Below are 144,179 nucleotides of genomic sequence, written 5' to 3' on the forward strand. Positions count from 1 at the left end.
AGATCCCTATGCATATATCCCTCCATTTTCCTCGCACAAGCCCCTCCAACGACCCAATTGAAATTTGAAGCACGCGAAAGAAGAATTCTCCGCCAAATCTTCCACCTGCACAGACGTACCAGAAATAACACAGTTTACACTACCACAAAAACAAAGCCACTCTTCACACACCTAAGCAACACAAACAGGAAATACACACATTCGGCAGTAAATCGCGTATACACACAACACATCTTCGCAAATCCCCCGAACACAAACAACAGAACAACACTGGAGAAACTCCTCTACAACTACCACCAGCCCCCACCACCAAACTAAAACACACAAACAAAACCACAAACACGTGTTGGAAATTTGAATACTGTCTGAGAGGACACACGACAGCAACAGAGAGGCAGATGAATAAAATAACACCACACCATGAAAGTCTCCAGAACGATTCAGACGCTTCTGCCACCGGAAGGGGAAACTCAAAAATGTATGTATGTATGCACAGTGTTCTGCCCAAGAGCAGGTCTTTAACTGCAAACCCAGCATTTCCCTTTCTTGCTTTCCTCTTAATCTCCCCATATAATACTTTAATGCTGTCTATCAACTGATATCTTTTACCCCGAACTCTTGTCCCGTTCACCACTCCTTAAGCGTTCCAAATTAACAAATTAGGCCTACACCAAAATAATTAAAACAAAAAAAATAAAGTAAAAAATAAAATAAATAAAAAGCCAATCACCGCACTCACACACCTACTGGCACTTATGCCAGAAATAGTGTCATATATAGTATGTAAATATATATTTATTGTTATTTATGTACAATGGCTGGAGAGGGCATCCTGCGCGTATAAGACCCTAAAACGGCCTCTGGCTCAAAGCCAGTAAAGTCAATAAACAACAACAACAGTTATTCCTCTGACACATATCGTCAAGTGAGATGTACTCCTTGATAATAGATGCACATATCAGCCAGAACTTCAATCAGAGGATTACAGCATATGAATATGCAGAAAATTGGGAAAAACAATGTAAATAGAAAGCATAACGAAAGATTACCAGCAACAGTAAATATGTATCAACGTATTATAGGCAAGAGATATTGGACATCTTAGAACAGGCATTAATGCCCAATCCATCATATAATAATAATAATAATAATAATAATAATAATAATAATAATAATAATAATAATAATCAGTTGGTAGAGCGTTGGTACGTATAACCAAAGGTCCCGGGTTCGATGCCCGGCCCCGGAACAATTTTTCCCTTGAAATTATTCAAATCAACTTTACAGGGAGTTATACCTGAAAGATTGATTTGCATAATACACGTCACAGTTCGTCAACAGAAAACCAAAATTTAAGTCATACAGAGTTAGTGTGCACTCAATGTTGGTTGCTTGACGGTTGTCAGCTCACTTTGAGGTCTGTGGATATAGAGGGAAAAATTGGATCTGTGTCTGGTAGAGTACTCGGTTAGCTCAGCTGGTAGAGCGTTGGTACGTTTAACCAAAGGTCCCGGTTTCGATGCCCGGCCCCGGAACAATTTTTCCCTGAAGTTATTCAAATCAACTTTACAGGGAGTTATACCTGAAAGCTTAATTTTCATGATCATTATTATTATTATTATTATTATTATTATTATTATTATCAGTGCAAAAGCCTTCAATAAATAAAAAGAACATTTTTCAATTAGAACAGCAATATTTTATGACTTGGTCCCATTCGCCAGTTTATTGCTGCAAGTTTAATAAAATAATCATTAAGTCATTACGTGCTAACGAAAAGTGAACCTTTTTCGTCGTGTGGGCATTGAACCGTATCGCCATCATTATCTTTGATTACTTACAGAGTTGAATTTCCGCTGCAAGTGTAGGTAAGAGGCAAAGAAATGCCAACAGCAAAGACGCTGCTAATTGGGGTTGCCACGTGAGTTAAGCTTATCAAATGTTGTAACCATAATTCTTTATTTAACGTCCATTCCAATCTCGTAGATGTTATTAAGGGACTATCAGATGGCAATTAAGAGATAATATAATATAGACTGGAAGCGGATGTGTCTAAACGGGAAAGGAGGTTACCAAAGTACTTGAAGAAGACCTATTACATTTTATAAAATCCGTCACACGATCGAGTAATGGTTATCATTCTAGCTTTGTATTCTGGAGATCCGGGGTTTGATCCCAGAGGCTGGCTATTCTGACTTGAGTTTCACGTGGTTTCACACAGACGAATGCTAGAATAATATCAATTTAAAGGGTCACGACTGAATTGGGTCCAAATTCTAATCTTCTCTGTACTATCTCATCTCACCTTCCTTTCTACAGTCTGCAATGGTCGTTCAATTCAATACTATATCCGATTTATTTTCAATATCCGCCGACATGATCATATAACGGAATATTTTCTACGACTCTCCTGGCTCCGCTTGCAAGATAGACGTTTAGTACAATCTCTTGGTCTGCTATATCGAATTATACATGATTCCACACCCAACTAACTACCTTGCCTCTCGGTTTACTCTCCTAGCTTCATATCATAATGGTAATACACGTTCACAGCACAATCTGTTGCTATCAATACCATGTTATTATCAGACATCTCTGCACTCAAGTTCTTTCTGAATAGCCTTTGCCCGCTCCTGGAATTCGCCGCCGTTGGACATCAGGGGCTGTCTTAGTTCTCAGTCATTTAAAATTAGGTTGTTTAGGAACATTTTAAATGCAACAAATTAGTTATTTGCAGCTAGACTTTTTATTATTATTTTTTAAAATACAGTTATTACTTTCTTGTTTCCATTAACACTAATTTCTAGATAATTGTCATTGTTTCAATGTAACTTATAAATACTGATTGCGCAAATTGTACCCTTCCTTTAGTTTTGTAATTGTATTCATATCTATTCAATCTTTTTTCTTAAGTTAATACTTGTATATGTATTTTCCTGTATGTACTTTGATCCTGGTTGAGTGGAAGAGAAGACCTGATTGCCTTAACTCTGCAGTAAAAATAAAATATAATAATAATAATAATAATAATAATAATAATAATAATAATAATAATAATAATAATAATAATAATAAAGCTATTATTACTATTACTATTATCGTTATTATTTTTGTTATTGTCAGCGTTAAGAATTGTTTGAGTGGCCAGATAAGTCGAAGTCTAAATTTAAATTACAAAATGGCCGTAAAAAGCTTATAAACAAAATTTTATTTCAACTACATAGTAGTAGTAATAATACAGATTAACGTTTTCGGCTACACGGAGCATCTTTAGATCTAATAACCTTCACGAGCTTTATGAATACATCTATACTAATAATAAATATGTAGCCGAAATTTTTCTGGTAATTTTCGATTTTCCAAAAATAGCCTAACTGGTCCTAATATATATATAATTAACTGCCCTGAAACCGAAAATCGCTTTTTTGAAATTTTTGTTTGTATGTCTGTCTGTCTGTCTGGATGTTTGTTATCTTTTCACGTGATAATGGCTGAACCGATTTATATGAAAATTGGAATATAAATTAAGTTCGTTGTAACTTAGAATTTAGGCTATATGGCATTCAAAATATTTTATTTAAAAGGGGGGTTATAAGGGGGCTTGAATTAAATAAATCGAAATATCTCCCTTATTATTAATTCTCATGAAAAATATTACATAACAAAAGTTTCTTTAAAAATCATTTCCGATAAGTTTTATTCCGTGCAAAATTTTGATAGGACTGACATTTAATGTGATAAATGAGTTTCAAAATTACAATAACATCATCTAAGACGGTGTAATGAAATAAAAAACAATGACTTCGTCTATAAGGGGCCTTAGACAACAACAATCGAAAGTTATAAAACATAGTCTACAGAGAATGTTTGTGTGTTTGTATGAAGTAATATCGGAAGCTAAATTAACCGATTTGTATAATTAATTATATTAATTCACCAATGGAAATATAGTTTCTCTAGATGGACATATTGCTATAATGTTATTACAGTAACTTCTGAGTGAATCCAGGACAGGTAAGATTAAAATAGCTTCTTATGCACAGAAAACTTGATAGGCTATTCTGTACATTCGTTTCCTGTATTTCCTAAAATAATTTTTATGACCAGATGAGTGGTCTCTGGATCAAAATGATCGAATTTTAATTTTTTTAATACAATTTAAGTAACATAATAAACGATTTATCCTTCTATCAAACACGAATGTTCCCTGGATCAAATGTCCTATTTTAATTATGTAATTACTTTATATTTATTTCTAACGGGTGCAGCGGAGCGCACGGGTACGGCTAGTTATGAATAAAGCTCACGAAGGTTATTAAATCTGAAGATGGCTCTATGTAGCCGAAAACATTCATCTGTATTATTAATACTATTATGTAATTCAAATAAATTCATGTGTATCATAAGCTTTTGACGGCCATTGTGTAATTTATATATTTAATTAAGAATTGTGCCAAAGAATCATTTTAAAACTAGCACTTTATTTCTGGAAATGTTGACGAATGAAGTCCGGTTCTTTTGTCACAATATGCGAGTACTTTTCGAGGACTTGTAAATCAACCAATATTCGATTTTCATGTCGCCAGTGTTCATAATGCTCGCTACAAAACACGAGACATTAAAATACTTAATGACAACATCCCGAGTGTGTTGTGTTAGGCAAATGACAAACTATTATAAACCTTCCGAAGCCTTGAAGGAAAAGGAAAGAGTTCAATAACGACAGACATGCAGGCAGACGGCCAGCCTGCTCCCAATTGCATTTTCAACATGGTTGAAAAGAGTCTGGAGAGAGAAAGAGAAGGGGAGGAGGACAAGAAAGACATAAACGAAGAAAGACAAGTACGATCCAATATGGCGGACGGGAAATTCTTTTCGCACGAGTGGGAAGCCAAGCATCGCTAACCGACCAGAAACTACAGATTAAAGTGGAAATGCAGGAGTCGGGGTGTCCTACACTCCACTGGTCGCGATGAAGGGGTTGCAAATGTAATGTTTTATCACTTGAGGTGGTAACGAGGGAGGTTAGGATAAGAATAAAGTGTAAAGAATTGGATTTAACAAGCTCTCTCTCTCACCCTCTGAGCTGTGTTCACAATGCCAACTGTCTATAATAGACACATTAGAGCCGAGTTCATTCTGGAATGTGGACTGCCGCTAGATGGCAGTGTTGTCGGCAAACGGGCGAGAGGATGGGATTTCAAATTACTTTCGCGTTATTTCTGTAGACGTACATGCACGCGCTGAAGGAAATTAAGCTCAGAATAAACTCGGAAATGCATGCAAATATCCTATTGAATGTGCCAATCTATTTCATTTTGTATTTGGTAATGAATATTAAATCTATGCAATTACAATCCCGCGATTGGTTCCATATAACTCTGAAATTTGGTTTTTTTACCTAAACTAGTGTCACATATGAATTAAATAACTAATTTAATGACTTTCATATTAAATAATTACGTTTCAGCTACTCAATTCAACACACACAACGATCTTAACGCTATTGAAACCTGGACGACAGAAAATAAAATGAAAATCAATGTGAGTAAAGGTAAGTCAATATCCTTCTGTAGAACGCACAAAGAAATTTGTCTCGGATATCAGCTGAATGGTACATCGGTGTGACAAGTGAACACTTGTAAATACCTAGGTATATATTTAAGTAACAAACTGGGTTGGGAGGAACAAGTCACTAACACCACAAGGAAAGCCTGGAAAGCGCTACATTTCTCTATTCGTATACTCAAAAAATCTAACCAAAAATCAAGAGAATTAGCGTACAAAACCCTTGTCCGCCCAATTATGGAATATGAAGCAGTAGGTTGGGATCCGTACAGAAAAAAAACCAAATCGATTCAATAGAAGAGGTCCAACGCAGGGCTGCAAAATATACCAAAATGGGAAGGGGACATGGTGAAGAGATAGTAAAAGATTTAGGGTGGGAATTTCTCAAATCAAGGCGACGAAAAACCAGATTGAACGCAATGTTCAAGGAACAAATGGGATACAAAGCATGGACCGACATCAATGCTAGATTAATACACCACCATATTTAGGCAGGGTTGATCATATTAGGAAGTTTAAATACAGAAAACAAAGAACGGACTTGGCAAAATTTTCCTTTGTTAACCGCACAATAGTAGACTGGAACAGCTTACCTGCGGCAATCTTTCAGGGTGGTCCTCTCAAAATCAATACATTTAAGGAAAGGTTGAGAAGATTAAACTGAAAATGTAATTGTAGGTGCAGTGTAATTATCTAAGTTGTGTCATGCAATTAATTAAGTTGATATGTAATTAAGATGATATGTAATTAAATTATAAATCCAACCTTTATCCGTTAATTTTACTACAGAAAAAAGTATTAAAAATAAAAAAAAACAGAAAGATTACTCAACTAAGTTGTTGTTTAAACATTTCAAAGTTTTCGACATTAAACAAATTTATTCTTTTATTTTATTAAAATATTTTCACAAAAATCTGAATAACTTTGAAAGGTATATACATAAATAGAACTAAAAATATGAATTCTCTGCGTTTGTCTGAACCAAAACGTAAAACTAATGCAGCTTTTTATCATAGCAAGAGTCAATGGCCCAGATTATTAAACAAATTTTATTCTAATATAATTTTAACCACGAATCCTCTCCAAATTAACAAAAAAAAATTGTATTGGATTTATAGTTTGGATTTTAAACATATTAAACATTTTTTAATCTGTATTCACTCTCAATTTTAATTTTATTTTCGTCTGTATTGGAATCCTCTCCTTAGCACGAGTCTTACTCATTCAGGAGAGGGCAAGTTTATCTTACATTGTATTAACTTGTATTCATTTCAAACTTACTAGCAATAAAATAAATAAATAAATTAATTAATTAATAAAAAAGTTGCTATGTATGTATTAAGATGATATATAATTACTTAAGTTGATAATAGTTGGGTTTAATAGAAGTACTTATAAGTTAGGTTTACTTTTGCTTATTTTAGGCGTTATTATAGCATAGTTTTTATTTATAGTCCTAAGTTTATTGCATCTATTTAATAATAGTTAGAATTAGATTTACGTTTATTTTGCTTTTTTTCCTGCAATTATTGTCAATTTTATTAATATTTATTGTAATCTTAGTATTGTATATTATATATCACTGCCACCGGGTATATACCCAATTATAGTGTTTAATAAATACATACGTACATAAGCTTAGTTGGATATCGATGGTTGGAATAACATAATAAATAGCATTACTTCAATGTATGTTATTAAGAAGAAGATACAGTCACGTGAAACACTAATTACACTAGCAATACAGTTTTTCCCCCTCTTTTACGGAGGAAGGATTCGAAGTCTTGCACCACAGCCTGAATCTTATTGTGCTTACCACTCCTGTTCTGTGAATAGGCTACTTGTAACCGAACGATAGTGATGGCGAAATGAGTCCGAGGTCCAACGCCTTAAATTACACAGCAATTCTGTTTCAATATTAGCTCAGAGACCTGGGAAACGGTTTTTGATTCCCAAAACGCTGAAGTTAGTTTTCAAAATTTTTACAAAATACTCCGCGATCTAATATCTAAATATACCTTTCATACTTGTAATAATGTACCCAGTTAATATAAAAAAATAAAACCCTGGATCACTTCGGGTATTGTTAAATCAATACGCACAAGAGACAGACTAGCCAAAAAAGTAAAACGTGAACCTTTGAACGAAGATTTATCAAAAAAATATAAAAAAAATATAGAAATATCTTAACTTCCGTTATAAGAAATATGAAAGTTAGTTACTACTCAGAGGAATTTGTCAGCAATAGGAATGACCCCAAAAGATTTTGGCAGACTATTAACGAAGCTACCAACGTTTCAACAAATAAAAGCTGCGGTATTATGGAAATAGTAAATAAAGATAGCTTAATTATTAAGAATCATTATGATATTGCAAACGAACTTAATGCTCATTTTACAAACACAGGACACAATATAGCATCAAAAATAAACAAAAACACAAGACTCTCTTCTTCCTTTTCTTATCCATCATCATCATCATCATCATCATCATCATCATCATCATCAATGTTCATGTTTCCCGCAAGTGATAAAGAAATTATAACTATTGCTAAAACTTTAAAAAATAATGTGGCTGCGGGTATTGATGGTATCACTACTAGAACACTCAAAATGATTATTGAACCTATATCAAAACCACTAACCCATGTCTTTAATTTGTGCCTATCGCAAGGTGTATTTCCAACTGATCTAAAATGTGCTGTAGTAATACCTATATACAAATCTGGTGACAGAAACAATCTCAATAACTACAGACCCATCTCACTCTTACCAAGTCTCTCTAAACTATTAGAAAAATGTATTAAAAACAGACTAATTAATTTCTTAGAAAAAAACAATCTAATAAGTCAAAAGTAGTTTGGCTTCCGTACTAACATGAGCACGGACGACGGTATTATGAACGTAACACCAAGGATTATTAAAGAATTAGACTCGGGTAAGATGTGTCTAGGAGTTTTTCTAGATATTTAAAGAGCCTTCGATACTGTTGACCATAATATACTTACTTCTAAACTTCATGCCTACGGTATTAAAGGAATCGCTTTAAATTTATTTAAGTCATACTTAAGCAACAGATCCCAATTAACGAAATATAACGATCAACACAGTGAAATTCGTAATATAAATATAGGTGTGCCACAAGGTACGGTATTAGGCCCTCTACTATTTTTAATATACATCAATGACTTGCTAAATATTGAAATAGGAAACACATCTGGAGATATATTTGCATATGTCGATGATACAGCCGTAATTTTTAGTGAGTCGAATTGGAATGATGCCCACCTAAATGCTAATAGAGGTATAAATATAATTAAGAAATGGTTAGATGAAAATTTGCTCTCATTGAACATTTCAAAAACAACTGCAGTTCCTCTTACATTAATGGCTTCTAGTCTGAAAAAAATCAAACTCGATAAGGATACAAATTTAAAAATACACAATTGCAGTAACATAAACTTGATTGATTGCAATTGCTCTACCTTGACAGAATCCACGCAAGTAAAATACTTAGATGTTGTCATTGATCAACATTTAAGATGGAATAAACATGTAACATATTTATGTAATAGGTTACGGAAAACAATTCACAACTTTGTAATCCTTCGCGCATATATGCCTATCTATGTTCTCCGTGTTGTTTATCTAGCTTTGTTTCAATCAGTCATTCAATACGGAATAATAGGATGGAGTGGAATGACAAAGACTATCTTAACTCCATTAATATTACTACATAAACGTATCATCAAAATTTGTCTGCATAAACCACTTGATTATCCCACACAATTCATTTATTCTGAATTCCAAGTATTAAAAATTGAGTAGATATATAAACATACAGTACTAATTTATTTTCACAAAAATCTAATGAATTTTATAACTGAAAAACATATACATAACACCAGAAGAAATGTCCCAACTCTTTTGGCAGAACCTAAATGCCACACTACAGCTGGATTAAGACACAGTAGGAATTATGGACCAAGACTGTACAATTCAGTATTGAAAAATAATCCAGACCTAAGCAATCTACACATTATTAACTTTAAAAATAAAGTGAAAATGTTTGTATGATTTTTTATAAATTTTATTATTATTTTAAGTGTTACTAGCATTATATGTTACTAATATTTATTGTATTTATCTGATGCAAGTAACCTATAAGATAAAACATAGTAATAAATATAAGATCATTTTCTTAATTAATAACAGTGTATATCTCCAATAAATGATTTCTTAGCATCGCCACAGATACACTTGATAGTACTTGTCACTATCTCTGTCACTAGAGAGATCTTGAAATTTATATTTTCCCCGCCATTCATAAAATATTTTGATATGATACCTCTTGCACAAAAGGGGAGATCCATAACTGAAACTTGATTAATATATTTCAGTATTATTTGTATTCATCCTGGTAATAATGAACAGTTTGACTCGTAGACATTTTGTTTTTCAGCATTAATTTCCCATGATTGTATGAGAAGATTCGAAGAGAACGGCAGTTACGTAGACCTTCGGCTCCCCCCTACTACCAATAATGCATAGCACAATGTCAATACGGCGGTTGCTGTCGTCTGCGATACATTGAACTTTTCTGTTGATTTTCGAGTTAGTTTTTTTTTTGTGGTTATTATATGCTTATTTAAGTTGTGTTAACTCTCGCTAGTGGTTTTATATTTTATTTTATCCGTCTTAGTATTTATTTTATTATTGTAAATATTTTTGCTTTATTATTATTATTATTATTATTATTATTATTATTATTACTATTATTGAATTAATTTGTATTACTATATTTATATTATCTCCGTTACGGATATTCTATTATTATTATTTTAAGATGATTATTATTATTATTATTATTACTATTATTTCTAACATCAATTTTATTATTGATCTCTCTAAAATTTATGTAGACTACTGGACTGTACCCGAGCACGAGCTTATGCTCATTTCGGGTATATATTCATATGCATTCATTTCAAATGTAAATTGTGAATAAATTTGAATTTGAATTTGAATTGGTAGAAGGAAAATCCCGGAGAAAACCCCAATCAGGTAACAGGCAGCGGTTTCTGCGGTAATTCTGTCGAAGAGAACTCTTCCAGTCTCAGTAGGTGATCATAAACGAGTGTTTTCATGTAACTCTATAAGAATAAGTATCAGAGTGAGATCCGGCGACCTAGGAGGCCATAGTACAGGTCCACCTTGTCCAATCCAACGATAATCGCAAGTAATATCCAGATGCTTTCCTACCTGCTGAGCAAAATGAGGAGTTCCATTGTGAGGAAACCACGTCATAGGTATCTTACTGCAGTGCCGGCAACGCGTTTCTTATAATTTTATAGTAGACTACTTTTGTGCGCTGAATCATATTTTATGATTCGGACACGCACGGTTAGGATGAAATTCACGATAAATCCTTCCAGCTTTCCTACTGTTTACGCTAACAGCTCCATAGGCGAAGTGAATTTCCATGCATCCAGCTGCTCCAGTCTACCGTACGAATACAAATGACTCGCAAAGCTTGGTACGCTACGCTGAACACTGTGATGTAGGAATCACCAACGATTGTAACTACACTTCGTTCCATAATGTCTGACAGGATATAATAAACATTGCCGGCAGAATTGAGAAAAAAAGGATAATTGCTATTCAACCAATGGCAGAGGTCTCATTCCACGCTTGTCTTAAAGTTGGGCGGAGTAGAACGCTTCAGATCGCCCATCTTCAAGTCAAGCGCGGAATGAGACTTCTGCCATTGGTTGAACAGCAATTATCTTTTTTCCTCTCTTTGCTGACAATGTTTATACTTCCTGTCAGATATTATGGAACGAAGTAAAGTTTCCTAATGCAGTAAAAGAAGCCATATAATAGTTGAGTGCACTGTTTAATTACTTTGAATTGATTGGAGTCAGAAGCAAAGGGCTATAAGTGCACTTCAGTTATTTTTAAGAAAATATTATTGGAACTGTTTGTTTCGTAAATTCCATAAAATTTTAATTTCAAATTTTAATGTGCGATGCCTTTAAAAGATACAGTGCGATTGAAAAGTCCCTCCGCAGTTCCATTATTTATAGTAATCCTGTAGAACATTGGCACGTAATCCAGTAGAAAGTTGCCACTCTCCCATTCATTCCGGTCTGACAACCCCCAGTCCATCATATGTTTAGAGAACAGTGCTGCCACTTGAATTCTCTGCCTAGTGGATTCTCGGCTACACAAGCACTGCGGAGAGACTTCTCGATCGCATTGTATATCTCTTTGCCATTAATTCATTTTTAAGATTTAGCTTACCCTGCAAGCATTTAAACCGTATTTTTATAAATGTCTCTTGTATCCCTTTGCTTCTAACCCTACCAATTTAATTCTGTAACTTGGTAAGAACGCACTTACGATTTATATTTCCAGAACTTGTTTAGTTTGAAGTTCTCTACAACCGTACAAAATTTGGAGAGGTACAGATCGATTATTTAGTCCTGACAGTTCAGCGACGCGAAAGACGGGAAGTAATAGGAGTAGTGGGGAGAGCTCTGGAGTAGAGATAAGGACGAGCGGTCGGTAAAAGAATGTAGTACAGATTAATTGTACTAGAAACATACCGCTCTACCGCACACATAACATCCGATTGCTCCGAAGCGAAACGAGTAACTCAAACACCCCTTGGCGTAACTAAATGGACTCGCCTGTCCCAGGCGCACATCTCCGGCGACTGTCAGGACTAAATAATCGTACTGTAGTTCATAGATATCCTGTATATGTGTTATGCAAGACTGAGCATTCAAGTAAGTTTCTGGTAGCATATGATGATGACTGATGACGACGATGAAGAAGAAGGAGAAGAAGGTAGTGGAGAAGAAGGTACCGATGTCAAATGGCTTTTGTGTTTAAAGTCATTATCATATTATTGCAGGGGTGATAGTTTTGAGTAAGTACTTTCCTTCCCATACACAGTAAAAGAAAAGACGAGCCCCGTGGTCCGCGCAGGGACTGTACGGTACCCACGGCTGGTTTATATGCTGCGTCACGGGCTGGCTTTATGATTCCACAGCCGCGGGCCCCACATATCAATCGCAGTCTAATATTTGCATGTGTTTAGACTGGTTGGCCCCTCAGCGTACATGTGGAATCAAATGGAACGGAATGCTCGATTTCATTCGAAATGGAGCGTAGCCAAAATTGTGTACACTGAAGAGAGAAACGAGAGCGGTACATGGAGGCTAACAGCTCAGTACATCCGCAAGCAGTAGCAAGTGTCTGGTTGTGCCGCAGAGTTCATTTTGAGATGCAAAGTTCCTCGTATGGTCACGTGGTGAATTTTAAATTTTGTATATTTTACTTTTTTTTTAGAGTATGGCATTAGGAAAGTCCAGGATAATAGAGAGGGTTTGGAATTGAACGGGTTACATCAGCTGTTTGTCTATGCGGATGACGTGAATATATTAGGAGAAAATCCACAAACTATTAGGAAGAACACGGGAATTTTACTGGAAGCAAGTAAAGAGATAGGTTTGGAAGTAAATCCCGAAAAGACAAAGTATATGATTATGTCTCGTGACGAGAATATTGTACGAAATGGAAATATAAAAATTGGAAATTTATCTTTTGAAGTGGTGAAAAAATCCAAATACCTAGGAGAAACAGTAACAAATATAAATAATACTCGGGAGGAAATTAAACACAGAATAAATATGGGAAATGGCTTGTTAGTATTCGGTTGAGAGGCTTTTATCATTCAGTCTGCTGTCAAAAAATGTGAAAGTTAGAATTTATAAAACAGTTATATTACCGGTTGTTCTTTATAGTTGTGAAACTTGGACTCTCACTTTGAGAGAGGAACATAGGGTAAGTATGTTTGAGAATAGGGTGTTTAGGAAAATATTTGGGGCTAAGAGGGATGAAGTTACAGGAGAATGGAGAAAGTTACACAACACAGAACTGCACGCATTGTATTCTTCACCTGACATAATTAGGAACATTAAATCCAGACGTTTGAGATGGGCAGGGCATGTAGCACGTATGGGCGAATCCAGAAATGCATATAGAGTGTTAGTTGTGTGACCGGAGGGAAATAGATCTTTGGGGAGGCCGAGATATAGATGGGAGGATAATATTAAAATGGATTTGAAGGAGGTGGGATATGATTGATAGAGACTGGATTAATCTTGCATAGGATAGGGGCCGATGGCGGGTTTATGTGAGGGCGGCAATGAACTGTCGGGTTCCTTAAAAGCCATTTGTTAGTAAGTATAACGAATTACTAACTTCATTTCGTTACTTTTGGAACAGACTTGGAATATAGAATTACATATTTCCATATAGCTTGAGAAGTGACGAAACATGAAACCAACCAGATATGTGAATTGTGTGAGTAGACTCTGTATTTGCTTTTAGTCAAATAATGCATGCTACACGTTTAACGTGTAAACCATTCACTTGGTCTTTAACGTTCACACTTCTTAAAGCAATTCGTGAGACTGTAAAATCTTCTCCGTGTATGTTATTTTCTCTGCACTTCAAGAAATGAAGTATAGGGGCTTGGTGTGATGTCACGTTCTGAGGAAAATATAAATTACTTTTTGTGACGACGCTGAATTTGCACCTGCAAAGCAGTTACTCAAACGACGTCAATAATAGTCAAGCAATTGAGTCAACCTCTGCTTCAGACTATTAATATAGTAAAACCTTGGATTACGAGCAAAATTCGTTTTGAAAACGTCTTCCTAATCCAAAACACTCGCATGCCAAAACTACTTTCTCCATAAAAAAAAGCAGTGCAAACTCAGATTAATTCGTTTCACAACCTTTTATTCATATAAAATTATCTATATATATAATTTGAACTGGTAATGGAAATTACGGGAAAACGGCTGAACGGATTTTAATAAATGGCCCCTCATTTTGAAGCTTGGAACCCAAAGTTTTTCGGAAAAGTAGTAGTTTTCAATGAAATGTCAATTTTCCTACATAATTTTCCTATTTTCCAAAATCCATCTGTTGTCAGTTTTCAGAACTAATTTTATCGAATCACGGCCGACTTGATTGAATTTCAGAACAAAACACACACTACAATAAACAATAGGCTATTACATGAAGGCCATGACCTGCAGGATTGCCGACATATTTAGAGCTCAATTCAATTATTAAAAACTGATTCTGCAGTGTATAATAATTTTCTGAGTACAGCTGTGTATTGGATATTCAAATCTACGAAACTTGAGGTGGTTTGATGACATTATTACCATTAGAAATTAAATATTATTATAGTTAATATCATGATGCGTCTATTTTTCATTAATTGTACATAATATTGATGCTATATTGATGACATGAAAGTGAAACGTTTTGAGGTTATATAAGTAAATTAATGTAGAGAATATCTTAATTTAGATCTTCATTTCTACAATTTACCGAGTGACTGCTATATATAACTACAAAACTTAAGTAAGATAATGATATTCTTATTAAAAATCAAATATTTTTATACTTATTAACCCAGTGGGGTTGGGTCTTTTTCATATACTTAATGGCGGTGTAGTATAGATATTGATATGTGTCATTGTCTTCAGTATTGGCTCGAGAGAGCGCAAAAAATACAGTTCCTAAGGAAAGATAAAAGGGTATTACTTACTGATAAAATAAGAGGCCTAGAACATTTTGTAGTCTCCAGATCATTTCAGCAAGATCTCTTAGTAGGATAAAATGATTTTACCCTCTACATTTCAAGGTAGGTCACGAAACATGCAGCAGCTATACGAAAATGCTATTGTTCGAAAGCTTAGCAAACCTGGCATTTTTTATATTTTTTCCTACAATCCACAATCACCTGAAATAGCTACTGCTATCGTCCTGACATTGATACTTGCGTTTTCGCGTTGAAACTCAAAAACTAAAGTTGGATAAGTAGGTTCAAGAAAAAGTATTTGGCCTAAAAAAAATCCACTCAGAGGGAGTATGTTTCATTATTATGGAAGCAAATAACTATCAAAAAGACAAGTATTCTTCATTGAAAATAAATCTAAAAATTTTTATTTCAACGTCTAACGAACTTAGTTTACAGCAGCATTTGCTGCACAAGCCACTAGTATAGTATAATTACCAACACGTAAGACATATCGTATTCGACATATCGTATTCATTATCATACAGAATCTCGCTATAGCGTTTTGGAATACATCAGTGACTGTCAGAATTTAATAGTATTCAAAAACAAACTCATCAAGCATTTTCTTACTGCGTAAAGTGCAATGCAGTAAACTGAGTATTGTAACTTATTGCAAATGTTTCGAAATTGTTACTGTTTTGTTCCGCTTTATATTTGCACAGTTAGCTGCTTCTAGATATTTAATCACATTTTTCTTAACCACTAATATATTAGGTAGACAATATACTGAGTTAGTACCTTTTCTGCCCATTGTGATCTCATCTCTCTACTAATTATATATATATATATATTCCGAGGTGATGTTACAAACTTTCAGAAGGGCACATGTATCAATTTGAGATAATAACTGAGTCGAAAGTTATAAGCAAAAATAGTTGTGTGGAAATGGAATTTTAATTTGGCAACACTTGCCCTCCTTCCATTAACCTTTGACAGTCGTGGAAAAATGGTATCGGCCGGATGTCTCCTACGTGGGTACTCGACCGGATACAATCTGTGAGCTTGTGTACTATACCCATTGGCTCATCCGTGTTCGAAAATCAGGTCTGCATATTCCGCTCTCGTGTACTCCTCAATTTCACTAGGACTGATCGACTGGACACTGCAACTTGTACACATACACTGATGTCTACAGACGTGCATATCAGGACCGACCATGTCCGTTACACATTACGCTACCTCCATTGCTTTAGTGTAGTTTCCTGTCCCCATCCCTCAGACAGCGCACTGAACGGAATACTATAAGTAGACAACGTAAACAACGTCAGGTGAATGCAGTGTGTGTAAGATGTGCAGATAAATACATATAAATAAGGTGTACAGAGGAATAAAATTATTTCATTTCCACAGAAATATTTTTGCTTGTAACTTTCGACTCAGTCATTTCCGGACCAAGGTTCCTTATCTCAAATTGATACATGTGCCCTTCTCCATCATCCCTGAAAGTTAGTAACACTAGCTCGGAAACACCCTGTATAAACTTGTTCAATGTTGGCCATGTTATGACTAAGAATGTGACGTCGAGCCGTAGCCTGACTTTCTCGTTAGCCACGAATGTGCAGAGAGAAACCTCTTCTACTACTGCAACTGTATTCATAATAAAATTATTCTACAGAGGGCAATACCGTACAGTGAAAATCAAAGTCGCACATAACACAAACACGAAAGACAATACATGACTAGATGACACGTTTGTAGGCTGACGAATTAAAAGATGCAGGTATTCACTTAACTGGTGGTTCAGCAGGTAACGCGAGATGATGCAGCAAGCTCATCACTGCCTAATGAAGACACCTCTCAGAAATCACCGGTTTGCGTGACTGGTTGAAGACTCACGTGATCAGCGGGTACTCAATTAAAACACTCTGCACAACAAAGCACATGGTGGATGCCTCTCTAGCCCAGTCGCTCATGTGATGGTGTAAATAATTTTATGACAAAGCTTTTCCCTCTTTTTATTGCTATTATTGCACAGTGCGTGAGCCCCGTGTTGCTATTATAGGCATTCAAGCAAAAGTGGGCTACAGATAGCTGTCCTTCACAGCGAAAGGGTTACAGATTCTACAGTGGTTTACAACCTGTGAGTCGCGGCCCGATATGTCATATCACTTTTATTTTCAACTATACTGTATTTAAGAATGGCGCACCGTTAGCCGAACGACTAGAGCGTTGGCTTTCCACGCTAGGAACCCGAATTCGAATCCCGACGGGTCCAAATGGAGGTGGGCAAAGACGGTTTTTGATGGCGGGATAGGCTACTCCCCTTTTCCATTACCGGCATTTCACCATTGCTCCATTAATCATCATACTGTGTTACTCAGTTCACCTGATATGGTGCAATAAGGGCAACGTTTTCGTGTCGGCTGAAAGAACTACAAGCTTCGACACATCGTCTACTGAATAGGGATTCTTTGGTAAATGAAGCAAGTCAAGTGCCAGCCATTATTTAAAAAATCATTGATGAATTGTTATACTTGTTATACGAATATTTTCATAGTTTTCCTGAAAATCATGCATACGTTTCTAAACGTGATTTGGAATCATTTCGAATATACAGAGTGAACTGTATGTGATGCCAATTTCTACGAGATATTTCAAATAAAATGTTTAATAGAATTTTTCTCATTTTTGCTTCCTTCTAGAGTTAAAAATCGTTTTATACCAAATATTTCATAGCTTGTTTTGGGAAAGCCATTGATTTAATTCCCAACATAATAATAATAATAATAATAATAATAATAATAATAATAATAATAATAATAATAATCCGTGGCGCTACAGCCCGTGAAGGACCTAGACCGACCAGCCGGCTGCTGGCCTCACGCCCACATGCCGAAGTAGTGGTGGACAATCATCCAACCAGAATGGAGATATCGTGTGGTTAGCACGATGATCTCCCCAGCCGTTATAGCTGGTATTCACAACCGGATTTCGCTACCTATTGTAGCTCCCGAAGTGCATCACGATGCTGAGCGGGCACCGGTCCCATACACTGGCCGAAATTCCATGAGAAAATTTCTTTCCCCATGAGGACTCGAACCAGCGCGCATTCCGTAACGCGAGTCCTAGGCAGGATGCCTTAGACCAAGACGACACAGCGCGGGACAATTCCCAATATGTTCAGTCAATTTAAGAGAGCAGTGTATTATGATAATAAATTATTGGAAGAATTTTAGTTTTGCCTTTTATATATGCAGAAATTTGATAAGGAAAAACGTGACTTTTCGTTCTGCAAAGGAATTTTATAATGTTACATATATTCGGATTAATTTTATGCACATTTAAAGGACAAAATTAAAATTCTTTCAGTTATTCATTGTCATAGTACTCTGCTCTCTTAAACTGACTGATTATATTGTGAATTAAATCAACGGCTTTCCCAAACCACTCTATGAAATGTTTCACATAAAACAATTTTTATCACGAAAAGGAAGGAAAAACGAGGAAAACTGTACACCATGTCCACACTAAGAGTATTGTATATAGAAATAATAGCTCATAATTTCACAACCGTCTTATTTTCTTAAGATAAAGCTCAATCAATAGAAAAACTCTCCGATTTCGTTTTATACCTTTTATATGGCCATTGTTGTGTGAAATGTTTTGTTTCAAGTTTATTGTTGCGTGGCCATTGTTCTGTGAAATGTTTCGTTTCAAGCTTATTGTTGCATGAATGAAAATTTGCATTTATCAGTCTAGGTCCTTGTCAATAGAGATATGGACGGTACAGCAAAGAGTTCAATGCATGCTCTGGTTTGCGGAATTGAATTCAGTTACGCGTGTTCAGCGATGCATACTGAGGGAATGGAATGTGGATCCTCCTACACGCAAATCCATTTACGAGTGAGATAAAACTCTATGAGATAATGGAAGCTTGATTTCAAAGACAGGGAATTATTCTAAAAAGCATGTGGTCGAAATGATTGTGGATCAGATGCGTGAATCATTCGCTAGAAGCCCACGTAGGTTAGTTGGGAACTGCAGATTCCTCGTTCAAAGTTCACAAGATTCTACTCAAACATCTCTGTATGCGTGCTTAAAAACTTTAGTTTTTATCGTTGTGTGCCGAACTCCACCATCAGTTACGTTAGAATCACTAGTTAAAACTTTTTTGAATGTAACCCTTCCAAGATATTGGATTGGTAGGGGTGGGCCAACTTCCTGGCCGCCTAAATCCCCAGATTTAACTCCTTTGGATTTTTTGCGTGGGAATTTATTAAACATTTTGTGTAGAGCAGAAAAGTTCGCAATTTGATTGATTTGAGACAGCGTATCATTCAAGCAGTTGAGCTTATAACACCTGATATGTTGGTGAACACCTGGCGAGAGGTTCAGTATCGTTTTGGTACCTGTAGAGCTATACATGGTGCTCATGTTGAAGTGTACTAGTGGAAATAAAAACTTTTTCAGTTACTCTATACAATACAGAAGAAATTTATTTAATAAATCTTAACTAAGTTACTATATAGGCCTAATCTGTTATTTTTGTGGACACAGTGTATTATATTTTTTTTGTTTGAAATATCACAAAGAATAGGGTAACCAAGGGTAAATGGGGTCAAAAAGTAACAAATCCTTAATTTTATTGTTAATTTCATAATATATTACACTCATAACATATCATTAGTTACAGCCACATGTAAGTACTACTTCCCCAAAAATGTTTCTTTTTTACTCTAAACTAACTGTCTGTACATGATCTGAAATATTTCACTGCAGTGACCCTTTTTACCCTTCTGTATAAGGATAAATGGGGTCAGTGTTTAGGGAAAATCGGGTCACAATTTTTCCCTCTACATACCTGCACGGAACGTTAAAATCAATATTGAATTGATTTAATTTAACACTTTACACCTTCCACAAACAAACACTGTTTTCTTTTGTGCACCAACGAACTGTGTTGCAGTGTAGTTCAAAACCACATGCGTACAGTTTCAAAATTCTAGTCACAAGTTCATTTTCTTGTTCTGGAGTAAACGTAGTTTGACGGTCTTTACTTTTCAAGTGGTTGACGTCGTTGCAGACATGAATGAGGAACTCCTAACAACTCAGCAGCATGACGTTGGCTTCTTCCCTCGCGAAATGCTTTAATAGCCTTCTGCATGTCGTTCTCAGTCCACGAATTTGACGTTTTCCTCTTACATTTAACCATCTGTCACAAAGAACTGAAAATAAATACTTAATTTGAGTGGACTGATTTGAAACATGTCGACCCTATTTGTCCGATATTACTGACCCTATTTAACCCAAATTTAGAACTTTTTTGCGCTAGAGGTTGGTAGTACTGAATACTGCTTCGACTAAGGTGTTAATAGCCATAATCTGTTCTAAAAAGCTTAAACGTAATATTGAAAGTTAATCGCACAAATTTTCTACAATAGTTGTTTTAAAATAATGAAGGAACCGTAAAGCATTATTTAAAATGCATAAAATACTCTTAACTCACCTTTATATTCTCTCTATTCTTTTATTGTCAACACAAAAAATACACACACCAGCTAGCATCAATGGCACTCAACGTGTACAGGAAGTTCTCTTCCTGATCAATATATGGTAGCACTTGCTTGAACTGGTTTACGCTTGAATATGGAGACAGGGTTTTGAAATTGACCCGATTTAAACTCTGACCCGATTTAGACTGAGTTACCCTAACCCCCTGAAATTAATGCCATTACTTACGGTTTACTCGTGCAAAGTAACTGTCACTGAACAGCAGCACTTAATGTATGTAAAACCAGTAAGAATCACATGCATTTTGGTATCACCCTGTTTCTCTAATTAGAAGATTCTATTATGCTTAACAGAGTCGTCCGCTGGCAAAGTTTCAGGCACTTCCGCTCCATTAGATCAAATTTGGAAACCGCTTTCTACAGCCCAGTACCGAGAAGCGGCCTCCATTAACACATCTCATTTCATCTCTTGCACTTCGTATGAAAACGTGCCATTTAAATAACATGGCGACCGTCCAAATTCATCACTTCACTCGTAGAAAAGCACTTTCGAGTGAAATATTGCTCTTCTCTGCTACATTACAGATTTTTACATTGACCAAAACGTAGATTACTTTAGCAACTCATTTATGTATAATTACTTCTGTACAAAAAATGTAGGTCTAGTTGTTTACTATTTTGTTTAGAAAATTATACTAGTTTGCATGGGTTTTGTTTGATAAATAGTTGAGCCGTTCAGAGCAAAAGTGGCGTAAGTCAAAATTGGGTAATGAGGTTTAAAGTAAAAATTGTGTAAAATACAGCGCAAAGTAGCAGTTAATATGCCCTTCGTGTTATCTACCGACTACTAATAGTTTAAATAAATTGAATATTAATTGCTACTTTGCGCTGTATTTTACAGAATGTTTACTTTAACCCTCATTACCCATTTCTGACTTACACCACTTTTTCTCCGAACGGCTCAATTGTTTCTCGGCCAGATTATCATGCTGATTTTGGAAATGAAATTAGTTTTGACGTATCATGTCAGGAATTTGCACAATTCATGTCACCGTGTTATCGCTATATTATTACTTTGTGATAGAGACAACATCGTTCAATAGTAAAAGAGAAATATTTTTCATTTCTTTATGTTAGGGGATCCTTATCTGTCAACATCTGACAGCATTAAATATATGTATCCTATAGGATGTTGAAATCTGAGTGTTGTTTCTCATAAACTGTTCTTGAATTTGATGTCTTTCTAATTCCAAAAATGGTGGGTACCTATTGATCAAATTTTTTGTATTTGACAGATATTGGAGAAAAAATGGGAGAATAAGAGTACACTAGGATCAGTTATTCATAGATTTCAAAAAGGCATATGACTCGGTTAAGGGAGAGGTATTATATGATATTATTATTGTATTTGATATTGCCAAGAAACTAGTCGGATTAATTAAAATGTGTCTCAGTGAAACTTACAGCAGAGTCCGTATAAACCAGTTTCTATCTGATGCTTTTCCAATTCACTGCGGGCTAAAGCAAGGAGATGCACTATCACCTTTACTTTTTAACTTCGCTCTAGAATATGCCATTAGGAAAGTTCAGGATAACACAGAGGGTTTGGTATTGAACGGGTCACATCAGCTTCTTGTCTATGCGGATGACGTGAATATGTTAGGAGAAAATCCACAAACGATTAGGGAAAACAAGGAAATTTTACTTGAAGCAAGTAAAGGGATAGGTTTGGAAGTAAATCCCGAAAAGACGAAGTATATAATTATGTCTCGTTACCAGAATATTCTACGAAATGGAAATATAAAAATTTGAGATTTATCCTTCCTAGAGGTGGAAAAATTCAAATACCTTGGAGCAACAGTAACAAATATAAATGATGCTCGGGAGGAAATTAAACACAAAATAAATATGGGAAATGGCTGCTATTATTCTGCTGAGAAGCTTTTATCATCCAGACTGCTGTCAAAAAATCTGAAAGTTAGAATTTATAAAACAGTTATATTACCGGTCGTTCTGTATGGCAGTGAAACTTGGAAGCTCACTTTGAGAGAGGAACAGAGATTAGAGGTGTTCGAGAATAAGGTTCTTAAGAAAATATTTTGGGCTAAGAGGGATGAAGTTACAGGAGAATGGAGAAAGTTACATAACACAGAACTGCACATATTGTATTCTTCACCTGACATAATTAGGAACATTAAATTCAGACGTTTGAGATAGGCAGGGCACGTAGTATGTATGGGCGAATCCTGAAATGCATATAGAGTGTTAGTTGGGAGACCGGAAGGAAATAAACCTTTGGGGAGGCCGAGACGTAGATGGGAGGATAATATTAAAATGGATTTGAGGGAGGTGGGATATGATGATAGAGACTGTATTAATCTTGCACAGGATAGGGACCGATGGCGGGCTTATGTGAGGGCGGCAATGAACCTGGGGGTTCCTTAAAAGCTAGCCTATTTGTAAGTAAGTAAGCAAGGAGAGTACCTATTAACAGATTTTTCTACGATAAGTCTCAAAGGTGTATAGTTTAGTAACAGAATTCTTCAGTGTTTTATTCTTGTAGCTCAATTTGCAGTTTTAAAGGAGACATATGACAATTAAGACGCAATGCATATTGCGTTAAAGTGTCAGGCAATGAATGATTTGAGAAACAGTTGGGTGGATAAAAAATTACTACAAATAAACGCTATAGTAGCTGATAAAAATGGTCATCTAAACGCAAGCAATGTACATAAAATAATAAAATTTCTGTTTAGAGTTAAAATTAGATGGGAAGAGAAACTCAAAGCTCTAACGGAGATGGAATTAGAATAATTCTTAAGAGAGTAGGAGTTTTAAATAAAAGAGGTAGACTTATTAGTTGATTATTATTATTACTTTTATCATTATTAGTATTATTTTTATTATTAGTAGTATTATTATTGTAATCAGAGGAAACTTATAAGTTCAAATGCATTAATTTTCTGTTATATTTGTATAGAGAGTGATGGCGGATTAAGAACTGGAGTACATCTAATCCGCCATGACGTTAACAATGATTGATGAAATAAATAAATAAATATGACAATTATTTGAAGTTTATGTTAAAAATGTAGGAAGGAAGAAAGAAAGAGAGGAATAGGAAAAGAAAGAAAGGAGAAAAGGAAGAGGGAAAGAAAGAACGACAGAGAGAAAGAAAGAAAAAAGAATGAAGGGATAGAGAAAGAAGGAAAGAAAGAGGAAGAGGAAAATAAGGAAAGAGAGGAAGAGGGAAAAGAGAGGAAGAAGAAAAGAAAGAAAGGAAGAGGGAAAGCAAATAAGAGGGAAAGAAAAAGCGATGAAAGAAAGACGAAAGGAAGTAAAGAAAATAAGAAAACTCCCGGTTAGGTGTGATAATTTGTATCTGATAATTTTGCGTTCTCATATCTGGCTCTAATAGTTGAAATTCATCGCATTCTTACACTCTATTGGTGTATAAATATATGAGTGAAGTAGATTAAATTTGTACACTGAAGTTCAAAGTAGGTGAACGGATATGGAGCAAGCAGAACTATGGGATCGGGCTAATAAAGTCTCGGAGGCAGCCGTGTTAAATACATGCAGAGGATGGGATTATCGCGGGAGTTATTTCGCGATGGCACGCAACCCGACGGCACCTCGGCCACTGCGGGCAGCAGCGGAACACGGTCCAGTCATCTGGCATTCCTTGGGATTACAGCGCCACGCAAGACAAATCAGCACAAAATATTCCATTCAAGTTTAATATAATTATTTGCTTAGATTCCCTTTCAAACTAACGGCTCTCCAAGTGCCATAACAGTATTACTCATAGTATAAAATCTATGTCATAAATAGGGACCGGATTTTTATGTAATATCAAGGTGTGAAATATGTACATACAGTAGAACCTCTATTATCCGTGGTAATGAAGGGGATGAACTGGGCGGTTAATCGAAAAAATGGATAATCCATATCATAAAATACTTTCGTAAATTAAGTGAATAAGAGCTGAAGTTTCGTAATTTCCTTCGTGATCTTATGTTTAAGATGCTAGGTAGTGGATCAGAAGTTCACTAATTTAAGTTCGGTTGTCAACGACGTGCTTTTAACGGGCAAGGAAACTCCTTGTAATGGCTATCAGTGGAAATATAGGAATAGTAGGCCTAGAGGTCTCATGTTGTAGATTTACATATTCTTCTTTATCCTTGATTTTTATTAAATCGCACAGTCATTCATTCATTCATTTATTTTATTCCATAGATCTTACATGAGCAATGAAGCTTTAAGATGTGGAACATGTCAACATTTTACAATATTACAATTACAATTTTTACAAATTTTTATATTTTTACAATTTAGTAATTTTCTACAATTTTTACAATTTTGTACAATTTTTTTTACATTTTGGCGAGATGTAGTGAGTTGAGATGAGGTCCGAGGATTCGCCAAAATATTACCCGGCATTTGCCTTTTCGGTGGGGGAAACCTCGGAAAAACCCAACCAGGTAATCAAATCAAAGTGGGTAATCAAATCAAAGGGGTTGATGCCAAGGACTCGCCATAGACCATCCGGCTTCAGTCCCACGGCTGAGGAAAACCTCCGAAGAAACCAAAGTTGTAACATCAGTCTCGTATTTTGATGCGTGATGAGCCACAGTTTCTCATTCCTCAAACCATTGAATTATTTGCATTTTTTTCGATTAAAAAGTTTTCTTTTGACACTCGTGGAATACATTTGATATAGAAGTTGTACAGTACAATAACTTTAACAGTAGACCAAGCTGGATAAGTGTTAGGTTTGTAATAACACTCCCTAGAAAAAATACGTACCAATACAACGTACAGTAGTACTTCATATGTTTATGTCGCAAAAAAAAAAGAGTGAGAGAAAGATAGTCGGATAATCCGTCAGTCGGTTAATAGGGTTTCGGATAATCGGGGTTCTACTGTATTTATGTAAGAAAAATAAGCTGAATATGTACCAAAATATGTAAAATCATGAAAATATATAATATCAATATCTGGCAGGTATAGGATAGGTAAGACTCTCCAGTTATGATTTCATAGAGTACCCGACTTTTTTACCACACACTTGACATATTACTATTTTTCCATCTGTAGTGAAAGCTATCTTGCTCAGGATAGGGACTAATGGCGGGCTTATGTGAGGGCGGCAATGAACCTCCGGGTTCCTTAAAAGCCAGTAAGTAAGTAAGTAAGTGAAAGCTTCGTCCTTTGCAATCCATGGTTTTATTTTTGTCGAGGGTTGAAGATACAGGAGACATTTTAGTTAGTCAAAAGCAATATATAAACTCACTTGCACTTTATAAGTATTGTAAGTTCTAAAACTAGAGAACTCAGTGAAATGAATGACACAACAGTACTGCAAGCACTGTTTCGCTCTACTGAATTAGGAGAAAATAAGAGGAGATGTGGGACACATGCATTTTAGCTGCTCTCTGTAAGAAACAAGTACCTACTAAAACCTCAAACTATAGGCATTTACAAACTGTTGTTTGAAAAGTGACATTCCTTTCTCATTGGGTAGGATTATTCCAGCCGAGAACCATAGGCCTACTTTCTAATTGGTGGAAAAATCCCATTTCCGTATAGGTCTACTAAATTTAAAATAAAGAGTTCAAGCAATAACCTGAAAGTCTCATGTCAGACTTGACACGGGTTTTCCCTGAAAGAATTAGGAAGAGGGTGGGTAAGGTTGCAAATTGCATGGGAACGGCTTGTTAAGACGAGTGCAGAACAATTATAATTCGAGACAGATCATATCGTCGTCGTCCCATCCACCGCATAAAAGCAACGCTACTTTCTGAATGATTTTTACAATAATAAATAAAGAAGAAAATGCGCACATTCGTGCAAAGAGAAAGAGTTTTAGGGCTTTGCCTTACGGGCGCTGTCTTCACTGCACGAAATCAATGATTTTCTTCTTTCGGTACACCATAGGATATGGTATCTTTCACAACCTTTCTTGCACAGTAGACACACGCAGCTTCCATCTGGTGAGTGGTAGAGTGCACTGCTGCAATGATTTTTACAATACAAGGTAGTTGTATGAGAAACGTTGCCTTTTGTTCACTCATATTTACAGTGGGCGGTATGGGGTGAGTGCCTATATTACTTCCTGGAACTAAGGACGTTATGTTTCGTCCGAAATATATCCTTTCTTGGGCAGGTAAAAAGGCTTTTTAAATCTGTGTATTTCAAATTGTGAACTTCCCCAGCAGAAGTTTTTTTTTTTTTTTTTTTTTTTTTTCCTTTCAGAGAAGTAAAAATGAATAAAACCCCTAAATATGTAGATTCATGTAATACCAAGCCATAATATGTAATGTAGGGTAAATATGTAGTATCAAATTTCAATAGGCCTAAATTAATGGTAATTACAAGATTCGCAAAGATTTGTTATTTATATACTGTTAGGTTGAAAGGGATGCAATATGTAATTACATAAAAATCCGGTCCCTAGTCATAAAGGGGGGGGGAAGGAAATTTTGTAAGGTATATTTTCCTCCTTCCTCTCATTTCACGAATTCGACGAAGAAAAGCCACGTTATAAACCTCATAGTGAGCCATATTGCAGAGTTAGCCCACCTTTAAACTACCCTACCGGTGGAGGCTAAAATTTAGCCGGCCAAACCCTGCTTAGCACGCGTACTATCGCTAACATTGGTTTATGAATACGAAAAACGTTAGCTCGCTGATCATCCACCGGAAGTAGCTATTTAGCCCGCTCTAAAAATGTCTATGAATACGGTCCATAGTTTCTTATTAAACGCGCTTCATATCTTGCAACATTTTCACCCGTTCAACAATTATATCCCTCACTGAACGAACTACGAAGGAAATTTATCAATGGTTTTATACTCTTAATCGGAATGTTAAGTTCAGTAAAATTGATTGAAGGAATTTATTAAATTTAGAGTACCGTAGAAGTGGGTAAAGTCAATCAGTGGGTGTAAAATCGATCATTTGCGATTTTTATTGAAAATTATTTATTTTCTCAATTACTTGTTAAAATTTTGTTATGCTGATTTCATTGCCTTACATTGTAAATGTAAGCGAGAGGGACAACAAAAAACCTTCGAATGCCAACAATGGGAACGAAGTGTAATTACCGTTGAAGTGAAAATTGTTATTTTCAACTTTTTCTCTTAAATGAAAACAAAGTCTTACAAACTCTAAATTATAGTCAGCAGTGACAGGAGACAGGAAGTATACGTAAGTACTTTTCGTTGAGATTGTATCCTGAAATAATAGTTTTGCAGTTCGTAAATGTTAGTATTGAAACTTATTATTTTAAGAAAACTTGTACCTTTGTAGGGTTAAGTCGATCATGCCATCGACCTACTCGAAACAGATAGGACCAGCAGGAAGAATAAATTGTTCACCGAAATACCTCCAATTAACACTTATAAATAGAAAAGTGTCATAGTATAGCTTATATTGATGGGATAGTGGGGAAAGAGGAAGACGAAATTATGGTGAATTTCTTGCGTAAGAGAAGCACTGCCAAAGGAACATATTTTGTACACTCCTCTATACCTGACTATAGAACAACGTAGTTTCTAAAGTGACATGAGGAGGGGAAGATTTCAAATAACATCTGATATAAATCTAAGCAATATTGAATTGCATTTTAGATTATAATTGAAGGGTGGTACTTCAATGTAAATTTTTAATTCCTAAACCTTTGTTTGTTGGTATGTGAAGTATTAAAATGTGGTTTTATGTTTTATAAGTTGGCAATTATAGTCACGATTGTACAGTGGAGACCTATATGCCTAATTGTATCGAATAGTATGATCACAGTAACAAAAGATAGCCTACACTATATAATGCTATAGTGAAGATTATTATTGTTTTTACACCCCTTATAACAAATAAAATATATGTAATACACTTAATTTGTTTTTTAAAAACATAAACAGTAATCGACTTTACTCCGCAATATTTTAAAATCGATCTTAAACTAAAAATTCAATGGTGATCGACTTTACCCTGTTTAAGCAGGTAACTTCGATCACAAGTCAAATAAAAAAAACAGTTTTTTATAGACTGTAATTCAATTCTTGTAACGTGTCTTCATAAGTGAAGGATATGACGACAAAATGCTATTTTCTGAGGAACTTCGGTCCATTGCATAACCTCAATATCATTAAAAAATTGCAAAATTTTGATCGACTTTACCCTCTTCTATGGTACACCACAAAGAGTAATTTCACACAATGGAGTTATTGTTAAATCCATAATTGTGATTTCCTTTACAAGAAATTCTTTGCAGTACTGACATTTTGTAAATGTGTTAAACGCTGTGAAACCATTGACGCACTAGTTCGGAGACAATTGGCTTGTTTGTTTCTAAGAGAACAATAACACCAGTTAGAGTTGAATGCTGTGTTTGTAAAACGCGACCTCTACCGCTAATACAAGAACCATTAGGGATGTCATACTCTTTATCTGGTATGTGTGAAATACTTTAAGCATGTGTGTTTAGCGCCAGTTTATTCTCACGGTATTGCCGAAGTAATAATGAGTACTGATTGCACAGGAAAGTGGTGCGAATTGCGTGAATTATTGCGAACTGAAAGCAGCGACTTGCCTGTCATTGTGTTAACAAACTCGTTGTCCACTCACGTCGAGCAAAACAGTGCTGTTCATTTGTAATAAATAGCTGGAATTAACACTTTCGAGTGTGTGTGCCAAGCGCTATATCTCAAGACACGAAGTGATTGTTTGCTGTGATTTATGTAGTACAGGATTCTGCCTCAAAGTGGTGGCGTTAATGACTATAATACAGCAGTTCCGGGTTCGATTACTGCGGCAATTTGTAAAAGAGATTTTGGATTTGCGCAACAATTAACCTCCAATTCTCATTTTGACATCCAGTGGGATAACAGAGAGGGTTTGGAATTGAACGGGTTACATCTGCTGCTTGTCTATGCGGATGACGTGAATATGTTAGGAGAAAATCCACAAACGATTAGGGAAAACACGGGAATTTTACTGGAAGCAAGTGAAGAGATAGGTTTGGAAGTAAATCCCGAAAAGACAAAGTATATGATTATGCCTCGTGACCAGAATATTGTACGAAATGGAAATATAAAAATAGGAAATTTATCTTTTGAAGAGGTGGAGAAGTTCAAATATCTGGGACCAACAGTAACAAATATATACTCGGGAGGAAATTAAACACAGAATAAATATGGGAAATGCCTGTTATTATTCGGTTGAGAAAATTTTATCATCCAGTCTGCTGTCGAAAAATCTGAAACTTAGAATTTATAAAACAGTTATACTACCGGTTGTTCTTTATGGTTGTGAAACTTGGACTCTCACTTTCAGAGAGGAACAGAGATTAAGGGTGTTTGAGAATAAGGTGCTTAGGAAAATATTTGGGGCTAAGAGGGATGAAGTTACAGGAGAATGGAGAAAGTTACACAACACAGAACTGCAGGCATTGTATTCTTCACCTGACATAATTAGGAACATTAAATCCAGACGTTTGAGATGGGCAGGGCATGTAGCACGTATGGGCGAATCCAGAAATGCATATAGAGTGTTAGTTGGGAGGCCGGAGGGAAAAAGACCTTTGGGGAGGCCGAGACGTAGATGGGAAGATAATATTAAAATGGATTTGAGGGAGGTGGGATATGATGATAGAGAATGGATTAATTTTGCTCAGGATAGAGACCAATGGCGGGCTTATGTGAGGGCGGCAATAAACCTCCGGGTTCCTTAAAAGCCAGTGAGTAAGTCTTTCGTTTAGTCTAGAGCAGTGGTTCCTAATTTTTTTGGCGGCGCGACCCACTTTTAGACAAAACTTTTCTTTGCGGTCTCCCACTACCATACATACACTAAGGGCCGATTGTATAAACCATTTAATCTTAGATCAGAGGTTAAATTGATGCTCGATCTAGCTGAACTTGGAATTTTGTGTTGTATAAAGTCTAATGTGAGATTAATTTGCCTTAAACTAAAGTCAACTTTGACTGAAGAAATTTCTCCGATTAAATTAGATGATCCAAGTTCAGTTATTTCTTTTCTGTTTGAAATATACGAGTGGCAGATTGTGCAAAAAAATAACCATTATTATTAATATTAATAGATATGGTAGATAAATTTATATATATATATATTTTAATTTATTGCCTTAATACACAAACATTCTTATATATTTTAAAAGGCTTTATCGTGTTCAGCAGTATCAAATAACATAACCTATAATTATATTATGTTTATAACAATCATTAATTATTAATGGATATTATAGGTACATTCATAAATGTTCAATTAACTGTATTACTAAACGAAAATTGTCGTTTTATAAAGCTTTATTATGTTTAGTAGTATCAAACACCATAACATAACAATTCGGAGAACGGTCAACCTTCTTCTTATTGTGCGCCATTATTTACAATGCACAAAACAAAGCAGTGTCTCCAACAGAATGTACGGAAAGTCACCAAAAAGTAATTGGAAAGTCTCTAGATTTCTCATTATCAACAAAGAAAGATTAAATTTTGTCACTATGGGGTGCTAAAAAGGTCGCTAAATCCCTATTTAAGCCATGTAACAGTTAAAAGAAATTGTCGTTGAAAAAGAGTTAAAGTCGCTAAATTGTCAACACTGAACAAACCTGTACAACATGGCCCGTGCATCACATACTTCACCTGTTTATGCGATGTTGCCAAATCCTTTTCACGTGAACTTAAACTGCATTTGAACCAAGGTAATTTGATCGCAGAAAAGTTTTATGCAATAGAAGAAGTGTTTGAACTCGGTTCACTTTCCGATCTTCGATCAAAGTTGATCTTCATTCAGGGAGTTTTATATAATTGGGCCTAAGTGTTCTGTCCATGGGCAGGTCTTTCACTGCAAACCCAGCATTCTCTAATCTTCCCTATTTTCTGTGTTCATCTTAATCTCCGCATATGATCCACATATCTTAATGTCGTCTATCAACAGATATTTTCTTCTGCGCAAAGAAAGCTCGTCTTTTTCTCGGCAAGTTCGACGAGAACTTGAAGGGACTAAAGCAGCAGTCAGTGTGAATGACATTTCAGCCTCTCAAGTGAATTAAAATAGGTAGACAACGAAACAACATCTTCAGGAGCCAAACAAATAAGATCTGTGCTTAAAGAAAAGCCGAATGTTAAACCTAATGATTTTTCCGTGGATCTTGCTCATGAAATTTCGAGGACATGGTGAAAGATAATTTCAGCTTGTCAGTTGTGATCAATGATTTCATGATTAGGCTACCAATACTTTTCAAAATACAGAAAGAACTTTAATTGTTTGGGTCGTAGATATGAGTCTGACAAAGAAATTTAAAATTTGACTTCTTCTTCTTTTTCTTCTTCTTCTTCTTCTTCTTCTTCCCTTCAAGTATTAGGCCAAATGGCCTGTTACGATCTCACAGTTGAATTTTCAATCCGGCGCTTCTTTGGACGACCGAGAGATCTCTTCCCGTTTGGACGATAGTGGAGCATGACTTTTGGGATTCTATCTCTATGCATGCGATGCAGATGATTTATCCAGTTGTTCCGATAATGTTTTACGAGATTAATTACAGGTTCTACTTGTAATTCTTCCATTACATCTTCATTGCGTTTGTGATCCCATTTCGTATATCCCGCTGTATATGTCATAAATTTCATTTCATTAGCCGTTATTCTGCTTTCGTCTTCCTTCCTCGATGTCCATGCCTCACTGCCGTAACAAAGTACAGGTCTCGCCAAGGTCTTGTAAAGACGAATTCGAGTATGCCTTTGTACTAGGGAAGGTTTCATAATGGTGTTAATTATTCCCATTGTTTTGGTGTATTTAGACATTTTCTGTGAATTGTCTACTTCATCGAAAGAAGATAATGTGTATCCGAGATATGTAAAATAATTTATCATTTGTAATATTTTTAATCTGAACATATTTTGCTAGGCACAGGGTATTTTAAGCAGAAGACCATAATTTTAGTTTTTTCTTTATTGATTTTCATATCGTATTTAACTTAATATGCCTAAATATTTTGAATTTAAGAACTATCACGAAAATACCCTTGTACTAACACGAAATTTTACTAGTACTTCTAGAGTGATAATTTTTTTGTTCATATGTATTGCTTGTTTGTAACTACTGTAGTGTATAAATTTGAGGTAAAAATGCTAACATGTAACTTTCTGAATCCTAATAATGTACATACATTATAAACAATCTTTTTTTTTAAATTTGAACCTTATTTTTGCATCAAAACCTTAGTATCACGAAATTAGCCAAGTCTGACCTATTAATTATTTGTGATAGCAACAATTTTATGAGGAAAACTAATTTTTTTCATAAAGTACATTTTTTAATACGAAAGTTTCAAGTTTTTCATTACTTTTGAATAACCGTATAGGTCTCCTTTGTCTAAAATGCGTTCTAAGCTCAGCTTCCCATTATCTTCATCCTCATTATTATTTTCTTTTCTATAAAAGTTCCAAGTATACTTTAAATGATTGAACTTGTAGCCTATATTTATCTTAAATGTCATTTCAACTGACAAAAAGAAATATTTTTCTATTCGCATGCCGTTCAGACTTCTCTTCAGTCTTTTGAGAGAGTAAAATTATTTCATGTAGAGTAGACTGTTAAATATTTTGCTGCCATAAGAGTACACACTCCAGCTTTGTGTTAGAGCGGAATTATGACGCGTCAAACACAGGAAAGAATTTAAATAAAACTGTTTATTTTAAGCACGAGCAAAGTTAAAATTTCCACACTTAAACTTTATTACATCAGACGGGAGTTATTAGGGTCCAGACTGATAGTGCCGGTTATTCATTACTCACGTCTCCCGTAGAACAAGGAGCCAATTCATCTGCTCACGCTTCGGATAATGAACGCAAATGAGCTCAAACATAAAACTTATCACTTTCTGTATAAGCGAAACTCGATGTTAGTTACAAAATTTATAGTGCGGCGTTTTGTTGGCACTGTTACTGCATGCCTTGATCTACGAAAGTGGCTAATGGTTAACGTCGCTTTTGACTCAAACAACAATATAAGCTGCTTGTACCCATACTGCCGGCATTGTGTTGTATAGTGCGGTCCTATACTAATCTTCATTCTTTGAAAGGATTATACAGGAAGCGATATATTATTTTCAATGTGACTTCAAACTCTTGCCAACAAAGAATATGTAGTATACTAAATAGAGACGCCTTAAATTATACCCGGTGAAACTGATTTGTTCACGTGGCAGTCACAATGGTAAGATCTACATAGTGGAGCTAGCGTACAAAAGGGGACATATACAAGTTATCATTTGTTTCAAGGAAATAAGAACAATTGAAATTGGCACTCACATTAAGATAAAAAGTATGGAACATCTGGTTCATTCTTACTAATAGAATGTTCATCAGCTTCTTGTCTATGCGGATGACGTGAAAATGTCAATGAAATCTTGATTTGCATAATACACGTCACTGTTCGTTAACAGAAAGCCACAATTTAAGTCACACGGAGTTAGTGTGCACTCGAAGTTGGTTGCTTGACGGTTGTCAGCCCACTTTGAGGTCTGTGGATATAGAGGGAAAAATTGGATCGGTGTCGGTTAGAGTTCCCGAGTAGCTCAGTGGTAGAGCGTTGGTACGTTAAACCAAAGGTCCAGGGTTCGATACCCGGCTCCGGAACAATTTTTCCCTCGAAATTATTCAAATCCACTTTACAGGGAGTTATACCTGAAATCTTGATTTGCATAGGTTAAGGGTGTTTGAGAATAAGGTGCTTAGCAAAATATTTGGGGCTAAGCGGGATGAAGTTACAGGAGAATGGAGAAAGTTACACAACGCAGAACTGCACACATTGTATTCTTCACCTAACATAATTAGGAACATTAAATCGAGACGTTTGAGATGGGCAGGGCATGTAGCACGTATGGGCGAATCCAGAAATGCATTTAGAGTGTTAGTTGGGAGACCGGAGGGAAAAAGACCTTTAGGGAGGCCGAGACGTAGATGGGAGGATAATATTAAAATGGATATGAGAGAGGTGGGGTATGATGATAGAGACTGGATTAATCTTGCACAGGATAGGGACCGATGGCGGGCTTATGTGAGGGCGGCATTGAACCTTCGGGTTCCTTAAAAGCCATTTGTAAGTAAGTAAGTTTGAAATGAATACAAATTAAAAATACAATGAAAGATAAACTAGCCCACTCCTGAATGAGTAAGACTCGTGGTCAAGAGGGGATTCCAATACAGACAAAAATAAAATAAAAATTGAGAGTGAATACAGATTAAATAGTGTTTAATATGTTTAAACCCAAACTATAAATGCAATACACATTTTTTTATTTTTTTTTATTAATTTGGAGAGGATTCATTTTTGAAATATTATTGGAATAAAATTTGTTTAATAAACTGGGACCTTGACTCATGCTATGATAAAAAGCTGAATTAGTTTTACATTTTGGTTCAGACAAACGCAGAGAATTTATATTTTCGGTTCTATATTCATGTATATACCTTTCAAAGTTATTAAAATTTCTATGAAAATATTTTAATAAACTAAAATAATACATTTTTTTAATGTTGAAAGCTTTGAAATGTTTAAACAACAATTCAGTTGGGTAATCTTTCTGCTTTTTTAAACAAATTTTTATTACTTTTTTTGTAGTAAAATTAACGGATAAAGGTTGGATTTATACATAAGTTCCACCCCAACCTATAATACCATACATAAATACAGATTGAAATAATGGTAAATAGATTAAAAGTAAACAGTTAATTGACAAAATATTTCTTAGAATAACAAAGTAACAATGTTTTACGTAATTTATTACAAATATAATGAATATGATTATTCCATTTTAAATGATTATCAATAATTACACCTAAGTATTTAACCTCATTAACTTTATTAATAACTGAACAATTGCAATTTATATCGGAACAATCACAATTATGCATTTTAATTTGTAGTATAGATGAAATTGGTTTATTACCTTTATTATTTAAAGAAAATGAGATAGCTATTGTTTTATCTCTATTAATTACAAGTGAATTTAAATCGAATCATTTTTTATTAATTTTAAACCTCAATTTGCATTATAATAAGCGTCAGTCCAAGTTTTTCCACTAAAAAGTAAAACACTATCATCAGCATACGAATATAAATCATCTTCATAGGACTGTTCCTTGCGGAACATCCATTTTAATTTTAATAAATTCACTTAATTCATTATCAATTTTAGTAGCTTGAACTCTATCATATAAGTAAGATTTTAATAAATTAAAAGCATTATTTATAATTCCAGACCAATTACTTTGAAAATGTTATCATAAAAGCACATCTTGTGATATTTTGCAATTATATGTGAGCACCGAAATAATACATGTCTAGAGGGGAAAAAATTGTTTGGATTTTTTGACATATGACATTTTGCACGAACACCAACGATATATTAATTTGCATTTATCCACTTTTGTTTGAAAACTCTAATTTTTTTTTCCAGTTTTCGTTGGTAATTCTAGTAATATTTCAGCTGTATTTTATTGTATTTATTTACATTCCGTAATATTCATACATCTTCACAACTAGAATATGGAACATAAATATGTTTAATAGTACTATAAAGTCTTAATTATAGTCACAGTCTGGTTGAAATAAATACATAGGAGTTTTAGAAAATACTATACACACAAGGAGTTAGTATCGATACTTAATACAAGACCGAAATATTCATGCAGCGTTTTTGAAGATCGTAAATTCACCTACAGAATAGAAGGCGTAACAAATTAGGTACTTCTTTAATTTGACCCTAAATAATCTTATGTTTCGAGTTTGATTTTTTATATTCTTAGAGAGGCTATTAAAATTTTTACTGGCATATAATGAACTCCTTTTTGGTAGTATGATAGATTTGCCGATTGAATGTGAAAGCCATTTCTCGATGAGTATTTATTCTATGAAGTGTTGAATTAGTTACAAAGTTTTCACGATTACATACGAGGAAGTTTATTAATGAAAATATATACTGACAAGGCATGGACATTATTTGTAGTTTTTTAAAAGGTATATACAGGGTGGAAGTGAAATAACCTTGCACATTGAAAGAAACGATAGGTTACACGTAAATGAATAGAAACCCTCAATTACGTTTCGTGATTAAATGCACGGTTAATTAGAAAATTGAGTTTTAAGTTTCAGCAGTTCGGCAACATCGCCGCTAAAACATTCAAGAATAAGATTATTCGTATACAGGTCAACGAACTCGGTGAGTCTCCGTACGTAAGCTGCCAAGACGTTGCCACGCGTTCGTTTCGTGCAATGGCTTGAATTTAGGGATTTTAAAAATTAAATTTACACAAAAACCGTGCGCGCTATTGAAATACGCCAGAGAGATAAATTATTCTTTATTAGATTTTCTATCGATATGGACAAAAATGACGATCCTACTCGCAATAGTTACTGAATAAGAGATTGCTAAACATTTGCGGAAAAGAAAACAGAGCTATTCGCTGTGGATATCTGCAAGACTATTTCACTTCCACCCTATATGTTTTTCACAAGCACATACGTATGTAGGTCCTATTGTCGACTGACACTATTTAAAATCAATATTATTTTCATCCAAGCAAAAATACATACGGCCAGATTCTACCAAAATGCTGTTATTTTGGATTCATATGTCGTTTTCCCATATCCAATTCTCTTTGACAGCTGCGATCGTCTAGGCAGCAACTTGCATACTACTAAGTTAGACTGTACTCAGTTATATAGAATGAACCGAAGTAATGTCATTAATTTCAGAATGATGTTCTTTGAGACATTAAAAAAAAGTTCAATACAATTTCGCTCGCTTTTTCCCCCTATTTCGAGAAAAAAATTGTTTTACATCAAATATTTTATAGTGTGTTTTGAGACAGCCATTGATTTAATTCCCAACATGCTCAGTCAATTTAAGACAGCAGTGTTAAATCAATTGCTTTCCCACAATACGCTATGAAATGTTTCATATGAAACAATATTGTTATCTCGGAAAGAAAGCAAAAACGAACAAAATTGTATTAAACTTTTGTTTGAAATGTCTCAAAGAGTAACCCCCGGATATTAATTACATTACTTAAGACTAGACTTCGTTGAATTGCCACACGCAACATGCAATCAAGTTGCCGATATACGGTAGTATAGAGAAGGTGAGCGGCCGCCCGGTCTCGTAGTATAAGCAGTTCATGTTAAGAGTTGTGACCGGTCCAAATAGAGCAGCTACAGCTAATGTATACCTATGTAAGCACTTGTTTTCGCATTACTGTGGTTGGAATAGTCAAAGCTTAACATTTGTTCAGTGCAGACAAGAATTCAATCAAACATACTACAATGAGAGTGTTGCTGTTACAAACAATTGCCCCTGGAATACCCTTACCTCCGCAGCCAGTCTTGACCCGTTGGGGAACGTGGTTGGATTCTGTTAATTATTATGCCGAACATTACAGCAAAATAATGGAGGTAATTGATGCATTGGATAGCACAGACAGTTCCGCTGTTGTAGCTGTAAAATCATTGCCTTCTGAATATTGGAAGATATTGTGTTCATTGACTCTAATTTTAAAATCGTGTCCAAAAGTATCACCCTGTTAGAATCGTCTAAACTACAACTCTCAGAAACCCTTAATATAGTAGATGAAGTATCACAAACCATTATCCAAAATAACAATTCGCTAATTTCAGAAAAAGTGAAATGCAAGTTGAGAAACATTCTTGCTAAAAATTCTGCCTATTCACAACTTCGTATTATAAATGATGTACTATCAGGTCACGACAAGACGTCTGAAGTTGGTGTACTAAAAAGTAGTGACTTTCCGTTCTTCAAATATACACGTATTACATCGTGTGATGTTGAACGTACATTTCCCAATATAAAAACTGTTTAAGTGACCATCGGAGGAGGTTACTTTGCAGTCGCTCAAAATGTATGTAACTCTTCACTGCAATGCAAATATTCAAGAATGATGCGAGTATTTTACATTACATTTTAAGAGTTAATATATCTCACTATAAAATAATTGTGTATTTACATGTTTAGACATTTCCTAATTCAATGATCGTTCATTATATTTCTTGAATGCAGGATACAGGTTTTATTGTAACCCCAATATACTGCTCAGTGTTTACATCAGAGGCATACTCAATCCCTTGCACGCCCCCTTCTCATACAGTCTATACCGCGTACGCAGTAAACCTTGCCATTTTCGTGGCAATTCCACGAAGTCTACTTATGACTCATTCTGTATACGGAGCGGACTCTCAGACTGACTGTTGCGTGCGAGAGATAAAGTTGTGTTTTGTTTACTACGTTCAGCCAACTTCATGGTAACGAGAGTAACTTGTGGCGGACAAGATCACAGTTGGGGTTTTTCTTGGGGTTTTCCCTTTACCCCATATTACAGTAAACACCTGCATCATTCCACCAATCTCTCCATTTCGTCATTATTGCATATCGAAAAAATATTGGGAATAAATCTGAATAAGGAACAAAAAAACGTTTCCTTCCCAGGCAGGATTCGAACCACGAAAGTTTTAGTTACCAGTCTATCGTGCTCTGGAATGAACAAGGCTCTGAAATCAGCTACTAGGGTCGGTCCGTTTTTTTTTATTTGCCACTACCATACATGTACCTATAGATATGTCTACATGAAGACATGTATGCAGAATCCCATAATACATTGACGCAAGACAGAAATTTGCATTGTATGATGATTTTCCCTAGTAAACGACGTACGAAGCGTATGAATATCTGAATGACGGAGAGGCTGCGTGGCTTGCCGTGTGACGTGGTGGCAGACGCGCATGAATATGAACACCACGCGGTTTAAAACAAATTGCTCGACCATATTACTGCGCGGGATGGAGCTCGCAACGCTCTTTTTATCTGTCGACAATTTACATTTGATCTTTTCATTGTCTTTTCATCCCTGGATCTGATTGAAGGAACTGGTTCAAATTGAATGGACAATTGCTGAGCGCAGTCAAACCTTCTTCCAGAACCGGCGACAATGCCAACACACTTCAGTGCATAAACGGAATAACTGCGCCATTTCAATCTTAACTCTTTTACACTGTATCGGATTGTAAGTCGGTATTAAAAAATAGGGGATAAAATAGACGCAGGAAAAAAAAAAAAGACAAATTTTCCCAAAATCTATGGTCCAGCAGAAAATTTCAGGATTTATATTCCATACCTGAATAGTTTCACAACGACTAAACGTAATAAACAGAACACAACTTAACAATCGCCACCATAAAGTGAGACGCTTCTTCGCAACCACTCTTCTGAAGGGAAAGTGGGAGGTTTACGAAGAAGTGCACTGCTTGGCTGAGAATGGGTCAACGAGAAGAGCAGACATTATAACCATCGATCGCCGGAATCAAAGAAGTCTCATTCTTGACCCCACTGTCCGTTTTGAGAAGGATGATCAACAAGCCAATAACGTTAACGATGAAAAGAAGTCTATTTACAACCCATGTATTCCTCACTTCAGTGAGAGATACAAAATGAATATTAATACATGGGAAGTGAAAGGACTTCTTTTTGGCGCTAGGGGAACTTCATTTAAGTTAACCAACACCACTTTCCTTTCTCTTAAATTTTCTAATGAGGACATTAAAAAAATTTGTCTAATGTAATTGAGAGATTCATTATCCATTTTACACAATCATTTGTATAATACTATGTAATTTTTTTCACTTCATTTCATTACTCTTCAATGTATTTTCATCTCATGTTTCTCCGAAATTAAGTTGTACTTCATTTTTAAATTTATCATTGTTCCATATTCTCTCCGCAATCATATTGTATTTTTAATTTAACCTCTGCTTTGTATTCTAGATCCTAGTGGTCAGCCGTAGATTTCGGCCAGATGTCCCAAATTGTGGAATTTGTTTGTATATTAATGACCCATACTTTGGCAGTGTTATCATGGATGAATAGGCCTATAATAGGATGCCAAACTGCGGTCAACACCATCTAACTTCGTTCAGCCGAAGTAACAAGACCAGCGCCCAGTGACGTAAGCGGTGAACTTTAGAATTACGTGATCGGTAGACCCCCCAGAGTTCGCCACGTATGCGTTAGGATTAGACCAGGCATTTCCAACTGCTAGCTCTGTGACGTCATACGTCTCTGCTCTCGAGCTCCTTGAGAGGGGAAGCATAGGTAAAAGGGAAAAGTAGGGGGAGTGGTAGTAGAAGGGATGGAGATTTTTAAATAGCGGAGACACAACATTACCATCCCTCAATTGCTCTTCTAGCTCTGCTCCGAGAGGAGAAACGCGCTCCGACTTCACAGGTTGGCAAGTTGGAAATGACTGGGCTAGACAGATGAGAAGACAAGATGGAAGTCAGAAACTTGTAATGGCTCGATCGAAATACAGAGTTAATGATCAATGGAGCGATAATCAAATGTCATTAAAACAACACTCACAAATTTGTTACAGCAATTTTAAAGATTAATTACTACAGATATAAGAAACTATATTCCAACTTTTTTTCTTGACATGCACTTAGCATAAGACGGCATTCAAATGTTGCCGGTACCTGCTCGAAAAGTATGTATAAATTCTGTCAATAGGCGTTGAATATACGACGACATTTAGACGAGCCCAGAATAAAAATATTCCAGTGGATTGAGCTTAGAAGATCAAATAGGTCGGGATATTCTTCCCCCAAAACCTTTCCATTTGCTTCGGAATCTCTAATGTGTAATGTTTCTAGCAACAACACACTGGAATCTTCTGGTAGAGGGGCAGAGAAAGCTTGACGGCCTTATCTCTACCAGGTTAAATAAATAAATACTAAATACAAATCAGTCAGTGCCCCATCATGCATGAACATATGGCGAATAACATTGTTATCGGTGATGGCGAGGTGGTATTTGGCGAGATGAGGCCGAGGATTCGCCATAGATTACTTGACATTTGCTTTACGGTTCGGGAAAACCTCGGGGGGGGGGGGAACCAACACGATTACCAGCCCAACCGGGAATTGAACCCACGCCCGAGCGCAACTACGGACCGGCAAGCAAACGCCTCAGCCGACTGAACTACGCCGGTGGAAACAAAAGTTATTAACGTCAAAGAAAAATAGATACCACTACAAAACTAAAAGATATATAAATTTATTTACGCATTCTAGCACTTGTATTTAGATTATCAATTCTTTCCCTTAACATCTCCTGTATTTTAAGTATGCATGTACGTATAGTGTGTAATCAGGATGAATGGTAAGCCTTGGTACATTATTTCGTTGCACCTTTGAAACCAATGAAATACCGATAACCTAAAAGATAAATGAACACCCTTAGACACGATGTGAAAACAGTGAAAGGTACAGATCTAGAAACAAAATTTGGACCACTTGACTTTTCCAAGAATTTTTCAAGTTCCAGTTATAACATACTGCGCATGCTGAGTACTTGCAATGCCACTCCTCCCCGTTCCAAATTGTGGTCTTTCTTATACACTAAGATACTGTCACTTAGCTATCCCTCATCTAGCCCACTATAACTAGGGATCCTGTCACTTAGCTATCCCCTCATCTGCCCACTATAACTAGAGATCCTCTCACTCATTTCTCTAACCTCATCTAACCCCTCTAACTGGGGATCCTGTCACTTATCTATCCCCGCATTTAACCCACTGTAACTGAGGATCCTGTCACTTATATACCCCCTCACCTAACCTACTGTAACTATGGATCCTACCACTTAGCTATACCATTATCTAACCCACTGTAACCTAGGACTTCTGTCACCTGTCTATCCCCTCATCTAACCCACTCTAACTGGGGTTTTCTGTCACTTACCTATCCCCTCATCCATCCCACTCTAAACTAGGGCTCCTGTCACTTATCTATCCTCTCATATACCCACTCTAACTAGGGATCCTCTCACTTACTTATCTTCTCATCTAACCCACTCTAGTCTAGGGATCCTATCACTTACCTATCCCTCATCTAACCCACCCTAACATAGTGCTCCTGTCACTTATCTATCCCCTCATCTAACCCACTTTAACCTTGTAACAGGTCTCAGTGTCCTGTGATTTATCTATCCCTTCACCTGATCTACTTTAAACTTGTTACAGTTCTCACCTCTCTGTCATTTAGCTATACCCTCATCTAAACCAATCTAACTAAGAATCCTGCCACTTAACTATTCCCTCATCTAACCCACCCTAACTATGGATCCTGTCACTTATCTATCCCCTCATCTAATCCACTCTAACTATGAATCCTGTCACTTATCTGTCCTTTCATCTAACCCATTTTAACCTTGTAACAGTTCTCAGTGTCCTGTGATTTATCTATCCCTTCACCTGATCTACTTTGAACTTGTTACAGTTCTCACCTCTCTGTCACTTAGCTATACCCTCATCTAAACCAATCTGACTAAGAATCCTGCCACTTAACTATTCCCTCATCTAACCCACCCTAACTATGGATCCTGTCACTTATCTATCCCCTCATCTAATCCACTCTAACTATGAATCCTGTCACTTATATATCCCCTCATCTAACCCACTTTAACCTTGTAACAGTTCTCAGTGTCCTGTGATTTATCTATCCCTTCACCTGATCTACTTTCAACTTGTTACAGTTCTCACCTCTCTGTCACTTAGCTATACCCTCATCTAAACCAATCTAACTAAGAATCCTGCCACTTAACTACTCCCTCATCTAACCCACCCTAATTATGGATCCTGTCACTTATCTATCCCCTCATCTAATCCACTCTAACTATGAATCCTGTCACTTATCTGTCCTTTCATCTAAGCCACCCTAACTAGGGATCCTGTCACCTATTCACTCATCTAACCCACTCTATCCTAGGGAACATGTCACTTATCTATCTCCTTATCTAATCCACCCTAACTAGGGATCCTGTCACTTATCTATCCCCTCATCTAACTCACTCTAATTAAGGATTCTGTCACTTATCTATACCCTCATCTAATGTAGTCTATCTAGGGCTCCTGTCACTTATTTATCTCCCTCATCCAATCCATTCTAACCTAGGGCTCCTGTCACTTACCTAACCCCTCATCTAACCTTGTTACAGTCCTCAGCCTCATGTCACATAAATATCGCTCTTTCGTGTTTTACAGTAGATTTTGTCATAACTGTTCCTACAATTAGGTCTACTTAGTGGTGTATGATGGACATAATGGTGCACCCTAACTTTTCATTCGATCTATATTATTTCCTTCAATACTTTCTATATAGTAAATTACACACTATGGTACTAAGCATATGTAATCAGTTATTCCGGTCTTCTGCTAATATCTAGTTTATGTCATTCATAGTTCTTATGTTACATTTTATTCCACTCCGGTGTTTGAAGCTGTATCCTCGGTTATCTGAGGCTATAGTTTATACCGAATCTGAATGCAGTCATACTATTAATTTTAAGAAATAGATGGGACATTATTAGTCTACCCGCAAAGAATGTACCTTTTCTATAGCCCTCGACACAAACTTCCAACTTGACTTTTTCTAAGTTCTTCGGTGTAGAACTCTGAAACAGGTTAGGTCAGGTTAGTTTAGACTTTTCGTATGTCATGCATATACGAATCTATGATAGGTTAGGTTAGGTTAGGTTAGGTTAGGTTGGTTTAAGCTTTTAATATGCCTTGGATATACGTTATGTTAAGCTTTTGATATGCCTTGAATATACTAAGTGACGTAAAATATGCATTTTTCCTTCATTTTGAAGTGTTCTTTCTACCTCTTCATTTCACGTGTTAGATTATTACTTATAGGTTATCTACATCGATCAATTATTTTCCAATTTTTAGCCATAGTCTAATATGTTTTCGAGTCCTATATGAACTCTTCACATTTCGAATTACCTTCCCTCTGAAAATTATTCTATTTTTCCACATTTTTTTCATAAAAAAAATCCTTCAGTTTCGCGTGCTATAGAAAACCCAAGAATGTTTTTATCAGAGTAAGTGATGTAAGACATTCATTTGCTCTGTACATTCAAAGGTGTTGATGTTTATGGAATAGTTACGAAGCCAAAAAAAAAAGGCTACAGGTTGCTATTCTTGGTAGAGATATTCCTATGAAAAATTTACCGAAAGACCTACGAACTAAAAACTAACTCATTGTATACATAGAACCATGTACGCTGTCTTTTGCATTGACTTGCGAAATGTTTCGTGAAAATAAATACAATGATTCACAGCACAGAAACTGATCTAAATAAGACAACCTACAAGATGTAAAATTTACAAACTCTGAAGAGATGTGATGCTGTTACACTTACCATCACCGCTACGCCCTGCTTGGATCACGTGATGCAAACGAATTCCATATTACCAAGGAAGGAGGAGAAGCATGCCGTGGGAAAAAGTTGTGGAAATGTCCATTATCGATACAGAGACTCCTGCTTTCATTTCTTGATACGTCAGTCACTATAGCACTAGAAGCTAAATCAGCTGTCTCTTAAAATATCAAGTCTTTCACGTTTCCGAAGACAGAACAACAGTCTCCCGACTAAGCAGACATAGGGAATAGTTTACATATGATTTCGTTCTAGAACTAACAAGAATATTTGCATATTACACAACACTTTCTCAAATGAACTCGCTTCCGCTGACTCGATCCATATAATATAGAAAGTCTTGTAACAAAACCATCTTTCAGTCCTTTAACAGGCTTATAACTGTTGGCTTTGTACTACAACAATGTTGATGGCACAGTCATATAGAACTCACTATGATTAAAGTAATGCTAGACACAGAAGTCATGTTTTGTTGCGAAGTTCTTTCGTTTAGCCAGATAATATTAAGAGTAACTTCTACGCTTCAGCCAAACAATAGGCCTATATTTTAAGTCATTAATTACTCCTAAAATTAAATCACCAGGACACATAGAAAAATAATAAATAAGGTTCACACACAATGAAAAATGCAACAAAACAAAACCACGCCATTTTTATTTTATATAAACAAGTGAAATACGAACTGCACATAGTACAAGAGTGCGTTCATTGGGAGGACTCGAATTCAAGGAAACCGTGACAGAGGACAGTCAGGGATCATAAGACACATCTATAAGCACAGGAAATACTGCTCTATGCTTGCTTGGAGACGGGTGAGCGTCGGGTGATTGAAACGCCATCTATTTTCCTACAGCATCATTGTCCTAATCTTTCTATGAGAAATGAAAAGTGGGAACAACTGGATAATACGCACGGCAGACCAACATCGATAGTCGACTCTACTCGCTGGCCACTAGTCACCGGGCCGTACCGAGCCGCATCAAACAAAATATAATCGAAATGGTGGTAGTCAAATTCGCGACTATATTCTTAAATAATTCACTCCATTAGTCAAGTTCAAGGTTTTATGCAGTACAACGGCGGTTTTTTGAATGCATTAAGAGAACATGAAGATGTAATAAGATAATAAACTAGGTTATCACAAGGAAATTAACAGGAAAAAAGGTGTGTTTCACAGAATACCATTAAAATGACGGAAAGTAAATTTCCGGTTAATGTTCGCCAAAGCGTAAAGTACGTAATTATGACAGCTTTGCTGTTTTATTTCTGGCCTATAGAAAAATACCTAGCCATTTACGAAAAAAAATTTAGGGACCATGAAATTATTCACCGCTTACATTATAGGCCTATTATTTATTAACAATATTACGAATCAAAACCTGTCATATTATATAATTTTAACTACTACATGGACGAATGAAATCAAGCTAACCTAACCAAAGCTAACCTAACCTAACCAAAGCTAACCTAACCTAACCTAACCAAAGCTAACCTAACCTAACCTAACCAAAGCTAACCTAACCTAACCTAAGCTAACCTAACCTAACCTAACCAAAGCTAATCTAACCTAACCAAATCTAACCTAACCAAAGCTAACCTAACCTAACCTAAGCTAATCTAATCTAAGCTAACCTAACATAACCTTCGTAAATGCAAGGCCTGTAACCGGAGCAAGAAGGGATCTCAATCATTTAATCTGCAAGTACACGCAAAAATAAATTCAAGTAAGGATCACGCTCCCACTGCATGAGAGGTCCGCGCATGCGCTACAGCAAAACTGTTTCTGTCCCGAGCCTCTCATCTAAGGCACTCGTCATAATTTACTCGCAATATTTACGCAAATACACATTGTCGCTAACAGTGGTGCTATCTCTCAATAATGTTCAGAACGAAGGAGGTAGACAGAGAAAGAAAAAATTCCTCCCGCCAACTACGCCACACACCAACGTCATGTTCTTATGTTGGTGACATTGTGTATTTACTTAAATTTGGTGGTAAACGTAACGGCACGGTTCAAAGCGACCGTGCTAATTCTCCAGTATAGCGGAAACGGAATTGTAGTATTGTAATTGGAGATAAGCACGATCCCGATTTAATTATGTAATATAGGATGACCGCAAGAACTCCCTCTGGGTAATTTTGTCGATCAAGTACACTGACGTTCATAGATCCTACTAATCGATAGTCATAGATAATTTGTTGGTGTGGATTCTTTAGTCATTACTTCTATGAATAGATGGCGAAGACAATCAGTGTCGCCAATCGTACATAAATATACCCGCATTATAGAATTCCATATTCAATCCTCCTCTGCTGATCGTAAAACAACACTCAGTTTAGCTGGAAACCGCCGATAGTGTTAATTATGAGAATAATTTATGCTTATTCTACGTAATCGTTTTTCCCGACGTTATTATGAAGTAATTGAAGTTCAGTCTATTTATTAAGGGACGCTAGAACTGGATGTCTTCTCTAAATTACTTGAGCTGAATGTTTATCTTTGAGTAGATACGTCAAGAATGAATTAAAATATCGAATCAGGGAGCGTAAAGAAAGCAGCTAGCAGTAGCTGTGTTGAATGACTCCAAAATCAATCAATAACAAGACGCAGTATGTTAAACTGTCTTCACAAAGGCGGCCGCCTGGCAGGGAAAGACATTTGACATCAACATGTATTGCATGCATTCGAAATTCAAATTTCTGTGGATTAATTTAGATTCTCTTTAGATACATTGTATCCGTTGTTGTGCGTCTCCTAACTCAAACTTAATAACTCTCTCGATGGCAATAATAATAATAATAATAATAATAATAATAATAATAATAATAATAATAATAATAATAATAATAATGCAAACACCCATTTTGGACAGAAGATAATTCGGGCAAACTATGCCTGAGCTAGTTTCCTTCGTATTCCGCTTAGGCCTATACATTACTAGGGTGATCAGATTCACATCGATAAGAAAAAGAGGACACAAAGCTTCAAAAAGGAGAACATTTTTGGAAAAAAGAGGACAAAGTATGTACTTAGATTTAGGTCTAGGCGTATAGTTTAAATTACGTCAATATCCATTTTATTACAAAATATTTACATTACGGATTTAGGCTTATATCATACTTAAAATTATGTTAATATCTATTTATGACAAAATAATTATAGTAAAACTTAATACTGATCTTAGAGTTTGCTACATAAGTATGGAAGTCCGATCGTTGGCAAAGAGTATAGGCCTATTTTTTCGATGCTGCTTCCACCTACAGGCAAAATTCTTGAAAAAGGCGTCAAATCAGATGATTTCAAAATATCATGCATACAATTTACGAAAAGCGGGACATTTCTTGATCTTAAAAAATCCGCCCGGATCACGGACAAAAGAGGATGTCTGGTCACCCTATACATTACGAATCTGTGACAGGTTAGATTTAATTAATTTAGGCTTTTGTTACGCGTCCCATATACGATCAATTGCATCTTCACAAAAAAAAAATCCCTTATTAATTCAATTATTTTCACTTCCGAAATCACAGGAACTACCTCAGCGCTAGTTTCAATGATAAATCTCTTTCATTGTTCACTTTGAAAAGCAAACGACGAACTGCTTTGATGTGAAGCGCGCACGCTACCCGCAGAGCGAAGACGGCACACAATAATAATAATAATAATAATAATAATAATAATAATAATAATAATAATAATAATAATAATAGGCTAATCTATATATTAAAATAACTGTCATAATCTCTTCACATTTTACTGAAAATGAAATATCTCGAGATTTATTGGAGCTCGATAACGTATGTAAGCTCAAAGCACTCAGACGCAATATTATCGAATAAGCCCTAATTTACTTCATTCGGTCCATTTGGACCAAAGTTCCGGTGGAACATGTGGCATAATCTATTCATCTTTCGCTTAAACTGAGCTATTAAATCTGAATGAATAGGTTGGTAATATTACAAATTTTCTTTGGTTTTATTCTTTGTTTTGGAGAAAGCCTTTTAAATTGGTCTAGCCTAATGACTGTAGATTTATTTTATTTAGATTTCGTTCTTATAACTGGGTAATAAATGTCGAATGTAAATTAAAAAAAAAAATACCGGGATCTTTATGGAGAGGAGGGGTTAAAGTTCGTGGCCCATTTCTTTTAGAGCATTTGTCTTAATGCGTTAGGAAAACCACGGTAAATCCTGGGCAGGATTGATTACTTAATATTCAATAGAAGACGGCGAGATCCTCTAAGTTACAGACATTAAAATATGCACTCCTGCATATATGACATAGTCTAAAATGCAGGTAGTGGGCCATTGACGATACAAAGGAGGAGAGTTCGGCCGGCACTGTGGATCGGGTCTCGGCATAGCTCAGTTGGTAAGAGCACTGAACGCGTCAAGCTGAGGGTCCTGGGTTCGATTCCCGGTGCCAGAACGAATTTTTCTCCATTAATAAGTACGAATGTATTTGCTGACATGAAATATACATAAATATAAAAATCACAGTCAGTCATTGTGGGCCATTCACGTTTGTTAAGCACTATTAACATACCAAATTTGTCCCCGATTAAAATATACGCCATCGAAATTCCGTTCAGTGAATCAGTAAAGAATTTAGGTATTTATATGGATAAAAGTTTAAATTGGAACATTCAAGTTGCAGAAACCTGCAAAAAAGTATTCTCATTAATCCACTCGTTCAGGCGATTGAAGAATTTTCTACCCTTTTCCATGAAAAAAATGTTAGTGCAAACACTCGTGATGCCCCATTTCGATTAGTGTGATATTCTGCTTGCTGGCCTAAGCGTTACTTCGGCGCAGAGACTACAACGTGTTCATAATATGTGCGTCCGTTTCGTCTGCAATATTCGCCGGGCTGATCACGTAACATCATCCCTCGAAATTTTGTCCTGGCTCCGTCTAGAAGATCGTAGGAAAATCCACTGTCTTTCCCTTCTCTTTCACATATTGCATTTCTCCACTCCTGTCTATCTTGAGTCTCGTTTTCAAAATTTATCCACCCATCATAACCTAGACACACGATCACAACAATCCTCAATATTATCCATTCCCTCCCACCGAACATCCTCATATTCATCTTCTTTCACTGTGGCTATTCCTCGACTTTGGAATTCCCTACCGAATAATGTCAGGGACTGTCAGACATCAAACCAATTTAAGAATAGACTAACGAAATATTTTTCTAGCAATTCTTGTTAATAATAATAACTGTTTCAGGTTTCTCAATGTTTAATGGTTTTATATATATCACAGAATAAATATTTAAATTATCTCATTATTATTATTACTATTATTATTATTATTATTATTATTATTATTATTATTATTATTATTATTATTATCATCATCATCACTATTTCTTACCAATGTTTATTATTGTCACACTAACATTACTTATCCAAATTTCATTATTTACTTTCATGTTGTTTTATGGTCTAGATATTAATGTAATAACTATGTAAGCAATTGTATTCGATTAGAATTAGAGTCTGGCTGGGCGGAAGAGAAGGCCTACTGGCCTTAGCTCTGCCAGATTAAATAAATAAATTATTATTATTATATACTTATAAATTATTAATGCATACTCTTGTAGAAACGTAACTTTGTGAGCCGGAAGGTCGCGGGTTCGACTCCCGATGAGGCCTTGGATTCTCTACTTCGATCTAATTCTTCCGGCCTCACTATGGCCCTGGGGTCTACTCAGCCTATAACAGAAATTACTATCTGGGATGATTTCCTTGTGTGTATAGGAAGGGACAAGCAGGACTGACATTCCTACTGCCATTAATGCGATTGTCTGTAGAGGTGGGTGCCTCCCGCCATCCTGTGGCCTTCCATGGTCTGAAATGGAGATAAGTTTACTTTTATTCTTGTACAACAGACCAATGAATTTCTTACACTGCCAGACTAATGCAATCCAAGATGCAGGCCAGGTTACGTCAGCAACCAATCAATCGTGATACAGTTAACAGAAATCGCATTGTTTTCTATTCATAAGAACTTTCCTCTGTAACAACAGACGTAAGCCACTGTTGCACTAGACTGCGTGGTTTCTCCCATGATGCTGTGCGTAGGGTCCAGCCACTCTCTCTCTGGGAGGTAACCAGTTCATTCACTAGACGGGACAGAAGATGCCCTTGTGGCGTCAAATAACTTCAAACAAAATACAGTAACTGCCAATTGTCTTATGCACTGACTTTTAATACAGGTTCCAGTATCTGATAACATTAACATAGTCTTCCACTGCCTGATTTAAGGAGCGTATTGGGTGGTCAGGACTTACACCATATCGGGACTCCAAATCCAAAATAGGCAAAAATATTTGCTTCATGTTGCATCTAGGCCTACATACAGATTCAGATTCATTCAGTGCAAATGCAACCCTCATATAGCCTACACAATACCGATTATTATTATTATTATTATTATTATTATTATTATTATTATTATTATTATTCCATGTATGGTGGGTCCCTATCACCATGGCATGGCGCGTCCTCAGGTTGCGGATAGAGGAGACGGCCTCCAGATATGGAGGGTAGCTGCGAATATATTGAATAAGCAGTCGTGGACAGCCGATAAGGGGTGGTCCTCCAGCTTGGGAGTTGGGCGAAGGGCTAACAACCCATCACCGTAAAAAACAGCTTGTTACGAATCCCTACAAGAAGCCTCGGAATAGGACTGATTCTCTGGCACGACCACAGCAAAGGAATAAGGTTTTGAGATTTGGCACTTGGAACGTAACTAGTCTTTATAGAACAGGAGGGGTAACATTAGTAGCAAAAGAACTAGCTAGATATAGAATAGACTTTGTGGGAGTACAAGAGGTTAGGTTAGATGGGAATGGCATATCACAAATAGGAGATTACTTGTTGTATTATGCGGAAGGAAGCAATAATCACCAATTAGGAACAGGATTCTTTGCTCATAAAAGAATAAAATCAGCAGTAAAAAAGGTCGAATTTATCAGTGACAGGTTATCATATTTAGTACTTAAGGGTAGATGGTGCGACATCATAGTTATAAATGCTCCGCCCCTACAGAAGAGAAAGACGACCATGTAAAGGATAGCTTCTATGAGGAATTGGAACATACTTTTGATCAGTTCCCTAGATATCACATGGAAATTTTATTGGGGGATTTCAACGCTAAAGTAGGACGGGAGGATATTTTTAGACCAACTATTGGAAAAGAGAGCCTACACGCAATTAGTAGTGACAATGGAGTTAGATTAGTCAACTTTGCCACATCAAAAAATTTAATTGTCAAAAGTACAAGATTCCCCCATAAGGATATACATAAATATACTTGGACTTCTCCAGATGGATTGACACACAACCAAATAGATCACATCTTGCTAGATAAACGGAGACATACTAGTATAGTAGATATTCGAACTTTCAGGGGTGCAGACTGTAATTCTGACCATTATTTGGTTATTGGAGAATTAAGAGAAAGTTTATCAGTAGCCAAGCGAGTAGAGCAACAAGTTAATATTTACTAAATTCAATATTTTGAAATTCAAGGACGAGGAAGCTAAGCAAAATTATCAGGTCGAAATTTCGAATAGGTTTGCTGCTTTAGCAACTTCCGACGAAGTTGAGAAACAATTAGATGTTAATAGCGTGTGGGAAAATATCAGAGATAGTATCAAAATTGCAGCTGAGCAGAGCATAGGTTATTATGAAACTAAGAAAAAGAAACCGTGGTTTGATGAAGATTGTTGCATGGTAGTAGAAAGAAGGAAACAGGCAAAATTGAAATTCTTACAGGATCCAGTTGAGGAGAAGAGAGATAATTATTTCAATGAAAGACGGGAAGCAAGTCGTACACTTAGGAATAAAAAGAGAGGTTACTTGAAGGAAAAACTGAATGAGGTAGAAACAAATAGTAAGAATAAAAACATTCGAGATTTATATAAGGGTATAAAGGAATTTAAGAACGGATATCAGCCAAGGGTAAACGTGATCAAGTGTGAGAATGGTGACTTGCTTGCAGACTCTCCATCAATCCTAAACAGATGGAAAAACTATTTTGCGCAACTACTAAATGTACATAGGCCAAATAGAAATGATCGGGACGAAATTGAAATACAAACTGCTGAGCCATTTATATCCGAACCCACGCTTTCAGAAGTCGAAATTGCGATAGAAAATCTGAAAAAGTACAAGTCTCCAGGTATCGATCAAATTCCAGCAGAATTAATACAAGAGGGTGGGAGTGCATTATATAGCGAAATTTATAAACTTGTACTTGCTATTTGGGAAAAGGAAATTGTACCAGAACAATGGAAGGAGTCCATAATTGTACCTATTTTTAAAAAGGGGGACAAAACCAACTGTGGTAACTTTCGAGGAATATCACTTTTGTTGACGTCGTACAAAATATTGTCCAATATTCTTTTGAGAAGATTAACTCCGTACGTAGATGAAATTATTGGGGATCATCAGTGCGGTTTTCGGCGTAATAGATCGACTATTGATCAGATTTTTTGTATTCAACAGATAATGGAGAAAAAGTGGGAGTATAAGGGTACAGTACATCAGTTATTCATAGATTTCAAAAAGGCATATGACTCGGTTAAGAGGAAAGTATTATATGATATTCTATTGAATTTGGTAATCCCAAGAAACTAGTTCGATTAATTAAAATGTGTCTCAGTGAAACATACAGGAGAGTCCGTACAGGTCAGTTTCTATCTGATGCTTTTCCAATTCACTGCGGGCTAAAGCAGGGAGATGCACTATCACCTTTACTTTTTAACTTCGCTCTAGAATATGCCATTAGGAAAGTTCAGGATAACAGGCAGGGTTTGGAATTGAACGGGTTACATCAGCTTCTTGTCTATGCAGATGACGTGAATATGTTAGGAGAAAATCCACAAGCGATTAGGGAAAACACGGAAATTTTACTTGAAGCAAGTAAAGCGATCGGTTTGGAAGTAAATCCCGAAAAGACAAAGTATATGATTATGTCTCGTGACGGGAATATTGTACGAAATGGAAATATAAAAATTGGAGATTTATCCTTCGAAGAGGTGGAAAAATTCAAATATCTTGGAGCAACAGTAACAAATATAAATGACACTCGGGGGGAAATTAAACGCAGAATAAATATGGGAAATGCGTGTTATTATTCGGTTGAGAAGCTCTTATCATCCAGTCTGCTGTACAAAAATCTGAAATTTAGAATTTATAAAACAGTTATATTACCGGTTCTTCTGTATGGTTGTGAAACTTGGACTCTCACTCTGAGATAGGAACATAGGTTAAGGGTGTTTGAGAATAAGGTGCTTAGGAAAATATTTGCGGCTAAGCGGGATGAAGTTACAGGAGAATGGAGAAAGTTACACAACACAGAACTGCACGCATTGTATTTTTCACCTGACATAATTAGGAACTTAAAATCCAGACGTTTGAGATGGGCAGGGCATGTAGCACGTATGGGCGAATCCAGAAATGCATATAGAGTGTTAGTTGGGAGACCGGAGGGAAAAAGACCTTTAGGGAGGCCGAGACGTAGATGGGAGGATAATATTAAAATGGATTTGAGGGAGGTGGGATATGATGATAGAGACTGGATTAATCTTGCACAGGATAGGGACCGATGGCGGGCTTATGTGAGGGCGGCAATGAACCTATGGGTTCCTTAAAAGCCATTTGTAAGTAAGTAAGTATTATTAATATTATTATTATTATTATTATTATTATTATTATTATTATTATTACTAGCCGTAATAAATTGAGTACTGGGTCTTTCCCGGGGGTAAAAGGCGGTCAGAGCGTGGTGCCGACCACACCACCTCATTCTAGTGCCGAGGTCATGGAAAGCATGGGGCTTTACCTCCATGCCCCCCCCCCCAAGTGCCTTCATGGCATGTTACGGGGATACCTTTACCTTTTACCTTTATCACTAGCCGTACCCGTGCGCTCCGCTGCACCCGTTAGAAATAAATATAAAGTAATTACATAATTGAAATAGGACATTTGATCCAGGGAACATTCGTGTTTGATAGAAGGATAAATCGTTTATTGTGTTACTTCATTTAAATTGTATCAGAAAAATTAAAATGAGATCATTTTGATCCAGAGATGACTCATTTGGTCATAAAAATTATTTTAGGAAATACAGGAAACGAATGTACAGAATAGCCTATCAAGTTTTCTGTGCATAAGAAGCAATTTTAATCTTACCTGTCCTCGATTCACTCAGAAGTTACTGTAATAACATTATAGCATTATGTCCGTCTAGAGAAACTACACTTTCCAATGGTGAATTAATAATTAATTATACAAATCGGCTAATTTAGCTTCCGATATTACTTCATACAAACACAGAAACATTCTCTTTAGGCTATGATTCATAGCTTTCGATTATTGTTGTCCAAGGCCCCTTATAGACGAAGTCATTTTTTTTTATTTCATTACACCGCCTTAGATAGCGTTGTTATTGTAATTTTGAAACTCATTTATCTCATTAAATAACAGTTTTATCAAAATTTTGCGTAGAGTAAAACTTATCGGAAATTATTTTTAAATAAACTTTTGTCATGCAATATGTTTCATGAAAATTAATAATAAAGGAGATATTTCGATTTATTTAATTCAAGCCCCCTTATAACCCCCCTTTTAAATAAAATATTTTGAATGCCATATAGCCTAAATTCTAAGTTACAACGAACTAAATTTATATTCCAATTTTCATATAAATCGGTTCAGTCATTATCGCGTGAAAAGGTAACAAACATCCAGACAGACAGACAGACATACAAACAAAAATTTCAAAAAAGCGATTTTCGGTTTCAGGGCGGTTAATTATATATGTTAGGATCAATTATTTTTGGAAAATCGAAAATTACCAGAAATATTCGGCTACAGATTTATTATCAGTATAGATTATTATTATTATTATTATTATTATTATTATTATTATTATTATTATTATTATTATTGCATTTGCAAAAGAATAAGTTCAGACTATCTATTATTCGCTGATGATCTTAAAATTTTTCGAAAAAGCAATAGCGTTGCCGACTGTCAATTTCTTCAGGACGACATTAATTCAATTTCCAATTGGTCAGTTGATAACGGGATAATGATTAATGAATCCAAAACTTACGTAATATCATTTTCAAGGAAAACCTCTACACTAAAATATAACTATCATCTAAAAAATGTATTAACTAACAGAAAAGATTGTATTAGAGACCTCGGTGTATTAATTGACAATAAATTATATTTTCACAACACATTGATTATATTTATAACCATGCAATAAGAATGTTAGGAATAATTCGGTCAATTACTTATTCTTTTTCAACACTTGACTCTCTTTTAATACTATACTATACATTAGTGAGATCGAAACTCGAATATGCATCTGTAGTTTGGAACTCTATGACTAGTTCTGATTCGGCAAAACTGGAAAATATTCAAAGGAAATTTGTTTCATTATGTTCTTACCGATTCCTGCCTAATAACTCTGAGTATAACTATGATAAAAAATGCGAGCACTTTAAATGTCGAAGCCTGTATGCCAGACGTCATGATCTCGATTACTTATTCTTATGTAAGGTCCTTAAAGGTGACATTAATTGTCAATCTTTCTTAAACAGTGTCAGCCTTCGTATTCTATGAAGGACATGAGACATCACAAACTCTTCTATATTAGAAATTCTAAATCTTCCTCGCTGGTCTCCAGATGTATTAAACATGCTAACTTATATGTAGGCGATTTCGATCCATTCAATGTACAGAAGTATTAGAATATGGCAATGTCTTTGCTAATATTATTTGCAGAATCCTTATACACAAATTGGTAGTAAGAATCAATTCCTTTCCATAATATTTTATAGTATTAATTCTTGTAAATTATGTTCTATGTTCTTTATTTTGTTGTTAACTCAAGTATTTAATCTGTACCATAGTTGTTCATTTTAATGTATTAATTGTATCACTGTGCTGGACTTTTATTGGCCAATGACTGTTGTCCAGTAAATAAATAGACAGACAGACAGACAGACAGACAGACAGACAGACAGACAGACAGACAGACAGACAGACAGACAGACAGACAGACAGATAGATAGATAGATAGATAGATAGATAGATAGATAGATAGATAGATAGATAGATAGATAGATAGATAGATAGATAGATAGATAGATAGATAAGTGACTAAGTGACTAAGTGAATAAGTGAATAAGTGAATAAATGAATGAATAAATGAATAAATAAATAAATAAATAAATAAAAAATAAATAAATCAATCAATCAATGAATCAAGGAATGAATAAATAAATAAATAAATAAATGAATAAATAAATAAATAGATAAATAAATAAATAATTTATATTAGAGATCCTATTTTACAGTAATTAACAATCTTAATTTTCGGTACATAAATTTGGTGAACTTCCTAGCAAGATACCCAATCTCGTGAGTGAGTGAGTGAGTGAGTGAGTGAGTGAGTGAGTGAGTGAGTGAGTGAGTGAGTGAGTGAGTGAGTGAGTGAGTGAGTGAGTGAGTGAGTGAGTGAGCGAGCTACAGCAGAATTATATTTAAAAAAGTTAAAAGAAAGTGAAAATCTATTCAAACGATAGTGTATATAGAGGGTGAACAATAAGTAACGTAATTAATTTCGACGGGTTATTCTTTAAGGGGAAAATGTAGGTATCGGTAGGTCCCTATCTCAGCCATGTTAAATTGATGCACTTTATGTACCTTTTTCTCTTAATATATTTAAGGGGACACTCAACTATATTTTTGAACTTTTTTCCTATTTGACCAATCTTTTTCAAATTTGGAGAAAAAGTTTAATATAAACATGGAAAGTAACACGCAAAATCTCAGCTCATTAGATCCAATACTTTTCAAAATAAAAAATATTTCAATTTTTAATCAATCATTAATTGAAATATCACTTTTAATTATCATTTTTTATTTTTTGGCTTTGTGTATTTGACTGTGACTTCTCAATGAATAGGGGAAGAATTCTGCATATTGATTTAGGTCTGTCACGTAAATTAGTGTAGAAATTTAATTTTTCATTTCTATGACACTTTCTCTCCAATTTTTAAGTTGTGTCTCCCCTTAAGATAGAATCATACAATGTTGCACACTAGTAGACAAGAATGTTTTAATCATCCTTGGATTTTTCAGAGTATAGCCTAATGTTAGAAATATTGAGATTTGTCACCAAACATATCTACATTCTCCCCTTAAGATATTTAAAACAAACATTTTTATAAAATTTTGCTTCTTTATGCTTCCTTTTCGAGAAAAAATGTTTCTTTTTTTTCTGAAAAATTAGCCGTTTTGGAAAAGCCATTAATTTAATTCCCAATATGTTCAGTCAATTTAAGAGAGTAGTCTATTCTGATAATAAATGATTTAAATAAATTTAGTTTTGTTCTTTAAATGTGCAGAAATATCAACCGAACCTATGTAACATTTTAAAATTCTTTTGCAGAACGAAAAGTTACATTTGTCGGACCAAATTTCTGCACATTTAAAGTACAAAACTAAAATTCTTTCAATAATTTATTATCACAATAGGCTACACTGGTGCCTTAAATTGACTGAGCATATTGGAAATTAAATCAATGGCTTTCCAAAAACACGCAATGAAATGTTTCACATAAACTAATTTTTATCTCGATAAGGAAGCAAAAACGAGCAAAATTGTATCAAACTTTTCTGTTTCAAATATCTAAAAAAATAACCCCGTAAATTAATGGCATTAACTTACTTAAGGTTCACTCTGTACAAACATATTAGTGATAAAGGTAAAAATAATATCACAATACTTATTTATTTATTTATTTACTTACTTACTTATTTATGTATTTATTTATTTATTTATTTATTTATTTATTTATTTATTTGTTTGTTTGTGTGTTTATTTATTTATTTATTTATTTATTTATTTATTTATTTTGTTAATAATTGTAACATAAAATATAATATATACAGAAAAACTTTAGCTCAACCCTGAAAGAGAAGAACTCGTGCTCAGGGGCGAATTCCTGAATTGAAATTAAGAAGTATATAATACAATTTGTCTTATGTCTACTATGCAATAAGAGTATATAAATTTACAGTTTTTCAATTTCTATAAAAATCCATACATAACTTTTTAAATTTAATACTAGAACTATTAGAATTGACAAGATTAGGATATTTAAATATAAATTTGTTATACAGAATATTCTTGGGCCTAAATTTCAACTATGGTTAAATACTACAGCAGTGTTGCATTTTGATTAAAACAATCTTAAAAATTCATATCTTTTGTTTCATAACTATGAGAATACAATTCAAAATTATTTCGATTTTCATGTATGAAGTTTATTAATACAATATAATAAATTTGTCTCATGTTAAGAACATTAAAGTTTAAAAACAATTTTTGAGATGGAAACTCAGTAGTTTTATAAACACATATTTTAATTATTTTTATGTAATAAATGAAGTGGATTAAAACTGGATTTAAATAAGCTACCCAACCCTATAATTCCATACATAATTATTGATTGAAATAAAGTATATTGTGCGTAATAAACTTATTGACAAGTAACTTCTCAATAAAACAAAATAATATATTATTTTACGTAAGTTATTACAAAGGTAAATAATGTGTTGGTTCCATTTTAAATGATTGTCGAAAATTATGCCTTAATACAGTATTTAACTTCAGAGGACTCCTTAATAATCGGACATTTACACTGTATAAGACAACAATCAGAATTATTTAATTTAATATTTAATATAGATGTAGGAGGTTTGTTATATTTTTCAGATAATGAATGGAATAATTATGGTTTTATTTTCGTTGATAGAAAGATAATTTATGTCAAACCATTTTTGTATTAATTTAAGTTCATTATTTGAATTATTATATGCATCATACCAGGTTTTTCCACCAAAAAGTAAAACTGTGTCATCTGCATAAGAATAATGAGCAGCATACCATAATATACCGCAGTAGGAGCGGTAACAGACCATCTTAACGTTCTAAATATTTCATTAATTGAAAAAAAAAAACTTTAATTCAGGACTGAATGTGATGAAAGTGCCCTATTTCGTTGTTAATTTTATATTTCATTATGAGAATATTTGTCTTGTTGAGAACAGTAATTTTCGGCCTTCTTCAAATTAAATTCCGCAGCCACATGAATGTTGTGGTACTGCCTTAGCATGGAAGTAGTGAAGAAAGCATTCCAGATTAAAAGTTATGGCTAAGTTACGAAATGGACAAATTATACAATCTGTCACTCGATGGAGGAAAAACTGCCATTAATCATGTAGGCAAAATATGCAAGTCGAACTACAATTTATCAGTTGATAAATCTGGACTAACACTATGCTTGTGTTGTGCAACAATTAATCTACCACTTCTCAGACTGTACCCGGCCTTGCCACCTTCTCAATATGTACGAGCTGGTACATATTTCATACTTAACTGGTTTTTAATTGCAAGAGGCGTCTCCCGTTACTCATTTATCAATATATTTTATGTCTTTTCCTTATCATTTACATTATATTTAAGCATTACGGCTAGATATTTGTAGCTTTTCATAATTATGACAAATATGAAATTACACCAAAAATATATTTACGTGTGTATTTCACTTTTAGTAATTCATTGTATGAACTCTTACATTTTTATATTCGCTTTAAGGATGAAATAATGGTGAAAAATTAAGAAAATCCACTTAAAAGTTTATTGTTACTATCTATTTATACTGAGCTCAAAGACCTAATTCATTTATATTCCCATGACTAAGTCCCTTGTGCAGACGCTTGTACTTCCCTATTTTGACTACGCTGTCATTTTACTGACTGACCTCTCCAGCGACAACAAAACGAAACTTCAACGTACTCATAATTTGTGTGTACGTTTTGTAAGCAATATTCGTAAATATGATCATATTACCCCATTCCTGGAAGCAACAGGTTGGCTTAAACTAGATAAGAAAAGAAATTTACATTCACTTCTCTTTCTCTTCGAAATCTTGAACTCTTCTATTCCTTCGTACCTGTCGTCTCGCTTCACTTACCTTTCTTCCCACCGTAATCTGAACACACGCTCTCGTCATGAAACAATACTAACAATACCATCCCATCGCACCTCCTCATACTCATCCTCTTTCACAATAGCCCTGCCAAGACTCTAGAATTCGTTACCTGCTAGCATCGACTGTCGAAATACTCGTAAAATTGAATTCAAACGCAAACTTACTAGGCACTTGATCAGTAATTGATTTCTTGTAAATAGTTTCCTTAATCTATCACAAAATATTTCAATATCCAGTAATTTCATCACTATACAATTTTGTTATTCTAGGTTTAATTTGTAACTCAGTAAATATAAAATATTCTTTGTTTCTCTATGATAAATTATGTAGCTTTAATTAGTGAGGTAATCTTTTCGTACGCTGATTTTTATTGTAATTGTAATTGTAAATTTAATATTATTTGTAATTTTATTTGTAATTGTAATTGTAAATTTAATACTAATTGTAATTTTATTCTTCATATTATAGTTGGAATCTTCTGGCAGAAGGGCAGAGAAGGTCTGACGGCCTTATCTCTACCAGGTTAAATAAATAAATACTAATAAATACTAATACTGACTATTTCGTTTACATGATGTCATTCCATTTTCGGTTAATGAAGTCTAATGAAATTTTGAATTCCAACCAATCACAATCATACATCGCGATAATTTCTGCAGCTCGATTTATCACTATCAATTCATTTCATGGTCATTCTTTTGTTTATTCAGTGCCGCCAACTGCTTCCACGTAAATCGATGAGCATGAATCGATTGTACTTAATAAATAAAGTGCGAAATCCTACTTCCACATCTTCATCTTGTAATTCCATGTCCAATATATCTAAAGAAAATGACACTCCTTCATAACAATTGTGAATATATTAATGTATTAATCAGGTTAATTGCAATTATACTATACAATTTTTAAATTAAATTATTTCAGCAGATAATGAAAACGTATTTCTGTTATAATAACAAGAGAAAAGAGCAGTACATGTAATTAACATTTTAAAATCTGTATTTCGCTTTTCTCAATTGGCATGACTGAATAACGTTCAATTTCTTTATTGCAGTAATCGTTATTCATCTATTTCGACTTCACAATATCTGAATAGGTTAAGTATTCATAAATATACAATTATTAACATTTTGTGAGCGAATTTTAGGGATATATTATTTACATTTTTATTTTATTCACGAAATAGTCCTAATAAATGTAATTCGAGGTCTGAGGTTTCCCAAATAAATCCACTCGCTTCGCTCTTGGATGTATCTGAAAATGCCAGACCTCTTGTAACATTACTACAGACTATTTGCAAGCTTTCGGGCCAATATGAACTAAAAATTTTGTCGCAAAGAGCGTTTTTAGTTACGTCAAAATAAAATAAATTTCAAAAGTATAATTTCAAAACTATTAGCCCTAATAGCACCAAATTTTGTACAGATGATACTATTGTAGACATGTTTGTGTAGTTTAAAATTAATAAATTTTGAATTAATATTGTATAACTTATAAAAATCAGTAACGGTAAGTGTCCCCTAAAATTAAAAAATTTGATAATTCTTTGAGACTTAATATGAAATTGTATTTCAAAATGGCGCCATTATTTTATCACTCTGAGCATGGATAATTTTAACGAAGGAAGGGTAGAACAGAGAAAAATTCTCTCCGGTACCGGGACTCGAATCCAAGTTTCCAGCTCTACGTGCTGACGCTTTATCCCCTAAGCCACACTTGATTCCAGTTCCGATGCCGGATTGAATCCCTCTCAGTTTAAGTTCTACCTCTGTTTTCCCTTTGGTGGCCTACCCTCATGTACTGTGTCACAGAATATGTGACAGTGGCACAATGTCCAACGTACTATGTACAGAGGTGCACTCATTACGAGTGACTAAGTGGCCGGGATCCGACGGAATGAGCGCCGTCTTGAATCACCAAGTGATTACTTACGCGTATCATATGGTAACACAGAATTCCTGCACGGAAATATCATATGTACTTCGGTAAGTATAATAATAATAATAATAATAATAATAATAATAATAATAATAATAATAATAATAATAATAATAATAATAATGTACAACATTTTAAATGCCGATAATGTAAATTGTAAACAAGTTTAATAATCACCCCCTTGACAACATTTTTCGTATGCCACTGTTATATTATGCTAATTATAAATCTCTTTGTAAGTCTATTTGAAACAGACGATTTTAATCATAAATAGACAAAACGTAAATATCTTTGTATGAAGTGAAACAATCTATTTTCTTTTAATTAAAAACCTTCCACTTACGACAAAACTACATAAAATATTGTAGGTTGGTGAAGACGGCTGAAGTCGGAATTGTTTAAGAAACAACAATTTTATTTTTAGTTTTAGGCTATAGCCTACATTTTTTACGTTTTCTCATTCATTATTATTATTTAAAGTTTTTTATCGTTTGTTTTCTACTATTCGTTTATAGGTATTTTATTACTTTCATCAATTATTACGTTATTAAATAATTCTGTTTGTTTTTAAGCCACTTCGTTTTTACTCCCATTTTGAACAACTGTTTATGTGTTTCTTCCCGCATTTAATTGCTTTCGCTTTATGTGCTTCTTTCAACGTATCTCATTAAAGTAATTAATTCCTGACGTCAATCAACTTGGTGTAATTGCATTCCCAACTTAACTTCATCCTCACATCTCAGTCGTCTTCATTGTTTATGTTCCTCGCTTATTGCATGAACTTCTTCACAATCGTACTCTACCAATCTGCTTCAATGGGACGATGAATAGTTAATAATTTGGGCTTTGTGGCTCTTTACATTATCCATTTCGCGAGAATTTTGAATGAAAACAGAGTCAGTGATATTGTGGTCAGTATGACGTAACTTCTTATGTAAATACTCTGCCTGCCATTAAAAATCTTCCTGTGGCTCCTCTTCTGTTTGATTGACTGAGTGATGATGTTAATATATGATATGATTATGATGTTGGTATGATGATGGTAATGATGACGAAGTTGATATTATGAAATTTATAAGATTATTCTCATTACAATAGATTATGATGTTGGTATGATGATATGATTATGATGTTACCGTTACCGTTATTTTGGGTTACCTTGTATATATAGATATGATTACGAAGTTAATATGATGGTGATATTTATATGATATGATTACGATGTTTATAATATGATGATAGTGATTGCGTTGAAATTGATATTATGATGGTGATGGTGGTGGTGGTGGTGGTGGTAGTGGTGATGGTGGTGGTGTTGTGATATATGATGTGATATGATATGATATATGTGATGTGATATGATAAATGTGTTGTGATGTGATGTGATGTGATATGATAAATATGTTGTGATGTGATGTGATATGATATAAAGATACATGATGTGATGTGATACGATAATTATACATGATATGATATATTATATGACATGATATATGATATGATATGATGATATATGACATGACATGACATGATATATGATATGATATGATATGATATGATATGATATGATATGATATGATATGATATGATATGATATGATATGATATGATATGATATGATATGATATGATATGATTGATATGATAGATATGATATGATATGATATGATACGATATGATATGATATGATATGATATGATATGATATGATATGATATGATATGATATGATATGATATGATATGACATATTATATGACATGACATGATATATGATATGATATGATGATACATGACATGACATGATATATGATATGATATGATAAGATATGATATGATATGATATGATATGATATGATATGATATATGATATGATATGATATGATATGATATGATATGATATGATATGATATGATATGAAGAGTCCACTGCAAGAATGATGGATGTCACTTTCTTGTCGAAAATGAACCAAAACTATCAATGCATAGCTTAAGACATATAGAATGTACATAGAGAGTTATATGACATTAACACTGATAGTCATTGTCCAGTAATGATCGAAAAATCTCAGTTAAGCTTTGAGCGCTAAGTATTTCAAACTTTCAATAATTGCTTCTACTGCAAAATGTATTCCAAATGACATCCATAATTCTCGCAGTGGACCCTTCATATATGATATGATATGATATGATATGATATGATATGGTATGGTATGATATGATATGATATAATTTTTAATTTTTGTAGGTTATTTTACGATGCTTTATCAACATCTGAGGTTATTTAGCGTCTGAATGAGATGAAGGTGATAATGCCAGTGAAATGAGTCCGGGGTCCAACACCGAAAGTTACCCAGCATTTGCTCATATTGGGTTGAGGGAAAACCCCGGAAAAAACCTCAATCAGGTAACTTGTCCCGACCGGGAATCGAACCCGGGCCAGATATGATATATGATATGATATGATATGATATGATATGATATGATATGATATGATATATGGTATGGTATGATATGATATGATATGATATGATATGATATGATATGATATGATATGATATGATATGATATGATATGATATATTGGTGATGTTAATTATGACGATTTTGATATGTTGGTATATTGATGATGCTCTTGATGAAGTTGATACAGTGATGATATGATATGATTATGTTATCGATATCAAGGTGTTAATATGGTGTTAGTGATTGTGATGATGTTGATATGCTATTGAGATGATGATGATGATGATGGGGTGATGAAATTGACGACAAGCCTATAATGTTGATACGATGATATTTATATGTTGATGATGATTATGATGATATTGTGATGAAGATGATAATTAAGTTGGGAATGAAGTTGGTGTGATTATGATGTCGATATTACAATTATTATGTTCACATAGCGACTGTGATTATGATGTTGATATGATGATATGTTACTATGAACATGATGGTGATTAAGTTTATATGATGGTGATAATGATGATGATATAAAAATGATGGTGATGTTGATACGATGATATGGTGTTTCTCTAATGATATCTATTATTATTATTATTATTATTATTATTTTCGTGGTGGTGGTGGTAGTAGTGGTGGTGGTGGTGGTGGTGGTGGTGGTGGTGGTGGTGGTGGTGGTGGTGGTGGTGGTGGTGGTGGTGGTGGTGGTGGTGGTGTGGTATTCTGACCATACCGCTGAAATCTCACTGTATTATCGCTTTGAAATCCATAATATGTCAACGTTGTGTTGATTATGGCTGGTTGAGTGGAAGAGAAGGCCTTATGGCCTTAACTCTGCCAGCGAAAATAAAACATTCTATTCTATTTTATTCTATTCTAATATTTCAATTTAAAGGCTGGCAATCAGCAATAACAGGCTGAACATTGTAGAATAAGAACAAGTTAAGAGAAGTGGACGGTACAGTAGTATTCTTAATTGGTTTCTTATGTGTATCAAGTCTCATAAAATTCGGTGCACTCATACACAAATTATGTCAAACTCACTTGCACAAAAAGCACTTTAGGGATATTTCCAAAGACTGGTTTCCCTTTTCGGAAATGAGCACAATAAATACATCTCTTGGCCTTTATCAAAGAAACATCATGATATCTCTGATTTGTGATAGTTTATATTGTGATATCGTAGCCATGAAATTTGTCCGAAATATTTACTGCTGGAATATAAAACGCTCTTAGTGGTGCCTTCTTCTTTTTCCTTTTAATATGTACCCTAATGGTTTGGAGAATAATAATTACAATCACAGCTCTGTTTCACAACTCTTCAGCTGATTAGCCTTTGCCACAAAAATAAAAGTGAGTAACAGCAAAATAAAAGTGAATAACTGCAAAATAAAATCAATAGCGTCTGTTTCTTCATGTTTGGCCTCCAGATAAAGCAAGAATTAATGTCTTCATTACATGAAAGGAACACGTTTTTAATTGACAATTAAAATGCTCCATACAGGGGATGGCAGAAATTTTATGATAGTAACAAGGTAATAAGCTAAATGAATCTCATCTTTATCTTACTTTCATTCTATTATTTGAGCCCCAGCTTGTTTTATACTGGACTGTTATGGAATGTTAATAGAGACGGCTCTATCATGCCACTGATGGCCTGACGGACAGACTACTCGCTCGGGGTAAAAGCGGCCTAACTCACGAGTCGTGATTTCTTGTACGCTGGAAAATTCAATGTGGAAGAATTATGTACAACTTAATTGTCCCACTTACAACAGGTTTTCAGGTAATGATGATGATAATGCTTATAATAATAATAATAATAATAATAATAATAATAATAATAATATTAACAAAAGAACATAATAATAATAATAATAATAATAATAATAATAATAATAATAATAAACAGGTCTTTTTATTAATATGTGACGCAATTACAACAGACCGGAAATAATACTTACTTACTTGCTGGCTTTTAAAGAACCCGGAGGTTCATTGCCGCCCTCACATAAGCCCGCCATTGGTCCCTACCCTGAGCAAGATTAATCCAGTCTCTATCATCATATCCCACCTCCCTCAAATCCATTTTAATATTGTCTTCCCATCTACATCTCGGCCTCCCCAAAGGTCTTTTCCCCTCTGGCCTCCCAACTAACACTCTATATGCATTTCTGGATTCGTCTATACGTGTTACATGCCCTGCCCATCTCAAACGTCTGAATTTAATGTTCCTAATTATGCCAGGTGAAAAATACAATGCGTGCAGCTCTGCGTTGTGTAACTTTCTCCATTCTCCTGTAACTTCATCCCTTTTAGCCCCAAATATTTTCCTAAGAACCTTATTCTCAAAAACCCTCAATCGCTGTTCCTCTCTCAAAGTGAGAGTCCAAGTTTCACAGCCATACAGAACAACCGGTAATATAACTGTTTTATAAATTCTAACTTTCAGATTTTTTGATCCATGTACCAAATCTTATAACCTTATTCCTTTGCTGTGGTCGTGCCGGAGAATCAGTCCCATTCCGAGGCTTATTGTTAGGTTTCGTAACAAGCTGTTTTTTACGGTGATGGGTTGTTAGCCCTTCGCCCCACTCCCAAGCTGGAGGACCACCCCTTATCGGCTGTCCACGACTGCTTATTCAGTATATTCGTAGCTACCCTCCAAATCTTGAGGTACTTAAAAAAATGAAAACATTTTGAAATATAAGGCTGTGTTGCTTGTAATTCTATACAGGTTGCACGGTAAGCAATGTTATTAATTTCAGGGGGTTAATCTTTGAGATATTTCAAACAAAAAAGTTTAATACAGTTTTGCTCGTTTTTGCTTCGTTTCGAAAAAAAATATATTTTATATGAATCATTTCATAGCATATTTTGTAAAAGCTACTGAATTCATTCCCAATATTATCAGTCAATTTAAGAGAGCAGTGTATTATGGTGATAGATCAGCGTTTCTCAAACTATGGTCCGCGGATCACCTGTGGTCCTCGAGGTCTGCCCTTGTGGTCCTTCAAAAAAGACAGAAGAAAAAATAAAATTCAAACGAACTGCGTATCACACTATTGCTGAAAATATCAGAGTTTGTAAATGACACATGGCAATCGCCTTTCACTTTTTCTCCCAGTACTGACATTTTATGAAATTTATTACCCTACCCGTCTATCGACTTCCCACTCTATTCTCATCAAAAAAAAAAAAGAGGGATTTAAAGCACTATGAACGTGGTGTTTCTCGCTATCTTTTCCCTGCACATCTGGCGCCGTGCCTGTAATCAGCCAGGGATCACCTGAATTCATAACAGGACCAAAGTACCGAACCTTTTCGTGTATTTAGGACTTTCTTAATACTTTGCACATTGAAATAGTCACGTACTGTACGTTGTACACCAATAATAGAACATACAAAATTGCACCTTTACTTGAAAATCGGGCATATTTCTGCATTAATTTTTTTTTTATTTCTCTTTTTGGAGATGACGATATAAGAAATGTTCTTCTATTAACATTAACTTAATTAGTTAATTCTACTGAATTAAATTAATTTTAATTAATTACTTTTACATTAAAATGTAAGTATATTGATATTAAAATATGCTACATAAATGATAAAATTGTTTTCGAATGGAACAAGAGTAAGATGATCAGCGGAACTGTTCTGACTTAAAAAAATGGTTCCCACTTCAGAAAAGTTTGAGAAACGCTGTAATAGATGATTGAAGTAATTTTAGTTTTGTCTTTTTAAATGTGCAGAAATTTTACCCGAACAAAATATAAGTTTTCGTTGTGCAAAGGAATTTTAAAACTTGCAATGTGACAACGATGTAATTGTTGTTATTGCCTACAGAGAGGCAGATATACGTTGTCGTAGGCCAGGTACTCTGAACAGCTGGCGTGTTCGAGACGGCGACGGTTAAGAAAAAGGGAAATGTAAACATAGCACAAACGATTGATTTTAAAGACGTCTCGGGAAGTTTGATTTCTTGTATGTAAGTTTACCGGTTACCTCATTAAAATTAAAGTGGGAGGAAACTATTTCTAATTGCCTGAAGAAAATGCTTGCAGGTCGACAATTGGAGTTTTTTTTAATAATGAAGTTGATTTGTGTAACATGAAAATAAATTTTTCGTATTGCCTGTGTGAATATTTAATTAAAATTAAATCGTAAGAGTTTAAAAATATTATTTCTAATTATGTTCGTTTAACGTAAAATAGCATATCGTATTTTTATTTTTGCATGTAGAGTTTTAAATGTTTTATGCTCGACCATGCCGAAATGTACTAATTATACACCTGGTAGCAGTCCTTTAATGCATGTCATTAAAGTACACCTACTCATTAAAGTACAGGTTTTCAGCCAATGATAACTCAGCTTACATATGTTCAGCCAATGAAAAGTCAGCTTTGTACCGTTATAAAACCACAAGTATCGATTATTCTCGGATTTGCAATCGAAAGAGAATTAGCGAAAAGTCACGGAGGCTGGCTGTCGCAGAAGGTTATGTTCTGTTACTATAATAATTAGCGTTAATTGTAAGTAATATTCAAATAAATTCAATTTGTCATCTCGTTTTTCAATGTCGAATTCAATAATCAAGGTTATAATATTGGCTTAAACTAGATAAGAAAAGAAATTTACATTCACTTCTCCTTCTCTTCGAAATCTTGAACTCTTCTATTCCTTCGTATCTGTCGTCTCGCTTCACTTACCTTTCTTCCCACCACAATCTGAACACGCTCTCGCCATGAAACAATACTAACAATACCATCCCATCGCACCTCCTCATACTCATCCTCTTTCACAATAGCCCTGCACGGGAAAGACAACAATGTGTTGTATCCGGGAATCGAAGCTCTTCCTGGTTTAACATAACATCAGGTATACCACAGGGTTCGGTACTCGGACCATTGTTGTTCACAATATATGTCAGTGATATTACATCTCATGTAAGGCATTGTAACTATCACTTGTATGCTGACGACCTTCAATGCTACATCTCTTCCCGCTTAGATCGAATAAATGACGCTATAGATAAATTGAACAAAGACATTGACTCGATTGTGACATGGACAAAGAAATTCCATCTTAATATCAATCCTGGAAAGACACAAGCAATCATATTAGGACACAAACGGCAAACCGACGCTGTAAAGCACCTCGACATTTCCCCCGTTAAAGTAAGTACAGTGCATATCCCTTTCAGTTCTTCGGTAAAAAATGTTGGCATTCACATGGATAATAATCTCAACTGGGACATGCAAATCACAGAAACCTGCAGAAAAGTATATTCTATTATTCATGTGCTAAAAAGGATAAATGTTCATCTTCCCTCTTGCTTAAAAAAATCCCTTGTGCAGACCCTTGTATTTCCCTATTTTGACTATGCTGACATTTTACTGACTGACCTTTCCAGCGACAACAAAATGAAACTTCAACGTGCTCATAATTTGTGTGTACGTTTTGTAAGCAATGTTCGTAAATATGATCATATTACCCCATCCCTGGAAGCAATAGGTTGGCTTAAACTAGATAAGAAAAGAAATTTACATTCACTTCTCTTTCTCTTCGAAATCTTGAACTCTTCTATTCCTTCGTATCTGTCGTCTCGCTTCACTTACCTTTCTTCCCACCACAATCTGAACACACGCTCTCGCCATGAAACAATACTAACAATACCATCCCATCGCACCTCCTCATACTCATCCTCTTTCACAATAGCCCTGCCAAGACTCTGGAATTCGTTACCTGCTAGCATCAGGGACTGTCGAAATAAAATTCAATTCAAACGCAAACTTACTAGGCACTTGGTCAGTAATTGAGACTCGTTCAGACATGGTTTCTTGTAAATAGTTCTTTTAATCTACCACAAAATATCTCAATATCCGATAATTTCATCACTATAGAATTTTGTTATTGTAGGTTTAATTTGTAATTTAGTAAATACAAAAATATTCTTTGTTCTTAACTTCTATGATAAAATGTCTAGCTTTCATTAATCAGGTATTCTTGTCGTACTTTAATTTTTATTGTAATTGTAATTGTAAATTTAGTATTCATTGTAATTTTATTGTTCATGTTATAGTTGTAATCCCCTGGTAGAGGGGCAGAGAAGGCCTGACGGCCTTATCTCTACCAGGTTATACTACTAAATACTACTACTAAATATTATAATATTATCAAGTTTAACGGGATTATATCAAGGGCAATGACATTATTGTTCCTCGGAAAAAATCAATACTTTCGCGTCTGCGCACATCTCACAATTCACGACCTAGAACAAGGTCACTTCCGATCTTGTCAGATACAAATAAAATGTATATATCTGAATACCGGTAATTTCAAGTTAGAAATATGGTCGAGCATAAAAAGTCGTATGAAACTCGCCTATAATGGTAATTAAGAAGCTCGTATGAAAATTATGAAACTCGCTTGCGCTCGTTTCATAAACATCCATACTCGCTTCTTAATTACCTTCATTATAGGCTCGTTGCAAAATGTACTATTAAGATCTTGTTCTTTATAACGCGAACTAAGCATCATTATTGTTTCATTTCCGTAGAATATTCAATTGAAATGGCAGTTTATAAATATTTCTTAATGTTTCAAATTTATTCTGAAATAAGGGTGTCTTGTCTGCGTTCTCTCAATATTTAATTAAAATTAAATTGTAGAGTTCATTTTCAATATTTCAAGATTTAGTATAACGTGAATTGAGCAGTGTTCATTCTCCGTTCTCTAATACAGTATAACAAAAAAAAAAAAATTGAACTCTATATCATCTATATTTTTTCTTACGAGTTTAAAAGCAATGTACATGGCAATGACCTTCAACTTCCCTGTTTGTGACAAGTCAGGTGAAGGGGTTGTTCAGAGCAAGAGAGACTTATGTGTACTTCCTACTGATTACACAGTGTTGCACTATCTCGTAATTCGTGTATTTTAAAATGCACATTTTTCTGGAAAACTATTCAAACGCAGCAAAATGATATTTGACTTTTTTGTTGCCGTTTACTAAAGGAATCATTCACCAGAATTAACGATATTACTTATGGTTCACCCTGTATCTATGTGTGTGTGTGTGTGTGTGTGTGTGTGTATGGGCTATTCCATCTCAAATCGACCGAAATATAGAGAAAATTGACCTTGCAATTTTTAAATACAATTAAACTTTTTATGTCCGTTGACAACTGTGATAGCAATGCTTTGTGCAAAGTTTGAAGCATCAGAACTTCATAGTGTTTAAATTAAAAATATTTAAATTTATCGTATTTTCATAAAATGTGCAACTTTAAACTGTTGTAGCTCCGAAACCCTTTCACCCAATGATCAAAATTATGGTTTATTTTGATGCTGAGAAGTTAAAATTTATATTGACATGTAAACAGTTTTTCTTACTTTTTATGGAAATGGAGAAAATATTTAGATTTTTCTTCATTAAGACGCCTTTGCCCACGAAAAAAATTTTTTTTAAATATATACTGTTAGATTCCGCATTGAAAGTACAAATAAACACATATTTTTTTACTGGTGCACCGTTGATAAGAAAGTATTGAAAATATCAAATAAAGAAAATAAATGGTACGCACGTGAACTAACCAGCTGATTGTGAGGCGGGAGCTAGCCGAGACAAGCAAGGCCAGGAGACATAAACACGTAATGTTTCGTCTAGTAGCGCATAGCTGGGCTAGCTTTATCACAGGTTTTCTTAAACACAGGAGTAAAATGACGCCAAACGCTCGCTTATATTCATCTCTCGGCCAGTGCGTTCGGTACTGCGCCGTTCAAGTCCAGGTGTGTGAAAATAATTTATTTAATACCGTCGAAACTTATTGCCGTGACACTAAGCAAACAATGCCGAATCCCTCTTAATAATTCAAGGTTATTTCTCAATATTTTTTACATTTTTACAAATGGGCAAAAAGCCTAAAAGTAAGTAAAATCAGATTATCTGTCTCTCTGTATACAATAAAAATAAGGATTACTTCTTAAAATAATCTACCAAATGTCAGCTTCAAAATGAGCTCCCGTTTAATGTTCTGCAGTAAACGGTTCCAGAGTTCTGAGTGCTGAAAGAGGCTTGTTTTTATAAAATACGCTAAATTTGTCGTTCAATAATACGAAAACCGTTTGACTTTCGATAGTATATTTTTGAAAATGCACTTTCCTCAGCACCTTGTATAAATAGGGAAAAAATTGGAGTATTAAAAAAATGCGAGGTGTTTTACTGATCGATTTCATATGGAATAGCCCATATGCTAAATAACTAATTATTTAAATTAAATTCAATTTAAACAAAAAACACGTGAATTTAGATATTGAGGGGGAAGTCTGAAACTAGGCTTAATTGCATTTTAAATTTCATCCCTTACCCCCCAGCCACCCCCAATTTGAAATTTCGAATGGCACCCCTATATTTTTATACTTAAATATGAAAGAAGATTCAATTGTTTATACACCTCATTCACGTATTCTCGAATCTTTTGTTTTCTATCGTCGCCTAGCAACCTGAATAATTTATTTTATTCGGTTAAGTTATTATTTGTTTTAGGTTAGGCCATTACTATTATAATGAATGTTATTTTAAGACGAAATACTTTTAACCCCAAATAAGCATTCTTTTATTCTGCCATTCATGGTTACAAGAATAAAGCACAACTTTCCAATCCCGATACCACCACTGCCCATATTAGTGCTTGTTTACAAGAAACATATTTAGCAAATAAATTTAACTAAGTAATAAAAACTATGTTCTTCATGAGAATTGTGTTTCATTTTGTTCCACCGTCATAGCTCCGATGATAGCGCGTTATCCTGATGGTACGGAGACGTAAGTTCGATTCCCGCTTAGGTAAGTTACATGGCTGAGTTTTTTCCGAGGTTTTCTCTAACTATAGATTGAATATCAGGTAATCACAAGGCGAATTCTCGGGCTTCAACTCTCCAGATACCGTCTCGCAAGGGTAGCGCAGTCGGTATAGCGCTTGTCTTCTGTGCTCGAAGTTGCGGGTTAGATCCCGGCCCAGGTCGATGGCATTTAATTGTGCTTAAATACGACAGGCTCATGTCAGTATATTTACTGGCTTGTAAAAGAACTCCTGCGGAACAAAATTTCGGCATATCGGCGACGCTGATGTAACCTCGGCAGTTGCGATCGTCGTTAAATAGACTATAATTTAATTTAACCATCTCGCAACCACAAATTCCATTGGCCCTAAATAAACTACAGAACGTTCGGAGTTTAGAAAATAGAAAATACTATTCGGTGTATAGGCATCTTCTTAGCGGACATCTTCTCCTCTTTGTAATGTAACTTAAATAAGTTATACAGGGATATCACTTAATTTTTAACAACATTTTTAACATTAACTTGGCTATACTCGGAAACACTGTTGCCCCCTTCCATTACAGGAGTTTGATGTTACTAGTGCAATATGTAAACAAATCATTTTACTAGCTATAGGAGGAGAGAAAAGTAGTGTATCCATTTATATTGTAGGGAAATACGATATTACGATTTTCAGTTTGATCATCACTTTTACGGAATTTATCAAAATACAGTAGAGTAGTAACATTCTTTTTTCAAAAACTCAACTTTTCAGGCGGCTATGTTCGTTATGTAATGTCTACTTTATTTAGCATATTAATTATTGGTGTTAACATACAATATAGAGAGTGCATTTAAATTGAGGGGGTCATAAGTAAAGGGCTGTAAGTGCACTTAAGTTACTTTTGAGAAAATGGGGTTTAAATCGGTGAAATTTTTATTTAAATTTTAATGTGTGATGCGATTAAAATATCCCTTTGCCACTAAAATTTTAGATACTTTAGCTTACACTGGATGCACTTAACTCATGTTATTACAAATGTCACTAGCATTCCTTTGCTCCTCAATTCAAAATAAGCTAATCTGAATTTTTAAACAAGTTGCTGAAAATAGTTGGCGTTCATTACAATGCAGCCTTCAATTCTTTACGCATATTATTAAAAACATTTTGAAGCATATTCTCTGAAATTGAATTTCTCGTTTCTTGAATATAATTTTTTAGTACGATATTATTAATATAGCCTAGGTTCTTTCTTCTATAGAAAACGCAACCATATTTATGAAACACTCTATACACTGCAGTATTTACTTCACTGCTTGAAGACTTCGAATGCAACAGCGGCCGTAAGTTTGTGTGTCTGACGGGAGCAAGGACATTAGTGAAGGGGTGGGAGTGAAGTAAATTCAGAAATGCAGGTACAATAAAAATGCAAGTAAAAATAAAATGATGTCCCTGTACATACATACATGGCTTTCATTTCAAAACTTCCCAGTCTAAATAACTAATTATTTAAATTTAATTCAATTTAAACAAAAAAACACGTCCATTTTAGATATTGAAGGGGAAGTATGAAACCAGGCTTAATTGCATTTTAGATTTCACCCCCAGCCACCCCCACTTTGACATACTTTTGACACAGTCTAGTATATACAGTCGCGAAGCTCAATACGTAGTAAATATGCTAACATTAGATAGTTGCTCACCACTAGGATCGCTAATATCGCCTCATTACAGGCAATGCAAAATAGTACCGTTACAGTCTATTGTTTCCATCACTCTCAAAACTCAAGCTTCGTGACTGCATATAGTAGACTGTGCTTTTGATATGTTTTACTGTTGTTACTGCGTTCATGTTGTAGTGATAGTAGGCCTAAACGAGGGATGATACATAACTTAGCTTTCCGGGGACGCAGAAGGGTTGAGGGGAAGTTACATTGCATGTTACATAGTGAATACAGAGTGAGTCGCGAATCACATAATGGATACCGAAGGCCTAATGTGTAAAACGTGTGCTTTTAGACGCATTTCGAAAATCTTTGCAGATAATATGATAAATTTCCGGAATTTCGAGTTCTATGCTGTCTTCCCTCGGGTTTTAGAAAAATGCTTATTTTTAGGTAGAAACTAAATAGTTTTTATGTTGACTTTGACTAACCTTTTCTTAATCCGATTTGTGATCGCTTCGACATGAAGAAATACTGCCAAGAACTGAGATTTCTCTATAACTACTGGGACATCATTTAATTTTTACTTCAATTTTTATTGTACCTGAGTTTTTTAATGTACTTCACTCCCACTCCCTCTACTAGTAAACTTCCAACCGTTTTCCACACAGAACCAAGGCCGCGTATGCAGTCAAAGTTCCTTACGGTGATACTAAACAGTACTGAGTTAGTGAGTACAGTACGTTCCATAAATAGAGTATATTCGCGTTTTTCAGTGACGAAAGAGTTTTCAATATTGAATCATATTTTCGTACAGGTACTGTCGTCCGTTTGTCTACGTCGCATTCCGATTTTCCGCACCTACTTCTGCTCGCCCCTCTGTAAAGGCTGGGCTGTCTTAGCTCTTTTCTGAAAACATTAATTTCTGTTAGGAATTGGGCGTCTACGTAATATTATACAACTGTTTGAAATAACTTAAATAAAAGGACCTCCTTCCCTTCTACGACCTTGCGACGTAATTACTTGGATGGAAAGTAGATAGCATGTCAGAGTAATTTTATCTTTTCGGATCGGACAGAAGTGAAGATTGAATTTACAGTACGTTAGGTAATCTTTTATAGATTAAGTACAGAATTATTTCCACATGAGTTACTAGTACGAAGGACAAAACTGGTAATTTGAATTAGGTACAATAGTCTATAGTGCGATAATATGCACAAAAGAACTGAAGCCTGTATCGAAATGAACGGCCACCATTTTTAAAAATGTGTTTAAATATCCATATTATGATTATTTTTCAATTTAACTTCATTCTCGAAATTGTACGCTAATGTGCTGTGGACAGTATAATATACACTGTATAATGAATACGTCCGAATGGATAACTCAGTTCATGAGTAAAAACACTTATTATTAATACAGTACTGTATTTTGGTTAAACAAAAACCTAATGAAAATTATAAAACTCAAAATCGCGATACTTCCTAGTTTACGTAAATGAATGAACTACTTTTCTTCCCTCCTATACCTAGTAAAGTGATTCGTTTGTATTTTACGCCAGTATCATCGAACTCCAGTCGTGGAAGGGGGTAGAAAGATATAGTCAGGTTAATATTAGAAATGTTAGTAAAAATAAAATGATGTCTCTGTAGTTTTTTCTTCTATGTTTCATCGCCCAATTAATTTAATAAATAGATTAATTCTTTTCACAGAATATTAACCACATAATAATGTTTATTTTTATGATTAGCTATTAATATTAATCATTTCAAATAATTTGTACTACCAACAATGTTTTTCATATACCTATAAACAATTGTTTGTCTACAAGATGTATGAGACAAGTAGTATAAAAACTTGAAAATTCGAGTACACAGACATGTAAGTTTATGTGATGAGACATTTTAAGGCAATCATTATGCTCAGAGCTGGTACAACAGATGTCTTCATAAAAAGAACACTCTTTTATCTTGGTACTCACTGTAAAATCCCCACTTGACATACACCTGCTTGAACTGGCATGCCATTGTGAACAAGAAGTTATGCGCCGTCCGTTGAGGCTGACTGGAACGCATCTCACAATTAAACTGGAAGGAAATTACATTCTAATTAAATTAGAAACATTTTCGTCTTTCGAATCGAAACATTTATACAAAGCTTAAAACTTTTAATAATAAAAAGAATGTCTGGATTGAAATCTCTGGAGAAAAAGAGTGTATGTTTTGGTTGAGAAAATCTGTGAAAAATACATAAATATTCCCATACGAGAAGTCATGATAATAAACTCCACAACAATGTTCATAATTTCATAAGAGTGCATTCAGTAAAATGTCTCAACGTAACGCTATCAATAGAGAGTGAAAACGATTTAAGGAAATCTAAATACAATATAAATTACATTATAACTATAAATCTAATAAATCCAACTTTTATCCGTTAATTTTACTGCAGAAAAAATTATTAAAAATTAGTTTTAAAAAGCAGAAAGATTACTTAATTGAACTGTTGTTTAAACATTTCAAAGTTTTCAACATTAAGCAAACTTATTATTTTATTTTATTAAAATATTTTTACAGAAATCTTAATAACTTTGAAAGGTATATACATAAATATAGAACTAAAAATGTGAATTCTCTGCGTTTATCTGAACCTAAATGTAAAACCAATGCAGCTTTTTATCATAGCATGAGTCAAGGTCCCAGATTATTAAAGACATTTTATTCCAATATTATTTTAACCGCTAATACTCTCCAAATTAATAAAAGAAAAATAAAAAAAAATGTATTGGATTTATAGTTTGGATTTAAAGATATTTAACACTTTTTAATTTGTAATTTATTCACTCTCAATTTTATTTTTGTTTGATTGGAATCCTCTCCTGAGCACGAGTCACTCATTCAGGAGTGGATTATATTATATTATATTATATTATATTATATTATATTATATATTATATTATATTATATATTATATTATATTATATTATATTATATTAACTTGTATTCATTTGAAATTTACTAGCAATAAAATAAATACATAAATAAATAAATAAATAAATACACAGCAGTTCCATCAACGGTACACTGGCTTTCAAAAGACATCTGGCCTAGGACTTCATGATCGTGTAAGGCTGCACGCACACTTATCTAGAACAAAACTGCTTTAAGCAGAAACGTTTTTGCTTAAATCATAAACAGTTTTGCTGTCACCGAAAACAATTTTGTTTTCCCAAAAGGATTTTGCTTTAAAACGTTTTTGCCGGAAACAAAAACGTTTGTTTTTTCCGAGAACATTAGAGTCATAGCAAAATAGAAGGAGAAACATGTCTTGCAATGGCGGTGGAGGATGATGTGGTTGTAGTGTTATGTCACTGGGTGGATTCGGGTTGAATTCACTATGCTTGTCGGGTTAGGGCCGGGCTTGGACCTTAAAGAAACGAAAATATATAGGCTATTTTTTTTTCGCGAATTATGTACTGATTAAAACAATAATACGAAGATTTTAATGCATGCACGATTAGATATCCACTCGACACCCATCCAGAACAGTAAACAACCGGTATGGTAAGTTATTATTTATTTTAGTTCGACTTCGTATTCGTAATGGCATTTATCTCGTCTATACTCTGTCATGGACACAAGCATTGGTTTTATTTGTTTTACCTGGCAGATTGGTAGATCAGCTCAATTTTTCTCTAAAGAAAAGTTGTAAATTTTGATCACTCTAGTAGTAATTGATGTGTGAAAGAGAAGGGCTATTATGATAAACATTTTAGTGTTATTATATATTAGAAGGGCTATTATGATATAATTTTTACAATGAAAGAAATTGACCAAGTTAATCAATTTTCTAACTAAAGTACCGGTAATTTATTACCTCTTAAGGGGTATTTCATCATTTCTCAGCTCTTGAGGGACGTATGAACTGACACGTTGGCATAGCACCTAGGCCTATAAGTTAAAAAAATTACCAATATATAGACTTATTTTTTAGCACATTATGCAACGTGCCTATAATGGTAGTAATTAAGACGCGAGTATGTTTGTTTATGAAACGAGCGCAAACGAGTTTCATAATTTCATGCGACTTTTTATGCTCGACCATATCTCTAACTTGAAATTATTTATAAATATTCATGTTATGGTTATGTAAGTGAGGAGCGGAACTGATCTGAATTGTGAGATGTGCGCAGACGCGAAAGTGTTGATTTTTTCCGAGGCACGAATGTCATTGACCTTGATATAATCTAGACAATAACATGAAGATTAGTCTTGATATAACCTGGAAATTGATTTAGAATTGAAAAACGAGATGACAAATTGAATTTATTTGAATATTATTTACAATTAACGCTAATTATTATAGTAACAGAACATAACCTTCTGCGAAAGTATTGGATTTCCAGCCTCCGTGACTTTTCGCTAATTGTCTTTCGATTGCATATCCGAGAATAATCGATACTTGCGGTTTTATAATGGTACAATGGTGATTTCTCATTGGCTGAACAACTGAATTATAATGAGTAGGTGTACTTTAATGAGGTGCATTAAAGGGCTACTACCAGGTGTATAATTACTACATGTCGGCATGGTCGAGCATAAACTTATTTACCTAACAATTTTCGCTTACAGTCATTCTTCTTACTGCTAAAGTTTAACACAACTTTGGAAAATAATTCATAATTATTTAAAAGTGTATTTGAATTTATTTTAGCAATACAATTTGTATCATAATTTTCTCAATCTATTTCGTTAGAGACAAAAAAACTATTTGGACATACAGCAATTTTTAGCATTGGCAGTAAGGCGATAAAAGGATTCAGTAAATTGTATAAACGTAGCTATATGATAAAAAGGAGTAATTACAAAAGATTCTAAATCTTAGTCAATTTTAATGTTATTCAATAAAACTTTTACAGATGATACATTAAGTAACTTATGTGTATGTACCACAATACTCTTACTTCAATATTCTGTATAATAATAATAATAATAATAATAATAATAATAATAATAATAATAATAATAATGATTTTAGAAAACATTTAAATTTTGGTTTATTTAACGACGCTCGCAACAGCAGAAGTTATATCAGCGTCGCCGGTGTGCCGGAATTTTGTCCCGCAGGAGTTCTTTTACATTCCAGTAAATCTACTGACATGAGCCTGTCGCATTTAAACACACTTAAATTACATCGACCTGTACCGGGATCGAACCCTTAATCTCAAGCATAGAAGGCCAGCGGTATACCAAGTACGCTACCGAGGCCGATAATATGGCTAGTAGTGATTGATTAAATGGCAAACTTACTAGTGTTAATTATACTCGTATAAGCACGTGTGGCTTACAGCTCTTACGGTGTGTACTGTACACCATCATCAGAGCCTGCTAATGGCTAGATTTATAGCACTGCACAATAATAGTACTATAGGTGTTTCACAATACCCCATACAGAAGGCTATTATGGTACATTGGTTTTGCTTTAATTGTATCTATTATTTGGTTTTGCTTTAATTGTATCTATTATTACCAATAAAAAATAAAGTTAACTCCAAATCTTTCATATAACTTATGTCTAAAGTAGCACATGACTTAATTCTTTTTTCAAATTTGTATATGCTTTCATAGACAAATTATAGCAAAGGATTGATTTTTTGTATCGTAATAGCCCTACTTGACCCTATATTTTAACACTGGTCAGTCCTTGAATTAAAATGTCCTATTTTTTCTGTCTTGATATTATGGTTGACAGAAGAAATTCCATTTCTGTTGTCAATTTTTCTTTAAATTTCATTTTATGTCAGAAGAGTAATATTTTCCATTATTTATTACATATCATTATCATCACCATATTCATCATTAACATAGCAGATGATTTCCCATAATATTAAGTTGAAGCATGAATTCTTAGCCTTACTTATTAAATCGTCTAATTGCAGGCATTCCACAGAACCTAGATAACCTCGTAATTAATACAGCGTCGTAAAATAATAGATTAAAAGTTGCGCTAGTAATAAATGTGTATTAGTAATAGAGTAGCTTTTGATCATTAAATTTATTATACAAAGAATTTTATACAGCTAGCTGCAGTAAGGCCATTCTTACTCCGAGTGCATGGACCGGTATACGAGAATTTCTTCTCGTGATCTCTCTTGATTGATGGTGACAATGTCAACACTCTTGACATGTGCTGCAGAAACAATCATTTCTCCCGTACGTTAACTCCACTTTTAGTAATCTGCTTATTCCAGCGTTCGTTGACAATAATGACTCAAAAGATACAAATGAGTTGTCCATTTCCTTTTACAGAGTAACATACATATATTTTTTTTTTCTCTGCTGCATAACGATGATTTTTAAAAAGGGAGTACTTGTTTATCTTATGGCAACACATGTCGCCGCTCATTAGTGTAATATATAGAACACGGCATAAAAAGAAGCTTGTTTTAGCGTCGGATATAAAATATAGAGCATGATCCTGAATTAGATAATGCTGCGTGGAATTAATTTTGTAGAATTCTTGAATTTTAATTATTTTCAACTCATATGTACTCAAGAGTAGGAGAAAGGAAATACAAACACGAAGTAAATAGGCATAGAGGAAACGGGGATATAGTGCTTTTATATTCATTGTATGTGACAATGAGGGTACGAGGGAGTAACAACTGAAAGGTGTGTGACCGCTCGTCCTTGTAAGGATATTTAGGGCTGCTGGTAATAACTATGTGATCTCGAAGCCAGTTGGTCATTTGTCTCACTTACGAACTTAGACAAATATTGAAAGAAAAACTTCGAATGGTGGACGTAACCATTAAAGGAGAAGGGAAGAAAATGTAGTAGATAACTATCCGAAACAAGGCCTCAAGTAGCAGGGCAGGATCATCTAAAACACTGTCGGCATAGCACTGGCCTTCTGTGCATGAGGTTGCGTGTTCGATCCCGGTCCAGGTCGATGGCATTTAAGTGTGTTTAAATGCGACATGTTCATCTCAGAAGATTTCTTGGCATGTAAAAGAACTCCTGCAAGGCATAATTCAGGCAACCGGCGACGCTAATATAACCTCGGCAGTTGTGGGTCGCAAACCACTGAGAGGTAGTGTAATGAGCTGAAGGGGTCGTGAGATGATATAGAAATAAAAAAAAAAAACCACACACACACACAAACAACGTTGAACTTAAAAATGTATTAAAGCATGCTTCAATGAATCTAGTTTTGTATATAAAATAAAATAATTAATGCACTAAATGTTAATGTTCATAATTTAGAGGAAATAAATTGAAACTTATCTGAGACGGATCATGTACCGGTAGTTACACTGTATTGAGCAGTTAATAGTACCTGGGTAGAAATTGTAATTATTACATCGAAAATATTTCGGCAAAAATTTTTTTTAGGTTATTTTACGACGCTTTATCAACAGCTTCGGTTATTTAGCGTCTGAATGAGATGAAGGTGATAAAGCCAATGAGTCCGGGGTCCAATACCGAAAGTTACCCAGCATTTGCTCATATTGGGTTGAGGAAAAACCCCGGAAAAAACCTCAACCAGGTAACTTATCCCGACCGGGAATCGAACCCGGGCCACCTGGTTTCGCGCCTAGACGTGCTAACCGTTACTCCACAGGTGTGGACGGCAACATAATTAAAACATGAAACCATATCAATTTGGAATTCCTCAGTTTTTTCAGACGACACGGGAAGCCGTTTCTTCAAAAGAAGGTGTGAAATTTGAATATCCAGCTTGAGCGAGACCTGATGAGACCTGGGGCAACACGGATTGGTTTGATAGATGTAAGTCGTTCTATAAGAAGGTATGAATACAGTATACATCACATATACTGCATCTGAATGGTACAGGCAAGAAGCTCCTTTTTCTTCTTATTGCTAGTAGGATCAGAGGTAATCATGTAAAAAACCAGAGTTGTAATATTTCTATGTTAATTAATGCTAGGGCTTCTTTATTTTTATTAAATCTTCCACCTGTAAGGCGTTTAAAATAAGTGACATTAAATGACGTATATTATGATGTTTTAAATGAGGAGCTTGATATCAAAGTTGGACGACTCCACTTTTTTTTTTTTTTTTTTTTTTTTACAGAAGAGGCGAAAAACTAGATCCTTGAAAACCAATGTCATCGTTATACGTACATTTTTTTTAACATTCTCATGGGTCATAGAAACATTTTTTCAGTCTCAAAATGTGATTGAAATCAATATTTAGGTCGCAATTTAAGTTTAAAAAGTGGAATTGTCCATCTCTGACACTACGTCATGGAGTTGTATGTTTTTGAAACCAAATGAAGCCATATTTAAAGTGGAGTTGTCTGTTTTTGAAACCAAACGAAGCCATATTTAAAGCAAAATTGTCTACTTTTGAATCTAAGTCTCTCCTAACTCGGTTTGGAAGCAAATTTACGTAAAACAGTACTCATTCACCCACAAACCGATTATATAAACAATCAGCCACGTTGGATTCGCGATGCGTGATGGGAAAAGATGGTACGAATGTGGGCTTGTCATTGGCTACTGAAGGAATTGTCCTAATTTGAAACCAAGCCACAGTGGAGTTGTCTACATTTTGATTCTAAAGCGCACAATTAAGTGCCATTTTCATTTTGTTCTGTCCGTTTTTGAACCTAAACAGTTCCAGAATCGCATTCAGCATACAAAATTCTATGAGAAACAATCGATGTCTCGAAATCACAAAAAATGAAGTTGTCTAACTTTGATACTATGCTCCTCAAATAAATTATTGATATTTCTCTTTATCTATGTCTTTATATTCCAGGCAAGTAAATTTTAAATGGCGAAACCTTCTAGTTTATCAATTCATAATTGCTCCTCATTCCAAGAGAATTGGTCTCAAAAAACAATTCAACTGATAGCGGAAACGATTCATATATCAATATGACGCTAATGAGATGTTTGAAATAATTGTGATGAATTAGAGCCAGGCAAAATGGTTTTTTTACTGGATAGATATAAATGTGATTTGGAGTAAATCAAAGTGATAGGGCCAATTTTTATTTTGCCTATTTTGTCTTTTTAATTTGTTTCTTACTAATAAATGCCTTTTTGTCATCTGAGAGCAATATTTCTTGTTTATTTGCAATTTTCTAATTAATTGTAATGTAATGTGTATTAAATTTAAATATTTGAAATAATGACTAACTTTACTAACAATAGTAAATAAAAGTAATTACTTTATTTCGGTGCTTAATCTGCTAATAATCGTGCTTTAATACTATTGGTGTAATATATTGTGAGGACTGAATAGATAGGGCGTTGGAGAGGTTATAGCGAAGAAGAAGAGTGCTAAAAAGTGAGTGCAGAAAATTTAGGGGTGGCAAAAGTGTAAGAAAAGGAACAGAGAAGAAAGTTTTAGTGTAAGAAGATAGGGTAAGAGTGTAATAAGATAAACTATCAAACAATGAATACAATAATATCTGAACAAATGTGAAGTGGAATGAGAGAGAAATTGGAAGTGTAATTTAAGTGAATTAGATATTTGATGTTTTTCAATGTTTTAGATTGGGAGTAGTAGCAGGGGTACTATAACTGTAGGAGTATTATCGAAATAAATATATGGATAGGGGTAATAAAATAGGAAATTTAGGAATGGAAGGGAAACAGTCTAGGTAGGAGGGAGAGAATAGAAGAGGATAGAGGGGGAAGGACATATAGCAATTCAGTCATAATAGAACATTAGAAAGCAATCAAGAAATTCTCGGCAAAGAATACCTTAATAGAAAAGAGTTATATGTATTAAAGGGATGGTGGATCGAAAAACAGAAATGTGAAGGTCCACCATAACTGTGAATTGTAAAGTTGAATGACAAATAAATATCAATATCAATATCAATATTGGTGTAATATGAATAATGATCGACAATCCACAGTTACAAATATAATATTGTTATGTTTCACGATACAAACAATCAGCTTTATAATATTAAATATTAAGCTTGTTCTCATAGAAGTTGTACGTAGCACTTTCAATTGTTTGCTTCCACATTTTCAAATCCTATTACAATTTTGTGCCACATGTGCTTATTATTGTAGGAGAAAGAAATTTGAGTGAGGAACATTATCTCATGCATATTCACTTCAAGAAAATATCAGCAATCAAACTCTAATATCTAACTGTTAACATGGAATAGTTAATAATTACAAGAATTGTACTATTAATTATTACAAATAAGAGTCAATAGAGAAAGAGTTAATAAGATTATTATGCCTATGACCTTAAGTTTAATGTTAAAAACCTATATGCATATATGTATAACCTCAAATATTTAGTTTTCTTCTGTAATTCATTTGTTTTATTCCTATCGTCTCTGGTTCATTCAATTACGGTAGACAAAACATGCATTCTGCTATTGATTAATGGCGGTTCATTATGTTGTTATAACCTGAAATGTTCAGTTGTTTTTAAATAAATTAAATTTCAGATAGCCACGTTGTTCTTCTTACAATAAAGGTAATAAAATTTGTGTTTTGCGAAGATGAAAGAAGTAAGACACTGCCATGAACATGAACATCATGATTTTGATTATAAAAATTCCAATCAAAATGGCATCTTTCTCGCATCGGAATAATCTCACTGAATACAATTCATGTTCGATATTTTCTGTATAATAATTTAATTTAACTTTTAAACTCATGTATGTTGTCATAAGATAATTTTTTCTCGACCTTTGGACTCGCAAAAAATATCATGACAACATACATTCGTTAAACTCCATCAAATGATCCAGAAACCATTAGCATTCGTAATATAGAAGATAATTTTGAGAGTCTGGGTTTCCTTTTCCCTATTAAGTGATCTTTCTTATTCTGCTAGTATTATTTCATTCCGTTCACTGTAAAATTAGCCTGTAACTTATCTTTAATGACAGCATCTTTTGTGATGATAGCTGCAGAAAGCGCAATCATGCTGTCTTTATTCTGTTACAAGTGCGTAAATACATCTTAACCAAAACAACCAATCAACAGCGGGTGCGTTTTCGAATACCATTTTCAGACACTGAATTCGTAACGGAAGTATAATTCAGGTCTTATATTTATAAGGTTTGTAATATCAAAGTAAACAAATTAATTAACTAGCTGATTTGTATCCATAAAATGATCTCAACGAAGCCTCCAACATAACAAACCTTAATTAGGAGAGCATGAGTTGCTAACACTGTCCAACCTTTAAAGTGCCACATATTATAAATTCAAACCGGCTTTTTCTACCCGGCTTTGGCGTAGGCTTGCTCAATAACGAACTGATGTTTATGATATTTCTTATACATCAGATACTAAACTTATCTAGCCTTGTGTCATTAAGACTCTGAAACATAAATAAAAGCGTACATCAATGTCGTAAGCTATTTTGCGCTTTTACACTTGTGCTACGTCAGCTTAATTCTCTTTCTTACATACAGCTACTAATATGATAGCAAATAATATTATATACAATTAAAACCTTAATTAATTAACATTCTGTTTTATGTGTTACTAATATTGTATATTAACATCAAGTGACAACAAATAATAAACATAAGTAACACTGCTCAACATTGATTTTGTTAAATGTAAAATTTCTGCTGTTTCGTATGTAATTTCATGTGCTGATTCCAAAAATAAAGTCAGAATTTTTCTACCATCCACCATTTTTTTGTTGTTGTAATTTTAGAAAAATATAGTTTCATTGCTATATACAGTCTTTAACTTACTAATGGAAATATATATTATTTTAATTTACCGAAGTACATATGATATTTCCATGCAGATATTCTGCGTCATCATACGATGAAAGAGTAATGGAACAGAGAAAAATTCTCTCCGGCACCGGGATTTGAACCCGGGTTTTCAGCTCTACGTGCTGATGCTTTGTCCACTAAGCCACACCGGATATCCATCCCGGTGTCGGACAGAATCGTCTCAGTTTAAGTTCCAACTCTTGGGTTCCCTCTAGTGGCCGCCCTCTGCACTACGTCATAGATGTCTATGAACGTAGGACCGAAGTCCACACATGTGCTGAGGTGCACTCGTTATGAGTGACTAGTTGGCCGGAATCCGTCGGAATAAGCGCCGTCCGGGTATCCGGTGTGGCTTAGTGGATAAAGCATCAGCACGTAGAGCTGAAAACCCGGGTTCAAATACCGGTGCCGGAGAGAATTTTTCTCTGTTCCATTACTCTTTCATCGTATGATGACGCAGAATATCTGCATGGAAATATCATATGTACTTCGGTACATTAAAATAATATATATGATATGCGTAAATCACTTAGTCATTTAAGACGCGCTTATTCCGTCGGATCCCGGCCAACTAGTCACTCATAACGAGTGCACCTCAGCACATGTGTGGACTTCAGTCCTACGTTCATAGACATCTATGACGAAGTGCAGAGGGCAGCCACTAGAGGGAACCCAAGAATTGAAACTTAAACTGAGACGATTCTGTCCGACACCGGGATGGGTATCCGGTGTGGCTTGGTAGATAAAGCATCAGCACGTAGAGCTGAAAACCCGGGTTCAAATCCCGGTACCGGAGAGAATTTTTCTCTGTTCCATTACTCTTTCATCGTACTAATGGAAAGGAAATATTTGAAATATTTCATTTTGTTGCTCTAAAAATTGACCTATAACTTTAGTTCATTCTTGCCTATGAAGTCAGAATTCATAAAAAATAAATTTTATTCCTCATAAGACTGCGAAAATTAGTATTAATTCTCAGTTGAGTTAGAACTTATATTCATGAAACAAGTTTCATAACCCTTGCTGTATTTGTCCTAAATTTAAGTGCGGTAAAAGTTTCTTATAAAGAAATATGCCTCGAAATATTGTGTAAATCACATAAACAATTTCTGTTACGTTTGTGGTTAGTTAACTTTGAAAGCACACAGGTGAATTTTTACTACACTACTTAAAAGATATATTTTATTTTATATTGACGTGACTAAAAAGGCGCCTTGCGACAAGGTTTTCAAAATTGTTACTTCATATTTGCTCAAAAGTTTGAAAATAATTTTGGGAATAAAAAATTAATTAGCTTCTTGAGTTCAGTCTAAATAGAGAGTAGTAATAAATTTTTTAATTTCATGAATTTGCCATTACAACGTATTTTAATCTAAGTGCAATAGGCCTATAAATACAGTATGCCCGAAGAAACTTAACATTAATATTTCATACAAATGTTACTTAAATTTTATTTAGCAACATTAACTGACCTCTGTGTGAAGTTTCAGACCAGTCTGATAATAACTGTTGTGTAAGGAGCTTTTTAATTCAAGAAACTGCTTAGAATATTAAAGTCGAGAAAACAGCATTAAGAACAAACGTTTCTCTGAACTCATGCAACGTATGTTTGGCCATATTTTATTATACGTGATGGTACCTTAGAACGACGAAGGTTTTGGATTAGAACGGGGTCCGTCTGCATAGCCACAAGGAGCATTTTTGTAATTTTTAGCAATTTCTTTTTTCTCTATTACAAAATAGGCCTATAAAAGTCATGTGATAGTCTGAAGAATCCTCAAATAGGAAATGAAACCATATCACGAAACTAGAAGCTTCAAATATACTAACTACAATCATAAAAACAAGAACAAAAAAAGTGTGTGTGTGTCTAATGCTCTGGATTTAACAATGAAGTCATCATCCTTCTTGCTACCCAATATATTGATGGAAGGTCTACAAATGTCCTAAGAGTTTCACAATTAGCCAGGTGCTCCATCTCCATGTCTCTTCTCTGGTGCACAGTAAGCATTTAGGTGAATTCAGTACTCCAATACGATGGAGGTGTTTACTGAGGCAATCATGACCAGTAATCAACCTAAACATGGCCACGGCAGATTTTCGAGGTAGATCAGGAATTAGTTTTGGATCTTTGAATGATTCTTTCCATTTTGAATTTTGATGTTTTGCCTGTTCGCTGTTACTTATTCTTTTTATGACTTGTTTTATTGATGCATATGGGAATTTTAAATTGTTTTTAAGCTGATTTTAGTTCCTTTCTTTGCTAACATATCTGCTTTCTCGTTACCGTTCAGTCCACAGTGGGCCGGGATCCATTAGAAGACCACTTTTTTATTTAGCATTTGCATTTGTTTTACCATGCAATGAATTTCTTTTACTTTTTCCATTTTAGGGGATGCAGTTGAGCTGATGGACTGGATTGCAGCTTTGGAGTCAGACAGACAAAAAAAGTGGATTTTTTTTTTTTGTTTTCTATCTTTATTTCACCATAGTTTCCCGTTAGTCTTTGTTTTTTTAAGTATGTTATTTTACGACGCTTTATCAACATCTTAGGTTATTTAGCGTCTGAAAGAGATGAAGGTAATAATGCCGGTGAAAAGAGTCCAGGGTCCAGCACCGAAACTTACCTGGCATTTGCTCATATTGGGTTGAGGGAAAACCCAGGAAAAACCTCAACCAGATAACTTGCCCCAACCGGGAATCGAACCCGGGTCACCTATTTCGCAGCCAGACACGCTAACCATTATTTCACAGGTTAATCGTTGTTGTGTAGTGATAATCCCTATTATGAGGTCACGGAGTAAACTATGACTCATACTGTATAATGAATGTGGGTCCACCCACTTCTCAAGAAAATTTTCCGTTTAAGAAATTGGTTTAATTCTTCTTGGAATTACAAGAAGAACCAAGTTCTGCGGCCTTTGACGTCAACCCTGACGTCGTGCGCGGGCATCAAGCGCTAAGTATGGAAAGAGGAAGGGTTATGTATATGAATAAGCAGCCTGTTGGATTAAGAAAACAGTGGTGCACAAACTCAAAACGGAACGTGAAATTTTATGTCGTTATTTTTATATGGCTTCTTTCTGTTTGATATTATTTATATTGTCTGTAAAACAAAAGTACTGACACTGATTTCTTAATATTGCAGTTGTGTTTTAAATGTTAATAACATAATAGAGAGTTAAGAAGGAATATTCACATAAATTCCATAGTAGTGCAACTATACTGTACTAAATGGAAGAAGTACATCTTTCATTAAGAAAGTTATGCCAAAAAAGAGATTGAGTATGACATGATAAGTTGGAATTGATATTGGTGGTATCTTTAGCCTTTTAAAAGTAACCAATAAACTAATCAAAACAATATTACACTACAAAGCAAAGTTACCTAGGTAATGTATCTGTTTTAAGTGTAACTAATATTACATAACAAAACTCTTATCGCATTATGCTTTTAAGGTGATATTGCTGAGCAACTTCTTATCATCAGAATATTAAATTATTTTCTCGAAATGTGCTGAAGTTATAGAGCTGACATTTTTACAACACATGGGGGCGTATCTTTTGCTTATGATGTAACAGTAGTTGCTTTGTTAACTAATTTCCTTACAAACAATTTCCATGCGAATATTTTCAAAATTTTCAATGCACTATCTTCAGTAATACATATATACGGTATATTAGATTTACGAAAACATTCTGTAAGGCTACTAAATAAATAGGCCTATACTTGAAAATTTCACTTTTCTATACGAAAAGTTGAGAAAATATTTCTTTTGAATAAAAAAATCAAACTTGTCAGAAATGAGCATTAAAATTAAAACTTACATTCTTATAATGCACTTATACTTCTGAGGCAAATCTAAAAATTAACATGGATACAGTTTTAATAAGTTCTCTTCCCTTTATCTATTGAATCAGTGCTGGCCATCCCTGAATATAGCTCGACCAAGCGGCATATACTACCTCTTTCGTCTGTCTCTTTCCGTTCCGCTGTAAAGCGCTCAGGCTCTCCTGGGTTCTAAAGCGCGCGCTTGCTCCTATGGGCATCAGTTGACATGCCTGCCTTACGCTGTAGAAGTGATACTCGATATCTGATATGAAGCCTTGTTATGCACCGTACAATTGTCATCAGTGTGCGACGGGCCTTTGAGCGGCTGCTGTGTCACAGGCATGACCAAATAGAGACACCTCTCAAGGCTTAAAAAATGGGATCCGAAGATTATAACGTAATAAATAAGATCTGTCAATGCAAAGCAGTTGTTGGGACTGAACGGCCGGCCGGTTCGGGGTACATTCTAACTAAATCATCAGACATATTAATTTACATGCGTGCGCACAACGGCAACCAGACTGATTATGAGATGCGGCAATATTGATAGGTGTAATTTGTGACTTCATATATTCCAAGATAGAATATGGCTTAATATTCGCATGGTGGACTTGACAGATCCAAGCAGCAACACTTCTTTGTATGCATAATTAATTTTATCTCTGTAGAATTATATTCGGCTCAGTTTTATCCATAAATTCTGAAGCGCTCAAATATTAATTTAAATCGTGTGCTACAACCAGGGGACTGTATCACTGTCGCAGAAGATGAATATATTAGCTGATTCTACAGGGCGTTCACGAAAAGTGTTTTCTTTATTTTATTATTATTGTTGTGACATATTAAAGTACAATACAGTGGAATCCCGATTATCCGTCATCCTATTAACCCAGGGATGTCGAACAGCGCTCTCAAACTGTGAAACGATTAATACTGTTTCCTACCGTAGCTGAGCTGAAACGACAGTCAGACAGCTCGCTGTAGCAGTGTTCTGTACGCAGTGTGTTTATCAACTCTGGCGGCTGGTATGGATGTGGAACGACGATTCAATAGTGAGTGAACAGATACATATTTATTTATCTTAAAGGACGGAAAGGCACATTGCTTAGTATGTAGAAAGGAACTTGGATACATTGGCCATCATAATATTAAAAGGCATTTTAATTCTACATGTCATGCTGAAGCTTATGGACCAGAAAAGTTATCCGGTTTCACTCGTGAAAAGGCTGTAGAAGAATTAAAATCAAGATTGAAGTCAGAAAACCTTCCATCATTATCGGGTGTTAGTAGAATAAGCTTGGTTCGTGCTAGCTACAAAATTTGTGAAATTATTGCAACGGCTTCAAAGCTAATTACTAACGGAGAATTTGTGAAAGGCTGTCTCATAGCTATTGCAAAAAGGATATGTCCGGAATACGTTAATGATTTTAAATCTATATGTTTGTCTCGTAATATTTTTGCAGAGCGCGTATCATAAATGGGAGATAACTTGGATTAACAACTGATAGCAAGAATGAAAACTTTCACTTATTACTCACTATAGCTCTTGATGAAAGAACCGACTGGAAAGATACGGCGCAGCTAGCTACAGTATATTCATAAGGAGTGTCGATTCAGATTTAAATGTTCATGGAGATCTTGTAGATGTCATTTCACTAAAGGATCGAACTCGAGGAGGAGGAGATATTTTTTAATCTGTAACAAAAACTATGAACAAATTTAAAGTCACGCGAAAAGTAATAAATGTTATACATCAAAACAGTTTATGTTTCTGAACTTGAAGTTGCTCAGCTACAACACATACACACAAAGATGATATTTTAAACATGATATTAACAACATTATTATAATAATAATTTATTTCCGTCACTAACGAACAACATTCATGGAATGACCCAGTAGATAAAACATTATTATTATTATTATTATTATTATTATTATTATTATTATTATTATCATCATCATCATCATCATCATAATTCATCCTCATGTAGGCTACATTCTTTTTTATCACAGTTCATCAAGTGCAAATCTAAACTGAGTTCCTACTCACTGGTAAGATGTACTGGGTGTTCATTTCAAAGTGTGTCATGACGTCACTGTTGTTGGGTCACCGATTTGAAGCGAGTTTCAGCTTATATGTTAGAGAAGTTGAGAACGTGTACGGTATAACTTGAACGTCGTAGCAACAGATGGCGGTCTGTACGGTCTGTGTGCTACCATAACCTCTTTCGAACTGTGTTTTGCGCCGGCAAGTCGTACGCAGGGTATTTGTTATCATCGGTTGCGTACGGTAACATTCCACAACACAAATCAAATGCTCCGTGTCCATGTTGACCGTCGAAGTTAATGTCAACAAATACGTAAGTAATCGTCTTAACCCTCTCCCCATATCCCGACAGTACGTATTTCCAAACAGTTCACATTCCTGCCACTACCGGCGTTACCGTACGTATCGGCACGTACTCTTCAGAATGAACGCCGTACTTGCTAGCCAACTTCTCTGCCTCTTAGATTATACACCTGAGCTGCGGAAGTGTAGGAAGATTGAATTCTCTAGGCTCATCAGCTAGCCACATGACGGCATACAGCGAGCCAAGACACATTTTGAACTGAACACCCAGTATAAAATTATCAAAGTACCAGCCGCCGCAGTTTCGCTTTTGTTTACGATCATTCGGCCGGACTGCCTGCTACCTGTGTTCAACCGTTGCACGGTAAGGGAGGAGTGAAGGCTCTGCAGTTCACAGCTCGAGAGCGCTGTTCGACATCCCTGTATTAACCGATTGTCGGATTATCTGACTGTATTTCTTTTGCTCTTTTTTTTTTTTTTTTTTTGCTACAGAAATATATGAAGTTTTGTACATTATATTAAGCACGTTATTTTTTCGAGAGAGGTTTATTACAAGTCTTTGCCCTTACACAGTATGGTCTATTGTTCAAGTTGTTGTACTGTAGAACTTCTATATAAAATGTCTTCCACGGGTATCAAAAGAAATCGTGTTCTACTGAGTATCAAAAAGTGCAAACAAAGTGGTTTGTGGAACGAGAAACTGTAGCTTATCTCAGAATATGGGATTGGAATCACAACTGTATGCAATTTAATAAAAATCAAGGATAAAGTTAATAAAGTACCGGTACGTAAATCTACAACATGAGATGTCCACTCTTCCTATCTTCCAACAGAACAGCCATTATAAGGAGTTTTCTTGCAACTTAACAACTCGTTGTTAACAACCAGATTTAAATCAGTGAAGTTCTGATCCACCACTTAGCGTATTCAATAAAAAACCATAGAGGAGCTTACGAGATAGTAAGCATTATTAATTAAATTTACGAAAATCTTTTATGGTACGGATTATCCGATTTGTTCGATTAACCGTTCAGTCCATCCCCTTCATTACCACGGATAATAGAGGTTCTACTGTATGTCAATGAATATGCAAATCAGATCATGAATTTGAACTGCTGTAATTTATTTCAACTTCTATTTTTCACTGCGGGCTAAAGCAAGGAGATGCACTATCACCTTTAATTTTTAACTTTGCTCTAGAATATGCCATTAGGAAAGTTCAGGATAACAGAGACGGTTTGCAACTGGACGAATTACAGCAGCTGGTAGTTTATGCGGATAACGTGAATATGTTAGTGGAATTTTGCTTGAAGCAAGTAAGGAGATAGGTTTGGAACAGGGTTTAACCCCTTCAGACCTGAATTTATATTAAACAAAATTGAAAAAAAAAAAAACTGGGCACATAATCATTCTGGGGATTCAAAATTCCCAAATCAAGTCTTCACAGAAAATCAAAATTTGGGGACAATTTTGATCCTTGGGGCGCCAAAATTTTGAATGTTATTTCTAATTCAGGTATAGAAATGTTTCAAAAATAATATTCTCCATTTCTATCACACTGAATTTTTCAAAATATTCAAAAGTATCGAAGACATTCCAAAAAAGAAAAACAGAAACAATGTACACTACAATGTACTTCAGGCCTGAAGGGGTTAAGCTACAGTCACATTTGTCGCATTTTGCTACTCGACTTCTAAAAATGCAACAAACTTTGAATGCGACAACCACATTGGACTTCAGAAACGAAGATGGCAATGGAGAAAATTAAATCAGAGATGTGTTTTAACTAATCTGAATTTAAATGAAATGCTAATGGTATGGATAATGTTCAAAAATGTATTGAGCAATAGATGTTCAGGAATTGATTTCAATGAGTTGGTGAAATTCATGTAAGTTAAGTGAATAATTTCTTGTAATTGATTTATATAATTCCATCGCATACTGTAAATTGTGAGCGAAGATTTAGTTCCACGAATCTTGTAAAAACTGAATTAGAAACCGCCTTTCAGTAAAAATAGTTAGCACTCTGCTAACGTTAAATCTTGAAGGGCCTACTAGTAAAGAATTTCAATGTCTAGAGTGCCCATCAAATAACTTATTTTAGTGTGATGTAATTCAGCAATAATTGATTCTAAACATACCTACGTGTAATGATTTACTACATAAGTATATCTAGAGTCTGATAAGATGGATTGACAGTAATAAAACTCCAAGAAACCAATTACATAACTTTTTGTTTCTGCATACTTTATTAATTTTATCTTTCTGCGCAATTATTTATAATATTCCACAAGCATTTCGCAATTTGCACAAATATAATTTTTCATTTGTGCATTTTTGCGACAATTATTTATTTTCTAATTCAAACCTTGGTTTGGAAGTTAACCCCCCCCCCCCAAAAAAAAAACTGGGCCTTATTCATAGATATTCTTTGCGCAGGATTCCGGTGGATGATCAGCGTACTAACGTTTTTCTATTCATAAACCAGTGTTAGCGATATGATATGATATGATATGATATGATATGATATGATATGATATGATATGATATGATATGATATGATATGATATGATATGATATGATATATGATATGACATGACATGACATGACATGGGATGGTATGATATGATATGATATAATATATGATATGATATGATATGATATGATATGATATGATATGATATGATATGATATGATATGATATGATATGATATGATATGATATGATATGATATGATATGATATGATATGATATAATATGATATGATATATGATATGACATGACATGGGATGTATGATATGATATGATATGATATGATATGATATAATATATGATATGATATGATATGATATGATATGATATGATATGACATGATATGATATGATATGATATGATATGATATGATATGATATGATATGATATGATATGATATGATATGATATATGAATCCCGTACAAGTAACCAGTCGATAGCCGGGGCTAGTTTAGCACAGTCGTAGCTCGGGCTAGCGAAATGTCTATGAATAGACCCTACGTGATTATGTCTCGTGACCAGACCATAGTACGAAAAGAAAATATAAAAACTGAAAAAAAAAAATTCCTTTGAAAAGATGGAAAAATTCAAATACTTGGAGCAACAGAAACGAATGTAAATGACACTCTAGAATAAATGAAACGCAGAATTTATATGGGAAATGCCTGTTATTATTCGGTTGAGATACTTTTGTCATCCAGTCTGCTGTCAAAAAAGCTGAAAGTTAGAATTTATAAAACAGTTACATTACCCGTTGTTCTGTATGGCTGTGAAACTTGGACTCTCACTTTGAGAGAGGAACAGAGGAACAAACCCGTGTCCCATATCGGACGTCTCCCCAGGTGGCGGTTAGGGGAAGACTCACCAGATAAATAAATAAAATACTAAGGGTGGAGTAAAAACTAAACTGGCCCTCTTGGTTAGGGTTGCGGCAGTGAACCAGCTCTCTCCTAGGCCTATGTGGAAAAAGAATAACGACTACGTTTCGTAATCAGCAGCCTCGAAACAAAATTATTTACGAAGGAGTCCAGAAGTATCTCGGATGCAAACATCAGAAAGCGTCTTCCTTCCTTATATTCTGTCCTGCAGTTATTGCGGAGTGAAACAGAAAGAACACATCAAGATAATGAGCGGCTAGAAGGAGGACATTCCTCTCCGCGTTAAAAGAAGTGACTTATTACGAGAATTTGGATAAAAGAATTTATCCTATTATTGAACGATACCCCGATTATAAAGAAGAAGGGGATATACTGGCTTACCCAAGAACCATCGGACAAAATCTAGCTGGAAATTTTGAAAAATAAATTACTAAATTGAATTTTTATTGTATGTGCGATGATTCACCTTTCATTTCTAAAGAGGTGACCAAGCAAGAAGTGACAAAAAGGTGGAAGTGACAAATAACAAAAATCATGGTGACCAGAAAACCGGGGGTGACGAGGTGGTACAATGACTAGGGTTCTGGTGACGAGAATTCCAGATCCCTTTCTTGGTTTATCCTGATACACTCTGGACTTCAAGTAATCCCAAAGGAAGAAATTCATAAACAAAATTCAATGGAGAATCGGACTATGTAAATCTTAACTTAGGGTGCCATTAAAAAGACAAATAAGTTTACTGTCACATTCTGTATATCTGAACAACTATTTTTTTTTCCGAACACGAGTTACACAGCAGAAATTTTGGACCCAAAATATATAATGCTTTAATTAGTGCTTACCCTGAGCTACGTACACTTAACACACATAGATTTAAGGAACAATTAGATTAATTATTTAATTGTTTAAGCTAATGCTTTAATTAGAGCTTACCCTGAGTTAAGTACACTTAACACACATAGATTTAAGAAACAAATCAGATTAATTATTTAACTGTTTAAGCTAATTGAGTTAAAAATTGATACTCTAATATTATGTACTTTTGTATTTTCTATTTGCATATAGACCCTATTATTATATGCTGTATTATTTTACCATTCATTAATGTTATTGTGCTCAATGAACTCTCTTAATTTTGTGATATATTTTGTATAACTGATCTGAACTGCGCCCGAGCACGAGCTTCTGCTCTTTCGGGCTGCAATGCCTAATGTAGCTCAAGTGTAAAGTATTAAATAAATAAATAAAATTAAATTAATTAAATTAAAAAATATATATTGAATGGTTCGTCTCCAATAGCTTTTGTATAAAAGTTTTTTTTTTCTGTGAAGTTAAAATTTAAGAAGTTTGAGTAATATTCCATACTTAATAAACACACTATAAAAGTCCTGTCTCAATACTGTCTCGTCCACACCTGTGGAGTAATGGTCAGCGCGTCTGGCCGCGAAACCAGGTTGCCCGGGTTCGAATCCCGATCGGGGCAAGTTACCTGTTTGAGGTTTTTCCGCGGTTTTCCCTCAACCAATACGAGCAAATGCTGGGTAACTTTCGTTGCAGGACCCCGCACTCATATCACCAGCATTATCACCTTCATTTCATTCAGACGCTAAATAACCTACATGTTGATACAGCGTCGTAAAATAACCCAATAAAAAAACACTGTCTCTGCCCACTACATATTCCCACTAAATTCTACTGATATTTAAACCTGAATTTCCGGCGATGTTTCAGGTATTCGACGACGGTGTGCTAATTTTTACATACTATGTTTGATACTTCATTAGGGAAGTTCTCCGAGAGAAATGACAGTTCCAATCTTGTGTTGAGAAACATCTCCCTAATCCAAAACAACATTAGAAATGCGTTAAGAAATTCCCATGTAGTATTTAAGAAACTGATACCGGACACGGTTTATTCCCTCACATATTTTATCCTTCATGTCATAATATATATCAAGCCACCAAACCTGAAATATTAACATGACAGCAATCATTAATGAACTCCGCTTTCTTAAATGCTAATTTGATCATTACATAAAGAATGAAACATCTCACTCAGTTTACTGACTTACACTTCCATATTAATACGAGACCTCCAGTTTTATTTTGAAGTCCATTTGACAAGAACTCTAGCATTCCCATCTTCAGTTCCTACTGCATCTCTGCTATATCCAAAGTTTGTACGTAGATATAAACATAACTACCATTAAAGCCGAAAAAAAACTTAACTTTATAAAATAATGACAATTCAAGCATTTGCATGTGGTAAGCCTAATTAAACAAGAACACTTCGAGTTTGTAGCTCAGCGATTGCGTGCTATCCCGAGTTCGATCTCCGGCCTGCTTATAATGGAAATTGTGAGACTTTTTTTTAAGACTCTGCATACTATTCCTCTTTCATTTCGCCAGGCTATATGGATATAAATTGAATATCAATAATGAGATTTTCGATCTAGAATTTTGTTTAGAAAATTTGAATCAAAAGGAATTGGAGTCCGAGGTTATAGAAGGAAACAGGAGGGACTTCAAAATGAAAATGAGGAAGATTATAAACAAGCAAATGGGCGGAAGAAGTGAGATTAGTAGCCAAGGAAGTGTGGCAGAAGTTTCAAGAAGGAATTCGATTAGCTCAGGACAATCCGAAGCGAGGGCAGTAACTACACAAGGAATGTCTGAAACAGCAAGTTCAGGAAGAATGGAAGCAGACACGTATGACGTCATTGGAAGGAGAGACGCGTGGTCGCAAATAAGTCCTTCGTCACCATGCAAGCAAGAGTTACTGAAGACTGCTGACAATAGCGGAAGGGATAAGATGACGAATCAGCTGACAGCGGGACGAGTAGGTCATAGAAAACAGATCAAGAAGGTGGTTAAGAAGAAACAAGCAAGACGTCCGGAGCCGACAAAGAGGGGAAGTAAAGAAGATTTGGGTAGTCCATCTACTTGTGAGGGAAAGGAAGGAAATAAGGAACCGCAGAACTACAGTCTACGAAGTTGGTGCTTAAGGGGGATGGAGTGATAAAAGAGTGGCAAAAGACATAGAAACAATAAAGTCAGTTTCAAGGAGTAAGAGTAACTAGCAAAATAATCGGAGAGAGAATGTATGAACGAATAAGTGAATTAGTGTCCAGAGAAACAAGAGTTGATAAAGGAAGTGACTAGAGAAAATCAGAAGTGTTTGTTAATAGTAATCGGTAGTGAAATGTTACTAATATTGGAGTGTCGACTAAGTTAGCGTACAATCAGAGAATTTGAAATGATAGGAAGACAGCAAGTATTTTAAAGTTAAGTTTACAAATTAAGGCTGAGTTGACTTACAAAAATAGTGGTAAACGGAAAATTTATCGGGGTGAAAGGGAACAGTTTAACAAAATAAACATGTGATTCAGTGTCTAATGGAGAAATAGGGGATAAGAGTGTTGACAGAAGTGAGGAGAGGTTGAACTGATTGTAAATTAGTGATGAAAGTGAATGAGTATGATTAAATAGTGTTAGTAAAAGTTAGTTCAAAATTAGGGAAATTTTAGACGATAGGAAGTACTTCAAATATAAGTAAACAATAAAAGTGGTGAGGTGTTCATTAGTAAGAAGGGAAAATTTCAAGGGGAGAGGTTAGAAAGCAAATTGAGAGTATGTATTATAGTAATAGAGGTAACAAAGGTAAAACAAGATGACAGCACACGTCAATGAAAGTTTATTGTAATTAGAAGGTAATGGGGAGCACGAATACAGAGACGTGGTGGCGACCCATTACCAAATAAGAGTTGTAGAAATAAATATATCACTATATATCAATATCAATATCAATATTCCTCTTTCATTTCAACAGAATCCTACACTTCGCACTCACATCATCATCCCCAATAATATAAATTATACGCTGGTGTTAAATCTTAATAGGTAGAGTATACAGTAGAGGTGCTTATAGGCAATTTAAAAGCGCAATGTATTGTGGTAATAGATCAGGCCTGCACAAGGTTTGCGCTCTCCGAGCCGACTCACAGCTCTTGACCGGAATGCAGATATTAGCTGCGTTCTGTATAAGGGTGGACTGGAAGAAAGAGTGATCTCGTACAAAATGTACACAAAAAGAAGTACTATTACGAGTGTTTATGAAGTGAATTCCCGTTCAGTGTTTGCAAAACTATCTTGGACTATTATTAATTAATAAAGAAATATTTATTTACAGAAATAATAGAAATTCTATAGCTACTTAAATGTACAATATCATTTTGTTGTATTTTTATTTATCAGTACATCAAAACGAGATTTTATGCTGTTGGCAGCTGAAAGGAACAGTAGCCTACTGATCGTAATGAAACATCAGTTACAGATGTTCAATGTTTGGGTTTATTAAAGTCGATTATACAAAACAGTTGCTCACAAATATAAATGTTGAGCCAAACATAGCAATCATTTTCACAGCCAGCCTATGTAGTCGTGGATATTATTGCTAATGTTTAGTCTTGTAAAACTCAACCAGGCTAGTAGTATTATTCAAACAATCTTTAACCCTTAGATCACATTGAAGATCAATAAGTTCGAGCTGTAAACCGTTAAATGTTATATGTTATGTTCCGTCTTTTAGATTCCTCCATACTGTACTGTAGCAGTAGATAAGCAACGTGAAACAGTTACTGAGAATACTGCACTCCACTAGATAACTGAGTGGTCGTTTTCCTCTCCTCTACCTATAGGAAGTCTATGTCATTCTGATGTATCTTCCCCTCCGTTTCGGCGAGCGGTAAACACCGCTCTCCCGCTCCGAAGGAGCGCGCGCGCTCGTTGAGCGCTGTTTGTGCAGGTATGTAATAGATGATTAAAAGAATTATAATTTTGTTTTTGAAATGTGCAGAAATTTTATCCGAACAAATACAATATTTTAAAATTCTTTTGCTGAACGAAAAGTTACTTTGTCCAGATCAAATTTCTACACATTTAAAGGACAAAACTAAAATTCTTTCAATCATTTATTATTATAATATACTGCTCTTTTAAATTGACTGCGAATATTGGGCATTAAATCAATGGCTTTCCCAAAACATGCTATGAAATATTTCATATTAAACATTTTTTATCTCGAAAAGGAAGCAAAAACGAGCAAAACTGTATTAAAGTATTTGGTTTGAAATATCTCAAAGAATAACCCTCTGAAATTAATGACTTAAACGGTTCACGCTGTTTACTGTAGACGTGTATATTTTAATGGCAGGCCCTTAACTTGCCGTTATTCGCGCGCGACTCTACGAGCGTGACTTACAGATGTCGCTAATGCCTAGAAAAGTAGACCACTTAGTTTGTCAGAACCTATCCACTGTGCACCACATGCTTCTCAGTAAGTATTATATAAGTAGCGAGATTTTATCATCGAAAGCTGAGGCCTTGAATCACAGCTGAGCGGGCTGCTACTTGCCCATGTCATTTCTCGAATAGCGCCATACTAAGGAAACCTGTTTTCAGGCGTACACACGTTATTACTTTGTATTATTATTTCAATATTGTCATTAATACATTTTCATTCTACAAAACTATTTTATATTCGGTTGGAATAAAGCAAAAAAAAAAAGTGAAGAATTATTTTAGTTAAGCACTATACGTGATTTATTTCAGTTCATAATATTACAGAAATGTTATGTGCAAAAATTCATTCACATTTTCTTATATTTTAGTGCTGAAATTTTCGCAGTTTATCAAGTCTTATTTATCTCATTTACTCTACAGTATCGCAATCCAACTCGTATAATTTTGTCCCATATCCTAAGAATTCATTCATTCATAGTGTTCTGCCCAAGAGCAGGTCTTTCACTGCAAACCCAACATTCTCCAGTCTTTCCCATTTTCTGCCTTCCTCTTTGTCTCTTCATATGATCCATATATCTCAATGTCGTCTATCATCTGATATCTTCTTCTGCCCCGAACTCCTCTCCCGTTCACCATTCCTTCCAATGTATCCTTCAGAAGGCAGTTTCTTCTCAACCAGTGACCCAGCCAATTCCTTTTCCTCCTTCTTATCAGTTTCAGCATCATTCTTTCTTCACTCAGTCTTTCCAACACAACTTCGTTTCTTATTCTGTCTGTCCATTTCACACGCTCCATCCTTCTCCATATCCACATTTCAAATGCTTCTAGTCGCTTCTCTTCACTTCGTCGTAATGTCATATTTCTGCCACATACAATACTACACTCCACACAAAGCACTTAACTAGTCTCTTCCTTAGTTTTTTTAAAGAGATCCGCAGAAGATGATCCTTTTTCTATTAAAAGCTTTCTTTGCCATTGCTAATCTCCTTTTGATTTCTTGGCAGCAGCTCATGTTACTGCTTATAGTATACACCCTAAGTCTTTGAAGCTGTCCACTTGCTCTACTGCCTCATTTAGAATTCGCAAGTTTAACTTCTTTACTCTTCTTCCTATGACCATGATATTCGTCTCGTTGACATTTATCTTCATGCCATACTGCTCACAGCTGTCATTTAGCTCCAGTAACATACCTTTTAGTATGCCTATCGTCTCCTCCTCTGCTAACAACGCCAAATCATCAGCAAATCTTATACAATTTATTCTTTTTCCCCCTACTATCACTCCTCCCATGTTCTGAAAACAGTTCTTCACTAAATTCTCCAAGAAGATGTTGAACAGGGTAGGTGATAAAGAGCATTCTTGTCGTACTCCTCCCCCTATTTCACGTCCGTCTGACATTTCTTTCCTAGCCTGACTTTCACTCGTTGTTTCATATAAAGGTTACTATGTTCTAATAAATTGTTTGGTTCATTGCAGGTACAAAAACAAACCTGGAACCTTTCGACAAAAAAATTTGAAGTTGAGCATTTGTCATTGCTACCGTTCTATTTACTACAAATTATGAAAAATAGGAAACTCATTTGATTAATTGAAGTCTTTAAAGAAACAAACAAGTAAATGAAGAAGGCGTTGTGTAGAATAACATATCCAGATTTCAAGTCAGATTTATATTAGTGTTTTGTTATTTTCTTGTTTCAGTTTATGAAAGAGCCCCATTCTCCCACCTTCGCATTCGACAGATATAGAAAATCATATGTTGTGCATGAATTGAGATCATCCTGTTGTTAGGATAATGAATCTCATTAGGGATGCTTAAATAATTACATATTTTTCAGATTACGGGTTAATGTAACAAATTCAGTCTACGCTCTCTAAATATCAACCGATTCCTACACACAAGGACCCTGTCATATCAGAACAAATATCACGTAAATGAAAGGGCCCATCCGTAGCTCATCCTTAGAACAGAAATAAATTAGGGTTTATCCGAAACGCAATATTCGTGGTGTGTGGCAGAGTAGCCTAATTCCATTCACTGATGTTTTAGCTAGGAAGTGGGAGAGCTCTTCCAGCAGTTAGAGTTTTATCTAGTGCATGGGGTAGTGTTTACTGGCAAGTAAAATTAATAATTTCTACAAAATACGTGAAATATAGCCTAATAATAATAATAATAATAATAATAATAATAATAATAATGTTACTGTCTGACGCTTTTACAATTAACTACGGGCTAAAGCAAGGAGATGCACTATCACCTTCACTTTTTAACTTTGCTCTAGAATATGTCATTAGGAAAGTCCAGGATAACAGAGAGGGTTTGGAATTGAACGGTTACATCAGCTGCTTGTTTATGCGGATGATGTGAATATTCTAGGAGAAAATCCACAAATTATTAGGGAAAACATTGGAATTTTGCTTGAAGAAAGTAATGAGATACGTTTGGAAGTAAATCCCGAAAAGAAAACAGTATGTGATTACGTCTCGTCACCAGAACATAGCAGGAAATTTATCTTTTGAAAAGGTGAAAAAATTAAAATATTTTGGAACAACGGTAACAAATATAAATAAACTAGCGGATTGTGGAGCAAATCTGACTTTCAGGTATAGCTCCCTGTGAAGCAGATTTTCAAAATATGAACGGCATTCGAAAGGAAATTAAACGCAAAATTAATATAGAAAAATACCTGCTATACTTCGGTTGAGAAGCTTCTGTCATCCAGTTTGCTTAAAAAAAAGGAAACTGGAAGTTAGAATTTATAAAACAATTATATTACCGGTTATTATGTATGGTTGTGAAACTTGGGCTCTCACTTTGAGAAACAGAGGCTAAGCGTGTTCGGGAATAAGATGCTCAGGAAAATATTTGGGGCTAAGAGGGATAAAGTTATAGGAGAATGGAGAAAGTTACACAACGCAGAACTGCACGGACTATATTCTTCACCTGACATAATTAGGAACATTAAATCCAGACGTTTGAGATGGGCAGGATAGGCCTATGTAGCACGTGTGGGTGAATACAGAAATGCATATAGAGTGTTAGTTGGGAAAACTGAGGGAAAAAGACCTTTGGAGGGGCGAGACTTAAATGGGAGGATAATATTAAAATGGATTTGACGGAGGTGAAATATGATGATCGGGACTGAATTAATCTCGCTCAGGATAGGGACCGATGGTGGGCTTATGTGAGGTCGGCAATGAACCTCCGTGATCTCTAAAAACCATTTTTAATTCAGTAAATACTGTAATAATAGACTAGTTTCAACTTGAGTTCTAAAACTTCACACAAAATTTTAGCTTTCTAACATAAGTTCGTTTCTTAGATATATGCACTATATTTAAATTTAGGAAAATACTCTTTCACATAGTGTGTAATAGTGAGAAGAAAAATGTTATTATTATTATTATTATTATTATTATTATTATTATTATTATTATTATTATTATTCAGTTTACAATGCCTTTTGACATTTTCTGACAGCCAAATATTAATTTACAGTCACTGATAAATGTATCTCACTGCAAGATACCACTCCCCTCTATCTCTCCATAGGTCTTTTCCTAATTGTCTTCTTTCCATAGCTTCCAGAATGCCCTTTTTCCATGTTGTCATAGGTCTTCCTCTTTTTCTTCTTCTTGGTTATCTTTCCGTATTCATTCGCATCATATGCCCATACCATATTAGCAGTTTTGTGAAAATATCCTCTACAATATCATTCTTAACTTGCATTTTCTCTCTGATTAGATCGTTTCTAATTTTATCTCTTCTTGAAATGCCTGCTGATCGTCTCCAATAATCCATTTCTAAGGCCAAAAATTTATTTTTGAATGCTTATTATAACGCTGCGAAAATCACGTAAAATTATGGCTGGAATTATTTGTGCATTTGCAGTTTAAATATTAGCAAATTTATAATGACTTTTCCATACTTTCAATTACAAGTTACTTCATAATAAATTCTAAGTGTAGGCCCTACTCATTTTTAGCTATGCTATTAATAGTAGTAGCCCTTATTGCAGTGTTATCTGTAGTAGCCTTTAAGATTTACAACTCATCTATGTTACGACTCAAGTTTCTTACCTTCGAGTACCTGTCATAAGCTCCAATTAAGCCGCGATCAAGTCAGCCTTTCTCCTGTTGAGAATTGGCTTTAATTTATATTATTACTGGTGCCTTTTAATGTAGAAAGCCAATTGGTTGTATTCCACTTTTTGCTTTGTTAGTAAAGAGGGTCACTTCTGCTCAGACAAGATTATTTTATAACAGAAGTCTAAGGGCTAATTAATGTAGAATCGAGCAGTCAACGTCCGACAAATGGTGAGTATATTCAAGATATAAATTAAGGGCCGGGACTAATTGGGGGCATGGGAAACACCTCGTCGTAGTCAAAACAAGCCAAATGCTGGCCGCTGTAATTTTATGGGGACAGGCCTGCCCGCGCGCTGATGACAGCTAATGAGCGCATTCCGGAGAGAAGCATTCATAATTTAATGACACATTAATTTACCTAATTTGACGTCATAAAGTGGAACCTGGAAAATATCTAAAATTGTCACTTATAATTACTATTTGCCACTAAGATTTGTTACCTAATTCACAGAAGTAAGCAAGATTATGAAGTAGTATCACAGTCTACTACATAACTTACAGTCACGAAGCTTGAGTTTTGAGGGTGCTAGAAACAATAGACTGTGACGGTACTATTTTGCATTGCCTGTAATGAGGCGATATTAGCGATCCTAGTGGTGAGCAACTATCTAATGTTTGCATATTTACTACGTATTGAGCTTCGCGACTGTATATACTAGACTGTGGTAGTATATTAAGGGAACACATCGCTAAAAACTACAATTTTTTCCCCAATCATTTTCATTTCAACCAAATTTTGAGAGCATGTTTACTACGTAAAGGGCTAACAAAATCGAATCTTTTGACCCCCAAATATTTTTGGCTTTTGATTTTTTTATATTCCTTTTAGAAATATTTTCAAACCCAAGTTTTTAGTAGAAGATCTCAATTTTTAAGCTTCGTTTCTTTCGATAATAATAATAATAATAATAATAATAATAATTTATATATATATATATTTATATATATATATATATATATATATATATATATTATTCTAATGTACCGAAGTACATATGATATTTCCATGCAGATATTCTGCGTCATCATACGATGAAAGAGTAATGGAACGGAGAAAAATTCTCTCCGGCGCAGTATGATGACGCAGAATATCTGCATGGAAGTATAATATGTACTTCGGTACATTAAAATAATAATATATATGATATGCGTAAATCACTTCGTGCTTTAAGATCCCGGCCAACTAGTCACTCATAACGAGTGCACCTCAGCACATGTGTGGACTTCAGTCCTACGTTCATAGACTTCTATGACGTAGTGCAGAGGGAGGCCACTAGAGGGAACCCAAGAGTTGGAACTTAAAACTGAGACGATTCTGTCCGACGCCGGGGTGGGTATCCGGTGTGGCTTAGTGGATAAAGCATCAGCACGTAGAGCTGAAAACCCGGGTTCAAATCCCGGCGCCGGAGAGAATTTTTCTTCGTTCCATTACTCTTTCACCGTATGATTTATTTAACCTGGCAGAGTTAAGGCCATACGGCCTTCTCTAACACTCAACCAGGAGTAAAACTGATTGACAAAAAACACTACAAATTTACAAAGTACACTACAATTTTACACACAAAACTGAGTAAGATAATAATAATACAATGTAAGCAACAAGTAAGTAGAGATCAGGCATAATATATCTGCAGTGCTTGGGAAAAGTGGCATAAGTCAGTTTCCACAAACATTTTTTATTCATTTATTGACAACTTACGGAACATCTGCTCGCTTGGGAAAAGAGACATAAGTATTTCTTCCACTACAATAATTCATATAGAAGAAAATCAAATCGACATAAACCAGTGTGAAGACAGTTTTTTTTTCCCTTCTTTTATAAAATTAACATTTTTGACTTATGCCACTTTTCCCGAGCACTACAGATATAACATACAGAGAGAAAGGAAAAAGCATAATAAAATGTGAACTGCAGGTCAAAATAAATTAGACATACAAAGTATAAAAAAATAAGGCAATTATTGATGATGATGATGATAATAATAATAATAATAATTATAATAATAATAATAATAAATAATAATCATATAATACATTACATAATAGATTACATTCACAAGCAAATTTGTCGGTGATAATGGTATGTCAGGCGGAAGATATCTGGGGGACATATTTCGATGTGTGATTGTGATGGGAGACATCTGGTGACCCTAAGATAAACCAACAAAATCACAACAGTACGTTAAATCCCTGTCATTTCAAGATTGCAAAACAAAATAAATAAATAAATAAATAAATAATTTTAGTCATTAAACGAATTTTCCTTATAAATGTCAGCAGAGTGCAGATATCACATTCTTGATTTTTTTCTGAGTTAAATAATCCAGCCAACAACAGATTTGTGCAAATATCCCAATTTTTTCAAAATGTCGGTTGGTCTATTGTTACGTATCTCCATCCAACCGTAGTATTATCCTTGGCCATTTGACAGATTCGTTTTACTTCCTGTAAGCAAGTATTTAGTGACAATACAGTTTTCACTTTTCGCTAATGGCATTTATGTAGCCGGGAGTAGATTTTGAATTAACTCGTAATTCCGTTGGAATAATAAAGTACAGGCCGATTATTTAGTCCTGGCAACTCAGCGACGCGAAAGAGGGGGAGTAATAGGAGTAGTGGGGAGAGCTCTGGAGTAGAGATAAGGGCGAGAGGTCGGTAAAGGAATGCAATACAGTTTAATTGTACTGGAAACATACCGCTCTACGGCACGCATGACATCCGATCGCTCCGACGGCAAGCGAGAGACTAACCCAAACATCCTTTAGAGAAACTAAATGGACTTGCCTGGCCAAGGCGCACATCGCCGGGGACTACAGGACTATATAACCATACTGTGAGTTCTGTAAGAATCTTACAACTGTGGGACTTTCAGCATTAAACTCATATATGAGAAGGGTAAAATTAGACTAATAAAATGTTAGTTGTTAAAATAACAAATAAATAAATGTTCAACTTATTTTTAAAAGACATAAAAGGCAAAAATAGGCAGTTATTAAAATAACAGTAAGAGCTTAAATAAATAAAATATGCACTTATTCAAATAACAGTAAGAGCTTAAATAAGTGAAATAGGCACTTATTCAAATAACAGTAAGAGCTTAAACAATTAAAATAGGCACTTATTGAAATAGCAGTAAAAGCTTAAATAAGTAAAATAGGCACTTATTCAAATAACAGTAAGAGCTCAAATAAGTAAATTAGATACTTATTCAAATAACAGTAAGAGCTTAAATAAGTAAAATAGGCACTTATTCAAATAACAGTAAGAGCTTAAATAAGTAAAATAGGCACTTATTCAAATAACAGTAAGAGCTTAAATAAGTAAATTAGATACTTATTCAAATAACAGTAAGAGCTTAAATAAGTAAAATAGGCACTTATTCAAATAACAGTAAAAGCTTAAATAACAAAAATAGGCACTTATTCAAATAACAGTAAGAGCTTAAATAAGTAAAATAGGCACTTATTCAAATAACAGTAAGAGCTTAAATAAGTAAATTAGATACTTATTCAAATAACAGTAAGAGCTTAAATAAGTAAAATAGGCACTTATTCAAATAACAGTAAAAGCTTAAATAAGTAAATTAGATACTCATTCAAATAACAGTAAGAGCTTAAATAAGTAAAATAGGCACTTATTCAAATAACAGTAAGAGCTTAAATAAGTAAATTAGATACTTATACAAATAACAGTAAGAGCTTAAATAAGTAAAATAGGCACTTATTCAAATAACAGTAAAAGCTTAAATAACAAAAATAGGCACTTATTCAAATAACATTAAGAGCTTAAATAAGTAAAATAGGCAGTTATTCAAATAACAGTAAGAGCTTAAACAATTAAAATAGGCGCTTATTGAAATAGCAGTAAAAGCTTAAATAAGTAATATAGGCACTTATTCAAATAACAGTAAGAGCTTAAATAAGTAAATTAGATACTTATTCAAACAACAGTAAGAGCTTAAATAAGTAAAATAGGCACTTATTCAAATAACAGTAAGAGCTTAAATCAGTAAAATAGGCACTTATTCAATTAACAGTAAGAGCTTAAATAACAAAATAGGCACTTATTCAAATAACAGTAAGAGCTTAAATTTAATAAGTAAAATAGGCACTTTTTCAAATAACAGTAAGAGCTTAAATAATTAAAATAGGCACTTATTCAAATAACAGTAAGAGTTTAAATAAGTAAAATATGCACTTATTCAAATAACAGTATGAGCTTAAATAATTAAAATAGGCACTTATTCAAATAGCAGTATGAGCTTAAATAAGTAAAATAGGCACTTATTCAAATAACAGTAAGAGCTTAAATAAGTAAAATAGGCAGTTATTCAAATAAAAGTAAGAGCTTAAATAAGTAAAACTGGCAAAATAAATACTCGAAAGACATTTTAATTTATACAACTTTTGATATGTCAATCCAGTAATAAAGGGCATTTTGCGTTAAACTGATTATTTTTGTCGCAAAATCATTACGATAGATAGCGTAACGGGAAAAGGTAGCCTAGTCTGGCAACTCTGCTACAAGGACAAACAGATAAGAGCTAATAAACTAACGAAAAATTTATTATGTAGCACAAACCAGACCTTTCTTATCTCTAAAATTTGAAACACCAGAAACAAATTCAGATTTCAATTGTCAGGCAGGGGGCAGCACTGTACAGCTTACTCGTTGCCAGGCAATAAAACTTGATAAATAAGCCATTGTTTTGTTTAGGTCGCCTTATCTGGACCGCATTCCCCGAGCGGCGGTGCAACATTGCGCACTTCGTAATTTGAATAACTTTACAACAAGAGAAAAAAATGTTTAACAACGTTACAGAAGATCTCTTCCTCCAACTCATGCAACACTCTTTGAACAATTAGTAATGCTTGATACTGCCATCAATTACTCCGCGTATGTATCGTTATAGGCTAGGTAGCCAATATTTCTACGTAGCATTGTGCTGGAAATCTTAATAGATGAGGTACTTACTTCATAAAGAATTGCACCTGGAGTCCCGCTTACATGTGTAATACGTTTTTGTGCTGGCCCCGATGTAAGCAACCGGTAATGAGCACATAAAACCTAGTCATGCCCAGGCTTCGCATGTTTGTCACAAGAGCTACATTGGATGGAGTAGTTTCTCCTGGTACATTAATGACGTCAGTCAAAGGCACAAGCAGATTACAAGATCTCTATGAGTTCTGACTTGTATGTATGTATGTATGTATGTATGTATGTATGTATCTATGTATGCATGTATTTTTTTCTTGGGTTATTTTACGACGCTGTATCAACATCTAGGTTATTTAGCGTCTGAATGATATGAAGGTGATAATGTCGGTGAATTGAGTCCGGGGTCCAGCACCGTAAGTTACCCAGCATTTGCTCGTATTGGGTTGAGGGAAAACCCCGGAAAAAACCTCAACCAGGTAACTTGCCCCGACCGGGATTCGAACCCGGGCCACCTGGTTTCGCGGCCAGACGCGCTGACCGTTACTCCACAGGTGTGGACATGTATGTATGTATGTATGTATGTATGTATGTATGTATGTATGTATGTATGTATGTATGTATGTATGTATTTTTTATTGAGAACATCAACTGCATGCCCCATTACATAGTAATATTACATGCATTATACTAAATAATTTACATGTGTAATTACAATATTATGCTACAATTTGCTTTTTCATAATATGAGAGTTGAATTTACACATCACCTTAACTAAATTTAATCATATACTTATAAGATTTAAATTTCTATATACACGCCTGGGTTAATTTACATTTAAAATCACAATATTGTGTCATACTTTGCTTATAATAACTATTCCTAATGAATATCTTACATGTTTCCATAATATGAAAATAAAGTACATCTTATCTTAGTTAATTTTTATCATATAGCCTACCTAAAAACTTGAAATATTTATTTTATACCTAAAGTGAGCCATATGTACATTTTTATTATTTTTTCACCATTAGATTGTATTTGTTTGTAAGACAGACTACCTGGATTTTATATCTACTTAACCATCTCTTTTCTTATATTCTATATTTACAGTTTGTTTATCATATTATTTCATAATTTATTCCATTATTGTGTATCTACAAGTCAATTGAGTATATATATTTACAAAATGGTCTCAAATGAAAAGTTATGAGCTGTCGGTTGGTAACTGGCCAAGTTCCTCCATTTTTTTGTATCTCCGATATTAAAACTGATCTCTGCTGTCGTGTGTCCGGACATTCATAGATTAGATGATTTACAGTTTGCCAGATGTTGTTACATGTACATATTGGATCCTCTATGATGTGAAATCTATGTAGGTATTCTTTTGTTTTTCCATGGCCCGAGATGATTCCTGTGAAGTCCGGTGTAAGGGGTAGTTTTATCTTAAGTCTTTCTTTGATGGAAGGGAAGAAGGATTTCGAAAGAGCCCCTTTGTTCGTATTGCTCCATCTGTTCTGCCATTGATGATATCCTGTTTCTTGTATCTCAATGTATGTATGTATGTATGTATGTATGTATGTATGTATGTATGTATGTATGTATGTATGTATGTATGTATGTATGTATGTATGTATGTATGTATGTATGTATGTATGTATTTACACTTCAAGTGCATGTTGTTGCGTATGTTTGTATGTCGGTAAGTTCATTGTGATCCCGTTCAGTCATAGAGAAGGTGCACCAGGAGACAAATGCCGCCACTGATATCTACACTGCAGTTATTTATTTCGGAATTTAGAAATGATGGCACGACCTATGAAGCCGGAACGGGCAATTGCCCATACCATGAAGTGAGGAGGAAGAAGAAAAGAAGAAGAAGAAGAAGAAATGATTATTTTTGTGTAAGGAATGGTAACATATTCTGCAAAGTTCTGTTTTATATGAAACATTTCATAAAGTGTTTTGGGAAAGCCATTCATTTAATTAAATTTAAGAGAGCAGAGTATTACGATGATTACGATGGTGCTGACGATCTATAATCTTTTCGCTGTAAGAAAAATCCTAATATAAACAATAGCACGTGACTGAAGTGAAGCTTCATTGGCCGCTGTTTGGCGCCATAGATTCTCAGTACGTGTTCCCGCCTACTGTTGTACATTCTGTTTCATGTTAAACATTTCCCGTTACTCGTCAAGTAGGCCCAACCTCATTACTATGCATTCGTTTGCATAAGAAACATTTACTTTATAATAAATTACTTTAATTAAAACTCACATAACTTATTATATACATTTAAGACTATTTGTTTTTCTCCGCTTTTGAGAGGGTTTTCACTCTTATGTTTAATAATCACACACACCGAGGATGCAGAAGCCATGCTTCAGTACCATTTGCTTACGTGAACAACTACGAGTTCAAGTGACGCCAGTTTGTTACAAAAACAGACTACTTCGGTATTAATGTTTGTATTCATCCGCGTTCATAGTACATAACAAGATATAAAAGTAGTTTTTCTTTTACATATGAGCGAAGTTATACTGTATGTTTCATTGTATTTAACAACTATAATACAATTTTTTTATTTTCAAATAATACAAGATGATAGTTTCCAAATACGGACTATATTTTCCTGCGTCGTGTGAGTGTTTCGACTGTCAGCCAATCACGGGTATGACAGCCACGTGCTTGTGTTTACATTAGGATTTTTCTTACAGCGAAAACAGTATAGTGGTAGCAGATTCAGAAAACTCATTACAGCAGTCCATATACAAATTAGAAAGAAATTAATCTATAAAATATAGTTAACAATATCCACAGATAAGACCAAAACCACGACATTTAGAGGACAAGATCAGTAAGATCCAAAATAATTATAAACAAATTGACATGTTTGCGATTCTACCATGCTCTGTATCCGCCTACGTTATCGACCCGACAGTCAGGTTTGACTCACAGGCATTATGGGCCAACATGGACCATTACCCGCAGCGACAAGTCTTAAGGCTGGTTCACAATAAACCGGGAACGAGACCAGAATGAAAACGGGAAGCAGAGGACGTGAATATGAAAATTTTTTATTCACAATAAACCGAGAACGTAGACGACTCTGCATATCGATATGTATGTCAATAACGATATGTAAAGTCGATATTACGGATTGACCAATGGCGTTCTCTCATGAGTACAAGGCAGCCAACATAAACACAGGTTAACCAACTTCGAAATTTCAACTGAAACATTCCATTAGGTACGGTACTATAAATATGCCCATGCATCTTTATTATCACAACCTATTTTAAGTCTACCATAACGTAAAATAATTAGAGAAGAAACATTTGTAATAGAACAAAAATGAACACAACAGTAGTTATTGAATTGAAGCGTGAATATGTAGTGTATAATACAACCAATACAGTAATAAAATATTATTCGTTTTCGATCGGTGTTCAAAGATGCAGCTATTGAAAACCACGTATTCTCCTTCATTCTCTCATCTTTATACGAGGCGCGCCGCTTATCGTAAATGTGGGGATTTCAATATTAGAATCTCATCAAATAAAACTTCCTCTATGATGCACAGCACAGAACAAAATAATGCATAGGATATGTCACGGTCTTCTTGCTACAAAATATACGACGACAAAATAGCTTTTAGATGGCAATAGAATGAATCTAGTGGGCTGTGATCGGAAACGTGAACGCCAAAGTTGAAACTTGGCCAACTCTCCGTTTCCGATCTCGGGCTCCGGCAAGCTTTTCGTTAATTGTGAATGCTCACATTTAAATGTACTGTATACATTTTAACAATTTTACCGTTTTTGTTTTCGTTCCGATTCTCGTTTCCGGTTATTGTGAACCAGCTTTTAGGGGCACAGCGGGCTAAAAGAGCATTTTATCGCGCCAAAAATATAAAAAAAAAAAAATGTTTCTTGGAATGTCAGTTAGCTAGAATAAGTTATTTATTTAAAGGATAGAGCAACTGTAGTCAACATCTCAACCCTCTAGTGTACTGGTCGCCTTATAATAAAGAGATTCTGGGTTCGATTTTCGATGTTTGTGCTAAGAGTTTCATCTCTTCCCACTAATTATTGCGTAACTTTATATTGTGTCCCGCGCCGTGGCGTCGTTGTCTAAAGCATCCTGCCTAGGACTCGGGTTACGGAATGCGCGCTGGTTCGAGTCCTCATAGGGAAGAAATTTTCTCATGGAATTTCGGCCAGTGTATGGGACCGGTGCTCGCCCAGCATCGTGATGCATTTGGGGAGCTACGATAGGTAGCGAAATCCGGTTAAGAAAGTCAGCTATAACGGCTGGGAGGATCATCGTGCTAACCACATGATACCTGCATTCTGGTTAGATGATTGTCCACCTCTGTTTCAGCATGTGAACATGAGGATAACAGCCGGCTGATCGGTCATAGACCTTCATGGGCTGTCGTGCCTCAGATTATTAATACAAGATTTTACTTGAGTCCTCATAGGGGAAGAAATTTTCTCATGAAATTTAGACCAGTGTATGGGACCAGTTCCCACCCAGCATCGTGATGCACTTGGGGAGCTACATTAGGTAGCGAAATCCGGTTAAGAAAGTCAGCTATAACGGCTGGGAGGATCATCTTGCTAACTACACGATACCTGCATTCTGGTTAGATGATTGTCCATCTCTGTTTCAGCATGTGAACATGAGGCTAACAGCCGGCTGATCGGTCATGGCCCTTCATGGGCTGTCGTGCCTCAGATTATTAATACAAGATTTTACTTGAGATATTTAAGAAAAAGAACTCCTAAAATAAAATATAAATCAAATTAATCGAATTTAATAATAATAATAATAATAATAATAACAATAATAATAATTTACTTACTTACTTACTGGCTTTTAAGGAACCCGCAGGTTCATTGCTGCCCTCACATAAGCCCGCCATTGGTCCCTATCCTGAGTAAGATTAATCCATTCTCTATCATCATATCCCACCTCCCTCAAATCCATTTTAATATTATCTTCCCATCTACGTCTCGGCCTCCCTAAAGGTCTTTTTCCTTCCGGCCTCCCAACTAACACTCTATATGCATTTCTGGATTCGCCCATACGTGCTACATGCCCTGCCCATCTCAAACGTCTGGATTTAATGTTACTAATTATGTCAGGTGAAGAATACAATGCGTGCAGTTCCGTGTTGTGTAAACTTTCTCCATTATCCTGTAACTCCATCCCTCTTAGCCCCAAATATTTTCTAACCACCTTATTCTCAAACACCCTTAACCTATGTTCCTCTCTCAAAGTGAGAGTCCAAGTTTAACAACCATAAAGAACAACCGGTAATATAACTGTTTTATAAATTCTAACTTTCAGATTTTTTGACAGCAGACTGGATGATAAAAGCTTCTCAACCGAATAATAACAAGCATTTCCCATATTTATTCTGTGTTTAATTTCCTCCCGAGTATCATTTATATTTGTTACTGATGCTCCAAGATGTTTGAACTTCCCCACCTCTTCAAAATATAAATTTCCAATTTTTATAATAATAATAATAATAATAATAATAATAATAATAATAATAATAATAATAATAATAATGATTCCCATTAATAGATCTACTTCAAGTACAAGCAATTTCTAAACTTTCGTATTTAAGTTAAATCACAATTAGTTAAATGTGGATTAGTAACATGTTGTTGAAATCGGCCCTTGGAAGAAGGCGGAAAAGAGAGAAGATTGGAGAATGCTGGGTTTGCAATGAAATAGCTTTGGACATTTGACTGTTTTAAATGAGTTCTCCTGTACTGCCTTTTCTCCGAAACCGAGGTTCTGTTCATCCTACGCTAAGTGAATTCTAACCTTTGTTCGTCCTGGATGTAGAGAGAGACGCCCAAATTATGTGGTCAGCAGTATGAAAATCCTCAATACAATGATAAATTGCAGCGTTATTCGGTGTATGTATTATGGCAATTGTATTCAAGGTACAGTGGCCATCTCGTTTTTAGAGATGAATTATTTCTGTCCTCGTTCTAAATTTGAAAAGTTGCCCCTGATCGGTGTGGTTGGTAGCGCACGATCTAGCTAGGTCATCGCAGATCACACATAAAATAGATCTAAGCAGCTGATGAAAGCTTTATTTGCAACAAAAGATAAAAGTCTTGTCTCCCAATGTTGAAACAGTTATAAATTTTCAAGTCTGTGAACCTTAAGAGATTTCTTTTTATTGTCGTTCTTATTCTTTTGTATCCAATGGCCATAAGTGTCTTTGCTGAGAATATATTTTATAAGATTTTGCTTCTTTTTTTCCCCCCTCGAATCTTATTCGTGCTTAGTCTCGGAGCATTTATGCATGAGTCTCAAGTGTGGCCACGTGTTGTGGAAACTCTTTTGTTTCCTCCCCACTCCAACAAAGTGATGTTATCTGCTGTGTTTCCTGCGCAAGGATATCTCAATATAAAATCAACTCGTGAGAAACAGTTAAAGTTCAAATATCTACGATCCCTACAGATTCTCATTCTAAACAGTCTCTTTTCTTCACGACCTGCGTACATTCCTATTTCTCTTTTAGTGAATTGTGTGTTTAATTTAAGTGTGTGAAATGTTATTGAAAATATGACTATCTGTCTGCGGATCTCAATTCAGTTGCTAACTATATTACCACTACTGCTAGTATAGACAACAATCCTACTACTACTACCACCACTACTAATAGAGCTGTTCTTTCTGCTACTCAGTGTTGCCCAACTAAGAATTCCATTTACCGCTGCACAAGCTTAAAAAAACCGTTAAACTGTAGTTGAAAAACTCCAGATTTTTCTTACCACATCACTTCCAAATTTGAAATACAAACTTACACAGTTTTAGGAACTGGAGAATTTTATAAAAATGTAGACTAAATTATGGAAAGTGTGTACATGGATAAATATATAATAGGATGCGAAACTGCGGTCAGCACCATCTGGATTTGGGGGTTTGAAATAAGGTGATCAGCGCCCAACGTCGTAGGTGGTGAATATTAGAACTACGTGTTGGGTACATTACCGAGAGTTCTCTATTTATCCGTTGCTGTACGGGAGAGTCGAAGATGAAGATGGCGGACTGAAACTTGTGTGTATAAGCAGTGTATGTTAAATAGTGATGTTTATGGACGTTGTAAAAATAGTGTTGTTGAATGTATTGTAAAGTAATAGTAATATAATAAATTGAAATATCTAAGTAGTTCTTGAAGACTTTTCCATGCCCAAAGAATACAATCCCAATTATCTAACCTTTTTCTTTATTTTTTGTCTCTGTCTGGTTATATTTTAATCGGATAGTGTAAAACACATCGTCTCTTTTATCTTCCTGTTGGCTCCGGTAAGAATTTTCAGTAGAATATGCTGTAAGGAATAAAACCGTAAATGTTTTATTTTAAATTGGGTTAGTTTTGAATATCGATGAGGGTGGGAGGGAATACTTTCTGCACAGTTTAACATTTTCGTCACCAGGTGCGCTGCTAAGTGCATGGAGTAATTACTCTTTTCGCTACTTGGTGCGCTGCTAGATGTAATAACGCCCCTCCCAGAAATAGATGGCAGCAAGATCAATTTCTACAACAGCGCCTCTAGTATGTGTTACGGGAAACTCATTAAGTTTCGCATCCTATTATATATTTATCCATGGTGTGTATCACTGAATATTTTGCATTCAATGTATCACCTTACACCATTTATTTACACTGAGCTTCCGAACTATTACCGGCAACTTCTTCCGCCCATGTCTTTCAACATATGTTTTTTTTTTTTTTTTTCACATCTCCAAATTTTAGAACGTATGTAGTTATACGCGGCATATTTGTTCAAAATTGAATGAAGTAGCTCAAGAATATACTGGACACTTCGGAAACACATTCACAATCACACCAGTCGGTTCGTAATCTGATTTCACACTGAGCTGGAGACGTGCCTGCCAACATTGAGTTTGGTTTTAAGTTTTAAGTATGTCTGTGTTACATAAACTATAATGCGGAATGATAAATTAATAATATACCATAATATTCATAATATAAATTATTATAAATGCAAATAATAATTCAGTTCATTATCTACTCTTTATGTTTAAATATATCAATTCATTTACAAAAACAATGCATCCATGATTAAACTAAGAGTTTAACAAATGTGGCATATCTTATCAATGGGTGGACGTGGTTGTACAAAATCGAGTTAACATACAAACGTTGATGAAAAATTGTGATAATACCATGTTAAACTCTGGTTTATGATTAACTAATATTGTTGTCTGGAAGTACATATAAAAACAATTATATATTTACCAAAAAAAAACTTAAAAATATCGTCTCCTTCTGCCGGAATAATAAAAAAAACGCCAAATAATTAGCTAGCCGCTGATGATAAAATTCTGTAGTTGAACATAGTCATGAACAAAGCTCGGAACTTGGGGACTTGTGTCTTTGAACGTGGCTAAGCGACCGGACTTCAATGTCAACAAACTCCCGCTTCCAGCACAGAGGTACTGTCAGGTCTGCTATAAAGGTGGTTCCTGGCCGGAACAACATATTGATAATATTATGGTAGCTTGAAACACGTAATTTTAAAGTATATATAAACATGCAAAATATATCAAATTTACAGTTCTGCTCTGCACATTTTATTACAGTATATGACTACATGGATTCGAAGATTTTCGAACCCATAACTTCTTCGTCTGTTAGTTAAACATGATTTGAAACGAAAAAAACTTATTTCCACGTCACATGAAGTGACGGGAGCAAACTTAAAATACTGAATGTTTTCACTGTCACTGTTTCCTGTTCGATTTTCAGCACTTGCTAGCTGATCTCGTATCTGAGAAAGGTAAGTATTATAAATTTTTCTCGAAAATAGTTTTCAGTTTCTATGTCACTACTAGGGAAGGTTCCACTACGACTTGATCCATGGCTATGGACAAATTTTCCACCGATTTAAGAGACTGTAATGTCTTTCAATGAATGTCCGTTTCCAGTCTCTAGTTTATGTGTGGCACAACTTACAAAATATAAACTCTTCATTCGAAGAAAATAATGTATCTCCTCAGAATTCCTCCACGAAATTCTGTACCTAAAATTTAAGAAATATATTTTCAAACTTCTATAATACCCATTCGAATACCACGTATTTTCTCATTCCTCTAACAGACCGTTTACCTGTAATTCTCTGAATGTCATTTGCTTCGACATGACACAGTTTATTCGTTCGTCTTCTTGCCATTCAGTGTGACCACTTTCTTAGTACACACGACTGTCCCTGAGAACTTGCAGGGTGAGCTTTATATACGTTGTACCTGCAACCTTACTCATGCGCACGACACAAGTCCCCAAGTTTCGAGCTTTGGTCATGAAAACACCAGATTTAGTTACAAAACCGCTGACTTGGCAACACTGCTCTGCTACTACCACCGGTATTTTAATATTATACTGTAGGCTCTGCTACTTCTAATTCTATCATCTCTATCTACTACGTATGCTGCATTATATCTCTGCCAGTGACTGACCGTTGAGTTAGAAGTGGCTTATCTTGGTCGTGGGCGTCAGAGTTCAGACGCGGCGCGACGCAACATTTTGTCAGTAGTGGCAAAAAAAAAACGGACGAAAACAGTAACCAGCTGCGTGGCTGTTGTTCAACTGCACAGGTGGTGTCGGGTCCAAGGAATATGCACCGACGCTCTGGAGTGAACAAGGCTCTGAAATCAGCTACAAGGGTCGATCCGATTTTTTTGCCACTACTGTACATATAACTTTTATTAAAACTGACCAAACGCAAGGATATAACCCAGACCTGCAGAACTGTAGCTCCTGAGAGCGACTACTTTACTCCCCTTTCTTACCCCACCTACCTTTTCTACCAGCGTGGCCATGACGTTCTAGTTACTCTCGGCTGCATCAACATTTATTCTCGCAGCGGCAGGTATACAATACGCTATCAAGAATTACAAATGAACAAATAATAAAATCCTTAGGAACATACCTTTAGAAAAAAAGAGAAAAATGAATGAGGGAAATAAATAAATTAAAAGACATGTAAAATGAGTTTTAAAATGTATGTGTGTATATAATGTAAGAAGGTCTACCTATGTATATATCGCCCTATTACTAGTAAAACCGATTAAATCCACTTTTTGTGTAAAATAAGTTAAGTACAGTCCCCGACTTGTCTTTCCGTGCTCTGTATTCTACTAAAATGAAATAAGTTCGAAATGTTGCATGCAGGCAACAAACCAATTACTTTATTTGAAGAATTTATTATTATTTTTCGTGCATTAATAAAATTTTAATTCCTGTTTTTACAAAACTTGTATTACTGGTCTTAACTGGTTTTACTAGTAATAGAACGATAAATAAATTGTAAGTTGAAAAGTGAGTGATAGCTACATGACCGGATGTCAATGCTTCATTAAACATTGTAACGCACTTCAGCCAAATAAATAAATAAATACATAAATAAATAAATAAATACTTAAGTAATAAAATAAGTAAATAAGTAAAAAGTAAATAAATAAATAAATAAGTAAATAAATAAGTAATTAAGTAAGTAAATAAGTAGGCCTAAATAAGTAAATAAGAAAATAAGTAAATAAGTAAACAAACAAACAAATGATACGCGTACTGCAGTTTAAAGAGAACTGAAATATTGCAAAATCTAAACCCGTGAAGGAATAATTACTACTTCCAAAGGAAATGGGAATATGATTATTTTGTTGTTGAAGACGAAATAATTGCTTGTTTACTGTGTGCCATCCAATTTATTTCTACTCGTCATTTCAATATTAAACCACAATTCAACAAAGTCCATATTAAGAATTATGGAATTCACAAACTTTCGGGTAAGTTCATTATTACGAATTGTATATTTATTATTTATTTATATACTGTAAAATTAAGGACGTCACTCGTTGTGTTCATTTTGAGTTGAAATTAATAGTGATTTTCAAGGTTCATTACTTAAATGCTATAAATTTATGTTTCCGTAGGTGATGACAGGCGGAAAGTTTTCGAAAATCTAAAACAGGTTAGGTGCAAAAAAATCTCAAAGAAACTACCGACAGGAAATCTAGCGTAATTGTAAACCTTGAAACGAGATAACGCATTATAAAAACAATGAATTTATTACAATCCTTTTTGAAAATTACATGCCGCCACTGATGGACCTTTGACGTCCAGAGAATGTAAATAACTCTACACGGAAGTCCATCCCCAATAGAAGTGGAGTGAGGTTGACGGCATATTTCCCCTACTTACGAGTTCTGCAGGCCCGCTATAACCATTAGCAAAAGAGTTTTGAGATCGAAATTTCAATGTAATATTATTCCCTTTATTTCAGTGACATTAAAATTAGGTACAGATAATTTCATTAATATACGAGGCACATCCAGAAAGTAAGTTTCTCAATTTTTTCCCATTGATAGTAAACGTAATTAGCCGTGTCAATTGCGCATGCGTAACAGATCTATGACGTTTCAATAATATGCCAGCCGGACAGGTCCCGCCTGGTGCCAGTAGCGTGGCAGCAGTGGTCCGAAATGGAAGCTCTTATTCTCCCGCCGCCGCCTGCGAGCTTCGGTCGGTGATAAAGTTCTTTAATGCACAAAGCATTGCTCCAATTGAAATTCATCGGCAGCTCTGTCAGGTCTATGGGCCGAACATTATGAGTAAGCAGATGGTGCGTCGCTGGTGTAGGCAGTTTTCCGAAGGTCGTCAAAGTGTCCATGATGAAGAGCGCAGTGGGCGACCGTCCCTCATCAATGATGATCGTGTTCAGCTGGTGCGGCAGTGCATTATGGAGAACCGTCGCTTCACGATTACGGAGCTGAGGAGCCATTTTCCGCAGATATCGCGATCCTTGTTGCATGAGATTGTCACTAAGCACCTGCTGTTCAAAAAAGTGTGTGCCAGGTGGGTGCCGAAAAACCTGACACCCGAACACAAAATGCAACGTTTAGGAGCAGCACTGACATTTCTGCAACGGTATCACGATGACGGCGACGAGTTCCTCGACAGGATCGTCACGGGTGATGAGACTTGGATTTCGCACTTCACCCCGGAAACCAAGCATCAGTCAATGCATTGGCGGCATAGTGGATCTCCGGTCAGGACGAAATTCAAATAGACGCTGTCGGTACGGAAAGTGATGTGCACGGTGTTCTGGGACAGGAAGGGCATTCTGCTCATTGACTTCCTTCCAAGAGGTGAAACAGTGAACGCTGACCGTTACTGTAAAACACTGCGAAAATTGCGACGTGCCATTCAAAACAAGAGGCGTGGAATGCTTACTGCAGGTGTTGTGCTCCTCCATGACAATGCTCGTCCACATACGGCTCGGCGCACAGCAGCTGTTTTGAAGGAATTTGGCTGGGAGTTGTTTCATCACCCACCCTACAGTCCTGATCTTGCTTCCAGCTATTTTCACGTTTTCTTGCACCTCAAGAAATTCCTGTCCTCCGGTGAGCGTTTTGGCAACGACGAAGAGCTGAAGACGTCTGTCACACGCTGGTTCCATTCACAGGCGGCAGAGTTCTATGACAGAGGGATACAAAAGTTGATCCCACGATACAAGTGTCTCAATGCTGATGGTGGCTATGTTGAAAAATAGCTAAAACATTACTGTACCTGTTGCCAATAAATGTTTTCCTGAAATTATGTTCTTAAAAAAATAGGGAAACTTACTTTCTGGATGCACCTCGTACATGTTAAAGAGTGTCGCTGATTGAGATAACCTACATGATTTTTCTCATTAAGGGATTCTCTTTAGGACGAAAAAAATATTCGTACACGTTTCCAGATGAGGGGCTTTACTACAGGAGGCTTAAGAAGTTGAGAATCTTCCCTCTCGTCCTGAGAGAAACCTTGAGCACGTCAGTCTGCTTGTGATGCATCATGGAGCGGATCCACAACAATGATAATAAAAGAGTCTCGGCGATGACAAATCATCCGACAGGCGGGCGGCTCTACCTACATTCCTGGCTGGCAATTCCACGCATGCCAGACTCCACTCCTTCGTAAAAACCTCCTAGTCCCTCGCACCTACTAAATCAGACTTCGATCCCTGCACGTGACTACTAATGACAAATAACGACATTTATCAGGCTTCAAATTAACATTATATATACAAACAAACACTTCTTATCCCAGCATTACAGTCTTAATAAACCAAATGTTTTAATTTTATTTTGTTGATACTTGTAACATAAAATATAGTATACACAGATAAAATTTTAGCTCACCACTGAAAGAGTAGAACTTGTGCTCAGGGAAGGGGATTCCTTATTCTAAATTAAGAAGTATATAATACAATTTGTTTTATATCTACTACACAATAAGAATACATAAATTTAAATTTACAATTTTTCATTATTTATAAAATCCATATATAACTTTTTAAATTTAATGCTAGAACTATTAGAATTGACAAGATTGCATTAATCAGTATGTATGTATGTATGTATGTATGTATGTATGTATGTATGTATGTATGTATGTATGTATGTATGTATGTATGTATGTATGTATGTATGTATGTATGTATGTACGTATGTACGTATGTCACAATATGATAACACGCTAGAAATACCACTGCACACATCATCTCTTTATTCTTAGTCTTTCACTGTTGCTACTTCTCGTCACTGGAATTCTCTGCCGCCTGAAGTCAAGGGCTGCCGAACTTTAATTTCCTTTAAATGTAAATTAGAAAAATATCTTATGATGAGTTGCCAGTCCTAACGTGTTGCAAATGTGTCCCACTGTATTTAATTTTATTTTATTTTTGTTTCTTATTTTTATTATCTAAATCGTGTTTATTTATCACTTAACGCCAATATGTATCCCACTGTTTTTTATTATTAATCTATTTTTTGTGTACATTTTATTCAATTGTCGGTTTCTGGTTTAATTATGTAAATTCTATTTAATTGTAATCTAATACTAATATGTATACTAATGTGTTTATTTTTATTTTTACTGTGTACATTTTTCTTTTTTATTGAATTATCGGCTTGTTTTTATGTGATTCATATTTGATTATAACAAATTGATATGTATTTCACTATGTTTATTTTTATTTTATGAGATAAATTTTATGTAACTACCTCTTTTGATCTCATTATGTATCAGTATGTAATTACTTAATTCTGATCTAGTTTTATGTTCAAATGTGTAAGTAAGTTTTAATCCTGGTTGAGTGTAAGTGAAGGCCTTACGGCCTTAACTCTGCCAGGTTAAATAAAGCCATTATTATTATTATTATTATTATTATTATTATTATTATTATTATTATTATTATTATTATTATTATGTAGGCTATGTATGTATGACGTGTGTATGTATGTATGTATGTATGTATGTATGTATGTATGTATGTATGTAGGGTAGACCAGGGTAATTGTAAACACTTTTCACTGATTTCAAATATATTTCAACATTACACAACCCTCAGTAACGGTAAGCATGACAAAGCAACAATGTGTTATTTTTAGATCTTTCTTTTCCCTGAAAATGGGTTTAAAATAATAAGGTTGACAATTTTCATCTTTTAATTGCTAGTTCACATTTATCCCACCTGTTTACATTTACCCCTTTGAGAGAGGCATAATTGTAAACATCAATTTTTGCACGGGCTATAAGACACTGAAGATTTTTTGTTCTGTTTCAGAAGAAAGAGCTGTACTCCCAACTCCAATTTTGGTCACTGGTACATTTCGTCCCTTTAACCTATGATATATGACGATATAGGAACTCAGTACCTCTCCTGAGCTTCACGATAACTGTAGTTACCATTTTTCACATCTGTGGCAGGCCTTTCTAAATTCTCCACAGTGTAGTTGGGTGGGGGTCTCTTTGATTACTGAAAAGTACGAAATGTAACCATAGTAAAACATGTCTACAATTACCCCTAAGCAATTAAAACTATTGGGCAAATGTAAACACATCATAATTAAATGAACTGAGGTTATGGGAGATCTCAAAACCATTGCAATAAATGTTAACTACTATACATCACTCATAAAAACAACATATTGTTAAAAAAACCAGCACTGTACGTTTACTTACAATGCCAAAAATGAATGTGAAACAAAATTCTTTCTCAACTTTTTTTAGACTCTCACAAAACATTCGTTCACAAATAAGCAGTTACTCCTATTTGGCTCCAAACTGCTTTGTACGTTAGCCAACATGTTAATTTAAATATTCCCCGAATTAAAATTTTTATATTGACAGTTTTGTATTTCTCCCAGCATTTGTTTACAATTACCCCTGTTTACAATTACCCTGGTCTACCCAATGTGTGTATGTATGTATGTATGTATAAAAATGAACAACTATTTCAACTCTGACAATGGGCAAACATCCATACCATTGAGAATGAAACAGACCAAAATGCCCAATGCTTAAATGCAGATTATGATATAATGTTTCAATATTAATTAATAATTAATTCGCAATTATAATAGTGCATTATGCAACGAGCCTATAATGGTAGTAATTAAGACGCAAGTATGTTTGTTTATGGAACGAGCGCAAGCTCGTTTCATAATTTTCATACGAGCGTCTTAATTACCATTATAGGCAAGTTTCATACGACTTTTTATGCTCGACCATATTTCTAACTTGAAATTATTCAAAATTAGGTCTTCTTATGGTTATGTGCGAACTGACCTGAATTGTGAGATGTGCGCAGACGCGATAGTATTGATTTTTTCCGAGGCCGAATGTCATTGACCTTGGCAGAGAATAAGATGAACATTAGTCTGATATAACGTGGAAATTGATTTAGAATTGAAAAACGAGATGACAAATTGAATTTATTTCAATATTATTCAAAATTGTCGCTAATTATTATAGTAACAGAACATAACCTTCTGCGACAATATTGGATTTCCAGCCTCCGTGACTTTTCGCTAATTGTCTTTCGATTGCATATCCGAGAATAATCGATACTTGCGGTTTCATAACGGTACAAAGCTGACTTGTCAGTAGTAAACACCTGAACTTTAATGAATAGGTGTACGTTAATGACATGCATTAAAGGACTGCTATCAGGTGTATAATTACTACATTTCGGCATGGTCGAGCATAATAGTACATTATGCAACGAGCCTATAATGAAGGTAATTAAGAAGCGAGTATGGATATTTATGAAACGAGCGCAAGCGAGTTTCATCATTTTCATACGAGCTTCTTAATTACCATTATAGGCGAGTTTCATACGACTTTTTATGCTCGACCATATTTCTAACTTGATATTATTAATTTTATTGTATCTGACCTTGACCAATGTCCCATATGTTGTGAGATGTGCGCAGACGCGAAAGTATTGATTTTTTTTCGAGGAACAGATGTTCACATTGGCCTTCCTAGGCCATAAGAACCTACAGAGATAACATTGAAATTAAATTAGACATTGAAAAACGAGATGACAAATTGAATTTATTTGAATATTATTTACAATTAACGCTAATTATTATAGTAACAGAACATAACCTTCTGCGACAGTATTGGATTTCCAGCCTCCGTGACTTTTCGCTAATTCTCTTTCGATTGCATATCCGAGAATAATCGATACTTGCGGTTTTATAACGGTAGAAAGCTGACCTGTCATTGGCTGAACAGTTGTAACCTGAGTCGTCATTGGCTGAAAGACCTGACCTTTAATGAGTAGGTGTACTTTAATGACATGCATTAAAGATCTGCTACCAGGTGTATAATTACTACATTTCGGCATGGTCGAGCATAAATAATTTTATAGGCCTTACCGTACTAATCTTTGACGAGACATATTTCGAAGAGTGATTTGTTAACAATCCGAAATAACGATATATTCATTTCAGACAATGAAAAGCTAAAGAAACTGCTGCATATATTTCTCGTATGGGCGTTTTCGCGGAGTCGCAGGAATTGTAATGCATAACCTGTTCAGAAATGATGAGTCTATCACGCTAAGCACTCCGGCTTCAAATACCGATCGTTTAGGCCGTCCGTCCGCCATAATTTAAGATACGAAGGCGATCTTTCGGCCGTTCGATTACTGAAACATTAGCGGGCACAAGATGTATGGCAAACACACTCGTTTAAAAGTGGGGTGATTTGTTACTCGTGATTTGCGGAGAGGCTGCCTTCCTCCCTAATGTGAAGTGTGGATTGTTGCCCCACTCTGGTGGTCTGCGCCGCAACAGGAATCAGCGGGTTTCATAGCGAGGCGCCCCCCGTCGGGCGGAGCACGCCCTAATGGACCGCGCGGGCTCTCAGAGCGGCGACTCAGCGCCGTTTTGTTTACTGCCTTATTTCAGGGGAGGGGGCTCTCGAACCCGGAAATGGAACGTGTTAGCTCAATTACTCACGTCTTTACTTCAATTAAAACGCAATCACTGTCGTGTTTATTATCTTGCGCAACTACCGGGATAAAAAGGAAAACAAATGAAGTAGATCACAATAAGTTTGACACAGAACTAACAGGTCGATGCTTAAGTTCGTAGCGTTTCTGTTTTCCATAGCAATAGGGTCTTGCTTTGTTTGAGATTTCTCATTTCTTAAATTAAGATAAGTAGTGAAATTTGACTTTTTTTACATTTATGCACAATTTTTTATAACTTAAATTCAATATTAGTTTTGAAGAAAAATATTACGGCCAAAATTAAAAAAATACCAGAATTAATTAACTAATATTGTTATATCTAACCAGTTTTTAAAATAAATTCAAAATTTCTATAACATTTTATTCCTAAAACAACTTTCTTTACGGGTCTTACTTACTTACTTACAAATGGGTTTTAAGGTACCCGCAGGTTCATTGCTGTCCTCTCATAAGCCCGCCATCGGTCCTTATCCTGTGCAAGATTAATCCAGACTGTTATCATCACATCCTACCTCCCTCAAATAAATTTTAATATTACCCTCCCATCCACGTCTCGCCCCCCCCCCCCAAAAATCTTTTTCCCTCAGGCCTCCCAACTAACATTCTATAGGCCTATGCATTTCTCACAACAGAGACCGGAACTTTGGCAGAATGCCTTTTTAAATGTGTTAAATCAATCTTCATTTTGAAAGTAAATCTGTACGAATTATACCTTTGTGATTGAAACGTCACAGTTTTATGTTGCCCTTTTCTGTATTTTTTTTAATATGAATGCCTAATTTACAAAATAAATGTTTTTTTGCCTTTACTTAATTATCTACCTATTATTTACTAATTTATTATTAAAAATTGCCTACAAGTATATTTTAATTTATTTCTATAACCGCCACAATGAAAGTGACTTCATCGAATGCATATTATTGTCTATCAGTCAGTTTATATTCTCTTTGCAACAGTTTATATTCTCTTTTGCTGCCGTGCAAAAATGTGTAACAGTAAGCGTTTTAATTATCGTTTGTGTTTATTTGACAAGGCAACAATGAGTGCGGGTCTAACGTTATTTTTAACGGTTATTTTTCTTTCAGTTTTCATTGCGACGTTGTTGTAGCTAGCTAAATATTTCATATCGCAACATATCAGTACAAACAAACACAAAAATGCACTTTCCAAGGCTACTGGGAAGATTTCTTTGCTTCCAACAGTAATTGCAACATCGAGTCGAAAAACTCAATTTGCTTTCGACTTATGCAAAGCTTTTCTTGCTGCCGACATCCCTTTGTAGAAACTGCAAGGTTGTCGATCTAGTGCAGGTTTTTGTAATTGCCTTTTATTGCGTATTTTAGCTATTTATAATGCCTTTTTGCCTGCCTATTTTAATAATTCATAATGCCTAAACTTCCGGTCTCTGCTCATAACCTTATTCCTTTGCTGTGATCGTGCCAGAGAATCAGTCCCATTCCGAGTCTTATTGTACGGTTTCGTAACAAGCTTTTTTTACGGTGGTGGGTTGTTAGCCCTTCGCCCAACTCCCAAGCTGGAGGACCACCTCTTATCGGCTGTCAACGACTGCTTATTCAATAATATTCGCAGCTATCCTCCATATCTGGAGGCCGTCTTCTCTATCTGCAACCTGAGGACGCGCCATGCCGTGGTGATAGGGACCCAAAATACATGGTCTTTAAAGATCTGGAGCCCAATTTTTCCAATTACCTTTCAATTTTCGGGTTTTCTATAGCACGCGACACTGAAGGTATTTCTCTTAAGAAAAAAGTGAAAAAAAAAATTGTCTAATTGTGAGAGGGAACAGTTTGGGATGTGAGGAATTCGTACAGGACGTCATTTGACTTGAAAACATATTAGAAAATAGAAAAAAATGGAAAGAATTGATCAGTTTAGATAACCTAAATGTGATTATTTAACACGTGAAATAAAGAGGCAGAACATTTCAAAATATAATGCGAAACGCACATTTCACTTCACTTAGTATATAAAAAGTATACAAAACATAACCTGTCACACATCCCCGCACCGGAGAACTTAGAAAAATTGAAGTTGCAAGTTTCAATGTCATGTTCTGTAGAAAACCCCAATTTTTTTCCGTCATTCATCCAACCGTCCCTATTTAGTATGCGACGCTCTGAAGCTTGTAGTTCTTCCAGCCGCCACTACGGCGTTGCCCTTTGGTGCACTATACGAGACGAACTATGTGACACCGTATGATGATGATTAATTCAGAAATGGTAAAATCCCGGTAGGAGAAACGGGAGTACCCCGCGAAACCAAACACCGTACACCACAAAATCCAGTTGGACCCACCGGGATTCGAACCCGGTTTATCAGCGTGGAAAGTCGATGCTCTACCCATTCGGTTAATGGCGTGCCTCTTTCAAAATTTTGAGGTAAAGAGTTACATTTTAAGAACGAATTTAAGAAGTACTTTTGATAGAAATATGGAGGCATAATATTTTCAAAAACAATATATATATATTATAGCCCAAAGAAATATCAAGCACGTAGTATGGATAGTTTCAAAGATCTAGCCTATAACTTTTTGTATGGAGTGAAGCAAAACATTAAAAGCTACGGAAAATTGCGATCAAAGTTAAGTGTAATATAAAATTCCTGTACAGCAGAACTTTAAAAATGGCTTCACAGTAGCCTGAAAGGCCATAAATCTGCATTTAATTTTATGTAATGTACTGTATGTCACACATATCAAAAATTATTTTAAAGTAAAAACTCTGTTTGTAATTACTGATTTCTCATCATATTTAACTATCTTCTCCACTTAATGTCACAGTATCGTGTTACTGAATACGTCTTCAATTTTTCGATTATTGAGAAAGTTAATGTTAATTATTTCGAGTTTTTGTTCAGTCAACTGCCCGAAGATAGATTTGAATCCCGTAAGTGACATCAATAAGGCATCACTCATGAAGTAATTAAGCCAGAAGAAAATGGAGTAGAGTGGCCAGTTTCCCCTCCATTGCACTTCGTCGCTGATTAGCTACATATTTTTTTTAGTTGGTTATTTAACGACGCTGTATCAACTACTAGGTTATTTAGCGTCGATGAAATTGGTGATAGCGAGATGATATTTGGCGAGATGAGACCGAGGATTCGCCAGAGATTACCTTGCATTCACATTACGGTTGGGGAAAACCTCGGAAAAAACCCAACCAGGTAATCAGCCCAAGCGGGGATCGAACCCGCGCCCGAACGCAACTTCAGACCGGCAGGCAAGCGCCTTAACCGACCGAGCCACGCCGGTGGCAGCTACATATTACACTAAACAGACTTCAGATGTAGCCTATAAAAACAATTGTTCTTTCTTTGACACATATCCTCGAGCGAGATGTACTGCCTGATAATAGATGTACATATCAGCCAGAACCTCAATCAGAGACATTATTTGTAATATCAAGTACTGCACAAAAAACTGACTTATACGACATATCCTCTTGTTAGAGTTTAACCGAGGAGTAAAGGCATTGTAGACCGCTGAAACCATTTGTGCCGTTTACAGATAATTATAGAACGTCACGAAAATGGCTTTCTTGTTTCAAAGAGGATGATTTTGATACGAATGACTTTCCATGTTCAGGAACACTGTGCAACTTTGATTAAGAACATTTAAACGCTTTAATTCACGACCGATGCAGATCAACTCGGGAATTCTAATGTATGTACTGTGACCGATCAACCATCGTACGACATTTCCATTCCACAAGGAAAGTTAAAAAATTTGGCATAGGCTATGTGTACCGTACTGTACGTTTGGAACGAAACAACAAAAATGAGCATATTACCATTTATGCTTCTTTGCTTGCTCGCCATCGTTTAGCTCATCAACAACATCGATCGCTTTTGTTACATATTCTTCGTGGTGACAAAAATTAGTGTCCTTACATCAGCCGTGGCGAAAATGTGACCGCGCGCCGAGTCACTGCGTAACCTGCAACGTGCACAGCACCTGTGGAGGGAGGCGGACACCCGAAGGGGAAGTGAAGCAACTGTCTGACTTATTAACGGATTTTCATTTTCCTTACGTCAAGCATTTAAATATAATTTTATACAGTACAAGGCTACATACTAATGTTAAGTACGTGTAACGAAGAAAGAAACAAATAAGAAAACATAGGACACAATATCACAACCTAAAATTAACTGTCTTCAGAATGTCTCTGCGAGAGAGTTTCAAAATGAGGAATTATGTCACTTACTGCCAGTCGTAGTTGATGACGAAGGTATTTGTCTGTCAGTCGGGATCTAAATTTGGTTTTCATTATTTTCATTGTTGAAAATAATTTTTCATAAACGTAAGTTGTAGCGAACATGGCTTCAACAGAGCAAGCGAAAGAACGAAGCTTCGGTAATTTATTTTTTAGCAAAGATTTGAAAAGTTCAAAATTAGTCAAATCCTTACATCTAGCTTTCTTCATTTAACATCACATTGTAAATCTGTGAGTTTAAATTGAAAATCTAACCGCATTATTCGTACATCTGCTGAAAAAGGATCGACGTACAGAGATGATGATGACGATGATAATAATAATAATAATAATAATAATAATAATAATAATAATAATAATAATAACACTTAATCTTTTAATGTTTCATGAGTAACATGTAGTATAATGCCGTTTTATGTTATACAACCGTTTTCCTCGTGATACTTGTGAATAAATCATACATTTAATATTCTCATCATATTGGCAGCAAAAAAATGCGTCCTCCCATCCTACTTGAAACTTCCGTTTTTGTAGAGGTATATGCTTTCGAGAAAGACATTGCGATGATACGCCACTGACAAGTCAGAGACAAATACAAATGGAACGGAGTTTGACTTCAGTGTGTGAGAGGGTGGGGGTTGGGGGAGGTAGGAAGCAAGAGATACGCATAGCTATCATTGTGAACCACAATGTTCTCGCGAGTCACATTTTCGCCACGGCTGCTTTACATTGACATCAAGAACAAAAAAGAATGGCTGAGCCCTAATAAAAAAAGCAATTCCCCATGGTTAATCCGGTGTCCATCCACGTAACCATCAATACTGAGATTTACTGCCAAAAACTAAGTCATCTTGAGGCCTTAATTCAAGAAAAACGACCGGGAAGACAGTATCTAGTCAAGTTGAAGCGTAATAATATTCGCCTCCATAGTGCTGACATTATAAAAGCGGTTATCCAAGAGCTTGGTTGGGAAGATATTTCACATCCATCCTATTCCTCTTATCTTGGGCAATCAGATTTTAATCTATTCTGCTCTATTCAACAATCTCCGTAAGATTACTAAAAACTACCATGGAAAACACCATAGCACAAATTAAAATTCAGAATGAGTTAACAGAACTGACTGTAAGGAATGGATTGAAACAAGGAGATGGGCTGGCCCCAGTTTTATTTAATTTAGCCTTGGACTCAACGGTAGTATATAAATAAATCAGTACAACTGGTAGGTTATGCTGATGATATTGGCATTTTGGGTGGGTCAATAATGGCGGTAGAAGAAGTTTTTACAGAATTAGATGGGAAGGCGCGGAGATAGGATTATGTATTAATACAAATAAGACGCAAACGGTTCTTCAAACTAAAAAAATCAGTACAAAATAAAGTTATCCAACTGAATAATACTGATATTGAAATAGTAGAAAACTTTAAATATTTGGGTTCCATAGCAAACAAGGAGAATGATGAATTAGTGAAGATAAAAGAAAGAATATTACGGGCTAACAAAGCCTATTTTTCGATGATCGACTTGTTGAAATCCCAAACAATACATAGGAACAACAAAATACGATTGTATAAAACGATAATAAAACCAATATTGTGCTATGGTTGTGAGGCATGGACCATGCAAAGTAAGGCGGAGGAAAGATTGAACAGCTTCGAGAGAAGGATTTTAAGACGGATTGTTGGCCCAGTCCAAGATGAGAAAGTATGGAGATTTATTAAATTTAGAAGATTACAGTGGGCAGGACATGTAGTGAGAATGGATGAGAAGCGGATATCAAGAAGGTCCTTCACCCAACAAATGCATAGGAAAAGAATAGTTGCAAAGCCCAGGAAAAGATGGGAGGATGAAGTCAGAAAGGACGCCGTGAATATTCTAGGGATAAGGGGATGGTAAACGAAGGCCAGAGATAGAGAATATTGGAAGAGACGTATTGAGGAGGCCAAGGCTCAAATTTCGCTGTAGCGCCATAGCAGCAGCAGCAGCAACAATCTCCGAGGAATATCCTTTAATAACCAACCTGCTCTTCAAAATTGGCTTGACGATTTTCTCAATACCAAAATACACGATTTATTCAGGCGTGGAATCTAAAAACTCCCAAAACCTCCTGTCAATCAACATGAGAACCTTCCTTGTTACAACTACACTTGATCCTTTCTAGAGAGCTAAACAGACTCACCTTAAATACAATAGTGTGGATTCGAAATGAAGTTTTCGGGACAAAGAGCCATTGAACAGTATAAGTATTTTATATAGGCTGGTTTTTTCACACTCTTCCGTAACACACACACTGTTCCCAACATGCAACATTGTTGCAAGAACATTATCAAACTTTCTCACATGTTTCTCCGTCACAAATCCACACCTCTGCCACGATTATATTAGCATGTCTTTGAGGAAAGTTGAATGAAACTGGTGATACACAGCGGAATGTAATGTCATTATGAAGCCCCTATCGTGGTATGTGTCTGGAATGTTTTCACAGATAATTTTATGTCTGAAATACTCTTCTAGCTTTCGAGTTACAATTTTATATTGACTAGAAAAAAATACATCCAAGGGTTGCAAAAATCTTGAAGTTTGAAGGGATCATTTATGTTTTAATTACCTTACCATGTAAAGTATTGTTTACGCCTTCAAAAATAAATATAGTGTAATCTATCTGACCACTCCAGGAATCCAGGAGAAGTAGTGTGCCTTTCTTAACATCCAGAGAAATACAACTCTTAGGCCCGAATGTATAAACCATTTAATCTTAGATCAGAGGTTAAATTGATCCTTGTTCTAGCTGAACTTGGAATTTTGTGTTGTATAAAGTCTAATCTGAGATTAATTTGTCTCAAACTAAAGTCAACTTTGACTGAAGAAATTTCTCCGATTAAGTTAGATGATCCAAGTTCAGTTATTTCTTTTCTGTTTGAAATATACGAGTGACAGATTGTGCAAGTAAAATATCCATTATTATTATTCTTAATATTAATAGGTATGGTAGGTACATTTTCAATTTCTTGCCTTAATACACAAACATTCTTATATTTTATAAGGCTCTATCGTGTTCAGCAGTATCAAATAACTTAACCTATAATTACATTATGTTTACAACAAACATTAATTATTAATGGATATGATAGGTACATTAATAAATTTTTAATTAACTGTATTACTAAATGAAAATTGTCGTTTTATAAAGCTTTATTATGTTTAGCAATATCAAATACAATAACATGATAACAATTTGGAGAACAGTCAACCTTCTTCTTATTGTCCGCCATGATTTACATTGCACAAAACAAACCAGTGTCTCCAACAGAGTGTATGGAAAGTCGCCAAGAAGTAGTTGTAAAGTCGCTAGATTTCTCATTAACAACAAAGAAAGATTAAATTTCGTCACTATGGGATGCTAAAAAGTTCGCTAAATCCCTATTTAAGCAATATAAAAGTTAAAAAAGAAATTGTTGTTGAAATAGAGTTAAAGTCGCTGGATTGGCAACACTGAACAAACCTGTCCAACATGATCCGCGCATCACATATTTCACCTGTTTATGCGACGTTGCCAAATCCTTTTCACGTGAACTTAGATTGCATTTGAACCAAGGTAATTTGGTCGCAGGTACGTTTTATACAAAGAAGAAGTGTCTGAACTCGGTTCACTTTTCGATCTTCGATCAAAGTTGATCTTTAGTTATGGAGTTTTATACAATTGGGCCTTAACCATTTTCTCATGTGATTTTTTTTTTTTTTTTTCAGTTTATCGGAACTACTTGCATCGACCACGACATTAAATGGCTTTTCATTGTCTACAGATTGTTTTACTTTCGGTCCAAATTCCCCTTTCGGGTCTTGAAAGCACAGTATGTACAGTCGTGTTCCTAGACTTTCAGCTGCATATCTATGGATTGGACAATGTACGAATTATGAAAGATGCCATGGATTGCACTAAAACTTTATTAGTGTGAGTTAAGAGAAAACAAATTGACTAGAGCATTAATGCGAGAGCTTAATACAGTGTCGCGGAGCTACGAGGATCCGAGTACGCGCAAAAAGTGATGTAAGTAGCAACGATTTTCAAGTCAATATATTTCGTAAACGAGGAAAAAGCGAAACGAACGATTATCACCACGTTTCATAACGAAAGAAAATTAGCTTAAATATGCATTTTCATTAAATTCGAGCTACACGACCTGGGACTGTTCCCTTGTTAGAGGGGCACACTGGGTAAAATGGTGCAAAAGACTGGCATTGGAAATGAAGAACGGAAGAACAATGAAAATAAGTTATATTAAACAGATAATTTAGCATTCATTGATTTCGAAAATGCATTCGACAGAGCAAACAGAATCAGACTAATGTAAATTTCAGAAAATGTTAATGTATTACAAAAGCTGGTAGCAATATCAAACATACGTAAAAGAACCAGAGATGGGCAATGATGTTGAGATGTTGACATCCCTTGCTGTATAATATTAGACCTACATGTAAATTCCGCTAGCCATTTTCCTTGTTGTGTTGCCGTGATCCACAAGATTATTTGTAACAATGTCAGTTCAAGTTCAACATAGAGGATTTTTATTTTAACATATATCATTCAAGACTAGTTCTCCGCTTTTTATTTTGTTATTTTCTTGTCACAATTTTAAACAATTGAGAAGCAGCCGCCTAGAGTAATTGATGGACAGTCCGTACGCAGCACCACGGGGAAGTCGAAAGAATTCCTCTCCATCTATCTGCATCTCTTTTCCTCTCATGCATACTTGTATAACCTCTAGCTCCTTCTTCTTATCCCATCTCACTCCATCTCTTTTTTTCTGATTATTATACCTCTCTATCCCACTCACATACCAATCTCACCTTATTCATAACCTCTCTTTCTTTCTTTCTGTCCCTGTTTATCTTTTTTTCTCTCTCTTTCAGATAAAAAAAGAAGGAACACAAATAATTTCCCTTGTCCTTCGTAACAAAGTGACAGCTCCAATTCTTTAACCCAATATTAATATGACTCCTTCGTTTTGTATACAATATGAAAAGCTGTCGTATCATTCTCCATGCGGCCAGTCCTGTCAATCAACATGAGAACCTTCCTTGTTATAACTACACGTGATCCTTTCTACAGAGCTAAACAGGCATATACTGTGGCAGCTCAGACCACACAAGAGTCATCAAGTTAATTAAACTTTAGTGCCAACTACGCAGAATCTCACTTGTGACTTAAGTGGTAGCGTTCCAGGTACCAATCCAGTAGATCCAAGTTCGATTATTTTCAGAGTCGGACGTCCATAGGGAATAAGTTTATATGAATGTGTATATTATTGTTTTTGTTCTATGTTATCTCACCTCCTCACTCACAATGGAAACTAAGCGTACATTCAAGCTCGACATGAAAGCTAGAAACCACATCACTAAAAAAAAAAAATCATTCAAAATAAGTTTTTATTTATTTCATTATTTATTTAGTATACTTATTTTGTCACTCAGTCAGTCACCCAATCATTTATTTGTTTATTTATTTATTTATTTATTTATTTATTTGGGGCTAAGAGGGATGAAGTTACAGGAGAATGGAGAAAGTTACACAACACAGAACTGCACGCATTATAAGTTATTCTTCATCTGACATAATTAGGAACATTAAATTTAGACGTTTGAGATGGGCAGGGCATGTAGCACATATGGGCGAATCCAGAAATGCATATAGAGTGTTAGTTTGGAGGCCGGAGGGAAAAATACCTTTAGGGAGGCCCAGACGTAGATGGGAAGATAATATTAAAATGGATTTGAGGCAGGTGGGTATGATGATAGAGAATGGATTAATCTTGCTCAGGATAGGGACCAATGGCGGACTTATGTGAGGGCGGCATTGAACTCTCGGGTTCCTTAAAAGCCAGTAAGTAAGTACTTCTTTATTTATTTATTTATTTATTTATTTATTTATTTATTCATTCATTTATTACCTCTTTCTTTCTTTCTTTATTTTTTCTTTATATCTCTATTTCATTATTTATTTATTTGTTTTGTTTATTCATTCAGTCACTCAGTCACACACTCATTTATTTATTTATTTATTTATTATCTTTTTCTTTCTTTATTTCTTTCTTTATATCTCTATTTCATTATTTATTTATTTGTTTTGTTTATTCACTCAATCATTTATTCATTCAGTCACCCACACATTTATTTATTTATTATATCTTTCTTTATTTCTTTCTTTATATCTCTATTTCATTATTTATTTATTTATTTATTTATTTATTATCGCTTTCTTTCTTTATTTCTTTCTTTATATATCTATTTCATTATTTATTTATTTATTTATTTATTTATTTTTTATCTCTTTCTTTCTTTATTTCTTTCTTTATATCTCTATTTCATTATTTATTTATTTGTTTTGTTTATTCACTCAATCATTTATTCATTCAGTCACCCACACATTTATTTATTTATTTATTATCTCTTTCTTTATTTCTTTCTTTATATCTCTATTTCATTATTTATTTATTTATTTTGTTTATTCATTCAGTCAGTTACCCACTCACTTATTTATTTATTTATTTATTTATTTATTTATTTATTTATTTATTTATTATCTCTTTCTTTATTTCTTTCTTTATATCTCTATTTCATTATTTATTTATTTATTATCTCTTATCTTTCTTTATTTCTTTCTTTATATCTCTATTTCATTATTTATTTATTTATTTATTATCTCTTTCTTTCTTTATTTCTTTCTTTATATCTCTATTTCATTATTTATTTATTTATTTATTTATTATCTCTTTCTTTCTTTATTTCTTTCTTTATATCTCTATTTCATCATTTATTTATTTATTTATTTATTTATTATCTCTTTCTTTATTTATTTCTTTCTTTATATCTCTATTTCATTATTTATTTATTTATTTATTTATTTATTATCTCTTTCTTTCTTTATTTCTTTCTTTATATCTCTATTTCATTATTTATTTATTTATTTTGTTTATTCATTCAGTCACTCAGTCAGTTACCCTCTCACTTATTTATTTATTTATTTATTTATTTATTTATTTATTATCTCTTCCTTTCTTTCTTTATATCTCTATTTTATTATTTATTTATTTGTTTTGTTTATTCATTCAATCATTTATTCATTCAGTCACTCAGTCAGTCACCTACTCATTTAATTAATTACTTTATTAATTTATTTATTTATTTAACTCATTCACTGATTTATTGACTTATTTATTGGTTGATTAGTTGGTTTATTTATTATTGGTTTGTTTATTTGTTTGTTTACTCATTTTCGCATTTACCTATTTACTCACTCACTCACTCACTCACTCACTAACACCTGTCTTTTTTTCGATGTCGCTTAGCTCCTTTACGAGGCATCGGAGAACATGGGTTGTTTTACGAAAAATGATCCTCATTGCGAGATCTATCACATCCCCAGAGTCCTGCAGAGGTCCTGAGTCACCCTGTATTTAGCTTTAAGTGAGTTGAACCACACCGTTTTTATACAATCTCCGCACTAGACTATATTCGTAATTGAAATTATATAAAAATGATATAACCTAAACTTCAAAGCTAATTTTTCTGTTACTCACATAACGAAAAATCGACGGTGATATTATATCAGCATAAATAAAAACATGACTTGAAAACTCCAACTTTTAAATTCATGTTCACGTGAAACAATAGAAACAGCTAATCAAATTCTCTTTAGCAAACCTATAGTATGCTATGGCCTGAAAAAAACTATCAATTTTATTTCAAGAACTATCCTGTCTTCATGATGAAAGATACAGATATTATAAAGATGATACAGGGCGTTCGCTAAAAAACAGATTTTGTTCATGTGAAGACCGTCGGTCTTTTCCTGTTATGGTATGGTTCGAAGACGGCTGCCAAAGAAATGATGTATAAATTTCCCCTGCGTCGAGCGTGGAAGGTTTAACATTTCAAAGTATGGACAGATAACACAGATGAAGAGACGTCAAGGTTAGGGCATTAGTAAACAGCTGACCTTCATTCAGTGCAGATCTGCTTAATTAGTGGCACTGAGGTAGGCCTACATATTAGGAGAGCGGATCTTCAATGATGATAAATAGTATAACGAAGAAATCATACAGAATTTGTCGTAGTATGTTTTCAGCAGTCGACAGTTCCAAAATTTAATATAACGTCTGCCAATCCTATATTACATCTGTAATGTAATGTTTATATTGTAAGATTTTATTGCCAAGAGTTGAAGGTCTGAATCACCGCCAAGCGAGCGGTTATTTGCTAGTGTCACTTTTCGATCGGCGTCCTACTAAGCGAAAGCCTTTTCCAAGTCTACAACAATTATACATAATAACGTTAGAGAATATCCATCAAATGCAATCGCTCATGCGTTGAAATTTGAATTTAATATTATCTACATTTATAATTATAATAAATTTCAGTGAATATGTAATGAATAAAGCATTAAATTGTGATGATAATATCAAACCTAATTAGTGAATTTAAATATCTGGTGCATCATTTCGGATACAAAAAGGCAGAATGTGTTCAAATAAAATCTTAACAGATTTATGCAGTTTTCTTCGAACATTGAAGAAAGATTTACGAAAATGAAAATTGTTAAAACTGTATGAAGTCAACGGATTACTACTATTATTCTATGAATACGAAATCAGGTTGTTCACTAAGAAGAACTGAATAAAGAAAAATGAGATTTCTCCGTTTTGTAGTACGATGTACATCATAAGACAAAAAGAAAAAAAAATGGTGGTATAACACAAGAAATGACTATGGAATCAATATTGCACATAACATATAAAGATAATACTTACTTACTTACCTACTTACTTACTTACTGGCTTTTAAAGAACCCGGAGGTTCATTGCCGCCCTCACATAAGTCCGCCATAGGTCCCTATCCTGAGCAAGATTAATCCAGTCTCTATCATTATATCCCACCTCCCTCAAATCCATTTTAATATTATTTTCCCATCTACGTCTCGGTCTCCCCAAAGGTCTTTTTCCCTCCGGCCTCCCAACTAACACTCTATATGCATTTCTGGATTCGCCTATACGTGCTACATGCCCTGCCCATCTCAAACGTCTGGATTTAATGTTCCTAATTATGTCAGGTGAAGAATACAATGCGTGCAGTTCTGTGTTGTGTAACTTTCTCCATTCTCCTGTAACTTCATCCCTCTTAGCTCCAAATGTTTTCCCAAGCACCTTATTCTCAAACACCCTTAACCTATGTTCCTCTCTCAAAGTGAGAGTCCAAGTTTCACCAACCATAAAGAACAACCAGTAATATAACTGTTTTATAAATTCTAACTTTCAGATTTTTTGACAGCAGACTGGATGATAAAAGCTTCTCAACCGAATAATAACAGGCATTTCCCATATTTGTTCTGTGTTTAATTTCCTCCCGAGCGTCATTTATATTTGTTGCTGTTGCTCCCAGCATTTGAACTTCTCCATCTCCCCAAAGGACAAATTTCCAATTTTTATATTTCCATTTCGTAGAATATTCTCGTCACGAGACATAATCATATATTTAGTCTTTTCGGGATTTACTTCCAAACCTATCTCTTTACTTGCTTTAAGTAAAATTCCCGTGTTTTCCCTAATCGTTTGTGGATTTTCTCCTAACATATTCACGTAATCCGCATAGAAACATATAAAGATAATGAAAAAATAAAATTAGAGAACTATTATGTAACGTATATTAGATATTAGAATAACCAAAGCTGTCTTTCAATATTTCAGTACAGTTCTGAATGAAAAAGAAACGGAAGTCGGGCCTTGAAAAGGTGATGTAAAGACTTTTGAGGGAGAACATGATGATGATGATGATGATGATGATGATGATGATGATGATGAACACGCCAAATTTACAATTCCTGTCCATGATGATAATAGTGATTATAAACAAGCCAAATTTATAATCCTTAAACACGATGATGACGATGATTGATGACATTAAAAGATTTTGTAGTTTCAATTGTTTGAGACCCATTCTAAACACAACATAATTACATAACTATAATTATATAACTAAATCATAAAAAATGGTTTTAACAATAATTTTCATACATTATTCGCTTATAGAAAGGTTGAAAATTAGAACATACATTTTTGAATTAATGCTCCCAAATGAAGAATATGTATGCCACTCTTGCACGCAGGCCGCCACGTTATGACTATGTATGAGTCTCCCAGGACGGATAACCCTGCCATATATCAAAACAGATAATAAAAATTGCCAGCTACTGTTACGTAGTCTTTGTAGCTTTGATCGAATCTCGAACTAATATTTCTTTACACAGACGTACAAAGAGCAGTTCATAACGAGATGCGATTTCATCAATCGACGCCTTTCTGCGAATTAAGAATAAACCTTCTATTATCGGACAAACCGTCAACTTGCCACTTCGAAGACCAATTCACGGATTTCAAGTGAAATTTAGAGAAGAAATCGTCGATTTTCCACTGTTTTATAAGTTCTAACTTTCAGCTTTTTTGAGAGCAGACTTGATGATAAAAGCTTCCCAAACGAATAATAAGAAGGCATATCCCATATTTATTCTGCGTTTAATTTCCTCCCGAGTATCATTTGTATCTGTTACTGTTGCTACAAGTTATTTGGACTTTTTCACCTTTTCAAACGATAAATTTCCAATTTTTATGTTTCTATTTCGTAGTATCACGAGACATATTCATATACTTTGCCTTTTCGGGATTTACTTTAAAATTTATCTCTTTACTTGCTTAAAGTAAAATTCCCGTGTTTTCCCTAATCGTTTATGGATTTTCTCCTAACATAGTCACATCATCAACATAAATAAGCAGCTGATGTCATCATCATCATCATCATCATCATCATCATCATCATCATCATCATCC

Source organism: Periplaneta americana, chromosome 1 (assembly GCF_040183065.1).
Source record: "Periplaneta americana isolate PAMFEO1 chromosome 1, P.americana_PAMFEO1_priV1, whole genome shotgun sequence".
Taxonomy (NCBI): Eukaryota; Metazoa; Arthropoda; class Insecta; order Blattodea; family Blattidae; genus Periplaneta; species Periplaneta americana.